Consider the following 144179-nt stretch of genomic DNA (forward strand, 5'->3'; position numbering starts at 1 on the left):
TAGTTTCCACTCCCTCTCCTTCACACACACACAGGCTGGCTTAATTCCCTCTCCTCCATACATACACAGGCTGGCTTCATTCCCTCTCCTTCATACATACATTCATGCTGGCTCCACTCCCTCACACACACACACACACACACACACACACACACACGCTGGCTTTATTCCCTCTCCTTCATACATACACACATGCTGGCTCCACTTCCTCTCCTCTACAGGTTCTGGTTCCAGCTCCAGACCCTCTCCTTCAGTTAGGTTGCGGGCCTCCTCCACTTCTGCTGCCAGGTAGGATGGACTCTCCCGGTGGCAGTGGGCTTCCTCCTCTTCTGCTGCTGGGTGGGATAAGTGCACCTGGCGACCGCCACAAGGAGCCGTGGGGTTCGCAGCAGCAGAGGCTAGCCCCCGCTGCGAGTAGGCCGGAAGAGGGAGCAGAATAGTGCAGGACGTGAGTAGACTCGGTTGCAGGTGTCTGCAACCGACGGTCATAACACATACCTCTTTTGTATCGAATGTGGTCTCTCACCTTTCCCTTGAGGCACAGCAGAGTTTGGTGGCTCTAGCCAGCAAATGTTAATGCTGTGTTGAGCATGAGGCACATCACTGCAATCAAACATAAGATACCTGTGTACAAAAAAAATGCAACATACAATCTCAATGTTATATAGCTCGCTACTGCTAATCCATGAAATCCACTAAAAATTGTTGCAAAACTATCTCTCATCACCATGTCCTGAACTAATAGAAGGGCCAGAAGTGTTCAACATTCCTTCAAACACAAAGGAATATTCAGAATTTACAAAATCATGATCTGTGGAAAATACAGAAATATTCCAATGAGTTTCTTGAATAGAAAGTAACTTATCAAGGAACAGTTCTGACAGAAGGCTGAACAAAATAGAAGGTGGGTTTTTTGAAAGAATAAATTGATTACAAATTTTAAAAAGTAGCCCTGTTCCATTGCTCATAGAGAGGGGCTACTATGAATCTGGGCAGTCAGTAATGGTGCTAGATATTTTCCACTCTGCTTCAGACAAGGAGATATCCTAATATAAACAATCCTAATGAGATTCCCTGTTAAACAGGTTTTGCCATTTCTCACAATTGCTATTGCATCATGCTGGAACAGGTATAATACAGGGCAGGCTAGTTCTTAATGATCTCATTATAGGCAGTTTCACATGAAAACAGATTATACTTCGTTATGGGAAGGTAAAGGCCTGTTCTTCTAAATATGGGATTGTCTACAGCAGTGGTCCCCAAACCTGACCTGGAGGGCCACCAGCCAGTCGAGTTTTTGGGATATCCACAATGAATATGCATGAGAGAAAATTTGCATGTTATGGAGGCAGTGCATGCAAATTTTCTCTCATGCATATTCATTGAGGATATCCCAAAGACCAGACTGGCTGGTGGCCCTCCAGGACAGGTTTGGGGACCCCTGGTCTACAGTGTAGACAGATTTGACCCAGCGGCCTGTCAGGACCTTTCAGTGCTGCTGTATAAATGACTGGAAGCTGAAGGTCATAGTTTGGGATAGTCAGAATTACTCAAAAGACATTTCTAACATCATTCTTCAGGCTGTTTGTGCTTCATATTGTATAGCCAGAACAGAGTTCCAGTAACTTTGCTTTGTCCTGAAGAAAACTGGACCCTTGTTAGGTTGTGATGCTTTTTACTGGTGTAACCCCCTGTCCCCAGGGAGTCACCTTCCCAGCCTTGGGGAGCACTGGTCTGCACTGCCAAAGTGAAGTACTACTCTCTCTCCAGGGCTGTCGGTTTCCCTGCAGGGCCAAATTAGGCTGAGGACTTCTCACAATAACTGTAATACCAAGACTGCTCTTGTGCTCCAAAAATTAAACTTTTATTGTAAAAATCAGAAAACAGTAGCAGCAGAATAATGAGGTTTAAATAACAGTTCCAGTTCACAGTCCATTTTCTTAGCAAATGGGTCAGTTCTCCAAATAAACCCACAGTCACCAAAGACAATTCTTCTCCCGAATTCCTTCACACTGTTAGGCTATTCCCAGAGTATCAAGGCCCCAGTTTACCTCCTCTGCACCTTCTCCCTTCCAGGTTACTCCCAGAACCTCCAGGCCCCAGGTCACCTCCCCACAGTCTCTGTTCACACTTCTCCACAGAAGCAGTCTCCAGGGACTGTACACCCTTGGTCTTCTGGATCAGTGTCGGTCCCAAGCCCCGAGTTCAAATAACCTATTCCCCTAGGTCCAGCCAGCCCCCACCCAACACAGTTCTTTCATACGACTTCTAAATCCAAACCTCTTGGTTTTTTTTCCCCAAACTGCAACATCTATTTCCATAGCACTTCCCATTCTTTTCAGGTTCACACACCTTGCTCCAGTTCACCTTAGGGATGTTAGAAGGACCCAGGTATGCCTCTGCTCACTTTTTCTCTGTACTCTCCATCTACTTCCTGAGGGAGCACCAGATGTAACACCATTTCCCTGGCTTGGCTCCTCCAGTTCCCTCAGATTCCCTTCATCAGACAACTAGCCCTCTGTCCATGTGCAAACTCTCCTATTATACGCCACCATAGCAAAGCATCACTCTAATCACTCATTCACTGGCACACACTTTCTGGAGTCATCCCTTGAACAAACACCAAAATCTTACCCCAATTAAAAGAATAAGATCAACTTTTAACTTCTAATGCAACCTCCCTCTCAGGGGCAACGGCTACTAAAACTCTCCTCCCCTAGAAGCTACCCACTTAATGTAACCTCAGGATAGCCCTTTGACTCAAAACAGTCCTAAGGCAAAACATAGCACAACTTTAACCTGACACAATAACCATCAGCCCTTGTGAAATACAGGACTAAAACATGACATCTAGTGGCACCTGAGTCACTGTAATCACTTATGACAATGGATGCTGTAATGAATGCTTTTCAAAACCATAAAAATATTAGAAAAAATCAGTTCAAAATAATTTGTTTTTAAGGCCACACTGGTGTCTCAGTAGGAATGCTGCCCACTGCCATCGAAAGGGCCTTTGGTTCAGTTCCTGGATTGGGTCTTCCTCACCCCATGTCAGCTGGGGCTGGGGCTGCTCTGGAGTTGGTGTTCACAGCCCCTGAAGGGGAAGGGAGTCAAGGTCATTGTTAAGAGGGACATCTGGTGGCCAGATTTAGAACCTGTGATACAAGGTTCTGGAATGATTCCTGGTGCATACCTCCTAGCCTCAGGCCTGTTTCTGCAATGACCAGACTAGGAACAGAGGAAGGGAAGGTCTATTAAATATGAAACACACCCCCTCCCCAAGGAAGAGAAGGTAATGTAGCCCGTTGTGACGGGCTTAATGGCTTGTTAAATTTATAATGTAGCAACGGTTCTCTTGTCCAAAGATTCCCCATTTACTCAAGAAATATTGTCAGGCAGTACTCTGAATTTGACCACTGAAGACTACTTGGGGCAAGTCCCAACCCTGGCTGATGTGTTTCATCATCCCTGCCTGCTTCAGGAGAGACACATTTCAAGAAAGACGCATTTCAAGAAAGCACATAAAACAAAAAATCCCCAATAAAACACCCATGAAGGGGAAATGTATTTATTTTTTTGTTTTAATCCAAAAAACCCGAAAATAAGCCTACCTTGAGGTGCTCTGATGATGTAATCCAGCTGCTGCAAGCAGTGGCCAGATGATGTCATTGGACTAGGCTGGCCAGTGCAAGAAAAAAAAAGAGGCACTGTGAGAGAGGTCGGCCAGCAGAGAGTTCAAACCCTGCTGTTTGAAGGAGGAGTATCAGAGGTATGACCTGGGAAGAGGAAGGGAATTGGGAAGAATAGCGGAAAGGGGAGGGGAGTGAAAAGGATGGAGAAGAGCAAAGGGGTGGGGGAGTGCAATGGGGAGGCGAGGAGAGAATGAAATGGCTGGGGGAGTGCAATGGGGAGCAGGCCTGGATTTGTCAATAGGCACATTAGGCCTGTGCGGAGGTGTTGCATCCGTCGGTTGCAGACGGCTGCAACCGCTCTGCCTCACCTCTTTTTTGCCTTTCTCCTCCTCCATGGGTAAGATAGCTGCCTCCGGTGCCAAGTGCCGAAACCCTCGGCATCTCCAGCTCAGCACGGGCGTCCCTGTCCACTATGCTCCAGAAGCTATATCAGCCTTTCTGACGCTCAAAGAGGCTTTTCAAAAGAAGCCGTGCCTCTGCCATCCTGAGAAGGGAAAGGGAAGCCGAGCTAAGTGAGGGGAAGGGGAAGTGTGAGAAGTTGTCTCTCACCTTCCCTTCCCTGCCAGTGCATTGCCTCTCCTCCTCCCCGTGTCCTTCTAACTGCCCATGGGAGGGTGGGAATCCTTTGGGCAGTCATCTTTGGTGCCACACGGCTCTACATAGGCCCAGGGGCTCGTTACCAACAGTGTGCAGCTGCTGCTGTGGTCCCTTTCTTCTTGCCAATGGGGTGGGGATGGGGCCCCTTGGGTGTGTCAATTGAAATCACCCTGATGCTGCCTCTCTGGTTCTGCCTTCCTGCCTGCAAGGGGCAGGGACCCTTCGGGCATGTCATCAAATGTGCGCTGCTGCTGTTTTTTCTTCCTGCCCACAGGGGATGGGGGCCCCTTGGGCTTGTTGGTAGAGCTGCTCCTAAAGGCAGCGAACGGAGAGTTTTGAGGGACACTTTTTACTGCCTGACGCGACCTCCTCACCCTGCCTTATGATAGAACTGCCCCTGCATCCTGCCTAACTTTATTTTTGCTTTTATTTATTGTGTTCACTCATTTTTCCTATTTTTTAGTTTATCTTTTTTTTCTCTTTTTTTGATTTGCTTATGTAACTTGTTTTCACTTTTTTGCCTTTATTCTCCCTTCCCCGTTTCCTCCCTCTCGCTCCTCCAGTTCCTCAGTCTTTCCAGCCTGTTTGCCTATTCCCTTCCCCAGCCTCACCAATTCTTACCCCCTGGTGGGCAACAGTTGTGATCTGTCTCCCTGGATAGGGACTCAGCAGCAGCAGCAGGCACTCCTCCCAGGCCTGAGGGTGGCAACATCCTTGGTTGTGGAACAAGCAGCTCCCCACCTGGACCCACCCTAGCAGAAGCAGCTCCTCTCTCTGGCCCATCGAAAGCTGCATGGCTAAGCTGTGGCATGCTTACATTGGTCACTACTTTCTGGCAGCAATCTTCCTCTGAGCTCACAGGGCCATTTGTTTCTTCCCTGATTGCAGGGCCGGTGCAAGGGGATTGGGCGCCCTAGGCACCTTCAGCCTTGCGCCGCCCCCAGCCCCGCCCCTGGTCACAGCCCCGACTTCAAGGGCAGGGACCACATGCCGCCACTCCCCCCCCCCCCCAAAAAAAATACTCACAAAATACCTGGTTCAGCAGGGAGCCCAGGAGCGATCTGCTGCTCCCGGGTCGTTGGTTGCCACTAATCAAAATGGCGCCGGTGGCCTTCAGGGGTTACTGTTGCCATTGGTTGGCCCCAGTCACATAGTAAAATTCTGCCACCTGAAGTGGCAGCGAGCAGCGGTGGCGGCGCCCCCTAAATCTCGGCGCCCTAGGCACAGGCCTAGCTCGCCTAGTGGTTCCGCCGGCCCTGCCTGATTGGACAGTCAGTGTGCCCCCTTTCAGGATTGTTCAAGCTCTCCCCCCTCCCCTCCCGGGGGTCACAATTTTTCTCACCCCTGGCTCAGAGGTACGGGAAGGTGATATTGGCCTGGGGACTTGCTGTAACCTCTGCATTAGGGACTTTAAAACCAAGAGGGGGGTTACTTGTGTAGTATACAGAGAGAATGCAGGTGCCTCTCTAAAGAGCCTGAAGCCCCCATAGAAACATAGAAATGACGGCAGAAGAAGACCAAACGGCCCATCCAGTCTGCCCAGCAAGCTTCGCACTATTTTTTTTTCTCATACTTATCTGTTACTCTTGGCTCTTAGTAACCTTTTGGTTCTATTTCCCTTCCACCCCCACCATTAATGTAGAGAGCAGTGTTGGAACTGCATCTAAGTGAAATATCTAGCTTAGTTAGGGGTAGTAACCTCCGCAATAAGCAAGCTACACCCATGCTTATTTGTTTACCCAGACTATGTAATTCAGTCCTTGTTGGTTGTTGTCTGTACATAGATCCACTTTTCTTCATTCCCCCTGCCATTGAAGCAGAGAGTTATGCTGGATATGCATTGAAAGTGAAGTATCAGTCTTTCTCCCCTGCCGTTGAAGCAGAGAGCTATGCTGTTGAAAGTGAAGTATCAGGCTTATTTGGTATGTGGTAGTAACCGCCGTAATAAGCAAGCTACTTCCCGTTTTTTTGTGAATGCAAATCCTTTTTCCCACATTTCCTCTTGCCGTTGAAGCTTGGAGCAATGTTGGAGTTGCCTTAACCGTGTGTATGTTTATTGAATAAGGGTATTATCTCCAGGCAGTAGCCATCATTCCCGCAAGCCACCTACTCTTCATTCACGTCCTCTAGACTTTATGGATCCACAGTGTTTATCCCACACCCCCTTTGAAGTCCTTCACAGTTCTGGTCTTCATCACTTCCTCCGGAAGGGCATTCCAGGCATCCACCACCCTCTCTGTGAAGAAATACTTCCTGACATTGGTTCTGAGTCTTCTTCCCTGGAGCTTCAACTCGTGAGCCCTGGTTCTGCTGATTTTTTCTCACGGAAAAGGTTTGTCGTTGTCTTTGGATCATTAAAACCTTTCAAGTATCTGAAAGTCTGTATCATATCACCTCTGCTCCTCCTTTCCTCCAGGGTGTACATATTTAGATTCTTCAATCTCTCCTCATAAGTCATTCGATGAAGACCATCCACCTTTCTGGTCGCCCTTCTCTGGACCACCTCCATCTTGTCTCTGTCTCTTTGGAGATATGGTCTCCAGAACTGAACACAGTACTCCAGGTGAGGCCTCACCAAGGACCTGTACAAGGGGATAATTACTTCCCTTTTCTTACTCGATATTCCTCTCTCTATGCAGCCCAGCATTCTTCTGGCTTTAGCTATCGCCTTGTCACATTGTTTCGCCGACTTCAGATCATTAGACACTATCACCCCAAGGACTCTCTCCTGCTCCGTGCACATCAGCCTCCCCCCCACCCCCCCCCCCCATCGAATACAGTTCATTCGGATTTCCACTCCCCATATGCATGACTCTGCACTTCTTGGCATTGAATCTCAGCTGCCATATCTTCGACCACTCTTCCAGCTTCCTTAAATCCCGTCTCATTCTCTCTACGCCTTCCGGCGTGTCGACTCTGTTGCAGATCTTAGTGTCGTCTGCAAAAAGACAAACCTTACCTTCTATCCCGTCCGTAATGTCGCTCACAAAGATATTGAACAGGACCGGTCCCAACACTGATCCTTGCGGTACACCGCTTAAAACCACTCGCTCTTCAGAGAGAGTTCCATTTAACATCACACATTGTCTTCTGTCTGTCAACCAGTTTCCAATCCAGGCCACCACCTCGGCACTCACTCCTAAGCTTAAGAACATAAGAACATAAGAACATGCCATACTGGGTCAGACCAAGGGTCCATCAAGCCCAGCATCCTGTTTCCAACAGTGGCCAATCCAGGCCATAAGAACCTGGCAAGTACCCAAAAACTAAGTCTATTCCATGTTACCGTTGCTAGTAATAGCAGTGGCTATTTTCTAAGTCAACTTAATTAATAGCAGGTAATGGACTTCTCCTCCAAGAACTTATCCAATCCTTTTTTAAACACAGCTGTAATAACTGCACTAACTGCATTTTATTCACCAGTCTCCTGTGCAGAACCGTATCAAAAGCTTTGCTGAAATCCAAGTAGATGACATCGAGTGCTCTTCCTTGATCCAATTCCTTGGTTACCCAGTCAAAAAAGTCAATCAGATTTGTCTGACAGGATCTTCCCCTGGTGAATCCATGCTGCCTCTGGTCCAGCAATTCTCCCGACTGTAGATATTTCACTATTCTCTCTTTCAACAGTGACTCCATTACTTTTCCCACCACCAAAGTGAGGCTAACTGGGCTGTAGTTACCAGCCTCTTCTGTCCATGATTTCCGTCAGTGGATGCATCTATGCCCTGGGGTAGACCCTGGAGTGGAATCGATAGCCGATTTGGATGTGGAACTATACGTGTTGCCTAAAGTCCTGCTTTTCATTTCATGGATTTGGTTTTATCTGTGGAATATTATTTCTGATTTGCATTTTCCCCCCTTCAGCCCCCAGCCTGGCATGCTGAAGAATGGGTGGGAGGCATGGCCAGAGGGGATGAAAAAGCATTTAGAAAACTTTTAGGTTTTAGAAACAGGAACAAATAACTTTTATTTGCTTGTTTTGTCTATTTTTTTTATTTTGCCTTTTTGATCTCCCTTTTCCCTCCCTCATACCTCTGACCCCTTCTGCTTCATCTCTCCAACCTCTCTTCCCTTCCAGCCTCCTCTGCATTCCTCTTCCCACCTCTAATCCCTTCCAGCCTCTCTCTCTCCACGTCCTTCTCTCCCGCCTCTCTCTGCGGCCTGGCAGCAGGGGGGGGGCAGTCTCTCTTAGATCATCCACTGCTGGCAGCTGTTCATGGGAGAAGGAAGGGTCCAGAATGACAACAAGATCTCTGGTGCACTCGGTGAAGGGAAGATGAATAGGTCCAAGAAAGGAATGGCACCAGTTACTGGGTTAGCTGGAAAGAAGAGGGCCTTCGAATCACTGAGCATGGGGTGCCACGATCAAAGGCAGAAAGACAAAGAAAGGAGGGGAAGGGGAAGAAAAAGAAGTAAATTTGCATGGCATCAGCCAAACAGTGATAAGAACAGCCATAGGAAAATATGAGACCCCAGGTAGGAAGACTGAGAGAAGGAGGAAAGCCAAAACCAAGCCCTGGGGAGAAGGAGACCCTTGGGGTGACAGTGAAGAGGAAATCTGTCTCTGGCTGACATCATGAAGCACAATTGCACAGTGTGTCTACATTTCATAAATATAACAGTGATATATTCTTTTAGGCAGTTTCTTTTATTCTTTTACTTAAGTTTTGTTTATAATGGGACTTCTTGTTCTGAAGCCTTTTGTTTCTGGAATGAGTAGACGTGATATAGTAACATCGCATATCATGGCAGATAAAGACCCAGAGGTCCATCCGGTCTGCCCAGCAAGCTGTTTATGGTAGTAATTGCTCCTGCGTGCAGGTTCCCCCCCAACGTATGCTTTCTGTTAAGGAAGAAATTCTGTACAGGAAGAGTTACCTGTGGAATGGAATGCATAGGGATCCTCTTTTAAATGACCAGAAAACGACTGAGATAAGCAAACACTGCTAACCACTCTGGGTGTATGTATGTATTTTCCTCTTTTGCTTAAAAAGAATGCAAAGCCTGTCCTGCCTCCACAAATCTAGGGAAGAATCAACTTAATCCTCACTGATTGCGGAGAAGGGTGAAGAGCTGGTGGGAAAGCAGAGAGCAAAGAGACTTTTGTAACACTGTGTGAACTACTTCCTGCCGGGCTTGTCATGGATTCTTGTTAGGTCACCTAACATTGCAAAACCCAATGAACTGCAAGCTCAGCATTACAGGGAACCTGCAGCTGACTTCAATATATGTCAACAGCATCATGAACGAGGTCAGAATCCAGAAAGTGAGGAAGTGCCTTTCAGGCACGAGGCGGCAAATGTCAGAGAAGGGAAGAGGAAGACAGTGGAGCTGTGAAAGAATAGGGAAAGGGGATGTGAGAGAGAAGCAGAGAAGGAGGAAGAAATAGTGTGTTACTTTTTGAGGGCAAAAACCCTCCTGAATTTGGATTCTTTTTATGTTTTCCAACATATGGAATTTTGGGAAGAATTATATAAAAAGGAATGGATGTCTTTCAGTTTGTAGGCAAAACAAATGTCTAAGAAAGAGATGGAAATTCACCGAATATGACATTCCAGAAGAAAATGTGAATATCTTGGACAAATCTGAAGACCAGAAAAATTGGGTTAATGTGTTCAAAGGGCTTCATTCCAAATTGTGTCTCCCCTCCAACTCTAACAGCACTTTGGGACAGAACAATGCAGGCAAAGAGAGGGAAAATAATAAAGCAACTGGCAAAGGATGACACAAAAAGGTGCTTCCAGAGTACACTCCGTGAACCCCATTTCACACTCACTGCCATCCACCCAAATCACCTAAACATCATCCCACCCCCACCACACACATCCCACCAACTACCCACCACCCAAACAGCCCTCCCCACATACACCCACCATTCCTGCACCCCTCACACACCCACCCACACATTCCCAGAAATGGAGAGGTCTGTGGTCAGACACATTCTGGATAGCAAAGTTAGCCAGATAAACGTATTCAACCTATTCAACAGTGCAATCACACTACTGAATATAGCCGGCTCTGTTAATTAGTTAGCTAACTTTAGGACAGCTCATTAGACTTAACCAGACTTAGCTGGCTAAATCATCCGGTGGCTAACTATGAATAACTTAACCTGCTAACTCAACTCCTCCCTGTTACACCCCTGAGCCACCACTAACGTATCCAGCTAAATTCTAGCCTCCCAACATATTAGCTGGCTAGAATTTAGCCGGATAAAGGCTGAATAAGTCATTTAGACAGATAGCTATTAATTTATCTGACTAAATGGCTTTTGAATATGGAGAAAATAAATGATGCAGCTTCTCAAGTCACCCCCCCACTACACACTCTCTTGCACACACTCCACCCACACTTGCCCCAACCATACCCTCACACCATCGAACCATACCCCCATGCACACAACTCCTCCACCCTCATCCAACTTACACACTGCTACTCGTTATTTCTATAATGCTACTAGACATATACAACACTAACGAATGCATCTAAGAGACTGTTGCTTCTCTGGAGAGTCTAAAATCTATTCAAGACAGACAAACAAGACAAATAAGAGACTTAGGGATTTTAATTTACTATGGAAAATGTTTAAAACCAATATATGGTCAGGAGAACTAGGGGCCAAGATTTAAAAGCAGCCTCAGAAAGGTGGGGTTTTAGACTGCTTTTGGACAAGGCTGAAGCGGAAGCATGGTGCAACAACTGAGGAAGTCTGTTCCAAGTGTACAGTGCAGCAAAGTGGAAAGTCCAGAGTCAGGAGTTGGCAATAGAGGAGAATGGCTGTCAGGTTAGGGCCTCTGGACACAACACATTTCTTTGCTATACTTGGATGCACAGATTTTATTTACACAGCACAGGTTTATTTATAAATGGTACTAACTGTGAATGTTTAGTCCAAGCCTTATCATGCTATACCAGCATTCCAGTCCAGCTCTATCATGCAGCCCTCATCTCTTACGATGCCTTTCCAAGCAACCTCTTCTTAAGCCCACTGAGGACCAATCCGGATCATCCGGGAAAGGGCCATGTCCCAGGCTAACACTGGCCTGAAGCTACCTCAGTGTAGGTCACTGTGGCCTCATTAGCAGGGCACCAGCCTTTGACCAAGCAGACAAGGCCCGCCAAATATCTTTGTTTTTGCCCTCACAAGGGCATAGATAAGAATGACTTAGCCGATGAGTGGTGTTGAGGAGACAAATAAGGAGAGATAGGAGAGGAGAGGTAATAAGGAGCTGCTGAGTGAATGCACTTAAAGGAAAGAGAAGTTTGAACTGTATGACAAAAGTGAATAGGGAACCAATGATGTGACTCGAGAAGAAGAGTTATATGGGTTTAGTGACATTGGTAGAAGATAAGTTGAACAGCTGGGTTTTGAATAGATTATAGTGGAAAGAGATGGTTCAGTGGGAGACTTCTGAGGAGCAGATTGCAGTAGTCTAAGTGAGAGGTGAGGAGAGGGTAGGAAAAAGTTTTGGTAGTGTGTTCAGGATGGAAGGGATGGATTTTGGTGATGTTGACAGAGAAAGAAGCATGTGTGCAGAGAAAGAGAGGAGGAAAAGATGACCCCCAAGCTTATGGGCTGAGGAAACTGGAGGATGACAGTATTACCCACAGAAACAGAGAAGGAGAGGAGATGGCGTTGGTGAGAAAAATAATAAGTTCTGCCCTGGCCATGTTCAGTAAGGTGGCAGTTGGGACATCCAGGTAGCAAAGTCAGACAATCAGGCTGCAATTTGGGACTGGATTCTTAGAGAGGTACATCTTGGCATCATCAGCATAAAGATGATATTGAAAGAGCACAGAAGGAACAAGTATAGAGAAAGAAGAGAAAATATCCTAAGACAGAGCCCTGAGGCATACCGATTGATAGTGGGATAGCGGTGGAAGAGGATGCACAAGAGCAGACACTAAAAGTGTGATGGGAGAGGTAGGAAGAGAACCAAGACAGATTGGAGTTCCAAAATCCAAGTGAGGACAGGGCATCAAAGAGTAGGTGATGATTAACTGTGTTGAAAGCAGCAGATAGGTCAAGGAGGATGTACAGCAAGTAAAAGCTCTTGGATCTGGACATGAACAGGTTGCTGGAGACTTTAGCAAATGTAGATTCTGTGGAATGTAGAGGGTGAAAGCCAGGTTAGAGTGAATTGAGAATGGTTTGAGATGAAAGAAAATCAATAAAGTGGAAGTGAACAGTATATTTGAGTAGTTTGGATGCAAAAGGAAAGAGCAAGATGGGGGCAATAGTTAGCAGGAAAGGTAGGGTCCAGTGGGGGTTTTATGAGGAGGAGCATATTTGAAGGAGCAAGAACTGCTGCAGTGAAAAGTGATACACTGAAGAATGTCCAGATTGAGGGGATGACGGCAGGGGAGACAGAGCCAAGGAGCTGGGTGGGAATGAGATCAGAAGAACAGGTAATAATTTTGGAAGAGGGGAGAAGATGCATAATTTCCTCCTTTGCAGGGGTGTTGCTAGGTACTTCAAAGATCTGTGGCACAGGCCCACAGGTCCTTCCTTTCCTTGCCCTCCCCAGCCCCCCAGGGTTGACAACTTTTTCACAGACTAGAACTAGATACTTGAGGATTGGCGGAGGGAGGAACCTGACTACCTGATCCTCCCCTCATTTGCATAAATTTGCCACTAGTGTCCCTGAACCAGCTTCCTCTCTCACATCCTTATGTTCCTTCTATTCTAGCATCCCCAGGACAATGGCAATGAACAATCTAACAGGGCCATCGGCGATGAGCGATGCACTCATGATTCAACATGAAACAGTGCATCAGCCATCATATTCTTCACTGATCTCTTAAAGTCCTTCTAACAGCTGGCTGAGGGACCCAGACACACAGCCACTTACATACAGCCTTTGGGTTATTTTACTGTAGACATTTAAAAATTGTGCTATCTTTAATCTGATGCCGAAAACAAATTGACAATGAATCCTCTGAAAAAACTGAATTACAATTACAATATAGTAAACCTCCCATACCAAAACAGCACTAACTGCCAGCATCCAAACAGTAACAACCTTACCTATGAAAAGGCAACATTGCAAATATTACACCAGGCCCTAAAAGTCCACTACACCTCTTATTATGAAAATAGAACAAGCCATACTGTTATAGATCTGGAGACCGTACCTTAAAAAGGATATAAACAGGATGGCATTGGTTCAGAGGGTGGCTACTAAAATGGTCAGTGGTCTTTGATCAAAAGATTAAGGGGATAGACTTAAAGATCTAAACATGTACACCCTAAAGGCAAGATAGGAGAGATATGATAGATACGTTTATTTATTTATGAAAGAAATTTATATTCTACCAATCAACAGATCTTGGTGGATAAAAATGTACATACAAAGTAAAAACATATCTTAACAGACAATAGACAAGATTTAAAGACAGTAAAATAGACTAATTATAACATTACAACCACCTGTATCCACAACTCTTGTTTCCAGTCTCCTACACAGTACCTATTTTGTCCAACTGCACTATGATGCAGTTAATTATGCATCATATACTTTCGAGTAATGTTATGCTCCTTGGTTGTTTCAATGGGCCTTTTTGAAGACCCAGTATCCCAGTTGTTTTTCCCCGCTTGTTTTCCATGTAAAATTTCAAATTTATCTCAGTTATTTACTGTTCCCTTCTTGTTCCACATAACGCTCCCTGGCGATGTTTTTAAGTTCCAGTGTAAACTGGTGTGATTTGTATCCTATACAGGAATGTCGGTATATAAAAGTTAAAACTAAATAAATAAATACATAAATGATAATACCCCATCTACCTGGCTTGCAAAATTGGAGATTTATTGGGGGGGGGGGGGGGGGGAACCTGAGAAAAGAAATAGGATTTAAGTTGTTTTCTAAAATGTAGCAGGTCTGTTTTGGCCGTCAGTTTTGCTGGGAGGCTATTCCATTGAGTGGGACCTGCACATTTGAACATCATTTCTAGATTCAGACAACCTTACCTCAATGTAAGGAAAGAGTTTCTAATAAATACTGGGAGAATGACCAAAGTATCTGGCTAGGTTGATAATTATGTAGTATGGATACAATACAAGGAGGGAGTAAATCATGCTGATTTGAAGACCAGGGTAGGTGTCTTGAATTTAATCCACCATAAGACAGGCAGCCAATGTAAAGCAGTCAATACAGGAGATATATGATCCCAAGGTTCTGCCTCACTGATCAACTGAGCTGCCGAGTTTTGTATCAGTTGGAGTGATTTTACTGTAAATATCACAAAAGTTTCCATGCACAGAAGGCAGGTCTCTTTCAACAGAAAGGAGGCTCTAAAATAAGAGGTGATGGGATGAGATTATAAGGGTGTAGACTCAGGAGAATTCTTAGGAAATATTTCTTTACAGAGAGGGTGGTGGATGCATGAACGGCCTCCCAATGGAGGTGGTAGAGACAAAATGTTGCGTCCGTTGGTCTTCGACGGCTTCGCCCCGCCTACCTCTCTCTACTTGCGGCTCCTCCCGTTCACCTTGAACTGATGGCCGCTGCGGCGTCTGCTTGCCGACCTCTCTGGTGTCCCCAGACCGGCTATGGTGCTGCCTCCCGCCATTCTCCTTCAAGGAACCTCTAGGGCGCGCGTGCGCACGCCGCCCTCATCTTTATCTTCACGTTGGTGCGAACCTCAGGGGCGTCCCCCTGTTCTGATGTCACGACTCCAGGGTATATCTGCCTACAGTATTTGCTAGCTTGTTGAGTTAGCAACAGGATTCGTATGGATGGGATTCGCTCTCCATTCCTAAGCTACTCTGCCACTCCAGCTCTACCTGGAACTTTTACTACCCTTCGGGGTTGCTAACGAGGTACCCACTCCTCGGGGGCCTCTCTGCTTCTTTCAGGTGCTATCAGGAAACCGGTACTCGCTTCTCGAGGGCCCATGTTCCCTGTGTTGCTGCCTGCTACTTCTACCCTTCTACTTGGAAGAACTAACTTACAGTCACCATCAGTGAGTACAGATAACATCTCTCTCTACAGTACTGCTTCGCCGGAATCAGGTACTCGCTCCTCGAGGGCCTGCTCTCTGCTCCGGTGCCAGACCTCTTGTCTAGTGGATTCTCTGCTACTCCTAGTGAGTACAACACCACTGAGTCTCTCTGCTCTAAGGGATCAGGTACTCGCTCCTCGAGGGCCTGCTCTCCCTGTCTTGGAGCTCTCCTATTTCTATTTAGGATTCTGAATGCTAAGCTTATTGTGTACTCATATCTCTCAGTCTCTTTCCACTACAGCACTGCTCTACAGAGGATCCGCTGTTCCAGCGTTCTATGAGAGATGCGCCCAGCCGGGCTCTACAACCACTACTCACTACTGCCACCTCTGGTGGTTCCATAAAGTGTTTAATAAAAGATTCAAATCTGTGTTTGTCTGTCCGGAGTTTAGCCTGACACTATGGTCCCTCAGCTGCCACAGTGTCCAAGGATCCACTCAAACAACATTAACCATAACACAAAAACAGATCTGGATTCAAGAAAGAATGGAATAAATATAGAGGATCTATAAGGAAGTGATGGGAATTATAAAGCTAAACTAATTGGGTGGATGGACAGACTAGAAGGCTATACGGTCTTTTTCTGCCATTATTTTCTTGATCCCTATACAGAAACTACATGCTAGCAGAATACCTAACCTCAGTCACATATGCAGAATACAGACAAACCCTCATCAAACACTGAATAAAGAGCCCATAAAGTATAAACAGAAACGTGTAGACAAAAACTGAATTAGAAACCACAACAAGCCAGACTCTGTATACAGTGCAACAATGGAAAAATTGAAACATCACCATGCCACATAAAACATCAAACTATAAAATCAAGAAATAGCCACCCCTATAATTTTGATGGCTGAGGCAGCTGCCTCACCCTGCCTCATTTTAGAACCATCTCTGTCAGTAAGAATTTTAAATGTATGTAGTCAGTATGGGCATGAGATTTTAGTCAGTGACACTCTGTGGAGTTGGCACAGAAACATAGGGGCAAATTCTGAAGGTGAGCCACAGCTGGAGGTTAGCCTTACATTACAGAAGAAAGTGTGTCCAAAGCAGAGGAGAAGAAACTGCCTTGTTAATGGGTTCTGACAATAGAGTGGACTAGAGAAAAGACAGCAGTGGAGAGGATGCAGGGGTCAATAGCCTTGAGATTCCAAAATGTGTTGGTGATGACTGAATGAGACTGAGGAGAGGTTGGTTAAGTGTGAAAGTTATTAGATAATGGTCAGAGAGGGAAGAACTGAGATGAAGAAGTTTGAGACAGAGCAGTTGGAGGAAAGAACTAAGTCAAGGCAGTAGACAAGTTGGTGAGTAGGGGCACTAGAACATAGTTGGAAGTAAAATAATAAGATTAAAGCAAGGAGTCTGGAGGTTCATATTCAAAAACTTAGTTAAAGAAACAAAAACATGACAGTAGAAAAAGACCATATGGCCTATCTAGTCTGCCCATTCACATGACTGCTCAGTTCTACAATCCCCACAGAGAACTCCTGTGCTACTCCCATGCTTTCTTTAATTCAGATACTGACCTTCAGTAGGAGGCTATTTGATGCATCTACCACCCTTTCTGTAAAGAAATAGATTATTCCTCAATCTAACCCCTTTCAACATCAACCCATGACATCTCATTCCAGATTTTCCTTTTCATTGAAAGGGACCTGCTTTCTGTGCATTGATACCTCTAAGATATTTAAATATCTCTAGTATATCTCCTCTAACTTGTCTTTCATCTAGGCTATACCTGTTTACATCTTTCAGTCGTTCGCCACATGCTTTACAACAAAGACCATTCTGAACTCATTCCTTCCTGTTTATATCCTTTTGAAGTTGTGGTCTCCAGAACTGTACACAGTATTACAAATGAGGTCTCACCAGGGACTTAGGGAATATCACCTCCTTTTTTCTGCTGACCTTTCCTCTCCCTATACATGCAAACATCTTTCTGGCTTTTGCCATTGCCTTATCCATCTGTTTGGCCACCTTTAGGTCACCAGAGATGATTGGCCCCCAGATCCCGCTAAACTGTACTGCTCCCATGGGGCCTGATTTTAAAAAGCATTTACATGCTTAAAGTTGGGTTTTACACATGTAAATGCACTTTATGTGCATAAATGGCTTTTAAAATTATTACAATAGTATGTTACAGTTACACATGTAATTCCTTTTAAAAAATACTTCCTTTGCTTTTTGCAGCCCAAATGCATGATTATGAATTTTTTAGCGCTAAATCTTTGCTGCCAGGCTCTGGACCATTCCTCAAGCTTTGCTGGGTCCCTCCTCATGTTTCCACACCATGGTATCATCTGCAAAAAAGACAAACTTTCCTGATAGTTTCTTCCTCAATAATCACTAATGAAATGTTGAAAAGAAACAATACAAGGACCAATACCTGTAGTACATAACTAGTAATCCTTCTTTCCTCAGACTGAGCTCCATTTACCACTACCCTTTCAGGCGATGCAATATCAGTGAGCGTTAACCAGGCACTCATGATTGAGCACTCGCTCGCTTAATGTGCGCTGATCCACCTCTCCGGGGTGCCCAATGCAAAATGCAAATAGGCTGCTGTGGTAAAAAAGAGGCGCTAAGGGAAATTGTACGACCCTAGCGCCTCCTCAGCAGCGGCACCCAGGAGAGGTGGCTGTCAGCAGGTTAGGAAAAGGGACGCTCAATTTATGAGCATCCCTTTTCCTAACCTGTGCAGATCTGGCCCCTCCCCTCTAGGCAGCCAGCAGGAAAAAGAAGGAGAGGGGGTGAGCCTGAAGCACACAGAGAACAGCCATACTACTCCCTAATCCAGCCTTCCTCTCTTGTTCCCTCTCCTCCTGTAGGGAAGGGAATAGAAGGGGAAGGGCTGCTACTGAAGCAGACATTGCAGACTCAAAAAGGAGTTGGATCAGCTCAAGTTTGAAACTTGTGAGCAGTTAAAGGCTTCAACCCTGGCTTTAATGAATGGCACCACTGCTCACAACTTTCAAACTTGTGCAGATTTAACCCCTATTTTCGTCCATTGCCAAGGGCTTAATTTCCAGAACAAAGAGCAATGTTCTGACACCTTTTTTTTTTTCTGGTACCCTAGAAAGCATTACAGAGCCAGCAGTATACCTATATCAATTCTGGCTCCCCTGAGGAAATAGAACAGAATCAGTAGTTGCATGGATTATTTATTGCCCCCCCCCCCCCCCCCACCTTGGAGGAAGCAGAGTTGAACAGAGAGTGTTGGAGCTGCTCACCCTGAGACATGGGCAGCCACATGGTGTTGATTTTTGCATATGTTCCCAGCACAATTTAGTCTTTGAGGGACAATAGCCAAGGCAAAAAAGACACATGGTGAATGTCCCATTCTCTCTATCTGCCTTTTCCTCCTTACCCCAGTGATCCTGCATCCCTAATCACCAGCCATCCTTCACCAGCCATGTTAAGAGTCTGAAGAATGTGTTCAGGTATGTTTGTGTAAGAGTGTTCACACCCAGCCCTGGTCCTGCCCATCTCACACCCCTCCACAGTTGCACTTCCATTTTTTTTTTTTTTTTACAAATTAAGCCCCGTGTGTGGCTTCCAATTATCTTCCTGTGAAAAATTGTAGGTGGCATCATCTGGAGAAGCTGAGGTAGACAGAGAAGTATATAGAGGAGACTTTCAGGGACATATGAACCAGTCCCCATTGGTCTCCTTCCTTTATTCAGCTGTGGGCCAGTGATGCAACCTCTATTTCTTCCTTCCTTGCAGGGCCGGAGCAGGAATATTTGAAGCCCTAAGTGAACCTTTGGTCATTCACCCCCTCCCCTAACTACTTGCGGCAATGACTCCAACACAGTGCTCCCTTCTTTGATGGTATTGACTCTGGTACAGCACCCCTCTGTACCTCGCACTGGCAGGATTTTGCTGCCCCCAAAATGTCACACTTCAAGCGACTGCCTAGTTTGCCTAATGGAAGCACTGGCTCTGCTTCCTTAGCCTCCTCCCTTTTTTGGCCTCCACTGACCAATGGCACCAATGTCTTCTCTTCCTTTCTGCTCACTTGAGCAGACAAGATACTTTTTTATTCAGCTTTTGTGAACTAATGTTCATACCAAGTTTCTACAGGAAGGCAATTGGAAGCCACACAATGAGGAAAACAAATCTTAGAAAATTATTTTTCACTTAACACACATGTAAGGTCTGGAATTCATTGCCAGAAGATGTGGTTAAAGCAGTTAGTATAGCTGGGTTTAAAAAAGGTTTGGACAAGTTCCTGGAGAAGTCCATAAACTGCTATTAATCAAGCTGACTTAGAGAATAGCCACTACTTAAAACTGGCTTTAGCAGCATGGAATTTATTTACTGTTTAGGTACTTGCCAAGTACTTGTAACTTGGATTGCCCACTGTTGGAAACAGGATGCTGAGCTTGATGTACTCTCGGTCGGACTAGGTATGGCAATTTATTATATATATCGTATACATACACATACTGAAAATGTCACATACCCCTTTTATACAATATTTTCCTGAATATAACAAACAATTGTTTAGAATTAATATTTGTGCAAGCAGAATTTAATCTAAACAGTAAGAAAATTACTGTTTTTTTGGTACTTTTTGGATTTAGACTGCTGCCTACTCAAAGGCGTGCTAAGGGGGGGGCGGGCGAGGAGGGCGGTCTGCCCTGGGTGACAAGGAGGGGGTGCCAGCAACTGTGCAACCAATCAACCTCTCGGGGAAAAAGAAACATTCCAGCCAGGAGCAGCGGGCCGGCAGGGAGCCCAAGCCCTGCCGGCCGAAGAGAACAGGCTGGAGTGGCATACCTGGGGAAGCAGCGGGCTGGCGGCAGCAGGAGAGGCTGTGGGCCAGCGGCGAAACCTAACCAGCCAGCGGCCCACGGCTTCTCCTGCTGCTGTACGGCCCACCGATCTTCCTGCTTGGGGGCGGGGGGGGGGGGGGGAAGCTGTGCGCAGGCGGGAAGCAGAAAGATCGGTGGGCCATATGTCCTGAAGATAGCAGGAGGCCCTCGGGCTGTGATGGAGCTCATCCCGCCACGGCCTGAAGACAACAGGAGACAATGATGTGTGTGAGCTTGTGTTGTGTGTGTGTCTGTTTGAGATCCTATGTGTATGTGTCTGTGTGAGAGCATGTGTGGATGTATGTATGAGACAATGAGTGTATAGAAGAGTGTGTGTGCGCCTGTGTATATATATGAGAGGGTACCTGTGTGCAGGTGTGGGGGTGAGAGAGAGGAAGCACATGTGTGTGTGTGTGCGCTCTGGTGAGACAGGAATCGTGTGTGAGAGATATAGAGGAAGTGTGTATGTGTGAGAGAGACAAAGGAAACACTGTCTCTTTCAGACACACACATTCAAGCTCCCTCTGTCTCTCACCAATCATGTATTTTGTTTGTTTCTGTGTGTGTGTGTGTGTGTATACCCCCAGTTCACAACAATCTCAGGGTGACAGGCATGGAGAGTGGGGGATTTTTTAAATTCTTATTAGTTTTAATTACTGGGTGTTACTTGATGTCTGCTGTTTTGAAATATTTTATCAATGTTTAGAACATTTTGAAAAATTTGTACAGGAGCTTCTAATTATTGAATATTATTCTATTCATCAGCTGTTTTGAAATGTATATTTTTAGTATGGTTTTACTATTCTGATTTATTTATACTTGATTGTATTTGTTTTGAGGAATAGTGATTTTCTGCTTTTCCATTGTTGCACTGCATACAGAATCTGGCTTGTGGTTCCAGTTCAGTTTTTGTCTGCATGTGTGCGCGAGAGACAGAGGAAGTGTGTGTGTGTGTGTGTGTGTATATGTTAGCATGTGAGAGAGACACAGAGGAAGCATGTGTGTGAGACAGATGGAAGAAGCATGTCTGTGTATGAGAGGCACATAGAGGAAGTGTGTGTGTGAGAAAGGTACAGAGAGAGTGTGTGTGTGTCTCTCACAGACACACATATATGCACCCTATCACCCACCAAGGATGTATGTGTGTGTATATGAGAGAGAGGGAGCATATTTTGTGTGTGCATGTGTGCCCCCTCAGTCTAAACAATCTTAGGATGACAGATATGGAGAGCGATTTTTAAAATCCTTATTAGTTTTAATTAATGAGTGTTATCTGATGTGTCTGCTGTTTTGAAATTTTACGGATGTTTAGGAAAATTTAAAATTATATATTGGAGGAGGGGGTGCCAAAGTAGCCGTCCCAGATGCCAAATACTCTAGGTAGGCCTCTGCCTCTACTATATCATACATCCAAAGGGGACCTACTATGGTTTATCATTTATAAATAGGCAAAAAAAAATAAAAATGGCACAACGTCCAAAGTATCTTTTCTTTTCCTCGGACAAAGCAGTGTGATATCCCTTTTAGCTCAGTTAAATGCACAGATATAAAGGTCCACAAACCAAAAACAAAAATTATAATGTGATGCCTACTAGACTAAAAATTAATTTTCTAATTTTCAGTAACCAATTCAGCAGGAAATTCCAATGCCTTGCTTTTATCCGAATCGTTTTCCTTTATTTTCGCTAACTGAAACGCGCTTCGCTTCGATTTTTTTATTTTTACGGAATTGCAAGGTTTATCTCACCAGATCCCATCACCCTATTCCCCGAATTTAAGTGCTTTAATCCCCACCCAAGACCGCCCTCCCCGCGCAGGCGGCGGTTAACTTATTCTGTGCCGAGGTTGTCCCCGGAAGAAAAACACCGAGGTTGTGACTTCTGCCCTCCCTTCAGCACGGAAGGATTTAAAAGCGAAAAACATGGAGGTAAAGCCGGGGCTTAGGGTACTTTGTTTTTGAGAATAGAAGAAACGCGTGCTTGGCGCTGGGGGAAAGAGAAATTCGCCGGAGCGGGCTTGCGGATATAGGACCAGGTTTGTGGCTGGTCACGTGTGCACGCCGATTGGCGGTAAGAGGTCCTGGCACGCGCGGGTCAGGGGGGCGTGGAGAGCAGGGAATGGACAGCGCGGGTGAGCGTGCGAGCAAGGATTTGCGCGTGCAGTTCATGGCTCGCAGGGAGCCAGTAGGTCGCCCTAGGTGGCGGGTGTGGGTGAAAATGCGTTCCGATTATTATGATGCGTCGGGTGGCACCTCGAGAGCTCATGCTTCAATAAATTGGTTAGTCTATAAAGTGCCACCTGACGCCTGTCATTTTTTGCAAAACCAGACTAACCCGGCTGTCCCTCTGAAATGTTTTCACCGTCCAGTTTATTGTTTATCAGAGGATTCCTTGCTTTTACTGTGGTGTTACAGAAATGACAACGCCAACAAAGGTGCGGGGAAAATGTTAATGCTTCGACTCCGCTCTGAAACAACGACTGTCTTAGTTTAAAAGTGGCTCACTGGCTAACACGATTTGTAGCGCATTTGAGCAGGCTTATTGCTCCATGCCACTTATTGTTTTTACAGACCCGGATACGAGTCGGAAAAGTATATGCTAAATGTAAATAACAAATTGGTATTTAGTGAAGCAATTACTGCGAATTGCAAAGGCTGTGAATAAATTATTTAATTGCAGTGGGTGTGGCATTCTAACACACCTTCAGTCTCCTGGTAGGGTTTTCCAAACCAATTTTGGAATGTTTTGAAGCCTTTTGCCTAGAATATAATGAGTTGGCTGAAAACTCAGAGAATATATGAAATTAAAATTCTGAATGCTTCAGCAGATTGTTAGATACTACAGGGCCTAATGTATGAAGCTAGTAGAAACTTGTTGAAATTTCCCAAAGGTCTATATTCAGTCTCCTCCCTAGTCCAACCCCAGCACTTCCTTCCCTTTTCCTCAGCCCTTACCCCATCACAGTCTTACCATCCCCTTTTCCCAGCCTGACCCAGACACAACCTGATACCTCCTCCCTCCTGATCCCAACACACCTTGACACCCTGCCCCAGCTTTTCTCCAGCAAACCTTGACACCCTGCACCATCCTGACTCCAGCACACCTTGATCACCTGCCCCAGACAATGTGAATGGGCATGTGTGTGTGAGGGTGTTTATGTAAATGAGTATGTGAATGTAAGAGTGAATATCACATGAGAGAGTGTGTGCATGAGAGGGAGAAGAAAGTGCATACTGCCCATGCCCCTGTCTTTCCTGCCCTTCCTCCCCCACTAATCAAAGACAATGTCAAGGTGACTCAACATGAAAAGTTCTCAGATATGTAAATGCCCCCAGAACTCCCTACTCCACCTCAACCTTTACCCTTTTGCAGATATATAGAGAATTCCGGGGGCAGGAGCAATTTGTTGTCACTCCTGTCCCATTCATTGCTCCAATTTTGCAAAATGGCTGCTAGTCACCCCGAGACTGGCACCATTATGTTGTACAGCTGCCCTACAACATAATGGTACCAGCCTTGGATTGACTGGTGGCCATTTTGCAAAACTGGAACAGTAGTGCAGGAGTGATGGGGGAATTGCTCTTGTCTCTGGAACACTCCGTGGACCTGCAATGAGGTAAGGGCTGGGGTGGGAAGAGGTCAGGGCGGTTTCTTAGGGCATTTGCTCAGTGAGTTGGGTGGATGATTTTTTTTTTTTAATAATTAAAATTGTGGTTAGTGGCTGATGGGGGTGCAATTGTGTGCTAACGTGGATGCACACCGCACCAGGGCCAACAGACACTTCCGCTAAATGCATAATATATAATGATAATGATGGATTGGCCTATTTTGTTTTATAGGGAAAAATATTTAATACCATCAGTCCTGTTGGGAACATGTTTTCTCTTCCAGCATCAGCATTTGAAATGCCCACTTAACTGTTTTGTTTTGTTTTTTGTACAGTTGCTTTCTTCATAATTTTTGTATAGGTAGTATTTTTAGTGTAATATATTTTTATGATATTTCTACCTTTGAAATTATTTACCTTTAATATATTTTTATGATATTTCTGTCTTTGAATATTATATATATGGTACTGTATTTCTACCTTTGAATGCATCAATAATGTCACACACCCTCTTCTGCAGTTATCTGTGTGAGTCATATTTGTGCTGTACATGTGAATCCTGTATGAGGGTTCTGAAAGTCCCAGCACAGCATTCCTGAATTGCTTTCAGGCTATTCAAAGTTCTTCATAACTTTGCTGCTCTTTGTAAAATTTAAAGTTTCTGACCCTTTTGCTTAAAAAAAAAAAAAAAGAGAGAGACGACCCATGTAAGAGAGACAATTTTAATAATAAATAATCCATTAGACAATTTAAAAATTCCTTCCTCAGAAGTTACATAAAATAAAAAAGGGAATTTTACTAATTTTAATAGCCAATTAAAATAATTCATATTTATTTTTGCCTAGTACTGTTGCTCTGATGTTCTGTGTGGCATACTGATTAGAAGAATGGATAGAAGTAGCATCATTTTCTTGTATGCTACATCAACTCATGTTGGAATAATATGATCACTTATTCTTCCTGTGATGGACTGGCCCTTAGTGGGTGAAAGTGAGTTTAGGGATATTTGGTCTGTAATTACTTGGCAACATGAGTATGAGAACTACCAAACTGGATCAGATCAAAGGTTCATCTAACTCGGCATCCTGTCTAATTGGCAAGCAGCATGTGCTTAGAGGAATTGTATAAGAAGCAAAATATTTGTGGAGTTTATCACAGTCATAGCTTGTGGAATACATTGAATCTGAAGTAACATTCTTAGCATACTTAGAATGCTTCTTGAAGGAGTGATAGACTACCCACCTGCGAGGTTCAGTAAGCATCATATGAATGTCTTTACTTGGGAAAACTGGAAGTAAGAATTCTGGTGATTAAGTATCAGGGAATGCCTTAGATCGGGGTAGGCAAATCCAGTCCTTGAGTGCCTCAAAGAGGTCTGATTTTCAGGATATCCACAATGAGTATGCATGAGATATATTTGCATACAATGCAGGTGGTACATGCAAATATCTCTCATATGTATTGTGAATATGCTGAAAACCACACATGACCCCTTCTCCCACCCCCATCAATCATATAGCATCCTCACATTTGCAAATTTAACTGCCAGGAGCCATCATGAACTTAGACTCACCACTTACACATGTTAAGAACTAGGATGCTACATGTAACCGAAAAGAGAGAATCTTTAGTTTTTAAATCAAGAATGGAGGCAATAAGGGTCAATACATAAGTTGTAGGTAATACCTTTTCTGTTAGACTGACTTCATTAATTGACTAGCCTCACTCACTATACCATCATCTCACTCATACATCGAGATTTTGTAGCTTCGCTTGTATTACTAGCCCTGTTTCTGGGGCTGAAAGCATGATGGTCATGGACTTTAAAATTCTTCCTAATAACTTCCTGTTTGCTTCCAGTACTTCTTTGCTATAATCTCTCTGTAGGCCCTATGTACTAAATATGTTTCCCATAGATGCAAAATGAGAGAGAACCATTAGTACATAGGCCCCTCTGACATCATTAGTATACCTTTGCACCTGGTAAGCAAGTTATCATACTTTCCTTCCAGACCGTGTTCATAATAATCACATCTTTCACTATTAGCACCTGCCATTTCCTATTGAATGGCATTTCCTCCAGTGGAGGTGTGTCTACAGTAGAGGATGCTACAAGGACAGCATCTGGAGAGTGGGTCTTGTGGATTAAATCATTTCGGTCATTTCTCAGCTTGATGCCCTTCTGTCCTTAACAGCACAGTGGAAGGTCCACAGTATCCCAGAAAATCGAATTTATAACACTATCTGAGGTCTAATATTTTTAAAACAACAAATTTGGCACTTAACATGTACTAAATATGTGTTAATATCTAGTTATTGGTAATTCCTATTGATGCGTTACTGATGATACAAAAAAAATCCTGTAACACAAGAAAAATATTAATGAGCTGCTTAGCATACAAAGCAGCTTATTAATATTAAACTGGATTAATACAAATTGTGTGAAGCTTTGTAATTTAATCAAGCCACAAAAGATTACTTCTCAAAAGGGGTAGTCGGCCTTTTGAGAAGTAATCTTTTGTGGCTTGATTAAATTACAAAGGGGTAAAGGGGAATCTAACTAATTAGATTCCCCTTTACCCCTTTTGCTATGAGGGGTAAAGGGGAATCTAATTAGTTAGTGCTATTTTGAATAGTATTGCTAGTGAGGCAGGAATGACTGGGGATTGCTTCTGTCCCTAATACCGCTATTTGACCTCACAGCAGGGCTGATGTAATAAAACTTATGCTAAAATTGGAGTTAAATTTTAGCCCAGGATTTACTTAACATGCATGTTAAATACGAGTCCCTGTGGGATGCAGTAAGTTGGTGGGATGCAAATCAAACAAATAAAAAAATTTATTTATTTATTTATTTATTTATTGATTTGTTTTTATATACCGGTGTTCGATTTACATATCACATCGGTTTACAAATAATTTATGGCTAATTTTAACGCTGGTTTTTACTCCTGGTTTAACGTACATTTTTTAGGTATTAAAACCATTGTGAAATAGTAGAGTTAACTTATTGCAGAAAAATGCACACTAAACAGTAAAAACCTGTGCTGTTAGCGTACCTTATTACGTCGGCCCCAGCATGTGATAAGATTTGTTGGGGACCATGCTAGGGGGGTACGGGTCTCAGAGCTATATGCTTTCTATGTCTTTTGGTGGGAAGGGAGGTTTCAGGACGAGAGGCAGAGTTTTTGCAGCTTAGGGATAGAGATCCTTTTTTGTTCTTGTGGGCAGGGAGTGGCTGCTTTGCCCTACTATAGCTGTTGTTTTGTGTGCTTTACTGGCTGCTTTAACTGCTTAATGCCCTTTTCTAAATACCATGTTCATGGCAGTATACTAACATGTATTAACTTGCTTTACTAAATAGGGATCTCTGTCTCTTTTCTCTGCTCCAGTTCAGTTACTCTGTTCTTGAAATATATTTACTTACTGCTTGGATCTCATGCACATGCATACCACCCACCCATGATGTAAATAATCATAAATATTGCACCCTATGCATTGCTGCTGGACTTCTACCTTCATCCTTTTTAAAACATAGCAGTTTCGTGGTCTACCTTTTCTAGTTTTGAAAACGAGAATAGACAGAATGCCTTTAATTGTTTTATTTACCTATTACATGTTGAGGGGCTTAGTTTAGAGCAGTGTTTCCCAACCTTTTCAAGCCCAAGGCACATCTACACTAACAAAAATGTTGTTGTGTGGCGCACCAGCCTCTGTGGAGCAAGCAGTTCAGACATGGAGAGGAATCATATTATCAAAAAAAAGAGTTAGGGAAGCAATAAAAACCCCACCAGTCTCTCCTCCAAATATTAAAACAAAGGGAGGGAGAGGAGAGAGATACACTTGACCCTATAAAAAAGACCATCTCACTTTATATAAAGCCCCAAGAGAAGCCTGTGTGGCGTGGGCAGCTGGATCAGATTGGTTAGTTACTGTGGCTGCCAGAGCTCCTCCACCTCTTCTGCTGCTCCCACATCCAGTGCTCAGTGCGCTGTCTCTCTCCCCATCTTAATCAGCCTGGGGATCTGGGGATAAGGCAGAGGCGGGGAAATGAAAAGAGAAACATCTTTTTGCAAGAGCACTCGTCCCCTAACCCCAAGCCCTTCAGGGAGAACAGGTACAAATGTCCCAGTTCTTGCTGCCAGGGCTAGAGAAGCTGTCAGTGTTTAAATTGCAGCAAAGCAGTATAATGGTGAGGGGACATCTGCTCAGACTGGTCTTTCCTGTATAAACCTGGAGCTGGGATGGGACAGATCTCTTGGGGGTAGAAGATTCAATTGGAGACCCTAAGCCCTGGTATAACTTCCCCTCAACCTAGCTTGATGGACACTCTACCTGGGCAACAACAAGCTAGGTGGAGAGAACATTGCCCAAATCTCATCTTGGAGTGAGTTTCCTCACTCTGAAGGCCAGCAAATCTTCACAAGAGACCACTGTTCTGTTCGTCTCATGTTGAATGTGAAAGTGGCCCCCAACCCCCTACACTCATACCTAATCCCCACCTCGAGTTACTAGGTGGGCCTCCCATAGGGATTCAAATACCTGTCTAGGGAGGAGGCACTATAGCAAGTCTCTCTCTCTCTCTCGCATACTGAAACAGGCTGTCCGGAAACATCCTGAACCGCGATATATACTGGCAATGTAGCCCAAATTGGGTTAATAGTGCAACTTGCGCTAAGAGCGTTTTGCATAGCTATTATCGCAATTTGCGATACACATGCTTATTAGCATAAGATACGCCCCTTTTTGGTATCGCATGCGATACCAATGCGATATTGGAAAATGAGGCCCCAAGTCTCTTTTCCGAAAAGATTCTAATCGCACAGTGTGTGCCATCAACTCCTTCCACTGTTTAAAAGAAGGAGCCTCTTCCGATTTCCAATTGACCAGAATAACCTTTTTAGCGAGGAGGATGGCAACCGCTAGGAACCTCTTGCTCCCCTGTGGTAACAAGTCCCGTGTGTCCCAAAGACATAGGTAAAAAGATTTGCTGGACCAAGAGATGTGACATCCCAGCAGCCCTTCTAAATAAGTTGTGGACATGGTGCCAAAAAGGCTGCAATTTAGAACAACCCGAGAATATATGACAAAGATCCCCCTGGGGGCAATTTTCATTTTAAACAGAGATCTGAATCCCAGAGCTTCATCAGAATGCCCCTAGCCCTGGTGTTCATTGACATATCCTAAATCATCAGTCTGCTTTTGTAACCAATTAGGATTTCTGAAGTACAAAAAGCTTCTTAATTGAGTTTGTGAGCCTTTTAATTTGTGACACTAATTCTTTCAACAGGTTTCCCCTGGAGATGGTAATGTAAATGTACCGAGGCTGAAGATGGGTTCCTCCTTAACATTCAGTAACTTAGATCCCTAAAACAGGCCTCAGAATTTGGGGTGAAAAAGCTGACGACAAGGTTAGTATGTGAAAACTGAAATTTGAGTTTGGATATGAACATTATATAACTGTATACTGATTTTGTCAGGAGTATAGTAGCTGGTCAAAGATGGCTTCAAAATAAGTTCAGATGACGTTAAAGAACTCTCATATAGACTAGGGAAAATTTTAAACAGTTTGGATAGTTTTTGCGAGACGCTTGAGACAGTTTTACAAGCTTCCTTTAAAGGAGCGTTCCTCTGCAAAAAAACAAATCTGAGAAGCAGTTCATTTTTTTCTAGTGCTTTGAAGTGATAAATTTTGAGATCCCAAAGGATCATATGGTAGCCCAAACGAAAGCTACCAGTACTTAATATATTCCTCAGAACAAAAACGTTACATGTTATTTCTTCCATTGCTTCCATTTACAGTCTTTATTCCTATATTTTTTCTTTTGTGTTCTAATACATTCGTTATATCTTTACACTTTTATGGAATAGGTGTGCAATGTTAATTATAGCCACACCTGCTGCTTTTTAAAATCTTCCCTATTCCAGCCATTCTTGCTTTTTTCGTGCTTCTGTTTGATTTTTGCATTGGGTTTTGATAAGGATCAGCACTGCAAGGGCACAGTTACCTACTACTACTACTACTGCTACTACTTAACATTTCTATAGGGCTACACGACATACGCAGCACTGTACAAACATAGAAAAAGCCAGTCCCTGCTCAACAGAGCTTACAATCTAATAAGACAAACATACAGGACAAGAGACTTGTGGTATTTCATAAAGGAAGACAATGGTTAAAAAGAAAGTTAGTTAACAAGACTAAAAGCAGACAGTCAGGCATTAGATGTAAAAGCGGTTTCAAAAAGATGGTTCTTTAGATGGGATTTAAACATGGCAAGAGAAGGGAGCATGACGCACCAGTTCAGGAAGACTACTCCAAGCACACGGCGCAGCCAGGTGGAAAGCACTTAGGGTCATAACCTGGAGGGACGGGCTAGTGGTTCGGTGGCAGTGCTGTGTATGTACAGATATGCTCCTTAGTCACACTCCTTTGTAAATATTTCTTTGCATTTGTTTTCTCCTTTTGATACGGTTAAGTCCATATTCTTTTCTGTGAATTGTTTTTTTTTTTAATCTAATGTGCTGTGCTTTTTGTTGATTGATTCTATGTGTTTCTATCAAAACTCAGTTCCTATTAACTTGGGAAAGGTAAGTATTCTATCAACTTTCATCGTGCCAGGTACTCCTCAACTCTGAAGATCTCCTGCTCTTCAGTGAATTGTGCCCTCTTTTTCTTTTAAAAAATTATATGCTCATAATGCCATGCTTCCTTCTCAGCTTAAAGGTGCCTTAATCAATACACGCCATCTTGTAAATACATTATATTACATCTAATTTCCGACCTTATTCTGGCTCATGAACTTCACTTCTTACTCAGAACTGAAACCTGGTTAAAGCTTGGTGATATTTCCTTCCTAAAACAAACCTGCCCTCCCAGTTACAGTTTTTTTTTTTCCATAAAGAGAGGCCCAAGCACAAAGGGGATTGGTGTATGGCTATCATCTTTCTAAATTTCGCCATTAACTATGGAATATGTTTATCATTAGTTTATTTGTTAATTGTTTTTAATTTGTTCTTAATTTATTCTTAATTGATATATTTTATGTACACCTGAATTCTCATTGACTGTAAAGCTTGTTGCTGATTTATTGTTTATTGTAAACCGAGGTGATGTTATTAACGTGCCGCGGTATATAAAAAAATCACGAAATAAATAAAATAAATAAATAAATATTTTACCTGTCAAGGAATTGTCTGTTAAATTTGATTCAGTTACCAAATTTCCTTTTCTTCAAATTTATAATTCTGGTTACCAAATGTCAAAAAAGATATAGCAGAATTAGGAAAGGTACAGAGAAGGGCAGCCAAACTGATAAAGGGGATGGAATGATTCCCCTATGAGGAAAGACTAAAGAGGTTAGGACTCCAGCTTGGAGAAGAGATGGCTGAGAGGAGATATGATAAAGGTCTATAAAATAAGTGGAGTGGAACCAGTAAACATTAATGTATTGTTTACTCTTTCAAAGAGTACAAAAAGACTAGGGGACATACAATGAAGTTACTAGGTAATACATTTAAAACCAGTAAGAGAAAATATTTTTTATTCAACACACAATTCCCTGTACGTACCAGGATCATTCCAGACTGTGGGTTATGTTCCCTGTCCAGCAGATGGAGTTAGAACCAAAAATTCCCAGGGGAGGACCTATATAGCCACGCCTCCCTCACCTCAATCCTCAGTATAGTTCTAACTCCAGCAGATTGAGCAGGGGACACGGTGGTCCCCAGCACTTTTCTAGTTTTATTTTCTCTTTGAGGAATCAATTAAATAATATTAGATAAAGGTTTTTCTTCTAAGGCAGGGGTCAGGAACCTTTTTGGCTGAGAGAGCCATAAACGCCACATATTTTAAAATGTAATTCCATGAGAGCCATACAATATGTTTAAAACTAAATACAAGTAAATGTGTGCATTTTATGTAAGATCACACTTTTAAAGTACAATAAGTCTCTGAAAATATTACACCAGGCCTTAAGACACCAATACATCTCCTATTAGGAAAACGGACCAAGTCAGGCTGCTATAGAGTCCTACACAGAAACTACACGCCAGCAGAAAACCTCACCTGAATCACGTGCTGTCCCTCACCTAACATAGAATAAAGAGACCAAAACGCATAACAAGAAGCATGCAGACAAAAACTGAATTGGAAACTGCAACAAGCCAGAGTCTCTGTATGCAGTGTAACAAAGGAAAAAAGAAACATCACACATCCTTATAAAACAAATCAAGAAATATAAAATCATCAGCAGTAAAACTGTACTAACAAAAAGAACATATTTCGAAACAGCTGATGAGTGGAATATCCAATAATTAAAAACTCATATAAAACATTTCCAGATACCAACAAAATATTTCAAAATAGCAGACACAAAGATCCAGTAATGAAAAATAATAAGGATACAAAAATTTTTTTGCTCTGCATACCTGGGAACGTTTGATATCCAGGTGTCCTGAGATTGTTCTGAATTAGCAGGAGGTGGGGTGGTTTGCTTGGAACTTTCTCCTCTCTCAGTCACATACCAGCGCTCTCTCTCACACTGGCTCTCAATGACACACCTATACACACATGCTCTCAGTCACTCACATATACAAATGTTTTTTCTCTCTCACTTATATAGGCTCTTAATTACACATTTACACACATGCTGTCTATCTTTTCACGCTTACACACACACACAGGCTTTCAATCACATAAATACATGCTGTCTTTTTCTCTCACACACAGACTCTCATTCACATGCTTACAAACATGTCCTCTCTTTCTCTCATTTACACACAGGCTCTCAATCACATACTCACATGCTCCCTCACCTAAATCAGCTCTCAATCACACACAGACACACATGGTCTCTCTCTCTCATTTAAACACAGGCTCTCAATCACATACTCACATGCTCCCTCACCTAAATCAGCTCTCAATCACACAGACACACATGGTCTCTCTCTCTCATTTAAACACAGGCTCTCAATCACATACTCACATGCTCCATCACCTAAACCAGCTGTCAATCAGACACAGACACACATGATCTCTCTCTTACTTATACACACAGGCTCTTAATCATACATACACATGATCTCTCTCACACACAAAGGATCTCAATCATACACACATACTCTTTCAAACAAACAGGTTTTCAATTACAAACTTACACATACAGGTTCCCAATGGTAAACTTACATTCATGCTCTCTCTCTCACAGGCAGGATCTCAATCACAGACATACTCTCTTTCACATATACAGGCTCTCAATCATTCACATACATGCAATCTCTCACTCACACACACAGGATCTCAAACACACATGCTTGCTCGCTCATTCACTCTCTCTCTCCCCCCCCCCGGGAACTCGCGGCAGCAGCAGCCACCTCCCAACGCTAACCTCCTTCATTTTCAGCCCTCGCGGAGGCGAAGGCGGAGTCCCATCGGCCGCGGTTGAAGATTTTCATTTTCCTCCGAGCCGCGCTGCAGTCTTCTTCCCGCGCAGGCACCCGATGCTCTCCACTTCCTCTTCCGGGCCGCGGGAAGAAGAGAGCACCGGCGTGCTCTCTTCTTCCCGCGGCCCGGAAGAGGAAGTGGAGAGCATCGGGTGCCTGCGCGGGAAGACCCGCGCAGGCACCCGATGACTCCAGCGCTGGCACCCGGCTGACACCCGATGACTCCCGCGCAGGCACCCGGATGACTCCAGTCGGCGTGCTCTCTTCTCCTCCCCCCCGCGGCCCGGAAGAGGAAGTGGTGAGCATCGGGTGCCTGCGCGGGAAGAAGAGACCACACTAGCGTGGTCTCTTCTTCCGCGCAGGCACCCGATGCTCTCCACTTCCTCTTCCGGGCCGCGGGGGGGGGAGGAGGAGAAGAGAGCACGCCGGTGCCGCTGACTCCAGCTGTCCTGCCGCGTTCCGCCCGGGCTGACAGCATTTTAAGCCCGGGCGGCGGAGGACCGGGGAGCAGCTGGGTCAGCGGGGAACCGCGAAGTATGGCGACACGTGTCTGCGAGCCAGATGCAGCCCTCAAAAGAGCCATATCTGGCTCGCGAGCCATGGGTTCCCGACCCCTGTTCTAAGGGATAGGTTCTGTAGTGTTCTGACAGGACCACTCCGTTCAAAGAGAGACACTGTTTTCCAGTCAGGAACTTGCTGACAGGCTGTGTTTTTTGCCTGTCACTTTATTTCTCTCTTCCTATCTCTTTGTTTTTTCCTCTTCCTTGCCTGAGAGTGTGGTAAGTGTTATTTTTATTTCATTTACAGTCGTTGGTAGGAACAGGAATTTATGAGGGGTGAAAGTCTGTAGTGCCGACCGCTCCCCCTAGCCCCGGAGTTTTCCTTTTCCCCTCCTCCCTTTCAGGGAGTGATTGGAGTTCCCGCCCTGCAGCTCTGCGACGACCCATTCCCCGGAGCTGCTCACCGTCGCGACGGCGTTTTTCCCCGACGGTCTCTTGGGGACGGTGAGGGGTCCGGAGGCCGAAGAGTTTTATTAATTCGCCGTTTCAGTTGTTGCCGCGCGCCGCAGCCGCCCCTCCCCCTCCCTCCCGCCGCAATGCAAAAATCGCCGAACGGCTCCGGAGCTCGGCACGGGCTTCAGCAGACCTCAGAGGGATTTTCTTCAGCTTTTCCTGAGGGGGAGTATGGCTTACCTCGTAGGCAGCTTGGAGGAGAGTCGGACCGCGCTGGCAGGAAGTGGCATGCCCCGTTTCCCCTCAGCGCGGGAACGGCGGCCATTTTCTCAGCTGACTCGGAGGCAGCTCTCTCTGAGGAGGACGTCGACGCTCCTCTCTCCAGGTTTCCTCTAACAGTATGGAGTTTCGGAGCGCAACGGACCAGGGCAGGCAAGGGGACGACGTCTCGGGGGGCCCCTCATCAGCACTTCCCGCTTTTTCGCCAGAATTCATTGTTTTAATGCACAAGGCATTTTTACAGAGCAGGGATCCGAATCTTGGAATTTGGGGTCCCCCTCCCCCCAAACTGGCCTGCTTGACACAGCTTTCGACGGCAGACCCTCCCTTAGGGAGGGCTTCTTTGCCCACAGGGGGTGCGGGGTCCACTCAGCCCCCCCCCCACCGTGATTCCTATACCGCTGCAACAACCGTCGGGGGATCCATGGCAAGATCCAGATGTGGATGAGCCCTCCCTGGCGGCCCAGGTAGAAGGTGACGACCCGAGGGTCCTCCGTATTTTTGAAGCAGCGGAATTGGATGATCTCATCCCCCACATCCTCCAGGAAATGGACATTGACCCTCCTCCGGATCCTGTGGCTCAGGATCCGAAGATTAAGAAAGGGGATCCTCTCCTAGCGGGCTTACGACCTCTAGCGAAAGCTTTTCCCACACATCACAGCATCTTGCAATTGATTTCAAGGGAGTGGGATACTCCTGAGGCCAATCTTCGAGTCGGTTGAGCCATGGAAAAGTTATACCCTCTCCCCACTGATTTCTTGGAGATTCTTAAGGTTCCTGCTATTGATTCAGCGGTATCCGCGGTCACGAAACATACTACCATCCCAGTCACGGGCGGGACGGCGTTGAAGGATGTCCAGGATCGCAAGCTCGAGGTTTACCTCAAGCGTATCTTCGAAGTCTCAGCGTTGGGGATGAGGGCTGCTATCTGCAGTTCCCTAGCACAGCGAGCAGCTCTGCGTTGGGTACAACAGCTTCTCACTTCCCAATCTTTGCCACAGGCAGAGACTATTCAGGCTGATAGACTTGAAGCGGTGGTTGCCTATGGAGCTGATGCTTTTTATGATCTGTTAAGGGTCCTCGCTCGTTCCATGGTGGCGGCGGTGTCCGCTCGTTGTCTTTTGTGGCTACGCAACTGGGCGGCAGATGCTTCGTCTAAGACGTGCTTGGGTTCCCTTCCTTTCAAGGGTAGGTGCCTATTTGGGGAAGATTTGGATCAGATCATCAAATCTCTTAATGAGAATGCGGTGCACAAGCTACCGGAAGATCGTCCACGTTCTTCTAGATATTTTTATTCCTCCAGAAATAGGTACCGGAATCAACGGAGGTCGCGTCCTACTAGACAGCAGACACCTCGGGCTCCTTTTACACGATTACACACCTGGAACCGGTCCTTTCGAGGGCGCCGCCACGGTAAGGATACTCAAGGGGAAGGTCCTTCCTCGAAGGCTTCACAATGATGCCAGAAGGACCCAAGAGGGGATCCCCCACCTGGGGGGTCGCCTTACTCTCTTTTACAAGGAGTGGGCCCAAATTACGTCGGATCAATGGGTGCTGGACATCTTAAGACAAGGCTACGTATTAGATTTTGTACATGAATCCCGAGATCATTTTCTGTTTTCTCCTTGCGGTTCCCGTCTCAAACAATTAGCAGTCCGACAGACTCTCGATCGTCTGCTACAGCTGGGGGCGATAGTACCGGTAGCGGCCTCCGAACTGGGGAAAGATCATTATTCAATCTACTTCGTGGTTCCCAAGAAAGAGGGCACTTTTCGACCTATCCTAGATCTCAAGATGGTCAACAAGTGTCTCAGAGTTCCTCGTTTTCGTATGGAAACGCTCCGTTCAGTGTTAGCAGCCGTGCATCCGGGAGAATTCTTGGCCTCTTTGGACCTTACAGAGGCATACCTTCACATCCCGATCCATCACCATCATCAGCGCTTCTTACGCTTCAAGATTTTGGGACAGCATTTTCAGTTTCGTGCTCTCCCTTTTGGTCTGGCGACGGCTCCGCGTGTCTTCACCAAGATCATGGTAGTGGTGGCGGCGGCGCTCCGCAAGGAGGGTATCCTTGTACATCCCTATCTAGATGACTGGCTCATTTGGGCGAAGTCGAGGACGCAGGGTTACCGTGCTGTAGACAGGGTAGTACAGCTTCTTCAGTCTCTGGGATGGATCGTCAATTTCTCAAAGAGCAAACTGATACCGTCCCAATCGCTGGATTTTCTGGGAGCACACTTCGACACCAGCCGAGCCAAGGTATTTCTGCACCCGGACAGAGCTCGGGCTCTGCGTGCTCAGGTAACACGGTTCATGGCACTAGTTGCTCCCACGGCGTGGGATTATCTCCAGGTACTGGGAACCATGGCCTCAACAATCGATTTGGTTCCGTGGGCCTTCGCTCATCTCAGGCCTCTCCAGAGGTCTCTGCTTTCGCGATGGAACCCAGTGTCGAGAGTTTTTCAAGCAGTACAGCTCATCCCAGATGTTGTCTTGCTCAACTTACAGTGGTGGCTGGACCCTCAACAATTAGCTCAGGGAGTGTCTCTACAGAACCCAGATTGGGTGGTCGTCACCACGGATGCCAGTCTCACCGGCTGGGGGGCGGTCTGTCAGGACAGGTCTCTCCAAGGCCGATGGACGATGGAACAGTCCACTTGGCCCATCAATCGGCTGGAGACCAGAGCAGTCAGTCTAGCGCTGCAGGGGTTCTACTCACTGGTACGCAGTCGAGCGGTTTGGATTCTTTCGGACAATGCAACCACAGTGGCGTACATCAATCGCCAGGGGGGCACCAGAAGCCATCTAGTCTCGTTGGAGACCGACGAGTTGATGACATGGGCGGAGCTACACTTACAGCGGCTAGCGGCTTCGCACATAGCGGGTGTGGACAACGTTCAGGCAGATTTTCTCAGTCGACAACACCTGGATCCCGGAGAGTGGGAACTCTCGGAGGACGCAATGCGAAGGATAGTACAGCGTTGGGGGAAACCCCATGTGGATCTAATGGCAACCGCGACAAATGCAAAGGCCGCCCGGTTCTTCAGCCGCAGGCGAGAGCGTGGCGTGGAAGGAGTCGATGCGCTGGTTCTTCCCTGGCCTCGACAGTGTCTCCTGTATGTCTTTCCTTCGTGGCCTCTAGTGGGCAAGGTTATCCGACGGATACAGACGCTTCAAGGTCCGGTGATCCTAGTTGCACCAGAGTGGCCTCGTCGACCATGGTTTGCAGATCTTCTCAATCTGGCAGTAGACGGCCCTCTTCGGCTCAGTCATGTGCCACGTCTTCTTCGCCAAGGACCAATATTTTTCAAGGAGGCAGATCGCTTCTGTCTTGTGGCTTGGCTTTTGAGAGGCTTCAATTGAGACAGCGCGGATATCCAGAATCTGTCATCTCCACGCTCCTGAAAGCTAGGAAGACATCCACGTCGGTTACTTATGTCAGAGTATGGAAGGTTTTTGAAGAATGGTGCGAGTCAAAATCGATTCTACCAACGCAGGCCTCGGTGACACATGTGCTTTCCTTCCTATAGGCTGGTCTGGATTTGGGCCTTGCCTATAATTCTCTTCGTGTGCAGGTGGCGGCGTTGGGAGCCTTCCTATGTAGTAATGACAGGGAGCTTCTGGCCTCACATCCAGATATCCTACGTTTTCTAAAGGGGGTAAAACACTTGAAGCCTCCAATTACTTTATTTATTTATTTATTTATTTATTTATCTATCATTTTTTTATATACCGAGGTATAGCATAGTTGCCTTCACTCCGGTTTACATAAAGAACAACTTGTTACATTGAAGGATTTTTTTAAACTTTAAATTTAACAATTATGGGAAATGGCATCAAAAAGAAGAGGTACTCGTGAACATAGAGTACACAGGATAGGTACACTGAATAGGTAAACAGAGATAACTGAGATCTTCATAAAAAGGGAGCATCAATAGCTTGAAACAGTTGAGATTTTCCAAGGGGAATAGTGGAAGTTGGCAGTTTATGGGATTATAATATAAAGTCATTGAGAGCTGTCCTTAAGAGAATGGTTGAGAAGCCAGGATTTTAGGTCTTTTTTGAAGGATTTTAAGTTTTCTTGCGCGGTGATGAAGTGGGGTAGCGAATTCCATAACTTTGGTCCAATGATGGAGAAGGCTCTGTTTCTGGTGGAGGAAAGTTTGGCATTTGGAAGTGAGGGAATAACAAGTTGAAGTTTGCTAGATGTTCTTGTTGTGCGTTGGGAGCGATGTATGTGTATCATGTCATTGAAGGCAATTAGACCACCTTGTCCTTCTTGGAATCTCAATTTGGTACTCCGGGCTCTATGTGCACCGCCTTTTGAGCCTCTGACTTTGGCCACACTCAAGGATGTCACCCTTAAGACCATCTTCCTGGTGGCGATCAGCTCAGCACGTCGGATCTCTGAACTACAAGCTCTATCATGTAGGGAGCCATACCTTCGTTTCACGCCAGGGGGAGTATCCCTGCGGACAGTTCCATCTTTTCTGCCGAAGGTGGTCTCGACCTTCCATCTCAACCAATCGATAGAGCTTCCGTCATTTTTATCCTCTGATTCTTCTGACCTGCGTCGGTTGGATGTCCGACGTTCTTTGATACATTATTTGGAAGTCACTAATGAATTTCGACTCTCCGATCATTTGTTTGTCCTTTGGTCGGGACCCAGGAAGGGTTGCATGGCATCCAAACAATCAATCGCTCTCTGGCTGAAAGGAGCAATTATAGCCGCATACATCGGAGTGGGTAAGTCTCCACCTTTAGCTGTTAAGGCGCATTCTCTCCGCGCTCAAGCGACGTCGTGGGCGGAAAGTTCTGCAGTTTCTTCTCAGGAAATCTGTAGGGTGGCCACATGGAAGTCTCTCCACACTTTCGCAAGACATTATCGTCTAGACATTCGCACGCCGTCTCACGGTCAGCTTGGAGATAGGGTCATACGGGCAGGGCTGTCCGCGACCCATCCATGATGGGGAAGCTTTGGTACATCCCACAGTCTGGAATGACCCTGGTACGTACAGGGAAAAGAAAATTATTCCTTACCTGCTAATTTTCGTTCCTGTAGTACCATGGATCATTCCAGACCCCTCCCTGGTTTTGGGGGTTCTTTGTGGGCCATCCCTGCTTTCCTGTCTTCACAATATTTTCACTCTGTATCTCTAGTTATTGCGAGCTGTGTCTTTGAACACAGTGCTGTTTGCAAGTTCTCAGTTACAGTTTTTTGAGTACAAGTTAGTTGCTGTCACTTACAGCTGTTATTTTTTCTCTATATTTTGAGATTAATTGATTCCTCTGGTTCTGTCTCTTCTCGTCTTGGCTTTGCTAGTCCAGTTACTGAGGATTGAGGCGAGGGAGGCGTGGCTATATAGGTCCTCCCCTGGGAATTTTTGGTTCTAACTCCATCTGCTGGTCAGGGAACATAACCCACAGTCTGGAATGATCCATGGTACTACAGGAACGAAAATTAGCAGGTAAGGAATAATTTTCTTTTAAGCTCTGGAATTCGTTGCCAGAGGATGTGGTGAAAACTTTAATGTAGCTGCATTTAAAAAATGATTTGGACAAGTTCCTGGCGGAAGAGTCCATAAACCATTATTAAAGTGGAGTTGCAGATATCCACTGCTTAATCTTGGGATAAGCAGCTTGGAATCTATCTTCCCCTCGGGATCCTGCCAGCTACTTGTGACCTAGATTGGCCACTGTTGGAAACAGGATACTGGGCTTGATGGACTTTGGTCTGACCCAGTATGGCAAGTCTTATGTTCTTATAAGACCAATAGGTTCAATGTGTTATTAATTTACCAACCATTTCCTGCAAATAGTCATCAACGCCAGGATTTTAATTATGTTAATAAACTAATGCTCCCTGTACATACCCGGATCAGTCCAGACTCCTGTGTTTTGTGTGTCCCCCCCCCCCCCTTCCCCCCCTCTAGCAGATGGAGACAGAAGTTTAGCAACAAACTCCACCTTATCTAGGCTGATGCCTCCTACAGTCTGGCAGTATTCTTCTGTCTCCAGCAGGTGGAGGAGGTACCAAACAGTCTGAGTTAGGGCCTAGCTGTATAGTTAGGGTTAGGCAAAAGTAATCTTTAAAAAAAAAAAAAAAAGTCAGACAGGTTTTTCTTGTTAGGAGACAGACCGCAGTGTGTTCCTGCAGGTCGGGGTCACCTGCCTCCCAGGGGGTTGTGAGGTCCTGAGGGGACCATCCCCCCCTGGTTCCAGAGGCTGTATCTGTTGTGGGTTGAGGACCCATCAAACAACACTTATACTACTGGGGGTGATACCGGGGAGCCCGGCTCACTCCCCCCAGTAGGTTCAGGACCCAGAGGCGCTGGACAGGTACTTTGAAAAAAAAAAAAAAAGTTTTACCGTCCTTTGTTGTTTTTGCATGGTGTTACCCTGATCGCGGCGGGGGGCGGGGAGGTGTGTGTGTGGTTATCTGCCGTTTTGCTGTGTTTTCGGGCAGCGGGAGGTCATTTTATTCGGCTTGTGCACCGCGTGTCTCCGGGGGCGAGGGCGCCTCTGCAGCCCCGAAGGGGGTAGTGCTTCGGGTCCAGACGTTGATGGGTGCGTTTGGAGAGCTGCCGAGGACAATTCCTGCTCTGTTTCTTGGCAGCGTGGGTCCGGACGCCATTTTAGGTCCCCCGAGGTCAGCGGCTGCTTCGGTGGGTGCTATTTTGCCTTCCTTCGCGCCTATGGATTCGGCAGCACAGGCTGCGCATGGAGAGGATGATCTTCCTCCCAGTTTGTCCCCGCAGCGCAGAGCCCTTGAGGGGGACAGGGTCGCGGAGGAGAGCAGCTGTCAGCCTGCAGATACTGCTGTAGGGGATGCGGATGACACTTCTTCGGATTAGTCATTCTCCTCAGATTTTGTTCTTCTCATGCACAAGGCCCGCAAGGCGGGAAAAAAGAGGCCTCTCCTACCGGACTCCCAGCCCTGGCCTCCTAAGCGGGCTCGGGCTCCGCAGGAAGCAAATCCCTTGCCTGAGCAGCAGCGGAAGCCCTTAAGAACCCCGGTGAGTGATTCCGATTCGTCTTCGGAATCAGAGGATAAGGATGATGGGGACTTGCCCTCTCATCCCCCAAGGGGGGTGGAGGGAGACTCCGAGAGGCAGCAGGGAGGACTACATGGAGTCCACGGGCCGGACGGTGATGATCCAAAGGTGGTCCGGCTTTTTCGCAGGGATGAGCTAGGACCTCTTTTATACCTGCTATCATGGGGGAGCTAGGCATTCAGCTCCCTCAAGAGGAGTCTCGGCTTGGCACTATGGACCCTGTGGTGTTGGGACTCCGGGGGCCTCCTTCATCCTTCCCTTTCCATTTTTCAGCCACGGACTTACTTTTTAAGGAGTGGGACACTCCGGACTTGGGACTGAAGGTGGCTAAGGCCATGGATAAGCTCTATCCCTTACCTGAGGAGGCTTTGGAACTTTTGAGGATTCCTAAGGTGGATTCAGCTGTGATGGCAGTCACAAAGATAACCATCATTCCGGTTACGGGGGGGAACAGCCCTGAAGGGCCTATAGGATCGTAGGCTGGAAGTCAAGCTTAAAAAGATATTTGAAGTCTCCGCCCTAGGATTCGGGAAGCGATATGTAGTAATTTTTTGTTGCGAGCAGGTCTACGTTGGGTCCAGCAACTCCTTGCTGGCGAGTCATTATCCCAGGAGGAAGCTCTACAGGCGGGGCGTCTGGAGGCTGTCATTGCTTACAGTGCGGATGCCTTTTATGATTTGCTTCGCATGTCTGCCAGGACCATGGTGTCGGCGGTGTCGGCACGGCATCTTTTGTGGCTCCGTAACTGGGCTGCGGACGTGTCTTCGAAGGCTTAGCTAGGTTCCTTGCTGTTCAAAGGTAAGCTCCTTTTCGGCAAAGAACTGGAGGACCTAGTCCAGTCCTTAGGCGAGAATAAGGGGCATCGCCTACTGGAGGATAAGCCAAAGTCGAGAGGAGCTTTCCCCTCCAGGTCTTGTATTTGCAGAGGTCAACGGACCCAGACTTCCAGAGGATCGGTTTCTTCCTTTCGTCCCAATGCCAGTAGACAGCAGTCCTACACTTCGTCCTTTCGGGGGCGGCGTTTTGGTAGACCTGGCTCTGGCCAGAGTGCGCCGGGTGGAAAGACCTCACAATGATGGGCAGCTGGCTCATTCCTTGGTCCCAGTAGTAGGCGGCAGACTGGCGCTGTTCTACGAGGAGTGGGCCAAAATAATGTCGGATCAGTGGGTCCTCTCTGTGATAAGACACGGTTACGCGTTAGATTTTGCACATATGCCCCGCCAGCGGTTCCTGGTCTCTCCCTGTGCCCAGACACTAAAGCGCAGAGCGGTTCAAGAAACGCTACTGCGGCTGCTCAACCTCAGAGCCATCATTCCGGTGCCGTCGGAGGAGCTTTGAAAGGGCCAGTACTCTATTTCATGGTCCCCAAGAAAGAAGGAACCTTTCAACCCATTCTAGATCTCAAGCGGGTCTGCAGATGTCTACGGATTCCTCGATTCCGGATGGAAACGCTAAGATTCATCATTGCATCGGTGAGACAAGGGGAGTTTCTGGCATCTCTGGATCTCACCGAAGCCTATCTACATAAGAACATAAGAACATAAGAAAATGCCATACTGGGTCAGACCAAGGGTCCATCAAGCCCAGCATCCTGTTTCCAACAGTGGCCAATCCAGGCCATAAGAACCTGGCAAGTACCCAAAAACTAAGTCTATTCCATGTAACCATTGCTAATGGCAGTGGCTATTCTCTAAGTGAACTTAATAGCAGGTAATGGACTTCTCCTCCAAGAACTTATCCAATCCTTTTTTAAACACAGCTATACTAACTGCACGAACCACATTCTCTGGCAACAAATTCCAGAGTTTAATTGTGCGTTGAGTAAAAAAGAACTTTCTCCGATTAGTTTTAAATGTGCCCCATGCTAACTTCATGGAGTGTCCCCTAGTCCTTCTACTATCCGAAAGAGTAAATAACCGATTCACATCTACCCGTTCTAGACCTCTCATGATTTTAAACACCTCTATCATATCCCCCCTCAGTCGTCTCTTCTCCAAGCTGAAAAGTCCTAACCTCTTTAGTCTTTCCTCATAGGGGAGTTGTTCCATTCCCCTTATCATTTTGGTAGCCCTTCTCTGTACCTTCTCCATCGCAATTATATCTTTTTTGAGATGCGGCGACCAGAATTGTACACAGTATTCAAGGTGCGGTCTCACCATGGAGCGATACAGAGGCATTATGACATTTTCCGTTTTATTCATCATTCCTTTTCTAATAACGGCATCCGAGCAGATCATCAGTGGTTTCTATGTTTCTCCATTCTGGGGCATCACTATCAGTTCCATGCACTTCTGTTTGGTCTGGCCACGGCACCCAGAACCTTCACCAAGATTATGGTAGTGGTGGCAGCACAGCTCCGCAAGGAAGGATATATGGTCCACCCGTACTTGGACGATTGGCTGCTCAGAGCAAAGTCGGAGTTGCATTGTCAGGGGAGCAAGACTGATACTTCACTTTCAATACATAGCCAGCATGGCTCTCTGCTTCAACGACAGGGAAGAATGAAGAAAGGTTGATCTATATTCAGGCAACAATCAACAAGGACTGAATTACACAGTCTGAATAAACAGATAAGCATGGGTGTAGCTTGCTTATTGCGGTGGTTAATACCCCTAACTAAATTAAGCTATTTCACTTAGATGCAGTTCCAACACTGCTCTCTACATTAATGGTGGGGGTGGAAAGGAAATAGAATAAAAAAAGGTTACTAAGAGCCAAGAGAAACAGATAAGTATGTGAGAGGAAAAAAAAGTGAAAAAGCTTGCTGGGCAGACTGGATGGGCCGTTTGGTCTTCTTCTGCCGTCATTTCTCTGTTTCTATGTTTCTATGTCAGGATGCAGTCCATCGGGTGCTGCAGTTACTACGAAACCTTGGTTGGGTAGTCAACCTGTCCAAAAGTCGACTGACTCCCTCACAGTCCCTGGAGGTTTTGGGGGCTTTGTTCGATACTCGTCAGGGCACGGTATCCCTCACGGAAGAGCGTGTGACCAAACTTCAAGGTCAGGTTTGGGACTTGCTAGCCAAGTCGCCTCCAATAGTTTGGGATTACTTACAGGTGCTGGGTTCCATGACATCGACTTTGGAATTAGTTCCTTGGTCTTTTGCTCATATGAGGCCTTTGCAATCCGCGTTACTCTCCTGCTGGAACCCGGTTTCAGAACAGTTTTGTCTTCCTTTGCCTCTGACGGGATACACTCGTTCCAGTCTGGCCTGGTGGCTCAACCCGGACAACTTAAGGTGGGGAGTGCCTTTGGTCATTCCGGATTGGACGGTGGTTACCACAGATGCCAGCCTTTATGGCTGGGGAGCAGTTTGTCGAGGCTCGGTGGTCCATCAATCACCTGGAGACCAGAGCGGTGAGGTTGGCTCTGCAGGCGTTTCTTCCGATTCTCCGAGGCAAGTTGGTACGAGTTCTCTCTGACAATGCGACCATGGTGGCTTATATCAACCGTCAGGGAGGAATGAAGAGTCAACCAGTAGCGTTGGAAGCTCGGTTACTGATCTCTTGGGCAGAACGGAACTTGTTCAGCATAGCGGCCTCCCACATTGCCGGAGTCGACAACGTTCGCGCGGACTTCCTCAGTCGACATTGTTTAGATCCCGGGGAATGGGAGCTCGTGGACGAAGCCTTTCATCGCATTTGTGCCCATTGGGGAACACCCTGTATGGATCTGATGGCGATGTTCAGAAACACCAAGGCGCCACGCTTCTTTGCCTGCCGCAGGGAACCGTGCGCGGAGGGCGTGGACACTCTGGTTCTCCCCTGGCCGGTAGATGTCCTACTTTGTGTTTACTCCTTGGCCACTCATCGGTCGAACTCTTCGCAGAATAGAAGTGCATCCGTCAGAGGTAATTCTCATCGCTCCCGAGTGGCCGAAGCGCCCATGATTTGCGGATCTGATCAATCTGGCCATCGACGGTCCTCTGAGATTTCAGGACCTGCCGGACCTCCTCCATCAGGGTCTGGTTTATTTCGATCAGGTCGAATGCTTTTGTCTAGCGGCATGGCTTTTGAGAGGAAACGTTTGAAATCCCAGGGGTATTCGGATGCTGTAGTAACTACGTTGTTGCAGTCCCGTAAGGTCTCCACTTCCTTGTCTTATGTCAGGGTCTGGAAGGTTTTTGATGCCTGGTGATTCGCATGGGGTGTTGTGTCTACCCGGGCAGGAATCTCGGACGTCTTGAGTTTCCTTCAGGATGGCTTGTCGAAGGGCTTGTCCTGGTTCCTTATGAGTGCAGGTGGCCGCGATCGGTTCCTTACGCAGTAACATTCAAGGGATGGGCCTGGCGGCGCATCCTGATGTCTCTCGATTTTTGCAGGGTGTGAAGCATTTGAGACTGCCAGTACGTGAACTGTGTCCATCTTGGAATTTGAATTTGGTTCTTAAAGCCTTGTGTACGGCACCCTTTGAACCTTTGCGTAGAGCGACCTTGAAGGATCTCACCTTGAAGGTAGTATTTTTGGTGGTGATTGTCTCGGCAAGCCGGCTGTTGGAGTTCAAGCATTGTCATGTAGAGAACCCTTTTTGAGGATTTCTGATTCGGGCGTTTCCTTGCGTACGGTTCCATCTTTTCTTCCCAAGGTGGTGTCTTCTTTCCATCTGAATCAGTCAGTGGAGCTTCCGACTTTTCCTGATCAAGACCGGTCGGATCCCGATTATAAGGACTTGAGGAATTTGGATGTTCGCCGAGCTTTGCTCCACTACCTGGAACTTACCAATGAGTTCAGGGTGTCAGACCATCTCTTTGTGCTCTGGAGTGGCCCTCATCGGGGTAATATGGCTTCTAAAACCACGATTACTCGTTGATTAAAGGAGGCCATAAATTCTGCTTATTTGTTAAGTGGTCGGTCATTGCCTGTGGGCCTTCGGGCTCACTCTACTTGATCTCAAGTGGCTTCCTGGGCGGAAAGTCATCAGGTGCCACCTGAGGAAATTTTGTAGAGCGGCTACGTGGAAGTCGCTCCACACCTTTGCCAGACATTACCATTTGGATGTTCAGGCGTCAGGGACAGGGACATTTGGAGCAGTGGTACTGTGAGCGGGCCTCTCCGGATCCCATCCCAAGTAAGTGAAGCTCTGGTACATCCCAGGAGTCTGGACTGAACCGGGTACGTACAGGGAAAAGATAATTATCCTTACCTGATAATTTTCATTCCTGTAGTATCATGGATCAGTCCAGAGTCCCACCCTAGTTAGGGTCTTATCAGTTTGGAGAGTCCACACTATTGTTTTCATGTGTAGTTCTTTCTCTTGCAGACTGGTTGTGTTAGTCTACAGCCCTATGGGTGCTGACCCCATTTGGGAGTTACATGACCCGGTTTTCCAGTTGTTAGGTTACTGTATATTAGGGATGTGAATCGTGTGATCGATCGTCTTAACGATCGATTTTGGCTGGGAGGGGAGGGAAATCTGATCGTCATGGTTTTTTTTTTTTTTTAAATCGTTAAAAATCGTAAATCGGGGGAGGGCGGGAAAACCGGCACACCAAAACAACCCTAAAACCCACCCCGACACTTTCAAACAAATCCCCCACCCTCCCGAACCCCCCCAAAATGTTTTAAATTACCTGGGGTCCAGTGGGGGGGGGGGGGGTCCTGGCGCGATCTCCCGCTCTCGGGCCACGGCTGCGTTAATAGAAATGGCGCCGGTGGCCCTTTGCCCTTACCATATGACAGGGCAAAGGTAGCGCCGGCGCCATTTTGGTTCCTGTCACCCGACGTCACGAGTGCAGGAGATCGCTCCCGGACCCCCGCTGGACCCCCAGGGACTTTTGGCCAGCTTGGGGGGCCTCCTGACCCCCCCACAAGACTTGCCAAAAGTCCAGCGGGGATCCGAGAGCGACCTCCTGCACGCGGGCCGTATTGCCAATATTCAAAATGGCGCCGGTGCTACTTTTGCCCTCACTATGTCAGTGAGGGCAAAAGTATGTCTACTTTTGCCCAATATTTACAAAAGTAGCCGGCGCTACTTTTGCCCTCACCATGTCGACATAGTGAGGGCAAAAGTAGCGCCGCAGTCTGGCTCCTGTTTTGGCAAGCCAGTCCCATGTTCCCTGTCTGCAACTTCCTTCCATACCACTGCTGCTACATGTCCTTTGGCTCACGGGGCCTGACTCCCTCATGAGCCGTGCTTCACAAAATTTGCCTTGCTTACTACTCTGCTTCTTTGGGCAGCAGTCGTCATGCAGCTCTCTGTGCTACATGCAGCTTATACATGTGCACATGACAGAGCTGGGAAACTATATTATAGATGCTTGAAAAAATAGTACAGCCTTGGCAAGTCTTCAAAGGCACTATCTTTCCATTTCTTTTTATAATGCAGTTTCATTTCTTGTTTTTTTTGACAGATGTTCGATAGGAGTAAACTCGGTGATGGAGATTCTGCCTCTTCGGCATGGGGTGAGCTGATGATTTAAAGTGAGCAAGTGACATAATTTCAATAGCTTTTGCCTTTCTGTATACACTAAGTTGTATGTTGATCCCTTGGTTTTTGGGCTATTCCTTTGTCATTCAGACATCAGAGAAGACAATAATTCCTCTTCTATGACTCTTCTTCGTATCTCACTCTGCCCCTAACTTTACTCCTTTGGGGTTGATTTTCAGGCATAGAAAAGAGAGGCCCTGAGTGTTCTGTGGGAGTGGACAGCTGCAGTAGGTGAGTTTATTGATATCACTTACTACTGGATTTCTGCATCCTTTCTTCTGAGACTTGGCCACTGGTTGATAGAATCTGGTGGCCAAGTTAGATTTTATGTTGGCCATTGGCCACCTGGCTGCTGGAGTTTGGCCGAACTGTGAGCTGGCTTATTCATGCCAGATTCCATCCTTTCTTGCGTTACCTGTTGTCTGTTTTTCTTCTTTTCTATGTAGTACGATTTATTCAAGAGCATGTGCTTATGACCAATATAATGATTTCTTTTAAGAGCAGCTGTAAGTGCTGTTACTTACAGTCTCCGTTTGAAAATGAGCCTTGAATTTGCTGTATCGACTGCTTTTGAAGTTTCTATGATACAATTCTGGATTTTACACTGATGAATAAATGGAGAATCCTAAGCAGGACTTGCAGTTTACATAACAGGAAAGAGGATGTAAGGAGAAACCAGTAGATGGTGCCAGTAGATTGTTCGGCTTTTCCTGTTCTTCAGATATTTTCCAAAGGTTTTCATTTGTATTTATTATTTATTAATTGCCTAATTTACAATATAAACATAACATATAATCATAAAACAAGTCATAAGTCACAAATTACAATACAATAAATCAGTGTTATGAAACAAAAATAGATGCTGCCCCACTTCAACATATCTTCCAACAGTACTCATCAAAACCTCTCCTAGACTATAATTCTGAAATTTAAAATCATCAACTAAAACAGCTTTTTTAAAAACAAGTTTTACAAAGTTTCTGGAAGTTTAAATATTCTCCTACTAGCCTCACCTCCTCTGGAAGGGAATTCCACAAATTGAGACAAATTGAAAAAAAAAACCCCTCTCTTTTGAATAAAAACTAATCTTACTTCCATCAAGGGAGGAACTGTTAGCTGCATATCTTAGAAAGAGCATATGGCTCTATTAGGCTGGTACACTACTAGCCTCTCACAGAGGTATTGTAACCCTGAGCCATAAATCATCCAGTGTACTAGTAAAACAATCTTAAAGCCATTCCTGGCCACCTCAGGCAGCCATTGTTCTAAGGTAGGGGGAATGTGAACAAACAATTTTAACCCCAAAGTTGTTATACACTTTGCTGAATTTTGAATGAGTTGGAGTCTAGCTGCCTGCTTGCTTTCCACCCCAGCTACTTCCCTTCCTGATCTAACTGCTTACTCCCCTCCCCTCCCCCCCCCCCCGCCTCCGGCTTTCCCTGTTTCCTCTTTCCCCTTTTCCCCCCTCTATCCTTTCCATGCTCCTTTTCCCTGCAAAACATGACACTTGCACTAAAGTTATTCTATGATAATCCTGTAAATAGCACCAGCTCCTACTTATTTGCTTTCACTATTCTCATCTATCACCCCTCCTTCCCCTCTGCCCTGTCATTTCTTCTTTATTCTCGTCAGTGTTACAAATACTACACCCCCCTCCGTGTAAAACCTTCAACTTTAGCTTCTTTCCTGCCCCCTCCTCCCTTTACCTCTCCCTGACCTCGTGTAATTCCGTAATTTCCTTAGCCCCTACACAATTGTATCCCCCCCTTCCCTGTAACCTTCCTACATATCCCTCTCCCCCCTTCCCTCCTGTGGGATCCCCTCCCACCCCTTTGTTACGCCTCTTAACCTCTACTATATTACCTGTCCCACGCCTTTCCCCTCCAACCTTTGTCTTTGCTATCATATTAGTATCTGATTTATTGTGATTACTCTCATATTGCATTGATCCCTGACTTACTGTTTGCCTGTTATACAGGTCAATACAGTAAAGTGCGGCCGTGGTTACCCTGCTCCTAACCCGCTTTCTACTCACTTTTCGGCCGAGTTAGTCCAACCCGCGATACCCTATCCCCTTTAACCCATTCTTACTGCCTCTTTAAATCACCGGGTAACCCCTTCCGCCCGCGGCATGTATATTACATGTAAACGATCGAATTAGCTATTCCCTCCCATACAGTAACGCGTGCCCCGACTATCGCTTTTTTACCCTGCTGTTTTGCCGCGCGTTTAACCTGCTAACTTACCGCCTACCCTTACCCCTGCGTTAGAGGCAGGGGTAAGGGTAGGCGGCAAACTTTTCCCCAGCCCCCGCTCACCTGCCCTGGCCGCGTCTATGGGTGCTGGTCTCCGGAGCAGCCCCAGTCCTCTCTCTCCTCCTCCCGAAGCAACAAAAGCGAAAAAAAAAAAGCGAAAAAGCGAAAAAAAAAAAAAGTAGCAACAAAGCGACTTACTTTCTTGCAGCCCTCCTCCAGAGACGGACATCGGCGGAGACGGACCGCGGCTCCCCTGCCTCCCGGAGGCAGCTGCTGGCGAAGATGGATGCCTGCACGGGCGAAAGCGGCCCCTGTGCGTGCAATTGGGCCGCTCAAGGCCTGACATCACGACGTTTGGTGTCACGGCATGTGACGTTACGTCTTGAGCGGCCAATTGCACGCACAGGGGCCGCCTTCGCCCGTGCAGGCATCCATCTTCGCCGGTGGGGCCGCTTTCGCCGCCGGCTGCCCCCCGGGAGGCAGGGGAGCCGTGGTCCGTCTCCGCCGATGTCCGTCTCCGGAGGAGGGCTGCAAGAAAAGTAAGTCACTTCGTTGCTTTACACTTTACATGTCGTTTCACCAGTCCTCTCTCCCCCCCTCCCTGCACCTTGCTTCGGGAGGAGGGGAGAGAGGACTGGCAATCCCGAGCGTAGGAGAACCGTCCACTTCCTGGTACCTGTCATTTCAAATGACATTTGAAATGACAGATAACAGCGTGTTCGTGAAGCGTTAGGCCAGCGCACCCAGGACACTGTATAGCGCTCTATATAGTAAAATGGGTTGCGCGGGCCTAACGCTTCACGGACGCTTCTTGGATGCGGCTTGCATTTGCAAGCTATTTAAATACAGTATCGAGCGGTAGGTGAGCCGGACTGTGCGTGCAGCAACCGCGGATGCGCCCAGCACTAACGCAGCTCTTCCTACCGCTCCTTACTGTATCGGCCTGATAGTTTGCCTGTTACTGTTTTACTTCACCTCCCCCCTCCTAGTTGAATCAAGTTTACTGTAAAGCATTGTTACGCTGCATTATTTGTTTTCTGGAAACCGATGTGATGTTCCCAACGAATGTCGGTCTATAAAATGTTAAATAAATAAATACAATTAAAAAAATTACAATAATCAAAATGTCCTAAAATGAGAGCCTAGACTAGTATTCTCAATTCTTTTCTTGTTAAACAGGATTGAAGATTGTGGATTAACTACAACTGCCATAAAGATAATTTCACTAGATTGTTTACCTGATTTTGCATTGTTAGACCCAAGTCTAAGATCACAGAGTTTTTTCCTCTGATTTTATTTGTGTGGGATGAAAATCCCAGCGCTGAGAGAGTGGTAGAAATTCTGTCACTGAACATCTAGCCTTTAGAACTCCTGTCTTTTGAAGATTAAGAAACAGTTTATTCCCTCCCATTCATTATTGGATTTCTGCTAGACATAACAAGCTGATAGGTTATTTTTCTGCTTGGTCTGTCCCAGAATCACACAAGTTCCTGTTCATACCCGGATCAGTCCAGGCTCCTGGGTTTTGCCTCCCTTCCAGCAGATGGAGACAGAGAAAGTTTCACTGGCAAATCTGCAGTCCCTCACTATTTCTTTGTCTCCAGCAGATGGTAGAGATGCAGTTCCTGCAGTCCAAAACAAAAAAAAAGGGGCTAAGAAGATTCTTTGAGAAATTCCTCTCAGGAGGTTGCTAGGCCCTGGTGGGGCTATCCCTCCTGGTTCTGAGGTGAACAAGCAGGGGGTTGGGGACCCTTGCCTGGCTTTTCGCCATCGGGGGGTATATATCTGGTGGGGCCAGTTGCCTCCCCCCCAGGAGAGCATTGGAGTCCCACAATTCTTCTGCCACAGTGGGAAGTACCCTTAGTTTGTTTTCCTTCTTGGGCGATTTTTGTTAAAGTTAAAAAAAAAAATTAAAAAACTTAAAAAAAGAGAAAAAGAGCTGAAGGAAGTGGCAATGTTGTAGCAGCTGGGAGGCTGCAGGTAGAGCCTAAGTGCTCGATTGTTGCTGGGACGGGAGTTCTCGGGCAGCAAGGCTTGTCTGCCACGAGACTGGGCCTTCTTTGCTGGTGTGGCACAGCGGTGCTAGTTAGCCACGTGGTCAGGCCTCTTTTTGCCGGTGCTGTGCAGCAGGTCTTTTTCTGCAGTCGGATGGCGCGCAGTGGTGCCTGCTGCTCATGCGGCGATGCACACTTGTGGCTTTCCCACTCTGGGTTTTGCTCCCACTGCCTCTCTAGTGGAGAGGGCGGGTCGGGGCCGGCAGAAGCCACGCTGAAGCAGCAAACCAAGCAGAAGGCAGGCGCAGGGTGCGGGAAAGGCAGCCATGTTTGCTACAGCTGAAGGCACTTCAAGGTTGTTCAGGGGATTGGAGGATCTCCCTCCCCCTGTCTCCAGCAGTGCAGGGCTCTGCTAACAGGAGGGAGCCCGATTCACAGGAAGAGGGGGAACCTTTCAGGGATGAATCGGAGGGCCCCACAATGTTTTCTTCAGAGTTTGTGCTGCTTATGCAAGAGGCATATTTAGCAAGGAAAGCAGCAGGGAAGCAGTCAGGCCAGGCTCCGGGACCCCTTGGCCCGAGTCCTGATAAAAGACCTAGGAGCTCCAGGGATCAGGTTCCTAGGTGGGCTCACAGAGTCCTCTGGATGATGGCACATCCTGGCAGTTCGGAAGTAGACTCTGAGGATTCAGAGGAAGGAGTTCCACTGTATTTGCCTCTTCTGACCCAGCTGTCCCTGATACTAGCCCAGATGTGACGGTCCCAGATGGGGGGGCTGAGCCAGGTGCTGGTTGCTGAAGGGGATGATCCTAAAGTGGTGCATCTCTTCTGTAAGGAGGAGCTTTGGCCCTTGATTCCTCATGTTCTAGATGAGTTGGGGATCAAGGTTCCTCAGGAGGAGTCTGATCAAGAAGGGGGTGGACCTGGTCATGGATGGCCTGAGGGGCCCAACGAAAACTTTCTCTTTGCACAAATAAGTGAAAAAGCTGGTGGTCAGGGAGTGGGACACTCCAGAGGCAGGCCTGAAGATAGGCCAAGCAAAGGCGAAATTGTATCCATTGTCCAAGGACATGCTTGAGCTTTTGGTGCTCCCGAAGGTGAGCACGTCAGTGTCTGTGGTCACTAAGGCCACCATCCCTGTAGCTGGTTCAGTGGCACTGAAGGATACACAGGACAGGAAATTGGAAATTCATCTCCAAAAGATTTTTTAGGTTTCTGCGCTAGGCATACGTGCTGCTATTTGCAGTAGCTTCATGCAAAGGGCCAGTCTACACTGGATTCAACAATTACAGGCTATAAGAACGATATCTGCATCTGAGGCTAAGCAGGCATACTGTCTGGAAGCAGGAGTGGCTTATGTTGTGGATGCCTTATATGACCTCATTAGAACTTCTTCAAGAATTATGATGTCCACGTTCTCGGCCAGACATCTCCTTTGGTTGAGGAACTGGTCGGTGGATGTTTGGTCTAAGTCTCGGTTAGGAGTATTGCCTTTCAAGGGAAAGCTTCTGTTTGGAGAGGACTTGGAGGAGCTCGTGAAGCATCTCGGCGAGACCAAAGGAATGACTGCCCTATGATGAAAGACTAAAGAAGTTAGGGATGTTCAGTTTGGAGAAGAGATGACTGAGGAGGAATATGATAGAAGTCTACAAAATAATGAAAGGACATGAACAAGTTTATGTAAATTGGTTATTTACTCTCTCAGATAATAGAAGGACCGGGGGCACTCCATGAAGTTAGCAAGTAGCTCATTTAAAACAAATCGAAGAAAATTCTTTTTCACTCAGTGCATAGTTAAGCTCTCGAATTCATTGTCCGAGGATGTGGATACAGCAGTTAGTGTAACTGGGTTCAAAAAAGGTTTGGATCAGTTCCTAGAGGAAAAATACATAAACTGCTCTTATGGTAATTAATAAGCAACAGTAGCTTGTGATTTATCTAATGTTTGGGTATTTGCCAGGTACTTGTGGCTTGGATTGGCCACTTTTGGAAACAGGATACTGGGCTTGATGGACCCTTGGTCTGACCCAGTATGGCATGACTTATGTTCTTATACATAGAAACATAGAAATGACAGCAGAAAAAGACCAATCGGCCCATCTAGTCTGCCCAGCAAGCTTCCACACTTATTTTCCCATATTTATCTGTTTCATCAACCACCAAGTTCAGGGCCCTTGTTGGTAACTGTTTGATTCAAATGTCCTGCCATCCCCTGTCATTGATGCAGAGAGTAATGTTGGAGTTGCATCAAAGGTGAGCATAAGGCTTAATGGTTAAGGGTAGTAATTGCCGCATCAAGCAAGTTACCCCGATGCTTGTTTACCCAGACTGCACAGATCATTGCCTTGTTGGATGTTGTCTGAATGTAAATCCTCTCTTCCACATTTCCCCCTGCCGTTGAAGCAGAAAGCAACGCTGTATATGCATTCAAAGTGATGAATCAGGCTTAATTGGTTTAGGGTAGTAACCGCCGTAATAAGCAAGCTACCCCCACGTTTATTTGTTTACCCAGGTTGTGGAGTTCAGTCCTTGTTGGTTGTTATTTGAATGCAAATCCTCTTTTCCACATTTCCCCTTGCCGTTGAAGCAGAGAGCAATGTTGGAGTTGCATTAACCATGCGAAGGCTTATTTAATAATCACCAGGTACTAACCTCCACTCCAGTAATCCATCCTCATGGCTCTTCTCCTCATTTCCATCCTCTAGCCTTTATGGATCCACAGTGTTTATTCCATGCCCCTTTGAAATCCTTCACAGTTTTTGTCTTCACCACTTCCTCTGGAAGGGCATTCCAGGCATCCACCACCCTCTCCTTGAAGAAATACTTCCTGACATTGGTTCTGAGTCTTCCTCCCTGGAGCTTCAAATCATAGCCCCTAGGTCTACTGATTTTTTTCCAACGTAAAAGGTGTGTTGTTGACCATGGATCATTAAAACCTTTAAAGTATCTGAAAGTCTGTATCATATCACCCTGGCGCCTCCTCTCCTACAGGGTGTACATATTTAGGTTCTTCATTTAGGTTCAGTCATTTTATGTAGACCATCCACCTTTTTGGTCGCCCTTCTCTGGACCGCCTCCATCCTGTCTCTGTCCCTTTGGAGATACGGTCTCCAGAACTGAACACAGTACTCCAGGTGAGGCCTCACCAAGGCCCTGTACAAGGGGATCATCACTTCCTTTCTCTTACTAGATATTCCTCTCTCTATGCAGCCCAGCATTCTTCTGGCTTTAGTTATCACCTTGTCACATTGTTTCGCCAACTTCAGATCGTTAGACACTATCACCCCAAGGTCTCTCTCCTGCTCCGTGCACATCGGCCCTTCACCCCCTTAGTCTTATTAGAGTAGACCCTTGGCAGGAGCCCAGAGACAAGGAGCTGGGAGGCAACAATCCTGGAACCAGTCCTTTCGAGAGAGGGGCAGAAAACCAGGTAGAAAGGGTCTCAGCCAGGGTTCTGGTGGAGCTAAGTCTTCACAATGAAGTGAGGCTGGTCCATCTCTCTATTCCTCCTATTAGAGGACGACTGACTCTGTTTTACGAGGAGTGGGCCAAGGTCACGACAGACCAGTGGGTCCTAAGAGTAATAAGAGGTGGTTATGCATTAGAATTCTCTCATCCGCTGCGGGACCAGTTCATGGTTTCCCCTTGTGCATTGTTTGGCAAGAGGAAGTTGATCCAAGACACCGTGAATCGGTTACAAAAGCTGGGGACCATAGTTCCCGTGCCCTCAGGAATTCCTTGTTTTCGCATGGAAACTCTGCGCTTGGTCATTGCAGTAGTGCGCAAAGGAGAGTTTCTGGCTTCACTTGGCTTGACCAAGTCATACCTGCACATAGCAATCCACCCAGATCACCAACAGTTTCTGCGGTTCGTGATCCTTAGGAGGCATTTTAAATTTTGTACCCTGCCTTTCGGTCTGGCAGTGGTTCCACATACGTTTACCAAGGTGATGGTGGTTGTGGCAATGGCACTCAGGAAGAAGGGCATTTTGGTTCATCCATATCTGGATGACTGGCTCATTTAGGTGAAGTAGGAAGCCCTCTGCAGTCAAGCAGTGTCTCAAGTCTTGTAGCAGTTGAGGTCTCTAGGCTGGGTGGTGAATCTGACAAAAAATCAGCTCACCCCATCTCAGGTTCTGGAGTTTTTGGGAGCATGCTTCGACACCAGGTTAGGAAAGGTTTTTCTTATTGAGGCTCACATTCTCAAGCTGCAGAAGCAGGTACGTAGGCTGTTGGTACCGACGGTGCCCAGGGTCTGGGACTACCTTCAAGTGTTGGGATCTATGGCCTTGACATTGGAGCTAGTTCCTTGGGCCTTTGCACACATGAGTACCTCTGCAAAGATCTCTTCTTTCCTGTTGAGATCCTTTGTCGGAACAGTTTTATCTTCCGCTGTTGCTCGAGGAGCCTATCAGGTCCAGCCTTTCATGGTGGCTTGGTAAGGGTCATCTAAGGCGCGGAGTGGACTTAGAGGTTCTGGACTGGGTGTTAGTTACCACTGATGCCAGTCTTTCTGGCTGGGGGGCGATGTACCAGAGTCAGTTGGCCCAGGGGCAATGGTCCAAGGAAGAGGCGTCCTGGTCTATCAATCATTTGGAGACAAGGGCAGTGCGTTTTGCATTACTTGCCTTTCTGCCTCTATTAAGAGGCTGCCCGGTGTGCATCTTGTCGGACAATGCAACCATTATGGCTTATATCAAGTGGCAAGGGGGAACCAGGAGTCAGGTGGTGGCCCAGGAGGCCCAAGAGTTGTTTCTCTGAGCAGAGCAGCATCAAGCATTGTTAGCGGCATCTCACATAGCTGGAGTGGACAAGGTTCAAGTGGATTTTCTCAGTCACCAGAACCTGGATCCCGAGGACTGGGAGTTGGAGAAGGCGATAACTCTTCTATGTTGCAGGTGGGGTACCCCCCACTTGGGCTTGATGGAGTCTCAAAGGAACGCCAAGGTGCCCCACTTCTTCAGTCACAGAAGAGATCACGGGATAGAAGAGTCGATGCCCTAATCCTACCTTGGCCCCAAGGTAGGATTCTTCTTTATGTGTTCCCCCGTGGCTGCTTGTGGGAAAAGTAATAAGGCGGATAGAGAGTCATCCCAGAGAAGTTGTCCTGGTAGCACCGGAGTGGCCATGACAGCCATGGTTTGTGGACCTAATCAACCTTGTGGTAGACGGTCCACTGCGGCTCGCTCATTTGTTGAACCTTCTTTGTCAGACTCCAATATTTTCGGATCGGGCGGATCGTTTTTGTCTTGCGGCTTGGCTTTTGAGAGGAGGCATTTGAGAGAGAGAGGATATCCGGAGGATGCCATTTCCATTTTGTTGCAGGCTAGGAAGACTTCCACTTTCTTGTCCTACGTGAGGCTCTGGAGAGTCTTCGAGTCCTGGTGTAAGGGTCAGGGAGAAAGATCTACTCAGGCCTCAACAGTTCACATCTTGACCTTTTTGCAGAAAGGATTGGTGAAGAGCTTGGCCTTTAACTCTCTCAAGGTACATGTTGCGGCCTTGGACTGTCTTCGTGGCAAGGTACTTGGAATGTCTTTGGCTGCTCACCCGGATGTGGACCACTTCCTTCCGGGGGGGGGGGGGGGGGGGAGCAAAACATGTGCATCCTCCAGTGCGGAAAATATGTCCCTCATGGAATCTTAAGGAATGTGTGTAGCTCCTTTTGAGCCTTTATGGAGGGCAACTTTGAAGAATCTCACTTTGAAGGTGGTTTTTCTGGTAGCAATTTGTTCATTCAGAATAATTTCGGAACTACAGGCATTGTTGTATAGGGAACCCTTTCTGAAGATCTCGGATTCCGGGATCTTCTTGCAGAAGGTGCCCTCCTTTCTCCCAAAGGTTGTGTCAGTGTTCCACGTAAGTCAAACAGTAGAGCTCCTGGCTTTCCCAGATTTGGATGCGTCAACTCTTCACACTAGGGAGCTGCAATGTCTCAGTGTGTCTGATCATCTCTTTGTGCTATAGATTGGGCCTAAGAAGAGGCAGAAGGCCTCCAAAGTTCACGATAGCTAGATGGTTGAAGGAGGCAATAAGCTTGTCTTATATCTGTAAGGGACATCCTATCCAGGTGGGATTGAGGGCTTACGTGATTCGGTCATAGGCTGCTTCTTGGGCTGAGTACCAGCAGGTGTCGCCACAAGAAATTTCTCAGGTAGCTTCTTGGAAGTCTTTGCACATTTTCGCCAGACAAAATCGTTTGGATGTCCAGACCCCAGAAGCCATGAGCTTCGGTGAGAGTGTTCTTCGAGCGGGACTCTCTCAGTCCCACTCTAGGGAAGCTTGGGTACATCCCAGGAGTCTGGACTGATCCGGGTATGAACAGGAAAAGAAAATTGGTTCTTACCTGCTAATTTTCATTTCTGGAATACTTCGGATCAGTCCAGAGTCCCACCCTGCTTGAGGAGGAGAGTCTGCTTGTATTTCTATTGTTTATAGGCTGCAGAGCTGTTCGGGATTTCAGGTGTGTTCTCCTAGTTTGGAGTTGCAAAGAAAAGATTTTTCCAGGGCAGGGTTCTGCCTTTTTCTTCTGCTTGTTGTGGGAGGTTGTTTCTATTTCATTAGGATTGTTATGGGATGAATCTTGGCTTGGGTACAGGTCAATACTGAGGGACTGCAGCTGACACATCAGGTTATATTGCAGCATCAGTGAAACTTTCTCTGTCTCCATCTGCTGAAAGGTAGGCAAAACCCAGGTAGGCAAAACCCAGGAGTCTGGACTGATCCATTGAATTCCAGGAACAAAAATAAGCAGGTAAGAATGTATACAGCATGCGTTTAAAACACAAGATTATTAATCAAGTAAGCAAAGGTTACACACAAACATTAAAAAGAAGGGACAATACTGAGCTTTGAGGCACTCTACAATTAACTTTCCAAGCCATAGATTTCTCCTACTTTTTGTTTTTTCCACTTAGTTGGTACTGGTGTCTACTGGAGACAGCAAGCTTTAATCTGCAATTGCCTGAGCTTTATTCCCCCTTTTAATTCTCAGTCCCTTCCCATCTAGCCTAGCCATTGCTGTGACATTCCTTGGCCATGGTCCGCCGATTATGGTTCTCTATGAAACATGATGCTGGTTTTGCTGGATGTGACTCCTTGCTTCCCATTTGCCATGCACTCAAGGGCTGTGAACAGTACCTTGGCAGCATCTTTCACCCCTTGCTAGCCGAGGAGCAGAAGCCTCATGCATACTGAGAATATAACTATTATATTAAAAATTATTCATCCTTAATTGCTGGGCTTGCTGCTTGTGTGTTGTGCACCTTGCTGCCCTCTGAACTTCATGGGAAGCCTCTGTAGAAGGGGTAGGTCATTGACCATTTCCACATGGCCCTGGAGTGCCACTGACGAGAGAAGAAATGTTCTGGTAGTATGTGTCATGCCCAGAATTATGCAGAACATATCCTTTAACACAAGTTATTGTCTCCTTCTGAGAATGTATAATGCTCTGTTCTTTTATTACTGTACTTCAGCAGGTGGCATTTTAGCCTATCTGGTGTATTTTAGTGTAGTATATTTAAGGTAGTGAGAAATTTACTAATTCACTCTCTTTGGGAGGGGAAAGATGATAATTTCCAATTATTTCTCCACTCTACTTTCCATGGCTGTAATTTTGACCACCATGCCTCTTATTAGGGGTTTAATATTTTTCGTTCTTTAATGTTATTGGGGTATGTTTTTTGTTTTTTTCACAAATTATGTTTCATTTAATGTTTATTTCGTTTTCTTTAGTTTACAAAGCAAAATAAACATTTAAAAAAACCACATTAAAAAAAAAAAAGAAGCAGGGCCTCCCAAAGCAGCCCATCCATACCACACATCCCTCTCACCTGGAAAAATTCCGGGGCCAGGATCCTCCCCAGCTCCCACTGGGGAGGATCCTGGCTGATGAGGCTGATGAGGCCTAGGCCCAGACTGAAGCTTCAGCCTTGTGTAGGCCTAGGCCGCTATAGGTCACCATGACCTCACGTGGCCCTACGCAAAGCTCAGGCTTCAAGGACTGGTACTGATGCCTTGGCTTAGGTCCGACCCTGGGGCTTAGGCCAAGGTCCAACGCTACTGCCAGGCCCAGAGTTAATTAACTCTGGCATCTCCCTCTTCAGCGGAGAGTGCCATTTTGGTGAATAGCAGTACATTTAAATTGCCGTACAACAAAATGGCGCCCTCTCCTGAGGTGGGAGGCGCCAGAATTATTTAACTCTGGTGTGTCCCCAGCAGACTCTGTCATTGTAAAGAATAAAGAAGAAGGCAATGCATATAAGGCCTGGGTAGAGGCCCAGATCCCAGTGTTGGGCCTGGGTCTGGGCTGAGGCCAAGGTACCATCATTGGACTTGGGCCTGGGACAGGCCGAGGTCCAGGCGTCAGGACCCGGCTTCCAGACCGGAGCCTGGCATCAGACCAGGACCTTGGCCTAGTTCGAGGCTCAGGTATTGGGACCTGGCTTCTTGGTTCCCCAATGGTTAAGCAGAGTGGGAATTTTCCCAGCCCTGGCAAAATTTTTGGGGCTAGGGCCTTTGTTCGTGTCTCTGTCTAGGCCCCAGCTTCGTGCCTGGGCCTAAACTGAGACCTCAGCTTCACGCTCCTGCTATGAGCCAAGGCCCCCTGCTATGAGCCTTGGCCTGGGCCTAAGCCTGATGGATGACTTTTGAGGGGGGGGGGGGGGAGGGGGATTCAAAATGAAATGTAAAAACCCAGTAAAATTTTGTCAGGTTTTCAATCGTTCTGTTTTGAGAGCAAAATGAAACAAAATAGGAAATATCTTTATTTCCTATTTTGCTTCTCCTGAATGTACATCTTTACCTCTTATAGCATAAAGCAGGGATCAGTAAACCCAGTATGGGTGCCGCATATGATACACAAGCACATTCCAGCCAGCATTCCACTCCTCCTTTCCGCATAATGTTGGCACCATGATGCTGCACTTTCAGGCAGACTGGTGGTGCTAACCTTGTGCATCGCAAGATCAGCACAGCTGACCTGTGATGTTTGATAGTGTTGGCTTTTTGTCTGTGTTGTGTGCAGGTGGAAGGAGCAGTATGTTGAGGCAGTACAATTTCAATGCCATTCCCTCTCCTGAGATGGCAGAACTTTACTGGCAGGGGCATTCCCCCTCACAGCTTGCTGCATCTCTCAAGGAAATATGGGATATTTTTTGGCACCTGATCACAAAATGTTGCTGTTTTCTATTGTAAAAGAAGCCATCTTTTCCTGTTTGGGTGATAGGACTGAAAATGAACTGCTCTCTCCAGCATGTCACTCATATTTAAAAATGCCCATAAAAATGTTATATTAATTGACACTTTCTACTCTCTTTAATATTTTTTGCTTTTAAAAATTAGTTTGGGAAGTAAACTCCACTCAATGTGTGTCATGTAGTAATCCAAACACTAGTCTTCCTCCCATGAAAATTTGTGTATACATGCATACAGAAAAAGGTATGCATCCACTGATCTGCAGTCTGATTGGCTGAACATTTATCAGTGTTTCCTAGTTAGAGCTAAGCTAAGAGCTTTGCCCTTATGAGCAAGGATCTTGAAAGTTTGGATTGTTTAGGTCCCCAGTACCTTCTGGTTTCCTCATAGGAGACAGTCTGCTTGTGAATACACATGCTCCTGGTGCGAATGTCAAGAATTTTTAAGTTGCCTTCCAGGCTACACTGACTTCCATTGCCCCATGATACCTGTAAGACAAATGCACTGCCCTTCTAGAACTAGCTAGCTAGCAGGAGACCAGAGGCGCATAGATCCGGGTTTCTTTCAGGGCAGCATGTTCTCTTTATTCATTGGGTCCAGAGGAGGCCTTCTGTTGTTTGATAGCATTAGAGTAAGGCTAGATTATATTTTTTTCTTGTAGTCTGAGTGCACAAGCTACTGAGCAGGTTGGAGTTGGAATAGCCAGCCTGCAGAACAGACAGGGGTACTGCAGCTGCTGCCAGGTACACTACAGCATCCTTGACCAGGTAAGGTGGCTGCTCATATAATACATTTCAGTTCAATAGCATAGAGAGGATTGATGTCTCCTGTGAAGCTGTTGCTCATTGCTACATGTTTGTCTGTTTTTTGACTTGTTGCATTGTTGCACCTGCAGTATAAAATAGTTTTCCTAGCGTATAGCAGATGGACTCAGGACCAATGGGTATAGTGTACTCCTGATAGCAGTTGGAGACAGATCAGATTTCAATCTGACGTCAGCCCTAGTACATATACCCCTGCAGGAAGTGCAGCTCTTCGGTATTTTCCATCTCCATAGCAGTTAGGGACTCTATGCACGCTCGCACAGCGTTAGAGTAATTTTAGCAAAGAAAACCAAAATAAGAAATCTTACCCCTTCAGACGAGCCCCACTTTCCTGCGTTGGCACCCTTTGGGTCCCTCCCCCAGTTGAGAATTCCCGAGGTGATTTCCGCGATCCCTCGGAGGTAAACCTCGGTCCAGCGGCCGACCCTCGGCGGGGACCTAGCCCCCGACATCGGGTGAGGCTGAGAGGCAGCGGATGCAACTTCGAGCGCGGTGGTGAAGGTATTTTTCCTCTCCCCCCGCAGCCGGAGACCGCCCGGAACGAGACCGGGAAGCGCCGAGACAAAGTAAGGTAGAAATCTATTTAAAAGTCTCCGGTTTCTGAAGCTCGAGGAATCGCACAGGTCGCTAGCCGGGACCAGTGCCACCGGGTTGATCTGCCCTAGCAGGGCTAGACCCCAGTCAGATCCGAGGGTCCTCCCACGTGGAGACCCTCCGAGGTGGTCGCCATATTGTCCGCGTGGTCGCGTCACCATTTTGATCTGTTCGCCGTCCTGCTTGCCGTTCCAATCGGTGCGCACAGAGGCAAGCCGTGCGCACAAATACCTTGTGTGCACAATGTCGCGCGCCCAAGTACCATGCTGTGCCGTGGTGACACATGCCTGCTTAGCACAGACCAGAAAGGCCCTGGAACCAGCAGTATCATTCCTCGCGGACGCCGCTTCTGATCTGGTACGCACCGCAGTTAGAGGAGTGTCATCCGCCATGGCAGCCAGAAGACCAATCTGGCTCCGAAACTGGTCGTCCGACGCATTCTCCAAAACGAGACTCACAAGGATGCCTTTCAAGGGAACACTCCTGTTCGGAAGTGAACTAGAGAAACTAGCCAAAAAATGAGTCCCCACTGCCACGGCTACCGGAGGACAGGAATAAGAGAAACCAGCGGTCCTTCCCCCGAACCTCCAGGGGCAGAGGATCACAGCGCTTAAACCCATATAGAAGCACACATCAAGCGGCCCGCCCCGCAGGCCAGAGCCAGTCCTTTCGGAACAAGCACAATAAAAGGGGAGCCAGCTCGGGCTCAGGCCCCAGCCGTACCCCACAATGAAAATCAGCCGACCCGTCGAAAGGTAGAAGCTATAGGGGGCAGACTTGCCCTATTCTACCAAAGATGGGTCGAGATAACTTCGGACAAGTGGGTCCTATCCATCATTCGAGAGGGATATTACCTGGATTTCCACCACTTCCCTCCGGACAAGTTTGTGGAATCTCCCTGCCACGATCCTTCCAAGAGGATGGCAGTGGAAGCTACACTGACCAGATTGCCAGCCTTAGAGGCTATAACACCGGTGCCTCCACAACAAATAAATACTGGACATTATTCCATCTATTTTATCATCCCCAAGAAAGAAGGAACGTTCAGACCCATCCTGGACCTCAAGGTGGTCAACCGTCACCTGAAGATTCCTCGCTTCCGCATGGAAACCCTACGCTCGGTAATAAGGGCGATACAACTGGGAGAGTTCCTTACATCCCTGGATCTGTTGGAAGCCTACCTACACATTTCCGATCCATCAAGAGCATCAGCGTTTTCTACGCTTCTCGATCCTGGACCGTCACTACCAGTTTCGGGCACTACCATTCGGGTTAGCCACTGCACCCCGGACGTTCACCAAGATCATAGTGGTGGTGGCAGCAACACTGAGGAAGGAAGGAATCCGCGTGCACCCTTATCCAGACGGTTGACTGATCAGGGCGAAATCCCCAGAGGAAAGCCACCAGGCAACCAACAGAGTCAAAACTCTGCTGGAGAGCCTCGGGTGGGTGGTCAACACAAACAAGAGCTGCCTGCAGCCCTCCCAATCTCTAGAATACTTGGGAGTCCGGTTCGACACCAAACAAGACAAGGTCATCCTGACACCGACAAGGAGATCAAAACTGATGACCCAGTTATGAACCCTGTTGAGCGAACTTCGCCCCACAGCATGGGATTACCTACAAGTCCTCGGCCTCATGGCATCCACACTGGAAGTAGTGCCATGGGCATGAGCTCACATGAGACCCCCTACAATGCTCACTACTATCACGATGGGATCCACTGTCCCAGAACTACACCGTAAGTCTTCAGTTCCCGGACAGAGTTTGGGCCCAACTAAGATGGTGGCTACAAGAAGATCATCTGAGCCAGGGAACGAGATTATCCTCACCAACCTGGATCCTACTCACCACGGATGCCAGCCTACGAGGATGGGGGGAACACACTGCCAGGAGCTAACCGCCCAAGGGCAATGGAACAAAGAAGAGTCGGGATGGAACATCAATCGCCTAGAAGCCCGGGCAGTCAGACTAGCCTGCCTAAGGTTTAGTCACAGACTCCGAGACAAAGCGGTCAGAGTAATGTCAGACAACGCCACAACAGTGGCCTACATCAACAGTCAGGGAGGAACCAGAAGCCAACAGGTGTCTCTGGAAATAGACCTCCTAATGTCATGGGCAGAAGTGAATCTTCAAGAGATCTCGGCCATCCACATCGCCAGGAAAGACAACGTCGCTGCGGACTACCTCAGCAGAGAAAGTCTAGATCCAGGAGAATGGAGGCTGTCGACCATATCATTCCAATTGAGAGTAAACCGTTGGGGAACACCAACCATGGACCTCCTGGCAAACCGGTCCAACGCCCAAGTACCCAGTTTCTTCAGCCGCAGGCGGGAACCCCAGTCCCAGGGAATTGATACCCTGGTACAGACCTGGCCACAGGAGACTCTGTTATATGCCTTCCCGCCGTGGCCCTTATTGAGCGCAATCATCCACAAGATAGAACACCACAGGGGACCAGTACTTCTAGTGGCGGCCAAGAAGACTGTGGTACGCAGACATGCGAAGACTGCTGACAGGGAGCCCCCTTCTGCTACTCCACACAGAGACCTGCTCCAACAGGGACCGATCCTCCATGAGGATCCAGCTCAATTCTCTCTTATGGTCTGGCCATTGAGAGGACTCGCCTAAGGAAGAGCGGATACTCGGGGGCAGTAATTGACACCCTACCCCGAGCACACAAGTTCTCCACATCCCTAACATACATAAGGATTTGGAGAGTATTTGAAGCCTGGTGCGAGGACCGCAACATCTTACCGTGCTCAGTCAAAATTCCTGCAATTTTGGAATTCCTGCAGAACGGCCTACAGAAGGGATTGTCTCTCAACTCCATCAAGGTACAGGTGGCCGCATTGTCATGCTACGGAACCAAGAGCGAGAGCGGCAGCATAGCCTCTCACCCGGATGTCTCCCGCTTTCTGAAAGGAGTCAAGCAGAACCGACCACCCCTGAAGTGGCCGGTGCCTCTTTGGAACCTCAACCTGGTCCTAGATTTCCTAGCAGGAACCTCCTTCAGACCTCTCCACGGCCTGTTTCTCCGACTATTAACACTGAAGACAGTCTTCCTGCTGGCAGTCTGTTCGGCCCGTCGTATATCCGAGCTACAAGCACTGGGAACCATCCAGTTACGTACAGTTCCATCGTTCCTCCCCAAAGTGGTGTCTCACTTCCATCTCAATCAAACCATCTCGCTACCATTGCCAGATGAGCATAAGAATTCGGAAGAGGCTCGAAGTCTACGCCATCTCAACATCAGGCTCCTAGTCCGATACCTGGAAAGGTCGGAATCCGTATGGAATCCTTCACAGCAGGAAGAAGCAAGGGGAAGCGGCCTTGCGAGCAACCATAGCCCACTGGATCAAAGAAGTCATCAAGGCAGCCTACGTAGAAGAAGGCAAGCCACCACCTTTACAAGTCAAGGCCCATTCTGCTAGAGCCCAGACAGTGTCTGGGGCGGAAACCAAGATGCTGTCACCCACTGAGATCTGCAGGGCGGCGACATGGTCCTCCATCCACACCTTCTCCAGGTTTTACCGACTGGATGTTCAGGCTCGAGAGGACACAGCATTTGCAAGGGCAGTACTAAGTGGGTCACGGACAGCCTCCCACCCAGTTCGGGAGTAGCTTTTATGCATCCCATTGGCCCTGAGTCTATCTGCTACACACTAGGAAATGGAGAAATTACTTACCTGATAATTTTGTTTTCCTTAGTGTAGACAGATGGACTCAGTATCCCACCCACGGCTGCCGTTACTCATGGAATTCTCGGGGGACATCCCCGGGAGTGAATGATTCACGGGTAAGCCATGCTTTCATTCATTTAGGACACCCATCCTACCGGGTGTTGACGTTTCTCGGTTGAGGGCACTGGCGGTCTCCACCTATAGCTAATTCAACCGGTTCAAATTAAGTTAACCAAGTTATAAAGTTAATCAAGTTATCCTAGTTATAAAGTTAATCAAGTTATTCAAATTATTCAGTCATGCATATATCCACAATGCTTTTCAAGGAGAATACTGAAGAGCTGCACTTCCTGCAGGGGTATATGTACTAGGGCTGAAGTCAGATTGAAATCTGATCTGTCTCCAACTGCTATCAGGAGTACACTATACCCATTGGTCCTGAGTCCATCTGTCTACACTAAGGAAAACGAAATTATCAGGTAAGTAATTTCTCCATTTGCTATTTAACGAGCACATGGAGCTGCAAGGGCCTAATACTGTTAGTGGGACTATATTCGGATATTTGCTTGGCCCTGCCCTGTGTTAGTGGGACTGGATGCAGGTACTGGCTCTGGGCTGTGGTGATCCTCATGGATCATGAAATCTTTCTATATTAGTACTGCATGCACACTGGAGTCTGCCACTTACACCGAAGATTTTCTTTTGTTAAACAATAGGGCAGATATGCTAGAGTTACATTGAATTTTCAGATGGAAGCCTGAGGATGGAAGTCTGAATTTGTAGTTTTATGCCTGTATATATTAGCAAATTTGGTGAACAAATTCTGCTGTCGCTGTGGATCAGTAATGGATTGAGGATAATTGTCAGCAGTGATGGTAAGCCTGTGGCACTCATGATCCATTCCAATAGCATTCAGAAGCCATAAATTGCACCTGAGAATGAAAGAAGTCCCACTGAGACTGGTATCCACCAAGCTGGAAATTCCAGGTGCTTGACTGTTTCTGATCCTGGAACTAAACAAGGGTTTCTATCCCTCATTGACATTACTCTTAGGGAAAGATACCTGACCACAATAGGATTGCAGCCCCATTTTTGCGCCGATGGAATGAACTACGACTTGGATATTTGTTAAATAGATTTTTATTAAATTAGACAGGCTATGGAATAAAAATTAAACAGTCGCACAGTGGCATGAAGAGCATATGAGCGTTCAAAGATGATGGGCTCACTCAGTCATGCAGGGAGTGTGGGGAGTGGATTTGACCCTGGTTCAGAGTCTCATAGTTTTGTGCTTTATTCAGAAGGCAGTGCCACCAGTGCTGTTTTGCTCTAAGTTCATCATGTAGTGGCTTTGCAAACTTCAATAAATAGGACAAGGAGAGGAGTAAAGTGAGGGACCTGTAACTAATTGATATAATCAACCTGTAAGATGGAGAGATTATTCATCTTATAATACCCCTGTTTTGCCCCCTTGTAAGGGAGACAAAATAAATATAGATTTATAATTGTTAGTAACATTACATTTATTTGAAAAAAATGCTCTGAATAAAAGATATATATATATATAGCCACTCCAAAAATAACTAGTTTGTGGTCATGGGCTGATGAGTAGGAGAGGAAGATAACCCAGGGACTACCAGCTGTTTTCTCTGCTCCCAGTTTATTTAGTTATTTAATACATTTATAGCCTGCTTATATCAAACCTGTTGTGCTAAGCGGGTTACAGTACATTTAAAACATTGTACAAAAACTTATAAAATTGCATAATATCATTAAGGACTGAACTAAAACACATTGTACTTTCTGTCTGCTACAGGCTGCATCACCAAAAGCTGCCTGAAACAAATAGGCTTTCATTTGTTTTCTGAACATAAGAAATTGCTATACTGGGTCAGACCAAGGGTCCATCAAGCCCAGCATCCTGTTTCCAACAGTGGCCAATCCAGGCTACAAGTACCTGGCAAGTACCCAAAAACTAAGTATATCCCATGCTACTGATGCTCGTAATAACAGTGGCTATTTTTTAAGTCAACTTAATTAATAGCAGTTAATGGACTTCTCCTCCAAGAACTTATCCAATCCTTTTTTAAACCCAGCTACACTAACTGCACTAACCACATCCCCTGGCAACAAATTCCAGAGTTTAATTGTGCATTGAGTGAAAAAGAACTTCATGGAGTGCCCCCTAGTCCTTCTATTATCCGAAAGAGTAAATACGGTAACCGATTCACATTTACCCATTCTAGGATTACCCATTCTAGGATTAAATGGTCAATTTTCTCAGTGGAAAAGGGTAAACAGTGGAATGCCTCAGGGATCTGTACTTGGACCAGTGCTTTTCAATATATATATATATAAATGATCTGGAAAGGAATATGACGAGTGAAGTTATCAGATTTGTAGATGATACAAAATTATTCAGAGTAGTTAACTCACAAGAGGATTGTGATACATTACTGGGCATCCAAATGGCAGATGAAATGTAATATGGACAAGTGCAAGGTGTTGCATATAGGGAAAAATAACCCTTGCTGTAGTTATACAATGTTAGGTTCCATATTAGGAGCTACCACCCAGGAAAAAGATCTAGGCGTCATAGTGGATAATATTTTAACATCGTCGGCTCAGTGTGCTGCAGCTGTCAAAAAAGCAAACAGAATGTTAGGAATTATTAGTTAGAAAATGGTTAATAAAATGGAAACTGTCATAATGCCTCTGTATTGCTCCATGGTGAGACCGCACCTTGAATACTGTGTACAATTCTGGTCGCCGCATCTCAAAACAGATATAGTTGCGATGGAGAAGGTACAGAGAAGGGCGATCAAAATGATAAAGCGGATGGAACAGCTCCCCTATGAGGAAAGGCTGAGGAAGTTAGGACTGTTCAGCTTGGAGAAGAGAAGGCTGAGGGGGGATATGATAGAGGTCTTTAAGATCATGAGAGGTCTTGAACGAGTAGATGTGAATCAGTTATTTACACTTTCAAATGATAGAAAGACTAGGGAGCATTCCATGAAGTTAGCAAGTAGCACATTTAGGACCAATCTGAGAAAATTCTTTTTCACTCAATGCACAATAAAGCTCTGGAATTTTTTGCCAGAGGATGTGGTTAGTGCAGTTTGTAGCTGGGTTTAAAAAAGGATTGGATAAGTTCTTGGAGGAGAAGTCCATTAACTGCTATTAATCAAGTTTACTTAGGGGCAGATTTTTAAAAAGTACGGCCGCATGTACTTTTGTTCGCGCACCAGGAGCAAACAAAAGTACACTAGATTTTAATAAATACGCGCGTAGCCTTTAAAAATCCAGGGTTGGCGCACGCAAGGCTGTGCAAAATCAGCAGCCTGCGCGCGCTGAGCCGCGCAGCCTGCCTCCGTTCCCTCCGAGGACGCTCTGAAATCGGAGCGGCCTCGGAGGGAACTTTCCTTCCACTCCCCAGCCCTATATAAACCCCCCCACATTTATTGCAAAAGTTACGCCTGCCCGAGGCAGGCGTAACTCATGCACACCGGCCAGCTGCCCGGCGCGCGATTCCCTGGCCCGGGAGCAGTTTCGGAGGCCTCGGCCACACCCCCAAAAAGCCCCTGGGCCGGAACCACGCCCCCGCCCCGGATGACGTCCTGCCGCGACACACTCCAGGACTTATGCGCGTCCCGGGGCTTGTGCGCCGCCGAGCCTATTCAATATGGGCTCGGCACGCGCAGGGGGAGCTTGGGGCAGGTTTTCGGGGGTACGCGCGTATCTTACATGCCTACCCCTTTGAAAATCTGCGCCTTAGGGATTAGCCACTGCTATTAATTGCATCAGTAGCATGGGATCTTTTTAGTGTTTGTGTAATTGCCAGGTTCTTGTGGCCTGGTTTGGCCTCTGTTGGAAACAGGATGCTGGGCTTGATGGACCCTTGATCTGATTCAGCATGACAATTTCTTATGTTCTTATGTTAGCTCATATTGAAGATGGTAATGAATTCTTCATTACTGGTCCTCTCTTAGAAAACACTCGATTTCTAACATCTGTCAAATTTTAACCATATTTTGTATAGTTTTCCAAAAAGCCTATTCCTGTGGTCCCCTTTGTTTCTGCTATGTTTACAGACTAGCTCATGACAGATTCTGATTTTGCTGTGAATAAAGCTCCTGCTGGTTGAACTGTGAGATTAAACTAACTTGTTGAAGATTCTCATCTGATGGGTTATACAGCAAAAAATCCCTCATCCTTTAGAAAGCTGTCAGCATGACCAGTCTCTGTTGGTGATAGGGACTGTGGAGAGAAGAGGCTGAGTGAATGAACATCTGGGTGCAGAAAAACACCAAAGTATGATAAATCTCTCCAATATATTTAGATACTTTTGAAAGGTTAGTTTAGTAAATGTGCTATAATGGTTTTCTGCAGCCATGATGTATTTTAAAATCAGCAACATCAATTAGACTGAAATTACTTTCTGCAAACCTCAGAATAGCAAGTATGGTAGACTGTGAGCTTATAGGATTCAAACAACTGCCAGCATCTGTTTCATCTGCCATTTGTGATAAGCTGAAGAGAATGTGATGGAAGTATCCTTAACAGAGTGTTTTTTTTTTTGTTTGTTTTAAGTTTAAAATAAAGTGCTTCTGATGTCTGAACTTCCCTGCAGATGATTTTTAAAAAAAGTACTCTGATATAAATAAGTTACATCTCTCTTTCAGCATCTCTTGAGTAGCCAACACAGACGTTTTGCCACTTGCTGTAAACATTCTACTGGTACCAACATCCTGATGAAGCGTTTCCTACAGGATGTCCAACAGTATCACCCCCAGCTATACCATGACAACAGGTAATATGCAGTGCATTCTCTTGGTCCTATTGTGGTTGAGGAGGAGAGGGGTTCTGTGCAGTGTGCTAAGTTTTATTTATTTATATGTAAATATATATCCCAGAAAAATTAATTCATCTAATACCATACAATGTCATATAAAAACCTATAATAGCGACTGCTGGCCATGTAGATGAAAACGTCGTGATGTTAAAGCATAAAATAGCCATATAAAAATAACAAGTATACATAATTTTACAATGTTTTTTCTACCTTTCCAAGCTTTAATAAATAAATGTATAAGTCACTCTTAAGCCACTATGAGTGATCTTTCTAGCATTATCATAAGAACATGCCTTTCTGGGTCAGACAAAGGTTCCATCAAGCCCAGCATCCTGTCTCCAACAGTGGCCAATCCAGGCCATAAGAACCTGGCAAGTACCCAAAAACTAAGTCTATCCCATGTTACTGTTGCTAGTAATAGCAGTGGCTATTTTCTAAGTCAACTTAATAGCAGATAAAATTTGCTTCTCCTCCAAGAACTTATCCATTCCTTTTTTAAACCCAGCTAAACTAACTGCACTAACCTCATCCCCTGGCAACAAATTCCAGAGTTTAATTGTGCGTTGAGTGAAAAAGAACTTTCTCCGATTAGTCTTAAATGTGCCACATGCTAACTTCATGGAGTGCCCCCTAGTTCTTCTATTATCCGAAAGAGTAAATAACCGATTCACATTTACCTGTTCTAGACCTCTCATGATTTTAAAGACCTCTATCATATCCCCCCTCATCCGTCTCTTCTCTAAGCTGAACAGTCCTAACTTCTTCAGTCTTTCCTCATACGGGAGCTGTTCCATCCCCTTTATCATTTTGGTTGCCCTTCTCTATACCTTCTCCATTGCAACTATATCTTTTTTGAGATGAGATGACCAGAACTGTACATAGTATTCAAGGTGCGGTCTCACCATGGAGCTATACAGAGGCATTATTACATTTTCTGTTTTATTCACCATTCCCTTTGTAATAATTCCCAACATTCTGTTTGCTTTTTTGACTGCCGCAGCACACTGAACAGATGATTTCAATGTGTTATCCACTATGACGCCTAGATCCTCATATAGAACCTAACATAGGGGCCGATTCAGTAAAATGTGCGGGAGAGCCGGCGCTCCAAGGCAAGCGCCCGCTCTCCCAACGGGCGCCCAGGCCACTCTCCTGGGCTCGCGATTCAGTATGCAAATGAGTGTCCGCGCTAATAAGGAGGCGCTAGGGACACTAGTGCGTACCTAACGCCTCCTTATTGGCAGAAGCGGCGGCTGTCAGTGGGTTTGACAGCCGATGCTCAATTTTACTGCCATCGGTTGTCGAACCCGCTGACAGCCACGGGTTCAGAAAATGGACGCCGGCAAAATTGAGCGTCCGTTTTCCAACCCACAGGCTGCGGGCAGATTTTTTTTTTTTTAAGATTTTTTATTTTCTTTTTTATTTTTGGGGCCTCCGACTTAATATCGCTATGATATTAAGTCGGAGGGTGTATTTATTTATTTATTTTATTTAAAGTTTTTCTATACCGGCATTCGTGATACAATCACATCATGCCGGTTTACAGATAACAGGGGGTGTAAAAAAACAGAACATTGAACATGTGCATAGAACTGTAAAGTTACATTACAACAAGGTTTATCTAACTGGGGGAGGAAAGGTTTATCTAACTAGGGGAGGAGCCTTTTCTGCTTTTCTGTACACTTTCCTGGTGCCGGCCGAAATTAACACCTACCTTTGGGGTAATAAGGGGTAATAATAGCGCGTCGAAAACGCGCATCCAAACAGGAGCTAACGGTGCGCTCGGCCTGAGCACACCGTACTGAGTCGGCTTAATTGTGTAACTATAGCATGGGTTATTTTTTCCTATATGCATCATCTTGCACTTATCCACATTACATTTCATCTGACATTTGGATGCCCAATTTTTCTAGTCTCACAAGGTCTTCCTGCAATTTTTCACAATCCACTTGTGATTTAACTACTCTGAATAATTTTGTATCATCTGCAAATTTGATTAACTCACTTGTCGTATTCCTTTCCAGATCATTTATAGATATATTGAAAAGTACGGGTCCCAATACAGATCCCTGAGGCACTCCACTGCCCATTCCCTTCCACTGAGAAAATTGTCCATTTAATCCTACTCTCTGTTTCCTGTCTTTTAGGCAATTTGTAATCCACGAAAGGACATCGCCATCTATCCCATGGCTTTTTACTTTTCTTAGAAGCCTCTCATGAGGCTTCTAAGAAAATAAAATTATTTAATAAATCTATTTACAACATATCCCCACTCCACTTAAGTACCCAACTTCGTTTTCACTCTTCATCTAGACCTATCAGAGGAGCTTATAAAGGCACACTCTTTGTTCCTTCAACAATATCCTTACATCAGAAACGTACCATCTCTTTAGCAGGACCCGTCCAATGGAACATGCTCCCGCCAGACATCCGTCTTGAGATCTGCTTCGCTTCCTTCAAAAAGAAAATTAAAACCTGGCTCTTTAGCCAAGCTTTTCCAGAACTTTGATTATTTTTTACCTCCAGCTATCAAGTTTTTCTCACCATCGCAATCCCTTCTGCAGATCACATTTATCTTAGACAATTACGCCTTATTTTATGATTTGGTTTCTCAAAGAGACTATACAATTTTCTCAATGTTATTTTTCGAACCTGTTTTCCATGTTTTCCAAGTTCTATAACCTTGTTATATGTACCGCCTCTTGGCGTAATTTTTATGTTTCAATGTAAACCGATGTGATCTGTATTTTAATACAGGAACACCGGTATATAAAAATCTAAAAATAAATAAATAAATAAATGAGGAACTTTGTCAAACGCCTTCTGAAAATCCAAATACACTATATCTACCGGTTCACCTTTATCCACATGTTTATTAACTCCTTCAAAAAAGTGAAGATTTGTGAGGCAAGATTTGCCTTGGGTAAAGCCATGCTTACTTTGTTCCATTAAACCATGTCTTTCTATATGTTCTGTGATTTTGATGTTTAGAGCACTTTTCACTATTTTTCCTGGCACTGAAGTCAGGCTAACTGGTCTGTGGTTTCCCGGATCACCCCTGGAGCCCTTTCTAAATATTGGGTTACATTAGCCATTCTCCAGTCTTCAGGTAAAATGGATGATTTTAATGATAGGTTACAAATTTTAACTAATAGATCTGAAATTTCATTTTTGAGTTCTTTCGAACCGTGGGGTGTATACCATCTGGTCCAGGTGATTTACTAGTCTTCAGTTTGTCAATCAGGCCTACCACATCTTCTAGGTTCACCGTGATTTGGTTAAGTCCATCTGAATCATTACCCATGAAAACCTTCTCTGATACGGGTGTCTCCCCAACATCCTCTTCAGTAAACACTGAAGGAAAGAAATCATTTAACCTTTCTGTGATGGCCTGATCTTCTCTAAGTGCCGCTTTAACCCCTCGATCATCTAACGTTCAAACTGACTCCCTCACAGGCTTTCTGCTTCGTATATATTTAATAAAGATTTTACTGTGATTTTTTGCCTCTACGGCCAACTTCTTTTCAAATTCTCTCTTAGTCTGTCTTATCAATGTCTTACATTCAACTTGCCAACACATGCATTATCCTATTTTCTTCTGTTGGATTCTTCCTCCAATTTTTGAATGAAGATCTTTTGGCTAAAATAGCTTCTTTCACCTCCCCTTTTAACCATGCCAGTGTAATCATTTTGCCTTCCTTCCACCATTCTTACTGTGCATTGCTAATGTAGAAGGGACACAATGGTGAGAGAGGAGGCAATTGGATATGGAGAAGAGACAGCAGGTGCTGGATGTGTGAACAAGCAATGGAGAGGAAAAGAAAACAGAGATAAGAGGGAGAAGAGATTGGTAGTGAAGGCAGTCAACCCAGGGTTGAGTCTTACTCCAGAGCCTACTTTGGTTCATTGCTCTGTTTATAGTATGTGAGGAGCTTAAGATTTTACAAATCATGAGAATGCCTGAAGTTATAAGTAATAGCTGCAGCTAGAAGACTTAAGTGACACAGAGACTGAAAAACTAAGAAAACACAAAAGCAATTTTTTAAAATGGGAATATTTGCATTTAAAAAAAATATTTTTCATATTCAAGTTTAGATTTAAGTATGTTTTTCCTGTCCTTTCTAGCTGCCTCAGACGCATTTATGCAGACTTGACTTGGTCATTTAGGATAACTGAAGTTGGATTTATATATTATAATGTTTGTACCACTTATCAAAAAAATCTAAAGGGTGTACACATTATTACATATAAAAAAAACACAATTACCCTAACATCCTCTCACATATTAAAAACAAATAAAAAATCTTTAAACATAAAAGTTGCTGTCCACTCTTTTCTTCCGTTCCCATAACCGCTGCTTAAGATACACTCCCAGCACCCCTATTCCTGAAATGCTCCTACAAAAAGCCAGGTTTTTAATGCTTTCTTAAATAATTTATGATCTTCTGTTGCACGCAGCTCATCTGGCAGTGCATTCCAGGTTGTTGGACCAGCTACTGATATAGCCCTTGCACGAAACACACTTTTTTTTTTTTTACGTGCTACGATTCTAAACCCCTGAATCTCCTACACAATTCCTGAAAAAATAACACTCTTATTTAAGAGCTTGTTCCCTGCTGCCTTGGAAGCTGAAACAACTGTTAATTGCTTTGATTAAAATTCATAACACTATTGGTGGTTCTGGGAATTATACAGCAGTCTTTAGGAATCTTAACACCCACACTTTGCATTTTGAGTAGTGCAGTACTTCTATTTATACCACATATTTATGAAATACTTTTTAAATGTTCGCTTTAAACCTGATACTGTTATTTAAGTGGATAAGTAGAAAAATATAGTCTTTTCCAAGTTGCCTGCCATCATGATACCAGTCCCCATCTGCCATTCTGAACACATCTTTGACTGAAGAGTGTTTAAATTGTGTCTGTACTTTGCCCTTTAGGAAACAGGCTAGATCAGGTTTTGGTGAATGGTTCTATGCTGATGTCATCCTCTTCATATACTTCACTGGACTGCACTCTGTTTTCAAAGGCATACGCTATAGAACAAACAGCACTGGCAGCCACAGGGAGGTCCAGATGCTTTTACCTGTGATAGTCATGGTTTATTTAGAGGGTTCTGAGCACTATGTCCCCCATCTAATGGCCTCCAGAAGTCAATGTATGGTGTACCTGAGGGGTGCAGTACTGTTGCTTCATGCATTTTCAGCAACAGTATCGTGGTTTGTGGAAGCTTCAAGAGTAACAGGGCTTCCTGTACCTGCAAATAATGGAATGGCTGTTCCACTATATGTCCCTTTTCTGCCAGGTGTAAATGCTGCTTTATTTTTTGTTAAGATTTCGGTTAAAATTACAATTTGTTTTTATTTTGCTGCATAACAGCCTTAAAATATTTACTGATTGTATCGCAATTATAATGGTTCTTCCCTCTGCTATTCCTTATCTTATCATCTGTGGAATTTACAGATTCCTTTTTTCCCTGAAGTCTGGAAGCTATTTTGGTACCACAGAGAGAGGTTCTTGCATGATATCAGTTCAGTGATGCAAATGTTTTGTTTTTGTTTTCAATTCCTCTGTAAAATAGCCCATCATGAGTTTTGTTTAAAAAATTGTTGATTCACACAAAAAGAATGAAATGTATGTTCATGTCACTCCATTGGCCTGCCTCTGCATGCGCAGGGTGCAATGGACATTACCCTCACAATGGCAACAGGCATCCCAGGACCTCGAGGCACGTGTCTACATCACGCCACCTCTGCAGGTCTCCCTGTCCTGGTGGGAAAATCTCTCCAACCTGGAGCAGGGAACCCTTTTTTAGGCTGCCCCACCTCAGGTAGTACTTACCACTGATGCCTCCCCCGTTGGTAGGGGGCGCACGTGGACAACCTCCACACGCAGGGACAGTGGACGGCTCAGGAATCTGTATACCAGATAAACTTCCTGGAGCTTCGTGTGATTCGTTATGCTCGTTGGGCGTTTCAAGACCGCTTATCCCACGAGGCACTCCTGATTTGGACAGACAATCAGGTGGCAATGTGGTACATCAACAAACAGGGAGGTACAGGATCATTCCTCCTCTGTTAAGAGGCGGTACAGAATTGCTCCTGGGCTCTGTCGCAGGGCATGTCCCTGAGAGCAATTTATCTAGCCGGAGCAATGAACGTGGTGGCAGACTGCCTGAGCTGTAAGTTTCAGCCACATGGATGGTCACTGAATCCGGCAGTGGCAGCCCGGATTTTCAGCCATGGGGAACTCTGGATGTCGATCTGTTTGCCTCCCCCTGCAACTTCAAGGTGAGAAAATTCTGCTCCCTATTCAGGACAGACTGACTTCCAGCCTCGGACGCCTTTGTCCAGCATTGGGGCATAAGGTCTCCTGTACATGTATTCTCCTCTTCCGCTGATCATGAAGACTCTCTTGAAGCTCCAGCAAGACCAAGGGACCATGATTCTCATGGCCCCGTACTGGCCTGGATGATGAGCACTTAGTCTTGCAGCCACTGGACCTATCTGACAACGTGTTTCAGGTGCTGGTAGCTTCCAGGAACCCGTCTACCAGGAAGTCTTATTGACTGAATTGGTGGAGGTTCTCCGTCTGATGTGAGGATCATGGCTTAGCTCCATTCACCTGCCCCACTCTGAAGTTGTTGGACTATTTGTGGCACTTCTTCGAGGCTGGGCTAAAAACCACCTCGGTCAGGGTCCACTTGAGTGCCATCAGTGCTCACCTTCAGGGTGTTGCTGGCACACCCATCTCTGTGCAGCCCATAGTAGGATGCTTTATGCAGTTCCTACTTCAACTGAAGCCCCCTCTCCGGCCTTCTGTTGTGTCCTGGGACCTCAATGTTGTGTTAGTGCGGCTCATGCGAGATCCTTTTGAGCCTATGTGCTCCTGCGACCTGAAGTTTCTCACTTGGAAGGTCCTTTTCCTGGTGGCGGTCCCTTTGGCTCGCAGAGTTAGTGAACTTCAGGCCCTGGTTACATATCCATCCTACACAAAATTTTTTCGGGACAGGATGGTCCTGCGGACCATCCCAAGTTCCTGCCTATTCCTGGTGTGAATGGGGCCTTTTTTGCCGAGGCCCCATTCACACCAGGGCGAACGGTCTCTGCACACATTGGATTGCAATAGGGCCTTTAGCCTTCTATTTAGAACGCACAGCGGGCCACAGACAATTCACTCAACTCTTCATATCTTTTGACAAGAATAGATTAGGAGTTGCAGTGGGCAAGCAAACTCTGTCCAGTTGGTTAGTAAATTCTGTCTCCTTCTGCTATACACAGGTAGGCCTTCAGCTTGGAGGTTGGGTTAAGACTCCCCGTGTGAGGGCTATGGTGGCGTCAGAAGCCCACTTGCGGGCTGTCCCCATCGCTGAAATCTGCAGGCTGCAAAGTGGAGATCTCTTCACACGTTCACGGCAAGGATGGACAAGGATGGTCGGCAAGACAATAGCTTCAGCCAATTCGTCCTTCGCAACTTCTTCCAGGCTTAAACCTAACTCTCCCTACCTAGGGCCCATTGTTCGGGTTCAGGCTGCTTCCTTATGTTACCAACAGCACCACATTTAGTTTTGTGCCCATTGGCACTCTGTTCAGTGCCTGGTCATGGTTGTCGCTGGGAGCAGCCTGTAGCTTCGTATTCACCCATCTGTGAGGACTACGATCCTGCTTGTTCTAGGAGAAAGCAGAGTTGCTTACCTGTAACAGGTGTTCTCCTAAGACAGCAGGATGTTAGTCCTCAGGAAACCCGCCCCCCACCCCGCAGAGTTGGGTTCTCATGCATTTTGTTATTTTTTCTTTTTCACTCATGAATTCTATGTTACAAGACTGAAGGGGGACCCCGCCTGGACGTGCGGAGAGTGGCATGCTGGGCATGCTCAGTTTGCCAGTCAAAGTTCTAGAAATTTTCTTTTAATCATTTTTTATTATCAAAGCAAACAAGATGCAATAATACAATAGTACCTTCATAAACAGGATAAAGCAAATACAAAATACAAAAAGTTGCAGCATGTTATGTAACATACATAAAAACAAGGGCACCTGTCTGCCTTAATAAAGATTTTATAATCATTGAATCAATTAATTATCCCCTCCCACCCTCCCATCCTTTGTTGACAACCAAGGTCAATACAATACAATCAAGACAGTCCGCTATATTACTAGTAGTAAAAAGCAGTAAGTGGAAAAGGTAAATACCGTAAGCATGAGTTCCTCTGTCAGTAGATGGTCTAACAATGGAGAGATGAGCTAGCTACCCCTGATCTGCTAGCCAGGTCGTGTAAGGATTCCATGTCTTGAGAAAGGTTTGTAAGCGATCATGTGAACTGCTGTGAGACGAGCCATCTGAAATAAAGAATGAAGTTTATGTTGCACCATGGCAAGACTTGGTGTCATACTGTCTTTCCAATGTTGTGCCAGAACTGTTCTTGCTGCAATAAAGACTTGTTGAAGAAAACGTTGTGTATCTTTATTTAATTCTTCCATAGGTAGGTTCAGGAGTATGTGCCAAGGTTCTGCCTTGATGTTAATTTTAAGAATAGAAGAGGTCCAGGACAGGACTGCCGACCAGTAGGTATGCACTTTCGGGCATTGCCACCACATATGATAGTATGTGCCCACATTGCCACAGTTCCGCCAACAGTGTTCAGACACCCTTGAGGCAAATCTATGCACACGAACTGGCGTATAATGCCATCTGTACAATAACTTGTAGCAATTTTCTTGCATGCTGGCAGAAATGGAGCACTTATACACCTAGGTAAATATTGAGTCCCAATCCGTGTCAGAAAGGTGTTGTTTGAAGTCTGCAGCCCACGCCTTTTGCTGTCGGAAATGTCCTGGGGCTTTGCCACTTAATAGGATGTATATTTTTTATATGATGCCTCGGATATTGTGAGCATTAGTACAAAAATTTTCAAACACTGTGCTAGATAAGCGTAGTGCTAGAAAAGCGTAGTGTGCCCTATCTAGACTCCCTTTTAATAGCATGATACACACTGACATAAAGTAAAAAGTCCACCCGCTCCAGGTGAAAATAAGAACCTAATTCCTCCCTAGACATAATGAGCCCCTGTTTCTGAATATTCTCTAATCTTATGATGCCAGTTTCTATCCAAAGGGAAGATGGTCCTTCCTGCTGTGAGGCTGGAAGTAGCGCATTGCCAAAAATATGGGTTAATGGTGTATACTGTGCAGGGCCTATTAAAACTGATCTCCATCGAGGCCACACCCGTATAGTGGTATCTAGTGCAAATGGTATATAATCAATCCCTCGCCATGTAGACTTATGTTGCTAAGGGAGGGCTGACAATGGTTGAGACCTGGAAAATGTTTGTTCAAATAGAGCCCATTGGGGCAATGCTAGAGTTCTATGAAGGATTACTAGAGCTCATACTTGAGCTGCACAATAGTACCACTCTAAATTGGGTACACTAAGGCCCCCTCGTGTCCCTGTTGACTCGGGGCAGCCTTTTCTTCCAAATGAAGCTGAAAATAAGTTTTTGCCACTTTTTCAAAAGCATAGAGGGTATGAATATCGGGATAGTAGTAAAAAAGTACAATAATCGAGGCAGGACATTCATTTTGATGTTGGCAATGCGTCCCATCCATGAAAACATATTCCTTGACCATCTCCCCATATCATTCTGAATGGATTGTATTAGTGGGGTGTAATTAAGTGCATGGAGCTGACTGGCACGACTTCTGATATGTATGCCTAAATATTTTAAGGCCATGGTTGCCCATTTGAAAGGAAACTGCTTCATGAGATCTGAGGCCTCAGACCTCGGAAGATTAATATTGAGAATTTCCGATTTATCATAGTTCACCCTTAGTCCAGATACTCCCCTGAAAGACATCAACTCAGATGTGACTCCTTGCAGAGAGGAGGAAGGATCCGTCAGTGTGAACATGACATCATCAGCGAATAGTGAAATTTTAAAATGGTGTTAATCTTTAACAACCCCCCTGATATTAGACGCCGCGCTGATGCGATTCGTGAATGGTTCTAAAAATAATGCAAACAAAAGCAGTGATAGCAGACATCCTTGTCTCGTGCTGTGTCCTATGGGGAAGGCATTACCATAGCTGCCATTGATCTTCACTCTGGCAGATGGATTATCATAAAGTTTCATGATCCACTGTATAAAATAGGTACCAAACCCCATACGCTTTAGGGTTTCAAAAAGGGAAGGCCAGTGGACCAAGTCGAACGCCTTTTCCACGTCTAGAGAGAGTAGAACTATTGGGATGTTAAAATGTTGTACAAAGTCAATAAGGTTCACAATCCTGCGGACGTTATCAGCTGCTAACCTTCCTGGAACAAAGCCCACCTGGTCAGAGTGGACTAGATTAGGGAGTACACTATTCAGCCTTGCGGCCAAATCCCGGGCTAGTATTTTCAAATCCAGATTTATCAGTGAAATCTGCCGATAAGATCCAAATAAGTCTGGATTTCGACCAGGTTTGGCTATAACTGATATTCCCGCTGTGTTCGCATTTGTAGCTATTTGATCACTGCCTCGAAGGGAGTTAAACATATCCATCAAGGGCGGTTGCTGTAAATTTTTTTATAGTATGCAGCGGTAAACCCGTCAAGTCCCGGTGCTTTTCCCATTTTCAATTTTTCAATGACTTCCTCAACTTCTAGTATTATTATGGGTTTGTCCAATAGTTCAGATCGATCTATGGGTAGTACGGATAATTCCACCGAGTCTAAATAGTCTTTTATGGAAGAGGGAGTATAGAGTAACATAAAAGTCTGTAAAGGACTGCCTGATGTCTACTGAGGAAGTCACAGTGGCCCCCTGTGAATTGCAAATTTTAGCAACCAATGTATGGGCCTGGGCAGCCTTCAGTTTTTGAGCTAAATATCTACCTGCTTTATTGCCACCCTCGAAATATTGCTGCTTCAACATATCTAGGGTGTGGCTAATAGCATCATCAATGGCTCTCAGAGTCCCTAACCCTTAGTATCTTTTGATAAACATTGGTAGATAAAGAAATCCTGTGTTGTTGCGTCAGGTGATCAAGCTCCTGCAAGAGGGACCTGCGGTACCTTTCTCGTTCCTTATTACAATATGCTGCTCTCGCTATGACTAATCCCCGTACAACTGCCTCAGAACATTCCCAGAGTGTAGTGTGGTTTATGCCCCCTGTACGATTAACATCAAAATACGCTTGAATTTGGGTATCTAGATGCCTTACAAAGTTGCTGTCACGAAGCAGGCTATCATTGAGCCTCCAAGTACGGAAACCACAGTCTGGCTCCTGCATGTTAACCTCCATCCATATAGGAGCATGATCTGACCAGTTTATACTGTCTATGCCAATTTTGCTAACCTCATTTTGGAGGGTATGGTTAATGAAAAAATAATCAATATGAGAATATGTATGATGTGGTTTAGAAATGAATGTATAAGAGTGAGACCGTGGGTTTCTTTGATGCCAAATATCTACTAGGCTCCAACGCTCCAGGAAGTCATGCCGTTCCCTCCTCATGCCTCTAGCTGTTGAACCTTTAGATAATGTGTCAAGTTTGGGATCTCTGGTAGCGTTAAAATCACTGCCAATTATAAGCTCTCCTTCTGCCTGTGGTTGGAGTAACCTATCGAAGGTGTTTAAAAAAGGCACTTGATTCACATTTGGAAAATAAACATTGAGAAGTGTGAATACCTTGGATCCCACCCTAATTCTAAGCAGCAAAAATCTACCATTGCTGTCCAATGATTTAAACAGAACTTCATGTATCAGAGAATTTGCAATTAGTATGCCCACCCCTGCGTACCTGGAACATTTGGTGCTAGCAGCCCAATGAGCACCTATATACTGAGGATTATTCAGGAGACGCTTGTAGCACTTTCTGACATGCGTTTCCTGCACAAAAGCCATGATCGCATTCTGGGATTGTAGCTCTTTTTTTTTTTTTTAGCAATAACCGTTTCTGTGGGGTATTCAACCCCTTCACATTAAGTGAGATTATATGCGTGACCATCCCTTATGTAAATGAGTGAGATCCTGCCTTATATGCCGCCATCTCCTGGAAGCTGTGAGGTATAAGTATTCCTTGAAGCTTCACTAGATAAAGCCTAGCAATTCCTACGAGAGAGAACATTTCCCAACCATATTCCAACAATATTGAAAGATGCAGAGAGCCCTTGTTGTCAACCCTAATAAATTGGAACCAATCCATCCCATGGTTACAGGATTAGCTACACCGGGGGGAACCGGCCTGCCCTAACGAGACCAGACATCTCCTGGCACCCCCCTCCCCCACAGGCATTTTTGCAATATAAAACATTTATACAAAAGGTGTAAATGTATGTTAATGTGAATTGAAATAACAGCCATCTGCTTATGTAGTGAAGAACCCAGAACTATTCAAAAACCTAAAACTGTAAATGTGAGCGATGTTCACGCCCTTCCATAATGATTTGAAGCTCATGGACCTAGTTCCGTGAGTCCGTGCACTTGCTTCTCACCAACTCCTGATTAGTGCGATGATGCTTCAGCCCTGATCACTAGCAGGTGAATGATGGGCATCCGATTGCTGTCGGAGACGTTTACCCCCCTTGCCAGCTCTTTGCCACATGGGGTGGGTGTCCATTTTGCTGGTAGTTGCGGCCATTTTGGGAGCTTGAAAGATGGTAGGTAGTTGGGCCTGCTGAAAGACTTCTGCTGCCTCTTCTATTGTTTTAATGTGGTGAGTGATGCCCTTAACCTGGAACTGCAGCCCGAAGGGATATGTCCATCTGTATCGGATTGAGCATTTGCGCAGATTAGCAGTAACTTCCCAGAGTTCATACCTTCGTGATAGAGATAGGTCCTGATAAATCACAAATTTGTTATTTTTCCAATTAATGTCCTTTAGTTGCCTTGATTTGTCATACACCAACATTTTTTGTGTGAAGTTATGGAAACAGAGAATGATGTCACGGGGCCTAGATCTCTGCATGGCCCCAAATCACGATGCGCCCTATCTAATCGGATGTCTGATGGAGAGGTGCCTGCACTGTTTTATTCCTGTTCACTGTGATTAAGAATGAATGCACATACTTGCTGTGCCACTGCGTTTGTATCCGCATATTCTTTGGTGTCTGGGACGCCGCGTATGCGCAAGTTGCTCCGTCTGCTTCGATTCTCTAGGTCTTCTAATTTTTCTGAGATCAGGGAGAGTTCTGTTCGGATAGCTGACTGCTGCGTGGTAAATTGGTTAAGGGCCTCGCCATGCTGTTCCACCCGAACATCTATCTCATTGACCCTATTTCCCAACGCGCTGAAGTCCTCTTTAAGATCTGCCATTGCCGCCATGAGGTCGGACTTATGCTGGCGCATTTCAGATCTCAATTCGACAAACCAGTTTCTAATCTCATCTCGAGATGGTAAATTGGAATGGGAGCAAACCTCAGTCGGGCTAATGCCTCGTGACACCTCTTGTAACTCATCGGGGCAGTCGGAAACGCCATCCATCTTGGTGTCTGCTTCAGGCCCCGCTTCTGTCTCGAGCTTCCCGTACGAGAACTGCTTCAAGTCGGCGTTTTTTCTTTTTGATGCCATGAAGAACCGTATTGTTGGTATACAATATCGTTGAAATCCTTCCTGTTAGTAAATTGGGTTTAATTTCGCTATATTAGACAGTTTTGAGGCCTGTGGGGGACGGAGCTCCGAATTCAAGCGTCTATCCTCATCAGCCGCCAAATAGCACCCCCCCCCCCCCCCCCCGCAAAGTTCTAGCCCGTGTCGGGCTCCATCTGTTGATGTCACCCATTTGTGAGGACTATCATCCTGCTATCCTAGGAGAACACCTGTTACAGGAAAGCAATATTGTGGTTTAGTGGGGGAGAGGGACAGGGCACACTTTATCCTCTCTCTCTCATATACACAAACTCTCTAACACACACACACTCATCCTCCCTCACCCACATTTTCTCACACAAGTTCACTTTCATGCCCATTCCTTCTCTCCCATACATGGGCTCTCTCAAATTGACTGACTCACTCTCCCTCCCTCACATGCATGTACTGCCTCCCTCATATACACACACACATACACACAATCCTCCCTCCCTCACACACATATACACACACACACACACATAGAGGCTCCTCCCTCACATGCACACATGGGTTCCTTCACATACACACAGGCTCTTTCACACTCATTGGCTCTCTCTTCCTCACACACACTCACATACACACAGCATTCATACATTCACTAGCTCTCTCCTTCACTCACACACAGCTGCATGCATAGAAATAGGCTTTCTCATACTCCAGGCCTCTGCTTCAACATGCCGACAGCCTCACTGGGCCTTCGCTCATTGCTCTGTGGGTAGGAAGGGATGTGTCTGTGGCCCTTCTGCTTTATTTTGGAACTGAAGTTTCTCCTGTGCTTTGTGGTGCTGGGTTGCCATTTTCAATTTCAGGCCCCACAAACCTTTTTCAAAAGTGATGATGTTGGCAGAAACACTGTGCAAGGAAGGTAATTTGGTACATCTTTAGCTGGACATTTGGCTGATAAGAGTAAAGCCCTTTCAAGAGAGTGTATAAGCCTTTTAGTGAGTAATCCAGTTGTTACAAGAATTGGGGTGGATTGCCAATTTTCCCAAAAGCAATCATCAGTCATCTCTGATGATGGATTACGTGGGAGTTCAGTTTGATATGCAGATATGATGTGTATGTCTGATGGAATAAAGAGTTCAGAAGTTGTGTTGCCAGATTTAGTATTAGAAGCATCAGGAATCCAACAGTCATTGTCCCACTTCTAGACTCTATGGTGGCGGCTTTCAATTTTGTACCATGGGTAAGTGCACACATATGTTCTCTTAATAGGACCTTGCTTTCTGGGTGGAATTCCCAGTCCCAAGACTATTCAGTGAGACTGCCATTGCCACAGTCTCCAAGACAGAGCTTGTAGTAATGGATAAACTGGAGCATCTGGAACAGGGTTTTGGTTACCCCAGTCTGGATCATAGTGACGTCGGATGCCAGTCTGTCGGGCTGGGAGGGGGGGGGGGCGCATTGTTAGGAGCTGTTTGCTCAGGGGCAGTGGACTTCCAAGGAAGTGAGCTGACCCATCAGCTACTTCAGCTGGCTCACCTTGAGTTTGTGGGGCACACAGTCAGAATAATGTCAGACAGTGCCAAAGCAGTGGCATGTATAAATCCTCAAGGAGGGACCTGTAGTTTTCAGGTATCGTTAGAGAGAGTTCTATTTGTTCTTTGGGCTGAGATGATTTTGCAGGCCTTGTGGGTGTCTCACATAGCAGGTGTGGACAGTTTTCAGGTGGATTACTTCAGTTACAATATCATGGACCCAAGGGAGTACTCTATCTCACAAAGTACCTTCAATCACATCGCCAGATGAGGGTCAGCCAGAAGTGAATTTGATGGCAACCAACCAGAATGTGAAAGTGTGCAGGTTTTTTCAGCTGAAGGAGAGATAATCATTCTTCTACAATTGATGCACTAGTTCAGAATTTGCTGACGGAGAAGATCCTATACATTTTTCCTTCTTGGAGCATGATAGGCAAAATGCTTCAGAGGATTGTAGGTCATTGAGGACTAGTGCTATTAGTGGCTCCAGACTGGCTTCACCGACCTTAGTATGTGGATCTTGGACATCTGCTGTGCAGCAACCTCCTAAAGCTTCCACTTCACAAAGAGTTACTGTGCCAGTGTTACAATGGGTGGCTTATGGGTTGGTCCCGTGAGCCACCGCACTCACCTCAGACACCGCCGACTGCTCCAACACCAGGGCCTCCTCTTCGCAGCAGGAATGCCACCATCACATCTCCTCCTCCCATTCTCGTCATGACGCCCCTGAAGTGCACATGAGCGCAGGCTCCTGGATCTTATGAGCCTCGGGGTGGGAAACAACACAGTGGCCCCTTCTAAATACGTCTGACTTTGGCTCCATTTAAGCCTAGCTTCCATGGACTTCCAGCATTCAGCAGTGGATCTCCTGCTTTGAGTAGTGTGTGTTGCCCCTGATTGTCCTGAAATCCAGCTTGTTTCAGTTCCAGCCAGCTTGTTCCTGTGTTCCTGTTCTTGCCTTGCTCAGCCTGTCTCATCCAGCTTTGCCTTGCTCAGCCTGTCTCGTCCAGCGTGTCTTCTTGTCCCAGTCTCATCCACTGTCCCCTACGTGTCTTCGTTCTTCTCTGACCTGATCATTTGGTATTAACATCCTGCCTTGGACCTGACTACACTTGCCTGCTGCCTGGACCCGACTTCTTGTCTTGGATCTGACCACGCTTGTCTGCTGCCTGCCCCGACCTTGGCCTGTCTCCAACTTCTCCAGTCTGCTACCTGTCCTGACCCCGGTGTGCCCTTGGACTCTTGCTCTATTGACCACCCTAGTGACCCACCTAAGCCATGCTGGTCACCATCACCCAAGGCCTCAACCTGCGGGGGAGGCAGCTGATATAGGTGAAGCTGTAGCCCGTCCCTCTTCAGGGCGCGTTCGCCAGCTGTCGATGTAGGCCTCATAGATTCACCTAAGAAGCAGTGTTAACTACCCCACAGCACCAAGAGCTCACTTCCATGCGACACATCACAGCCAGGGTCCGATGTTTCCCACGGATATGAATCAATTTAATCTTATGATTTGGTGCTTGAAAGGGCACTTTTAGTGAAGAAAGACTATTCTTGGGCCATGGTGGCTACACTCCTGCAGGTTAGAAAATCCTTCACGTCTTGGCTTACGTGTATATTGGAGGGTTTTTTGAGGACTGGCTTTCTAGGAGTCACTGTGCTCTTGGAAACACATCAGTCCCTTGATTCTGGAATTTTGCAGGAAAACCTTTTCAAAGGCTTGGCTTTTATTACCCTAAAGGTGCAAGTGGTAGCTCTCTCTCTTGTTATAAAGAGCATATACATGGCTGACTACTGTCTTCTTACCTGGATGTCTCTTGTGTTTTGAGAGGTATTAAGCAAGCATATTTGATCTCTGTTCTGGCTCTGATTCCATTGTTTGGGACTTGAACTTAGTTTCACTGCAGTTTATTCCTCTTAAGACTATTTCCTTGAAACTGCTTTCTTTGAAAATTATCTTTCTATTCGCTCTCTGTTCAGCTCAGAGCATATTGGAGTTGCAAGCACTTTCTTGTATAGAGCCTTTCTTATTGATTACAAATAAGATCCAAATCTGTACAGTTCCTCCTTTCTGCTGAAAGTAGTTTCAGAATTTCATTTCAATCAGTAAGTTTTCTTGTCTGCATTTAGCAGGCAGAAAGATTCTGAAGAATATATACTGCTTCGACCCTTGGACATGAGAAGACATCTTGTAAGATATTGCAAGTCTGCTGTATCGGCTTTCAGAAAATCTGATCATCCTTTTGTCCTGTTTAGCAGAGTTTTGAACGTTAAGGCAGCCTCTGGGGCTAGAGTGACGCTCTGAATTAAAAAGGTTATTGCCGGGGCTTATGTGGGCTTTGGTATTCTATTGCTGAAGCAGGTATGGGCTTCCTCCACAAAGGTGCAGGCTACTTTGTGGGCAGAGTTACAGTTGATCTCTCCTTTGGAGATCTGCATGGATGGGAAAATCTAAGAGAAGTAGCAAGGCAGTGGGCAAAACTACGAGGAGATATAAGGGCAGCTAATCTTTTTGTTAGGAATGTAAATAAAAGGAAGAGGAAAAAGAAATCGACACGGTTTCTAAAGAAGTAGCTGAAAAGGTAAGGGAAAAAAAGGTTAGCATTCATAAACTACGAGAGATTGCAGAAAGAGGAAGACAGGCGAAAATATAAGGAAAAATTAAGAGAAATTGGGAAACTAGTCAGGAATACGAAAATTCAAATAGAATAAAAAAGAGCAAATATGATAGAGGGGGGAACAGACTTTTTTTTTTTTTTTTAGAAATGTTAGTGATAGAAGGAAGTGCAAAAGTGGCACTGTGAAAACTCAAATGTGAATGGGAGGAATATATAGAGGCTGATGCAACATTTCTTAACAAATATTTCTGTTCAGTGTCCATAGTAGAAGGGCCTGGATCAGGACCACATAAAACAAGCACAAATAAGATTGGTAGTGAGTTTAATCTCAATCAATTTTCAAAACAGTGTGTTTGTGAAGAGCTAACTAAACGTAAAGTAGATAAGGCTATGGGGCCGGATGGGATACATCAGATGGTACTAAGGGAATTTAGAGATGTCCTGGCAGCTCCACTGGCTGACCTATTCAATGCTTCCTTAGAGTCTGGAGTACTTCAGGAGGACTTGAAAAGGGTGGATGTGGTTCTATTCATAAAAGTGGAAGAAAGGAGGAGGCTGTAACTACAGGCCAGTTAGTCTGACCTCTGTAGTGAGCAAACTAAAACAGAGGATAGTGCAATTTTTGGAATCTAATGGATTGCAAAATCCGAGGAAAATGGTTTTACCAGAGGTAAATCTTGTCAAAAGAATCTGATCAATTTCTTTAATTGGGTGCCCAGAGAGTTGGATCAAGGGAGAGAGCGCTATTTGTATTGTACTTGGATTTCAGCAAGGCCTTTGACATGGTTCTGCACAAAAGACTTACAGGCCGCTACAGAAAGAAATGCAGGAGAGTGGGTGCTCCGTGTTAAGCACCCGCTCTCTCGACGTGCGCCCAGCCACCTCTCCTGGGCGCGTGATTCAGTATTTAAATGAGGGGTCATGCTAATAAGGAGGCACTAGGGACAATAGCACGTCCCTAGCGCCTCCTTATTAGCAATAGAGGTGGCTGTCAGCGGGTCCAGACAACCAACACTCAATTTTACCGGCGTCTGTTTCCGAATCCACTGACAGCCACAGGTTAGGATAATGGATACCGGTAAAATTGAGCATCCGTTTTGATAACCGCTGACTGGCGGGCAGATTATTTTTTACTTTTTTTATTTTATTTTATTTTTTTTTAAATTTTTGGGCCCTCCACCTTAATATTGGTAGGATATTAAGTCTGGGTAGGATATTAAGTCCGGGTTGCTCAGAAATTAACGCCTGCCCTTGTGCAGGCATTAATTTCTGAGCGTAACATTGGCCGCACATTTTACTTTCAGTATCATGGGAACTAACTAACAGCCTCATCAACATGCATTTGATGCATTTACTGTATAAGGGGTAATAGACGCGCGTCAAAAACGCACAGCCAATCACATGGTAAACAGTGCGCTCGGCCGAGCACACCGTACTGTATCGGCCTGTTAATAAATAAATAGTGTGCCCTTGGTATTGATCCTAGAGTGGTTGACTGGGATAGAAACTGGCTTGAATGGGAGGCAACAAAGGGTAGTGGTAAATGGAGTTTTCTCTGAGGAGCGGGTTGTTACTAGTGGCGTGCCTCAGGGATTGATCCTTGAACTGGTTCTTTTCAACATTTTTGTGAGTGACATAATGGCAGGGCTGTCAGAAAAGGTTTGTTTTTTTACTGGTAGTACCAAAGTGCATAACTGTGTGGATAGCCAGGAAGGAGTGGAAAGCATGAGGCAGGATCTAGCAAAGATCAAGGACTGGTCTAAGTTTTGGCAACTAAGATTTAATGCTAAAAAATGCAAATTGATGCATTTAGGATGCAAAAACGCAAGGGAAAAGTACAGTATTGGAGGTTGATTTCTTCTGAGCACAAAGGAAACGTGGCATCTAAGGGTAACCGATACAGGCAAGCCCTCGGCATCGACGTCGTCTGAGCCACCGACAAAGAAGTCCCGAACAGAAAAGGCCCCATCCTCTTCTGTCTCTGGGTCACTGAGGCGTTCCCCACCTGGACAGGTGCTGGGATCTGCGATTCCACCTTCACCGGTGGACCCTCCGGCTACGCCTGTGCTGCCTCCTACTCCTCATGTCCAAGGAACGCCTGTGCTGCCTCCTACTTCTCATGTCCAAGGAACCGGGTATCCATGCCCCAGGTTTCCGAGAGGAATTGGATCAGATGATCCAAGAGGCCATTGGTAAAGCACTTCAGGGGTTCAAACCTCCATTGATGCTAGTTCCTGCTCCGGCCACAGATCCGATACCCATGGCGCTTGCACCGCTATTGGCAAGAATGGATAAGTTAATCGGTGCCCTTCCACCGATGCATCCGAGGGAACCAATGGCTCTGATTCCTTCCTCACCGATACCCTTGTCATTGGAAGAAGAAGAATCACCAATCTCCATTCCGCCCTCTGGAGTGCTACCACCAACACATCCATCGATACCTCCATCGATGCCTTCAATGCCTCCATCGATACCTTCGGTCTCACTTCCAAAGCCATCTCTGCCTAGGCCCGGATATGGGAGCTGGTGATGAGCCATACAATCCCTGGACCGATGATTCATCCCAGGATTCAGACGATCTGCCTTCACAGCCCTCTCCTCCTGATGAAAGGAAGTGTTCTCCTCCAGAGGTTTTGTCCTTTATCAACTTTGTTAAAGAAATGTCTGAAACAGTTCCAGTCCAGCTTCAGACTGAAGAGGACTCTAGGCAGATGTTACAACTTCTCCAGTTTCTCGATACTCCTAAGGAAATCATGTCTATCCCTATTCATGACATCCTCTTGGACCTTTTAAAGAGAAATTGGGAGCACCCTGGCTCTATGGCACCTGTCAACCGTAAGGCAGATGCCACCTATCTAGTTCAGCCAGCCCCTGGCTTTCAGAGAGCTCAACTAGATCATCATTCAGTAGCTGGGAAGTCAGCCCAGAAGAGGGCACGACGCTCCAAACCCCACTCTTCCATTCCCCCAGGAAAGGAACAAAAATTTCTGGATGCATTTGGAAGATGAGTATTTCATGGGTCAATGCTCATCTCTCGCATTGCTTTCTATCAATTATACATGACCCAGTACAATAGGGCCTTGTTTACGAAGATTAAGGAATTTGCTGAAGCCTTACCTCTGCAATTCCAGGACCAACTTCATGCCCTAGCACAAAAGGGTTTAGATGCTGGCAAACATGAAGTACGTTCAGCATATGACATCTTTGACACCGCCTCCAGAGTTTCGGCGGCAGGAATTAGTGTGAGAAGATGGGCCTGGCTAAAGTCTTCAGACCTCAGACCAGAAGTACAGGATAGGTTAGCTGACTTGCCCTGTGCTGGGGATAATCTTTTCGGAGAAAAGATTCAAGAAGCAGTGGTGCAGCTCAAGGACCACCAAGAGACTCTGCGCCAGCTCTCCTTACTGCCTTCTGATCTCTCTTCCTCTTCCAAACGATCTTTTAGGAGAGACTCCAAGAGACAATTCTACCGGCAAAGGAGATTCTATCCCCCGGTGTCCAGGGCTCGAGCTTCTAAGCCTTACCAAAAAGGCCAATCCAAGCAACCTCGAGTACAGAAGTCACAGCCAGCCCCCCAGCCAGGTCCAGCATCTGGCTTTCGACTTCTTTCTAGAGAGCAGTACCCAGCCTCCACTTCTGACCATTCCGGTCGGAGGCCGGTTGTGCCACTTCTCCAAACCATGGCATACAGTCACCACAGATCAGTGGGTACTCACTGTAATAACCCAAGGTTATCACCTCAGCTTTCTCTCTGTTCCACCGGATTCCCCACCTCAGCTGATGTGGGGAACATCCAACCACTCACCGCTCCTGGAGCAGGAGGTCTCCCACCTCCTCCAGTCCCGAGCAATAAAACCAGTGCCTCTCTCCCAACAGGGGCAGGATTTCTATTCCCGGTATTTCCTGATACCAAAAACGTCAGGTGGTGTTCACCCAATACTGGACCTTCGCACCTTAAACAAATACCTACAAAGAGAAAAGTTCAAGATGGTAACCTTGGGTTCTCTTCTTCCCCTTCTCCAAAGGGAAGACTGGCTCTGCTCTCGAGACCTCCAGGACGCCTACTCCGTCACATCGCAGATTCCTGCAGTTCCTAGTAGGCCCAAAACACTTCCAATATCGAGTGTTACCATTCGGCCTAGCATCTGCCCCATGAGTCTTCACCAAATGTCTCGTAGTGGTAGCTGCCTTTCTCAGGAGTCAAAGTGTCCACGTCTACCCCTATCTCGATGATTGGTTGATCAGGGCTCCTACTCAGCAAGCTGCACTGACGTCTCTACATCTCACGTGCCATACTCTGATCTCCCTAGGGTTTTTCATAAACTATCCAAAATCCAGGCTAGTTCCCTTTCAAACCCTATCGTTCATAGGGGCCAACTTGGACACTTTAAAAGCGAAAGCCTTCCTACCTCAAGATCGAGCTTTCACTCTTGCTTCTCTGGCCCATCGACTGCAGTCTCGACAACACTCAACTGCATGTCATTTTCTGGTCTTATTGGGTCATATGGCCTCCTCGGTGCATGTCACTCCCATGGTCCGCCTGGCCATGAGAGTAATGCAGTGGACTCTAAAATCGCAGTGGATTCAGTCTTCTCAGCCAATGTCCACCATTGTCCACATCACCAACCAGCTCCGCTTATCACTGGCTTGGTGGATAAACCAATCCAATCTGCTTCAAGGCCTTCCATTTCAGGCTCCAGACCCTCAAATAACCTTGACAACAGATGCGTCCAACCTGAGCTGGGGTGCACATATTGCAAACCTGCAAACTCGGGGCATTTGGTTTCCAGAGGAAGCCAAACACCAAATCAATTTCCTGGAGCTTCGTGCAATCAGATATGCTCTCAGGACTTTTCAGGATCACCTTTCCAACCAGGTCATCCTGATTCAAACTGACAACCAGGTGGCCATGTAGTACATCAACAAGCAAGGGGAATGGGTTCTTACCTCCTGTGTCAGGAAGCTGCACAGATATGGGCGGAAGCCCTTTCCCACTCGATGTACCTCAGGGCCACCTACTTGCCGGGAGTGGACATTGTGTTGGCAGATAAGCTGAGTCGCACTTTTCAATCGCACGAGTGGTCCCTCAAACCCACTGTAGCGGACTCAATATTCCAACGTTGGGGTTACCCTCACATAGACCTCTTTGCGTCAATTCACAACCGCAAAGCAGGGAACTTCTGCTCTCTCACTCGCAGCCAACACCTTCAGCCAAGAGATGCTTTCTCCCTCTCGTGGGCCAGCGGTCTCCTTTATGCGTACCCTCCACTTCCACTCATTTCAAAGACTATCGTGAAGTTGCGAAGGGACAAGGGACTAAAGATTCTCATAGCCCCTCATTGGCCATGCCAGGTCTGGTTTCCAATTCTCCACGACCTATCAGTACACCGGCACATTCCTCTGGGGAAGGACCCACTTCTGATCACTCAGAACAACGGCTGCCTTCGTCACCCCAACCTCCAGGCCTTCTCCCTGACTGCCTGGATGTTGAAAGGTTAATCCTTCAACCTCTTAACCTTCGTGAAAGCCTTCCACAAGGCAGTCTTATCATTACAAATGGTACAGGTTTGCAGTATGGTGTACTTCCATGTCCATTGATCCCTTCACTTGTTCCACACCAAAGTTTTTGGTCTATCTCTGGCACCTGTCAGAGTCATTCTCCAAACTTCTTCTATCAGGGTACATGTCAGTGCGGTAGCCGCCTTCCATAAAGGTGTCGGGGATGTACCTATTTCAGTACAACCCCTCCTAACACGCTTTTTGAAGGGCTTGCTCCACCTTAAACCTCCACTGCGCCCTCAGGCCCCTTCCTGGGACCTCAACTTGGTTTTGGGATGGCTCATGAAACCACCGTTTGAGCCTCTCCAATCCTGTGATCTCCGCCATCTCACCTGGAAGGTGATTTTTCTTTTGGCAATCACATCTGCTCGCAGAGTTAGTGAGTTACAGGCCTTAATCACCTACCCGCCTTACACTAAACTTCTGCATGATAGGGTAGTACTCCGCACTCGCCCTAAGTTTTTGCCTAAGGTAGTATCAGAGTTTCATATCAATCAATCCATTATACTATCCACCTTCTTTCCCAGGCCCCACTCGAACCCAGGAGAACAGGCTCTGCATACCCTTGACTGTAAACGTACTCTAGCATTTTATCTAGACCGTACAGCTGCCCACAGGAAATGCACTCAATTGTTTGTTTCCTTCGATCCCATCAAATTGGGCAAACCTGTGGGTAAACAGACTCTCTCCTCCTGGTTAGCGGACTGTATTTCCTTTTGTTACCAACAGGCAGGCATTCTGCTTCAAGACCGAGTTAAAGCACACTCTGTCAGGGCCATGGCAACATCAGTAACGCACTACGCTCGGTGCTGCTTGCTGACATCTGTAAGGCTGCTACCTGGAGCTCTCTCCATACCTTCGCAGCCCATTATTGTTTCGACAAGGCTGGCAGACAAGATTCCATCTTTGGCCAGTCTGTGCTACACAACTTATTTGCGAATTGAGGTACCAACATCCTTCTGCCAACCCAGTAGGGTTCAGGATGCCCTCTACTAAATTCCACCCCAGTTCTGGTGCCTGTTGCACATCTTTGGGTAGATTTGGTGCATTGCTCGGGCATCCTCAGCTCGGTACTCACCCATATGTGAGAACTACCATCCTGCTTGTCCTATGAGAACGCAGAGTTGCTTATCTATAATAGGTGTTCTCACAGGACAGCAGGATGTTAGTCCTCACAAAACCCGCCCGCCACCCCGCGGAGTTGGGTTCATTTACATTTTCTTATTTTATTTTTCGCATGTACTTTTTACTATGAGACTGAAGGGGGACCCCTGCTGGCTGCAGGGTTGGTGCTATGCTGGGCATGCCCAGTAGGTGCCAGTCAAAGTTCTAGAAACTTTGACAAAAGTGTTCCGTGATTGGGTTCCATCCTGATGATGTCACCCATATGTGAGGACTAACATCCTGCTGTCCTGTGAAAACACCTCTTACAGGTAAGCAACTCTGCTTTATCTCTGGCAGGCAGGGTTGGGTAGTTTGAAATGATTGTTCTTCCCAAGTGGTTATATTTATTCCAAACTATCCCCTGCTATTTGTTGAAGAAAGATCTTAATCGCATAGAAATTATTCTGCGAAGTTTTCTGTGGAGGGGCTCTAAGCCCAGATTAGCATTGGGGAAGTTGATGGGGAGATGGGAGCAAGGGAGTCTTTGATTAACTAATTTGCGATCGTACAACCTGGCCTGCAATCTCAGACACATAGGGGACTGGATATAGGGGTCTGAATACTATACTCCAGTTGCCACAGAGCATGCTTATCTTTGCCCTCTACATCCTAGTTACATATTACATGTACCTTTGTTGGTTCTGCCTCAACATATCAAACATAGCCCCTTGGTTTATCCCTTGGTTAAAACATGGAGGTTTTTTCTATGTTGCAGCTTAAGAATATGAAATCTCTATTTATGCCCTTTCAAGGTAATAAAGATTTTTTGCCAGGGAGCTATTCCAGGGTGTATTTCAGTGGAATGAGCAGGGCTTGAAAAATGTTTCCCAATTCTTTGACAATGAAGGTTATATAAATCTTTTTATATGTTGAAAGAGGAATTTCAATTAGATTTGAAGCATTTCTGTGCCTACCTACAATCTAGACATTTTATACAGTCGTTGCAGTTGAATTATTGGGGACAGGAGAATAGAGTATTGCTTTCTGATTTGTTTGATGTTTCTGACCCATCTAGACATACTGTTTCATTTTGATATCGTCTATTGTTGAGCAAAGCTCTTCCCAAATCCTATGCAGTGATTTTACAAGCCTGGGAAAGAGAACTGGGAATGGTGTTGACACAAGCACTGTATGTGAAACTATTTGGCAGAATTCGTTCTCGTTCATGTAATGTTTTCTTGCAAGAACTGCAGTTTAAATTTTTAATGTGCTTTCATATTTCACCAACTAGAGCATTCTGTATGCGTTTAATTGATAACAGAGATATGTAAGAAATGTGGCTCCCCTATAGGGGCGTTGGGACATTATTTTTGGAGCTGCCCGAGGATTGTCTTCTATTGGCATTACATAGTTCATTACACCTCTAATATTACAGGCATAGTTTTGCCGTTCAATGTTAAAGTGCTCCTTTTGGATTTTACTCGGAATGTTGTATTTGTGAATCGGCACCAGAAGTTATGGGCCATAAAATACTCTTACTTGCAAAAAAATGTATCTTGCAATGTTGGCTTATACCGGATTCTCCCACAGTGACTCTCTGGAGGAATCAAGTTCATCAGCTTTGTGTTTATGAAAAATATATTGAAAAAATGGATGTTTTCAAGAAGTGCAGGACTTTTTACATGTATGGGACTCCTACATACAAGCATTGCCTCCGCGAGCACGCAGTGGGATTTTGAATGATTTCTAGCTTTTGAGTCATTTAATTTTTATAAGACTGTATGTTGTTTACTGCCATTGTCTGGTCTAAGACGTGGGTGGGGAGGGGGGATATTTGGTTTACGCTGTTGATTGCTGTTTGTACTGGACACTGTACAGAGTACAGCAGTGAAAATGATTCAACCATAAAGAAATACTATAATAATAATCCCCAACCCCAACTAAGTTAGTTCTCCATTTTGGCGAGGTTTGCAATAAAAAACAGGGAAGGAGACATAACGTCCAAAGCTCTCCAAGACTTCTTAGGCTGCCAGATCAAAGCCAATATTGGCATATGACCTACAGCTGTCTGCGCCATAATCACCCACTGTTTCTGCTTCCCTTTTTTATGCCAATCCACAATTGCCTTAAGGTGTGAAGCAGCATAGTACCATATCATATTGGGAACCCCTAGTCCATCCTGTAGTTTGGGGAAAAGAATCCTCCGGCCACTCTTGGGGGGGGGGGGGGGGGGAGTGTTTCTCTGCCATATATATTATATAATATGTCTCTGCCATTGTTTCAGCATTGCATTAGGCACCCCTGTAGGCAAGGTCTGAAATAAATAACTGAATCTGGGAAGGATATTCATTTTTACCGTAGGTACTCTCCCCAGCCACGAGGTATATCTGTCCCATTCTTCCAAGTCTTTATATATATGAGCAAGTAAGGGAGGATGGTTCCGCTGGAACAGTTTGTCTACTCTATTTTATTTTGTGTCTAGCCCAGTTAAAGGGAAATTTAGTCTTCAACAACCTTTCTTGCAAATAGGGAACGGTCACATTTAATATCTCAGATTTATCTCAATTAATCTTAAACTCAGAGATTAGACTAAATTTCTCCATTTCTGCCACTGTCTCCATTAATGACTCAGATGGATTTGCTAAAGTAAAAAGTATGTCATCTGCGAACAAGGATAATTTTAAAGAGTATTCCCCTACATTAGTTCCTGTAATTTTAGAATTAGCTCAGAATTTGGTTGCAAACAGTTAAAAAAAAAAAAAATATATATAGCGAAAAGTAGAGGGGCTAGAGGACAACCCTGTCTTGTGCCTTGACTAACAGAAAAGATATCAGAATAACCCCCATTGACTTTGATACAGGCTTTGGGCAGTTAATACAGTTTGCGAATCCATTGAATAAAAACGTTTCCAAACTGCATCTTCTCCAACGTTTTGAATAGAAATAGCCAATATACCATATCCAACGCCTTTTCAGCATCCATTGTAAGGAACAAGGACGGGATCTCCTTCTTTCTCATTCACCATATAATATCCACAATTTTGCAAACATTATCAGAAGCCATAAGGCCCAGAATGAACCCTGCCTGATTTGAATGTGTTATAGAAGATATAAAGCTATTCAATCTGCCAGGATCTTTGCCAGAATTTTCAAATCTAGATTAATAAGTGAAATAAGGCGGTATGAGTTGGGTCACATCCCGGCTTAACCAGAATAGTTATACCTGCTAAGTTAGAATTTTGCAATAGAGTACTTTTCACCTCTGAGAAAATTAAACATCTTTGCCAATGGGGCACTTAAAGATTTTGAAAATTTCTCATAAAATGAATCCATGAACCCGTCAAGACCTGGTGATTTGCCAGGTTTCAATTTTTTAACAGTTATTAACACTTCCAATTGTGATAGCTCTTTATAAAGTCTGCTTCTCTGATCGGGCGATGTGATTGGCAAGGAGATATCACTTAGATACTTAGATACGGATGGGGCCATAGATTTAAAGGAGTTAGACAAGAACATAAGAACATAAGAAAATGCCATACTGGGTCAGACCAAGGGTCCATCATGTTACCATAGGCACTGCCATTAGCAATGGTAACATGGAATAGACTTAGTTTTTAGGTACTTGCCAGGTTCTTGTGGCCTGGATTGGCCACTGTTGGAAGCAGGATGCTGGGCTTGATGGACCCTTGGTCTGACCCAGTATGGCATTTTCTTATGTTCTTATGTTCTTGTCTAACTCCTTTAAATCTATGGCCCCATCCGGGCTATACAATTCTGAATAGATCTGCAGAAACCACAATCTTTTATCCTAGTTTGCAGTCAACATGTCCCCCGCCTTGTCTTTAATTTTAACCACATTATTTTGGAAAGATCTTCTTTTTAATTTATTAGCTAACAACCTCCCCACTTTATTTCTGCCCTCAAAGAAAGTTTGTTGCACAAGTTCTAAATTGTGTGCAATAGTGGCAGAATCCAGCTCTGATAACCAAGCCCTACATTCTTCCAGCTGACACAAGACTGACTGAGATAATGTTCTCTTATGAGATTGTCCTAAACTCAAGATCTGACTTCCTCCCTATTTCATTCTTTCTCTTTTTTTTATAGGAAACTCTAGAAATCAACTTCCCTTGAATCACTGCCTTCAAACAATGTCAGACCACTACTGGAGACATAACTGTATTTTCATTTAAATCTAGATACTCACTTGTGTGGTAAATTCCTCATCCTCCAATAAAGTATCGTTCAACCTCCAATACTGTCGTCCTTTATCATAATTCTGGAATGTTAAGGTTAATCATATGGGGGCGTGATCTGACCATGTTATCGGTTCAATATTTGCAGCTGTCACTCTATTAATAATCTCCCTATCTAATAGAAGCAAATCAATTCTTGAGTATAATTTATGAGGGCAGGAGAAAAAAGTGGAATTCCTGGACCTGGGATTGCGAGATCTCCATACATCAATAACATTCCCCTTATTCAGGAAGGCCTTGAACAAGCCATGGGACTACTGAGAATCCGAATTGTGACAGAGGAGTTATCTATAACAGGATTCTGGATAACATTAAAATCTCCCCCTATAATTAAATGGCCTACTGCCGTCTCCACAAAAGCAACAAAAAAATCCCCTTATTTGGAGCATAAATATTAAGTAACTTATATGTTTCTTCCTCTACGAATATTACTAAAATGAGATACCTATCCCCAGGATCCCTATAACAAGATTTATATTAAAAAATAAAATCTTTCCTAAATAGAATTCCCAAACCAGCATATTTTGCAGCTTTAGTACTTGCAGCCCAATACCTAGAGGGATAATTGTCTGATCTCATTAGAACTCATATCTTCCTTTCAGATGGGTTTCTTGCAGCATCACAATTCCAGCCTGCATTCTATCCAGATCTTTATATAATAATTGTCTTTTCCGATGAGTATTCAGGCCCTTTACATTCAGAGACAAAAGCTTAAAGTGCATCATTATGAATCATATAGAATTGTATATAGTGCCTCTTTACTTGCTCCCAAGCCCCAACATACATGCAAACAGCCCATCTCACCTTCACCACTATGCCGCCTCTTCTCTTGTACCCATATCCAGTCTCCACATTTTTCTTTTTGGCTGACATCTCCCCTTCCCAAGATTTCCCCCTTCCCAAACCCCAGAATTATCTGCAATATCCCCCTAGCAGATCCACCATGACCTCCAGAGGAAAAGACATTGAGGCAGATGGTCTCCAAACCAAGCAATCATTAAAAATATTGAAAACAATGAAAACATTAGAGTAATAAAATAAAAACAAAATAAAGAAAGTATCAGCAAACATTAACGCTTATGATAACTCCAGTTCTTGGGCATCAGTTTATAGAATTTATGACAAGAAGCAGAACCAATATAAATAATCCCTGTTGATCCTTATATAGGAAATGGACCAGATCGCAAACAAACACTATTCCAAAAATAGAAATAGAGTATCCAATTCATCATAGGTTATCCCATCAGTTAAGTAGTCACTGTTGCTCATGTGGCATCTGTAGAAAAGGCTAAGCCCCCCCCCCCCCAGGAATTCCTTTGTAGACACCTGCTTCCCTTCCCGATGTGCTGCCATCGTAGATGTTCCTCTTTCTGCGAGGTAACGGTAGTTGGCCTTTGTCTCCTTTCAATTTCCATAAAGCCAGCTTATTTCAAAGCTGCTATGACATCATCCACCTTCTTGAACCTGGACGATGCTCCATAAATGGTGAACTATAGGCCAATAGGATATAGCCATCAGTACCGTATATTTTCTTTTGCAAAAAGTGGGATTTTCTTTTGCGAAGTGGGATTTGAGATATGTCAGCAAGAATTCCTATGTCCTGACCTTCCCTCTTCCAGGTCAGTTGCTTCCTATCAATGTTGGTAATTGTATGTTTTATTGCATAGTTGTGGAAGCATGTTATTATATTCCTGGGTCTGTTAGCTATTTTCTGCCTAAGGGTTCAATGAGCCCTATCCAACTTAATGGATTGGAGCGGTTCTTGGTCATCATGTTCCGGGGATTGCAGTAAGCTTCTGCAGATCTGGATGATCTCAGATTCACAATCCATAAATTTGGGGGTCTTCAGCATTCCTCTAAAATGTGAGTTACACTGCCACAATCTGTTTTCAAGATCATCTAGCTTATCCGATAATTCACACTCCAGTTGCAAAGATTTATGTTGTTCTTGTAAACGATGTAACTCTTCAGCTTGTGCCTCAGTTTTATTATCTGTTTCATCCAAGCAATGGCCCAATTCAGACATTTCCTCTTTCATTTCTGCCATTAAAGCCATCATTTCTTTTTTATAATTTTTGATATCTTGCCTTAACTCGCAGAGCCAGCTTCAGAATTCCGTGCATGTCGGCATTTCATTCTTAGAGAGAAGTGCTGTGCCTTTGGGGCCTACTTCCGGTTCAGCGCTGCTACCTACTGCCATCATCTCAGACTCAGCCTCCCGACCTTCATAAAGTTTAGTATAAGAAATGAAAATAGACAGTTTTCTTCTTGACAGACATTGCCCATCTTTAGAGAGCGACTCCAGTATTCTGAACCATGAATCGCTCTTAGATGCCCAAGATAGATGCTCGATTCACCCGCTTGTTGGATGAGCTCCAATTTAGGCTACCATCTGCCCTGATGACATCATTTCCTCCCCAGCACACTCTTTCTAATTGGCTAGTAGATTGCATCTCCCTCTGTTATGCCCAGGAGGTCTTGAATCTAGTGGGGCATGTTAAGCCTCAGTGGCAATGATAGCCCACCTAAGATCAGCCTTCATGTTAGAGGTCTGTGAAATGGAATTCTCCCCACACATTCACATCGCATTAGTGCTTGGACAGGGACTCCAGATGTGACAGTAGAATTGACAAGTATTTCCTAACAAGTCTCTTTGAGATGTAGAACCCAACTCCCATCGCTCTAGGGTCCTGTTATTTTGGTTCCAGGCTGCCTCTATAAAAAAGACAGAAAATACAAAAATGGCTTGTTGCATCCAAAAACTGCTCAAAATTTCTAGAAAGTTTGAAATCAAATTTCAGTGCCAGGTTCCATCGGATATCACCCATATGTGAGGACTGATATCCTGCTGTCCTTGGAGAACACTTGTTAAAAGTAAGCAACTCTGCTTTATTTGCATTACCTGGTTAGTTACAGCAGCTTATGGTTGACTACCTGATTCCCAGATTCACAATCAGGCCCCTGATGCTCCACCTGTGCCTAGAGGAACCACTTAAACTGCTCCCTGTGGAGCCAAGCCTTTTCCACTTTACCTTACTGAAAAAATCTTAGCCCTCTGGAGGACATTTGTATTGTGCTATGTCTTGTATGTTATTTATAACTCTTCATTCTCTGTAATCAGTATTGCCTCACACTGGATCTTGCTATTTTGTTCTGCTATTGACTGTAGACTGTAATTTGCTGATGGATAGATATCTCACTAATATAACAATGATGTAACATGCTTTCAGGCTAATTTTAAAATGAGCACGTGTGCACCCATACATGCAAGTATTGGTGTGCAAGCAGAGATAACGCTGGAATTTTAAATCATGCACACACTTGTATACATATGATTTAAAATACACCTGCTGCGCGTAATTATGCTCCTAATTTTAAGAGGCTACTCGAGCAAACCTACTTCACGTATCATCCAGAGGACTTTGCTGGCTTTAATGTGCATTTGTAAGCGGATTTTAAAACACATTCGCATGAGGGACTCTCCCAGTTTTTCCAATTAGTCAACCAGTTTACCCAGTCAATCTCAGTCATCCAGACCCCATTGGTTCTTCATCCTGCACTCCTTCCAGTTGACCCAGACCCCGCACCATGTTGTGTAAGCCCTAAAACATGATTTCTGCAAACTTGCTCCTCATCAGGAGCAGGAGTAAATTTATGTGGCGAACAAGCTACCATGTGCGGCAGCCTCTGGTTTTAAAATATGGAGTTGTATGTGAACTGTTGGCCCTGCCCTGAAATGCCCATGCCCCACCCAGTCACCGCCCCATTCCACTCCCTTATTTTTTTGCTCTCACACACGCATATACACACGTAAATCGCGGCTTTTAAAATCCACATTGCTCACACACGGCCCACATATTCGCATATATGGGCATTTTATCGCAAGCAACACTTTTAAAATCAACCCCTTTGAACTCTTATGGTGGAAAAGCAAGACAAATAGAAACAATGATGATTTTTGCTTTGCTTTTTCATGTGACATTTCATTCCCTTAGAACAAATTGTGATAAAAATGAGCATGAAAGCAGGGCTTCCACTGGCAATCCCAGTGACAAAATATACAAAAATGTAATTGACAGTGTTTTTGTGGGTCTGTCGGTGGAGCTTTGTCACAGGCAGACTATAATGTCCTACATTTCCACTTCATGGTTTCTGAAGTCACTGAGCCTTTGGTTTGAGGTGTGTATTGCACAACCATCAGTGAATTTTGTAGCCAATGCATTGGTAAATAAACTAAAAAGGGTTTGATATCGGAAAGTGCAAATAGGAGCCAACTGACTGGCAATGAGTTGTTAAGTCCTGTTATGTTTAATACAGATTTGGCAATATTTTGCCAAAGTATAATTATGAATGAATGATGAGGATATTATGGAATAGAATCCTTTTTTAAAATAAACCTCTCATTAGTTCAACTAGATTAGTCTATGAACTTATTGACTAACCTTAACAGAAAGTATGGGGGTAACCTGCATGGAGCGGCAGTTACTACCCTTAACAGAGAACGTATGGGATAATCTGGAAGGAGCAGCAGTTATTATTATAAGCAAATTGCTGGGTAGACTAGATGGACCATTTAGTCTTTTTGTGCCATCATTGCTATGTTACTATGTTAGATGAGATTTCAGCTAAATAGCAGAAAAATATAATGCTAAATCATTCCATTCATTTGCCAGTTCATTATCATTGAATTCACCATGCAATATGTCATAAATTCATTGGGTTTTGCTGCTTGTAATACATTACTAATCCATTATGACAATGTTCACTGAAGCCCATACTGTAATTGTAGGGCCTCATGCATGTCTGGCATTCATTGAAATAGTATAGGACTCAATTCCTAAAAATATTTATTGTAAATTGAATTTGTAGTCTTCCTTTTACTAAATTATATATTTATAGAATCTTATTTTTCCCCTTAGGCCTACATATGATGATATGCCAGATGTTTTCACTCTGCCTACCCCTAAGGAAGATTCTTTTGATGTTTGCCTATTTCCAAGAGATGAGGCAAAAAAGGCAGATGGAGTTGAAGGAGAAAAGCACACCACAGGTGGAGCTGAAGGAGAAAAACACCCTGCTGAATCATGTACTACCAATTCCTGCAAATCAAAAGGGTCTTTCATGCCGCTCTTTCAAAAGCCAGAGCCTACAGCACAAATCTACCATCAAGACCAATGTGTTTGTAGCAATATAAAAAATGTTATTCCATTAAACAATGTTGCAGCTACCAGCCATGAAGCCTTGTTCGGTGCCGTTACCACATTACCTCATAGTTCTCTTTCTAGCCCTCTAGCTCTCAATTACTTTTGTAGCCCTGAAATTGCCAAGAATGTGCTTTCACCCAGGAGACTGGATCAGGCCATGCCACAAATGTGTATAAAACAGGAACACAGAGATAAATACCCAAGTTCTGTTGGGGTGTCACCATCACATCATGTAAACAATCCATCAGTTTCACATCTGAAAACAACCATTGACCCAGGCAGCTCTTCACATACAAACTCAGGTTTACTTATTTGGAAACATGATGGCTTAAAATCTCAGGATAAAACTAGGACTTCTGAATTATACCTCAGGAATCTAGTAAGCTCCCACAGTAGTGGGGTACACCAGCACATAACAGAAGATGGTCGGTGGAGTAGAATCAGTTTAAACTCTGTGGATGAAGTCATCGAAGAAGTTATTTTGAAGTACTGTTATGGAATTTCACCTGCAAAATTATCCAGCAAAGATGAAGAAATTAATAATTCTTCCTTAAACTTTCAATCACTTTTGGGGCAGAGCAATACAGAGGGATCCGATATAAGTTTTGATTTGAATGTACCTATTCAATCTGGAGTTTATCATTCCAAGGACTTTGTCAAAGAAATTGGCCATCTTCAAGAAATTCATGTCAGCCTGCAAGATAATAATTATGAATCACAGCTCAACTCTGTACTTCAGGCTTATCCAGTGAAAGGAGAAGAAGAGAAGATGGAGGATCACAGTAAAGAAGCAGTTATTCAACCTCTGTCTCATGTACCACCTTCCTTTGTGGGGAAAACTTGGTCTCAGATAATGCATGAGGATGATTTAAAAGTGGATGCACTTGTAAAGGACTTCAAAAAAGGGCGTTTCCGAAGTTACTTTGATAATGAATCCTTGACCAACTGTGGGGAGAAGAGTAGTAAAAAGCAGAAAACAGAAGGAAGTATTGAGCCTCTTACAGATAACAAAACAGAGATTGCATTAGTTAAAACACTGCCGCTTGTTAGTGATCATGTGAGTGATAGTACAGATTCTCATAACCCCTCTTTAGCTTCCGATACTCTGTGCAAATCATCAATTATCAGGAATCCTGGAAGAAAGACATGGCGCCTTGCTTCAAGATGTCAGATTGTTAAGGTCAGCCATGGGACTCAGACCAGTGTGGTCAACTACCCAGTGATCAAGAGAAAAGTCATAAGGAAGGAACAAAGGCCTCTTTCAGAAGAAGCAAAGTTTGATTGGTTGGAAAATGAAAGAACACCGGAAATGAAAACCAGGCTTTGTGCTCTCAAGCTTCCTGAGTCATACAACAAACTTTTAAGGCCTGTACAGCCCAATAGTGTGGTCTATGTTCTTTCCTATCCAGAGACAAATCCATGTAGAGGAAAACCTGGTATTCAAAAAACGGGGAGAAACCAGTGCTCCACAAATAGGAAAGATTGTATAAGGTATAAATACAAACCTTGTCCTCTGAAGTACTATGACCCACTGACTAATAGGGTTCTGAAAACACCTCCCAGGAGTGCAGTAAGAGGAAAGGGTAAGAAAGCTCCTTGTGCTCGGCAGCTGTTCAGGAATCTTAGCATTGATTTGAACATGAAGAAAATAGATGATGGGCAGAAAGAAAGTGTTCCATCTAAGAAGTCTCTTAATTTGTCAGATTTCAGCAGCTCATCTTCAGCTCCTCTGCTTGCAGATGTGACAAAGGGGAAGGATTTCAGCTCACGTCTGAGGCCAGATGGGCCTTCAGATTCTGCTGAGGGATCTGAGTTGGCTCAGTCAGAGGAGAAGCCCTATAAGCACCTTATTTCCCCTCTGGATCACAGTCAGTTGGCAAGAGAGACTCCGTTATCATCACTGAACAGCATTAAGAAGCCAATTAAGAGTCCACTGTTGAAAAGCAGAAATCCAAAGATGTCGAAGAAAAAGAAAGAAGACCCGAGGAGGGAGCTTGATTTTTCTAAAAAATCTTCCGAAGTCATGCATATCACACACGCTGTTAGAAGTGGAAGGAGAAAAGTTCTGGGAAAGGAAGGTTGTGGAACAAGGAAAATGCGAAAGGCCCAGATGAATAACTCTTCTGGCCAAATGTTTTCTGTTCAGGGATGTCAAACAGGGCAAGCAACTACTGAGAAAAAGTCTTACAAAGGGAAAACCTGATGTAAACAAAGTTAGAGGGTAGAAAAGTTTTTGATTTCTTTTCCCTTCAGGCGTGTTAAAAAAAAAAACCAGACAAAAAAAGACTGTGTTCCCAAGTGACCAGATCTAGCTTCTTCTAACCTAAAGGAGCAGGTGATGAGTGGGAATAGATGTCTTCCCAGCACTGCCAGGAGATCCTCTAGTAGAGTGGCTCAAACTAGTAGTGGGTCCTATTCATGCAAAGTATGAGAAGGTTCCTGCTAAATAACCAGAGAATAGACTGTGGAAGAAGTGTGTGACGTAAAGGTGCTATGACAAAGTCCTGTTGAGTTACAATAGGAATAAACCTATAACTGTTCCACAGTAGTGGAAAACAAGTACACTGCATATTGCACAATGACTGTTCAAGTTTGAACATTCTACATAACTTTTTATATTTGAATTGAGCACTTAAGGCCCTATTTACTAGACTCTGCTGCATCTTTGCACATGGGTTATCTAGAGATAATGCCACAAACATGCTCCTAAGCTAAAATGCTTTAGATTCTTAGCATAAACTGCTTACCAAAACCTCAGCTTGTTCCAAATGCATTCTTCAATTGATTTTTCACCTTGGGAGTTTATACCTTACATTTTCTAAAAGAAAAGCATACGAGTAAAAATTCTGTGTCCTGTGGAGTGCTTTAAATGTATTTGTCGAGAAAAATATCTAAAACTCCTAAAAAATGGGTGTGCAGTGCCCTCTGGAGGGGGGGAGGGGTAATTTTTAATTGCCCACATTGGTTCAGAGTCTATGAATACTTTTTACCCATGGACTGTGAAAACTGGGGCAAAGTAAAAGTTTGCATGTACTGCATCATTTGAAAATGATCTCAGGAAAACCAGCAGCCCATGTTTTATATCTGTTGATTTGTGCAGATAGTTTTCCCAAGAAAAAGTTCATGCATACTTTAGGAATTTAGAAAATGTGCACTTACCTACAAGACCCTTTCCAGCCCAGCCCCCAAGAATATATCTTCTCAGCTACATGTGTAAATGGCACTACACCCAGACGTTTCTCCGCAGACAGGAAGGGCAACTTTAAAAAAGCCTTTTTCTATGGGTAGAGCACTGCTTTATTTGCAGAAAAATGGCTTTGAAAATTACCCTCTTAATGTTACTTTTGAGTCTGTAGGTTTTGTCGTCGCAGTTGGACAATTTCTTGAGAGCTTGGGATGGATGCAAAGAGAATTCTTTGTGTCCAGGTCCAGATCACAGTTCTTATGGCATTGCATTCTACTGTGTTCTGTAATGTTGGCCAGTGTATTTAGGGCTCCTAGTTTTATGATGTTTGGGGGTTTTTTTTATCTCAGTCTGGTTCATAGTATTTCTTTGCAAGGGCCCAGTTTCCTTTTATAGCATTCATTTATAAAGCTCCTGGAGTTTTCTTTCAAGGTACCAGATGTTGTAGTTCTCATTTTTTTTCAGGGCTGTTAATTTTGAGAAACTGCATTGGCATGGAAACATCTGCCAAATAATACCTTTTAAAGTTGCGAGTGTTAATTACAGCGATTGCCAGTTCTTAGTATTGAAACCTTTGGACATTATGTAGACAGTACACCACAGTAGACACTAAAGTACACCGCAAGAAAATCAGTTAATAGCAAGGAGCTCATGAAACCCATATCATGATTGATACATATGATAATACAGCTGTGTGATATGAATTTTACTTGCATGTTTATGGTTCTTTATTCCTCTCTATGCAATAACGTGGGTTAAAATTGTGTGCTGACATTCAACACACAGTTTAATGCATGGTTTAAAAATGTTTTTAACTCCCAGTGCAGTAAGCTAATGCTATGTTAATGCATTAGGAGTTAAACAAGTGCGCTTCTAGAAAATATGCACACAAACCCGAGTTAAAATGTGTGCTCAATACAGGTTGATGGCACATTTTAAACTCAGGGAGTGGGAAGTATCTAGTCATGATTTATGTGCACAAAAATGCTTTCATCACAGAAAGCATTTTTTGTGCACAGAAAGCTTATTTTTGTATATAAATTCCATTTACAGGTCCCGGTGTTAGAATTTCAGCTTTGTAAAAAGGGGGGAGGGGGGCTGACTGAATACACTACACACTTAAATACAGATGTTTTACTTATAAGTCTGAGAATAAGCAATCAAAGCATAGAGTTTGCATTAAAAATATATACACAAAATACTTTCCTCACAATTCCCAATGTGATGTATTTTAGAAATCCGGGACAACACGTTGGGAAAACAACAACAGTTCATTGGTCACTTCATTAGTCACTGATAAAGTCCAAAAAGCTTTTCCCTCCTTCATGGGTCACTTCATTAACATTGGTAATGTCCAAAGCTTTTCCTCTGAGCTGTTGGTTGTCTGATTTCAAATAGTTAGTTTGAAGTAGGTCTTTTTATCTTGATTCTGCTGATCTTTGTCCTAGTTTCTTCTCTGGACCACTCCCATGTGCTCGTTGAGGCCCCAACTGTCCTTTATCGCATCAGCAACAAGCAGCTCAGTGTGGCCGAGAGGCTAAGTCCTGTTTTCCTCAGATATCTGTACAGTTAGGGGTAGATTTTAAAAGGAGTGTGAGCAGCGTACATGTGTGCGCGCTACCCGGCACGTACACATGTACGCCCGATTTTATAACATGCACACGCAGGCACGCGCATGTTATATAATTGGGGTTCGGCGCCTTCAAGGGGGTGCACAATTGTGCACCTTGTGCGCGCTGCGCCGAGCCGCACTGCCTTTCCCCGTTCCTTTCCCCCTATCTTTTCTTTTTTCTGTGTTTTATTACAAAACTTACTTCAGCCCTGGGGCTGAAGTAAGTTGCGCGCGCCTGCCGACTGCCAGCACGCAATCCCAAGCACAGCGACACATGACCGCTGTGCCTGGAGCCTCTGACCCTGCCCCACCCACACCACACCCCTTTCCCACCCCTTTAGTAAAGCTCCAGGACTTACACGCGTCCTGGAGCTTTACGCATGTCGCCGGACCTTTTGAAAATAGGCCCGGCACGCGTAACCTTTTGAAAATCCGGCCCATAGCCTTTTTGAGTAACTGCTTTTTCAGTATACCTGATCTCAGGACTTGTGTTTTGTTACAAACAGTTTTTTTTACTAGCAGGCTAAGAAAAATGGCATATTTATTCTCAGAACTTTTAAGTCTTATATCAAATAATTACACTAATATAGGTGGTTCTCTGCTTCATTACTTCTATTGCAGTACAATACTCTTCCGCAAGCTAACTTTCTGCTTAAAATAATTTCCCACAAGCTTTTTCCCATAGGCTGATACAAGCACTGGAAACTTTACTCCACCTCTGACCAGAAGTAAAATTTCCATTGCTAAAAAAACCTGAGTTAAGCCAGTGTACCTCTCTGAATTGGGGAGGAATAGTTAATGACTTAACTTGCATGGATTTTCGTGCAAAGGAACTAAGCAGGATGCACAATTCTACATGCACATATTTGTTAGCGCAAAACTCCTTATTGCATCAGGAGTAACATTTGCACAAAAAAATGTGTACAACTGAGGGTAAAATGGTGCGCTGTGCTGAGTGCACATTATTGCATCGACCCCCTGTAATTGCTGGTTTGTTGACTCTATCTGATATATGATTTCTGAAGTGAACAAAAATGTGGCCAAACTGTCTCTTCATTTGACCACAGTGACTGCGTGGCATCTGTGAGAGCAAGAAAGCAACAAGAAATTCTATGCATAAATAAAGAAACCTCTTTTCCAGGATGCATGCATGTCTGCAATCAGAGTATCTAACATACCCTGGCAGAATCCTTGTGTTTCTCATGGGATGTCCTGGGAATTTGGTGTGGCTAGAATACTGAGTGCAAAGGAGCTCAAAGCAAATATAAAGGAGGTTGCCATGATAAATAGGATAAAAGTAAACCAAAATGAGATCCATAACTTTCAACATCACTCAAATTTTATCTTGTGATTTCATGGCTACAAACATGGGCTTAATGTCACTAATCATCTGAGCTTCCGTCTTCCGCCTTCTGTCGGTAGCTTCCTGGGATCCTCCCCCCACCTCGATCTTGCCCCATTGCCAACAATAACGCAGTACAATGTCCATAATGCTCTTTATTGAGTGGATAAAATGGCCATAGCAATACAAGCATGAACTTCAGCATCAACATACAGAAATACTTTATGCAAATTTAACATTAACCTTTTATAAGACTGGCCTACACCCTCACCAGCAAAGACTGTGTGCTGTTACCCCCCCCTGCTTGCTGCTGCTATCCCAGTGAGGCAGCAGCCCTCCAACCTTCTGCTCCATGAAGGTGGTACCCACTGGCATCCCATTCCATGAATGCCGCCGTGGCTACTGCCGCTCCGTGCAATGTGCTGCCGTCTCACCAACCCCCTGGCCGTCCCTGCAGGCCACGCTTATTTTTGCCAGGCCTCCATTTGGCCACCCGCAGACCAGCCACAATCTTGGTCCGTGCCATGCATTGCATAGATACATCACCCTTTGCCAATTAATTAGGATAATAGCACCCTGCTTCATGCACCCCCACAAGCTTCCCTCTATGTGTAATCTTTGGTGCCTGGACCTTCCCCCTCCCTCAAACAGCAAAGCATCCCCCTATGCAACGGTGAGGGCCCTGCCACTGTTAGCTTAAGGCTGTGACAAAGTTCCACCCACAACCCATGCCCTGTAGCACTGGGCCTCCTTTATGGTGATATGGTGTGGCTAGAACACTGAGTGCAAAGGAGCTCAATGCAAATATAAAGGAGGTTGCCATGAGAAATAGGATAAAAATGTACCAAAATGAGAGCCATACATTTCAACATCAATCTAATTTTATCTTGTGATTTCATGGCTTCGAACATGGGCTTATTGATGTCACTAATCATCTGAGTTTCCACCTTTTGCTTTTTGGTGATTTGGTTTAAATGCACTTTTTTTTCTTAAGAGTGTAATTTTAAAAGCATTAATTTACCTGTGGCAATGGGCTTTTAGAAAATTGCCCTCCCTGTGTCTAGGTAGACTTACCTGAATAGTGCCCCTATACACCTAAGTGTCCCTGCATTTGTGAAGAGGCATTCCATGGGGGTGGGGTTGGTGAGAGGCTTGCACGTACATGTGTATGTTTTGGATTTTTCAAACGTGTATAAATTTATTCGGGAGAAACTACCTGGACAAATTGAGGTATAAATATGTGTAGATAGTTTTTCTGGGATAATTTTCAAAGGGAAGGTAAGTGTGTATTTTTCCTTTGGAAATTTATATAAATTCTGTGGGTAAAAGATCCCCATGAACTTTGCATCTACATAGGCAATTACATAATTATCCCTAAGGGCATTACTGCGAATGAAACCTGTCATCATTTATCATTGGAGGCTGTGGTTTTGGAAATTGCATTTTTTTTTAATTAAATAAAGCAGTCTTCCTTTTTTTGTGGGGAATTTTTTTTTTTAACATGTGCTTGTTGATTCTAGTAGTACTGCGAAAGTGGGAACTGAACTTCTGATGTCATTGCAGGAATTTCATTCCTGCAGTAACACTGAGGCTGGTTTCCAATAATGCAGTTCTGTTTCAAGTGTGCACATACCCACAGAAGTCGCTATGCCTCAGATACACCTGCATTTTCTAACAGGTGTGTGGGAGCCGTACTGTTTAGGAAATACTCCTAATTCTGACCCCCTAACTAATGCATGCATCTTCTCCAGTATGTGTATGCCTGATTATGTGCATAACAGTTTATGTGCACATGGCCCATACATAGAACATCAGCTTACAGGAGGCATCAGAAAAATTGCACCACAGGCCTGAAAGCAAAGTTTTGCCCAGGGGGACGTTGATCTCCTTGTGGAACTGATTGTAGTGGAGGAGAGCTACCTCTTCCCCACCACCTGGGGTCAGGAGACAACAGGGGAGGATGTCTCATGCCTGGCAGCCCCCTCTGGCACTTCAGCTGCCACTTCTCCTATCCCCGAAAGGTAAGAGCTTGCAAGGAGGTAAAACCAAGGAACAATATCAGGAAATATATCCTCATAGAAATGGTGGTGGTTGCACGGAATGGGTTTCCCAGGTAAGCATTAAACAGAAATGGTAACTGACTTCAAGAAAGCATGGCAGAAACAGAAAGCATGCAAGGAGGTAGAGGAAAGCCAAACCACAACTGGGGTCTATAGCTATGCCTCAGGAAGTAAACGGCCATACTAGATGTGCATTACAGTCTTTATCTTAGGTCATTTTATATGTTTTGGGGGTTTTAGGTGGCAAACTTGAAAAAGAAGATGTGGCATCTTATACTTCATGAGGGTGAGTAGTTGGAGCAGGTGTATGCCAGCCTGGCGTGGGCATGTGGTAAATACACTAAAATCTCTTATGGGTATAGGTAAATATTAAGGTCACTTATCATGTACATCTAACACTGTCTAACTTTTAGGAGCTGGGACACATCTACAAAGATGTTAACTAAATATTGGTAAAAATATGGCAAGGTAAAAAAGGTGCTGACTAAAGCATTAGCAAGCAGGAGTGTTTTTTTCTCCTAGAACAAGTAGTTTGTTAGTCCTCACACATCAGTGACATCATCGGATGGAGCCCAGCACAGAAAACTTATGTCAAAGAAACTTTGACTGGCACACTGAGCATGCCCAGCATGCCACTATCCATGTATCCATGCAGGGTCCCTCTTCAGTCTTCTTTTCCACTGAGCTATCATCTTGTGGTTGTGGAGCTCGTGCTCTTTTTGTCTGTGGAAAACATTCTGCAGTTGATTTTTCGACTGTCCTACACTAGGTCCCTCTCGATTCCTCCCGGCCTTAGCTAACTCGGCGGCGCGGAAGTTTTTTCGTACTGTGTGGTCGATCCCCGATAGTGGAGCCCTTGAGGCCCGCAGGTCATTGACCGCTTGTCAACCTTTTTTTGTGCATTCATGGCGTCAGGTTTTCACCAGTTCCCTAATGCCCTTGAACTGTGTTCATCACGGACCCGCACGAGGTGTGTGTCCTCTGCCTGGAGGCATCGTACAATGTCAGGGGATGTCAGTTCTGTGATCAGATGACCCCCCAAGGGCCAGTGCGTCTGCCTGGATAAGATGGAGAAACTCTTCGGGTCAAAGAAATCTGAGCCCTTGCCATTGGTGTCGGGGCAGTTGACACCGAAGGGCCGCAGAGAACCAATAGACACCAGGATCTTTGGTGGAGCATGGTGCCAGTGATCATCCTCTCTCAATCTCTTCTCACTCGTGGATGTCAGGATTGTCTCCATCACCCTCGGTGCTGGAGAAAGACCGGCCAAGCACCGTGGAGGTCCAAGAAACATCACCACCGGTCATGTCTTTGAACGGTACTGGGCTTGGGTCGGCATCTGCTTCATCTGTGATGCCCCAAGGAAACCCCATGGAGAGGAGGTGCCGCCCTCCATCGAACCCACGAGTCCAAGGTATTCCCCACCAATTCCGGTGCCAGGTACTGAGCTTCTTCAGGGCTTCGAGGGAGATCTGGTTACACCTCCTCCTCAGTCCTTCCTGTCATTGGTGGTCTTCTAGGAGGAGTTGGAGTGCAGGGTGCAACTGGCGATTGTTCAAGCCCTCCAGGGTATCGAGCCGCCAGTCCCACCGGTGTAATTACTGATGCCGAAGCCCATGCCTTCCATTTTGGCACCGCTGCTGGAACGCCTCGATGTACTTCAAGGCGTTTTCCCCATGCAGCCGATGCTGGTGGCCTGGGTGCTGTCGATGCTCCACCGGCCATCATTAACCACCTCCTTTTGGTGAGATCCCCAATGTGGATTCTTCCGAGGAGGAAGGGCCTTTGAAGCCGAAGGCACCGTCGAAGCCTCCGCTTCCATGGCCAGTGTTGCCTGGACTGTTCCCGGGATTCTTGGTGACCAAGCAGTCAGATCGGAGAAGGGTGCCTCCATGGACGTCCTTGGGTGATATCAGTGATGATGATGACCCCCCCCTTATGACCTGTGGGGGGATGATTCCTCCAAGTCTTCCTCAGGTGATGTCTCCTCAGACCCATCTCCTCCAGAGGAACGTCGCCAGTACCCGCCTGAGGACTTTGTGGGTTTTGTACGGGCCATGGCAGAAACCATTCTGTTCCAGTTTTCAACGGAAGAGGATGCCAGACACAAAATGCTGGAGGTTCTCCAATTTGTGGATGCCCCAAAGGAGGTGATTGCTATTCCCATTCATGACATATTGAAGGAGCTGCTCCTTAGAATTTGGGAACACTCCATATCAGTGCCCCCGGTAAATAGGAAGGCTGATGCTGTGTATTTGGTTCAGCAGGCCTTGGGGTTTGAGAGGCATCAGCTCGCCCACCAATCAGTCATGGTAGAGTCTGTCCTTTAGAAGGCCAAGTATTCCCGCACCCATGCCTCTGCTCCCCCCCCCCCCCCCCCCCCCCCAGGCCAAGAACATAGGGCTTTGGACGCATTGAGCTGTTGTCTGCCATACTTGTTGTCTGTATCGCCTCCTACCAACTGTACATGACGCAGTATTCCTGGAATCTTTGGAAACAGGTCCAGGAACTGTCCGAGCGCCTGCTCCAACAGCAGCAAGATGCCTTTGCAGTTGTTGTCCAACAAGGCCTGGAATGTGGCAAACACGAGGTGTGTTCCACTTACGATGATTTTGAAACAGCGGCTAGGGAAGCAGCAGCGGGCATAGGCGCCCACAGGATGGCCTGGCTCTGAGCCTCTGATCTCCAGCCGGAGGTTCAGGAGAAGCTCACAGATCTGCAGTGTACTGGGGACAACTTATTTGTTGATAAGGTGAAGAATTCAGTGGCTCAGCTGAAGGACCACCATGAGACTCTCCAGCATCTCTCTGCCAGTTCTTCAGACTCACTGTCCTTGGCCAGGAAGTCCTCATGTCAGTGCCCAAGGAAGCCATTCTACCACCAGAGGAAATATCCACCCGCTTCTTGCGGATGCTCCCAGCGGATAAGGTCTACGGCCCGCCCCAGGCAAATGCAGGTCCCCAGACCTGAGCCGGCACCCCAGTCTAGCCCCGCTACAGGGTTTTGACTGGCTCTGAGGGAGCGTAAACCAACCATCCATCTCCTCGATGTGCAGTCCTCCAGTCGGAGGCTGGCTGCAGTTCTTCCAGGACTGTTGGCCCAATGTGACCTCAGACCAATGGATTCTGTCAATTGCTCGTCGAGGGTACAGACTGAACTTCCTGATGTCCCTCTGGACTCTCCCACTTGCCCCTCCTGGGGTCAGTCCTCACATTAGGACATACTTCTGGTGGAGCTCACCGCCCTCATGGCTGCCAGGGCTGTGGAGCCGTTCCACTGAATCAGCAGGGATGGGGGTTCTACTCCAAATATTTTCTGATTCCAAAGAGAACAGGGGGACTCTGTCTGATTCTAGACTTGAGAGCCTTGAACAGGGTCTTAAAAACAGAAAAATTCATGATGGTCTCTCTGGGTGCCCTGATTCCCTTCCTTCAGGGAGGAGATTGGCTTTGCTTTCTCGACCTCACCAATGCCTACGCCCACATCGAGATCTTCCACAGTCACAGGAAGAACCTCCAGTTTATGGTCAACGAGCGACACTTTCAGTACTGGGTGCTGCTGTTTGGCCTGGCCTCGGCCCCCCCGAGTCTTCACCAAATGTCTGGCAGTAGTGGGGGCATACCTCCGCCGCTTGGACATGCAGGTGTTTCCCTACCTGGATGATTGGCTCATCAAGAGCCCATCTCAGGAGGGAGCGGCGTGTTCCCTGCGCTTGACAATTCGGGTGTTAGAGGCCATGGGATTTATTGTCAACTACCCCAAGTCTCACCTAGACCTGTCACACCAGTTGATCTTCATTGGCGCTGTCTTGGATATTGCTCAGGCCCGAGCGTATCTTCCATGAGATAGAGCGAGTACGTTGGTCTCCATTGCGGCAGTAGTCCGACAGAGCCAGCAGGTTTCAGCTCACCACATGCGGCCATGTGTCCCAAGAGGCGCAGTGATGGTTCATATTACCCCCTTTTCTCTCTTGCATAAGTGGCGTCAAGCCACCCAGGATCTCCAAGTCTGCATCCGCATCTCTCTACATCTCCAGGACTCCTTGTCTTGGTGGGAGAGTGTCCAATTTGGAGCAGGGGATGCCTTTTCAACCTCCCCCTGTCCAGATTGTACTCACCACGGATGCATCCAACCTGGGGTGGGGCACCCATGTCGAGGGACTCCGCACCCAGGGCATGTGGTCCGCTCAGGAAGCACAGTGTCAGATCAACTTCCTGGAGCTCAGTGTAATTCGGTACGCTCTTTGGACTTTCCGCGATTGCCTGCTCAACAAAGCGGTCCTAATCCAGACTGACAACCAAATGGCAATGTAGTACATCAACATGCAAGGAGGCACCAGATCATTCCCCTTGTGTCAGGAAACGGTCCAGATCTTAATCTGTCCATCATCCTACCCACCTTTTTTCCCAAGCCTCACTTGCACCAGGGCGAATGGGCTCTGACAGCTTGGATTGCAAGAGAGCCTTAGCTTTCTACCTGGAGCAGGCCACAGGCAGTCCACACAACTCTTCATCTCTCTTGACAAAAATAGATTGGGAGTTGCGGTGGTTAAGCAGACGCTCTCCAACCGGTTGGCAGATTGCATCTCCTCCTGCTATGCTCAGGCAGGGCTGCACCTTGAGGGCCATGTCAAGGCTCATTCTGTTTGAGCCATGGCAACTTCGGTGGCCCACTTGAGAGTGGTCCCCGTGGGCGAGATCTGTAAGGCTGCAATGTGGAGTTCTCGCCACACTTTTGCCACTCACTACTGTCTGGACAGGGATGGCCAACGTGATAGCAGCTTTGGCTAGTCTGTCCTCTGGAATCTTTTTCAGTTGTAAAACCCAACTCTTCATACCTTCGGCCCATTTTTTGGGTTCAGGCTGTCTCCCTCTATTGCCAACAGCACCTGTGTTGTGCCCGTTGGCACCTGGTTATGTGTCTGGTCTTGCTTGTGGTTAGGGAGCAGCCTGTAACTAGAGATTCACCCTAGCTACATGCAACTCTGCTTTTCTAGGAGAAAGCAGAGTTGCTTACCTGTAACATGTGTTCTCCTAAGATAGCAGGATGTTAGTCCTCATGAAACCTGCCCACCACCCCACGGAGTTGGGTTTTTCTTATGTCTGTTGCTTTTTTTTTTTCGTAATTCTATGTTACGAGACTGAAGGATCCCGTGTGGACATGTGGATAGTGACATGCTGGGCATGCTCGGTGTGCCAGTCAGTTTTCCATGCCGGGCTCCATCCGATGATGCCACCCATGTGTGAGGACTAACAACCTGCCATCCTAGGAGAACACCTGTGACAGGTAAGCAACTCTGCTTTATTTGGGGGGGGGGGGGGGTTTGTTGTTTTTTTAATAGAAAGCTGAAAAGTATGTTGCAACTGATCACAATATGTGGGATGGCAACTACTTAAATACTATGGGGTAGATTTTCAAAGGGGTACGCGCGTACCCCCCCAAAACCTACCCCAAACCCCCCCCCCTTGCGCGCGCCGAGCAAGCCCCGGGATGCGCGTAAGTCCCAGGGCTTGCATGGAGGGGCGTGTCGGGGGCGGGCCCGGGGGCGTGGTGCCGGCCCGGGGGCATGGTCGAGGCCTCCGGACCAGCCCCCGGGTCGGGTGATGGCGTGCCAGCAGCCCGCTGGCGTGCGCAGATTTACGCCTGCTTTCCGCAGGCGTAAATCTGCCAACAAAGATAGGGGGGAGTTAGATAGGGCCGGGGGGGTGGGTTAGGTAGGGGAAGGGAGGCGGAGGGAACAGGCAGCGCGCATTGGGCTCGGCGCACGCAGGTTGCACAAATGTGCACCCCTCCTTGCGCGCGCCGACCCCGGATTTTATAAGATACACGCAGCTACACGCGTATCTTATAAAATCCAGCGTACTTTTGTTCGCGCCTGGTGCACGAACAAAAGTACACCCGCGCGTACATTTATAAAATCTACCCCTATGAGTTAGGACAGGATAGATATCTAAACATTAGAACACATTACTGTAAAGTACATTACAACATCGCAGATATAGTCTACTGCTTAACACTATCCCAAGCATTAAAGAGCACAAAAATTAATATAAAGATCAGTGTAACCCCTTTTTTGGAGGATGGTTCCTCCTTAGGGCATATAAAACTAATTTATTTCTTCGGTGCTGCTCTGACTAACCAGAAGAGGTCTCCATGCTGGTGCAAGAAGTGACCAAGCATGAATATCATTTATTTGGGCCAGCCTTGAGTAAAGTTCATGTTTACAACAAATAGAAACTATAGCGAGGCATAGCTAATAGGTTGAATGCTATTTACCTCAACCACAGGGATATAGAAGACCTCCATAAAAAAATGGAGATACCTCAGAAGGAAGGTCAAGGCCAAAGGGCCATCATCACTCTGAAGAGTCCTAGTCTACTGTCACTGTCTTGGCTCGAGTGGCATGTACTGGTAACACTTGATGACAATATCTTTGGATCGCAATACCTCCCACTCTGCAGTGAGAGAAAGTAAGTTTCATTTTGTACATTCCTGCCTTTTTTTTGTGCATATATCATCCATTTTTACTTTTCCTGGTAGGCAAGCCCCCAAAGCTGTAGAAAGGGACACTTTGTTATGTAAGAGCCTATGCTTAGAGCTGCTAAATTACCTGGCTCCAGGAAAGGGAGATTTTAGGCAATTCCATCCTGATACACTGTGACCCTTGCAAAATTGATTTCAATGGGCTGATTGAGAGACTACAACTACCACACTGTAATGCAGGGGTGGGCAATTCCAGTCTTCGAGGGCCACAAACCTGTCGAGGTTTTATGATATCCTAATGAATATGCATGCCATAGATTTGCATACAACTGAGGCAGAGTGCATGCAAATCTCTCTCATGCATATTCATTAGGGATATCCTGAAAACAAGACTGGTTTGTGGCCCTCGAGGACCGGAACTGCCCACCCCTGCTAATGGGATGTAAACTGAAAACAAGGACTGGCTACAAAGTCTTCCTTCTGGAACTGGTTAATTTGGCAGCTTTGTTGTGCCTCCTAGCAGATAGGCATGAGGCAAACCTTCATGTCTTCCAAAACATGTTGCTTGTATCATATGTATCTCTCTGGCAGCATACTATATTACAGCCTAAGTAGCTACCAGCTTACCATGTATAGTTTCTCTGAAAGCTTTAAAGTGGCTATGATTCATAGGCATAGTTTGCCTGCTAGGTTTGAGAGGACAAGGGGTTGGAAGAGCATATAGGAGGGGAGGGAGAAGGGATCAAATTCAGCACTAGCACCTTGGCTATTTTAGGAGGAGGGAGCACTACCCCCACCATGGTCCACCCCCAAAACCATGCTTATGCCTTTTCTTCTCTGAGGAAGGGGTTATGCCAATAAAATGACATTCAAACATTGTGAGAGCTCATTGAATCATTACTCATGGCTGGCTAGCTTTTAATCTTCATGCTTAGATCTTGCATCTGTTATGAGCTGCTAGCTGTGGTATTCAATATCCCTGCTGTATGTGGATGAGTAATATATTTTCCTACTTGCAGAAGGGGAAATTGCAATCCCTGGAGAACGACCATGCTGCAGTCACACTTAATGCAACAGGACAGTGAAATGACTGCCATGCCATCAGAGAAGCACGTAAGAGCCAGGGAAGGAGATGATCTTGTCCCAGGAGAGCCAGCAGATGAGGGAATGGAGGAAGAGAAGGAGCACACGCCCAAAGCTTAGCTGCTGTTGAATTTTCAAGATCCCTCTAGCTGTTTGTGGATCTGGTAGCAGAGGCCATAAGCTAGGCCTGTGCAGCAGACCCATTGCAGCGTCGTGATGTCTGTGGTAAGGTCCACTTTAAATTTTGTGAACAAAGGCTGATTGAACAAAATGACTAGCTTGCAGGGCTGCTAGAGAGGGTGAGCTGCAATATTCTAAAGATATTCTAAAGAATTGTATTTGCTGGAATTTATCTAGCTCCCAACTTCCTAAAAACTGAGTAATGATCTCAGAGCAATGTAGAGATTCCTCTCCCACTTTTCTTCATCTACTTCCTCTTCTCCTTCCTGCACCCTATGGAATATCAGTAGCAGATGCTTTTCACATGGGGGGCTACTATTCAAAGCCTTCCCTATTTAGTCTCTGATGAGATTAGTGTGAGCTCCATTCATAACCATCTGCGTCATAGAGCTAGAATAGAGCCCAGCAGGGAGCCAGTCTTGGTTGTGAAAAGCCATGGCCACCTATGCAATCACTGAGCAATAGCTACTCACTGTTTAAAATGATCGCTGTATCAGTGTATTTCTTATTTAGGCAGCCTGGTTGTGGGCATGGTGCTGTATTTCTTCCAGTTCCCCTTCTTTCTCCTCCATTCTTGCCTCTCCCTTCGATGTGGATTCCACAGGATGTAGACATTCGCAGCCCTCATTGTAGGATCTACAACTCCCTTCACACAAATAGACATACTAAGAAGAGACACCAACTGACAGAAAAGCCAGACAGATCCCAAACAACTAACAAATGAAATAGGTTGCAGGGTAACAGCATACAAAGGACAAAGAAGTATAAAGACTGACCAAGCCTCACGATCAGCTCCCATTAAGCTCCTGCATAAACCAGCAATCCAATCACCAGGTCCCTAAAGACAAATGAGGTTTAAATTGCAGGTGCAAAACTTCTCTGATGTGAGTGTGTCTGCTTTCAGACCCTCCAGAACACCTTCTTAAAGCCCTGTTTGGGTGTGCATAGATTTACGCACAACATTAGGGGGCAGATTTTCAAAGGCTACGCGCGTAACTTGAAAAAAATCTGCCCCTGCGCGCGCCGAGCCTATTTTGCATAGGCTCGGTGGCGCGCACATGTCCCGGGGCTTTGAAAAAGGGGCGGGAAGGGGGCGGGTCCAGGGGCATGGTGGCGGTCTGGGGCGGGTCTGGGGGCGTGGTGGAGGTTCGGGGGCAGTCCGGGGGTGGGGCCGAATCCTCCAGCACAGCGGCCTGTGCTGGAGGATGGCGAGCCGGCGCGTGCAAGTTACGTCTGTCCTAACTTTTGAAATAAAGGTAAGGGGTACGATTTAGTTAGGGCTGGGGGTTGGGTTTGGAAGGGAAGAAAAGGTGGGGGGAGGCCCAAAAAAAGTTCCCTCCGAGGTCGCTCCGATTTCGGAGTGGCCTTTGAGGGAACGGGGAAAGCCATCAGGGCTCCCCTTGGGCTCGGCGTGCGCAAGGTGCACATGTGTGCACCCCCTTGTGTGCGCCGAGCCCGGATTTTATAACATGCGTGCGGCAGTGTGCGCATGTTATAAAATCAGGCGTAGATTTTAAGGTCTGGCCCTATGTGTATACAGATACTGTTGACCTTTTAAAAATGTGTTGGGCCTGCATGTACTGCTATTTTATGTGCATAAACCCTGCAAAAGTCTTCAAAAATTACCCCTATTAAAAGGAATGTTTTTCTAAACTCACAGCCTCCTTTAGTAGACAATTCCAAATCTTATCTATAGTAATATTCTTTAAAAACAATCTGTAGTAATCCTCCTCTAATGTTTGAAGAGCATTCATAGCTTTCCATGTCAGGTTGTCCATTACCATTCTTTAATACAATAGAAAAGGAAGCTTTAACAGATTCCTTACTATTGTTGACAAAAAATGCTAGTTGGATGACAGAGACATTTAAATAACATGGAGAAATCAATGCACTGTTTGGTTGGCAAATGAAAGAATGCTAGAAATGAAAACCAGGCTTTGTGCTCTCAAGCTTCTTGAGTCATACAACAAACTTTTGAAGCCTGTTTCAGTATAATAAAAGGCTCTGGAATGAGGGATAATGGGATGAGGATGAAAGGAGGTAGACTGAGGAGTAATCTAAGGAAGTATATTGTTCTGAAAAGGCGATGGATGCATGGAACAGCCTCGCTGTGAGGGGGTGAAGAAAAGGACACTATCTGATATCAAGTTAGCATGGGACAAACACGGGATATTTGAGGGAGTGGGAGGGACTGAAGAGCTGAGCAGTTGGTGTGAATGAACAGACTATATAGGCCATATGGTCTTTTTCTGTCGTAATGTTTCTAAACATTCATATTTCATAATGGAATTTCCTATTTTCAGTGGTTCTCAACCAGTGTGTTGCCAACAGGTGGGAGGTGTGTCACCAAAAGTTTTATATAGCATGCTTATGCTTCCTAAAACAGCCACCTGTACCTGCTGCTTGAGGAGAGTGCAGAGCAGGGAGTACCTATGTTTTTTAGTCTAAAAAAGTACCCAAACAAAATAGTAGGTGCAAGTCTGTGTACATACTTTTTCCAACTCATTTTTCAAAAAGGAATATTTTTCCCTTTGGAAATTGGCATAAATTCTATGGGGAAAAACTCTGAGGAGTTTCTACTGCACACAGTTTAAAAGTTGCCCCAGAGAGTCTGGCTTCTCAGGGTTTCAGTCTTTGCATATTTCTGGTTTTAATTTCTGGTCCTTTGTCTGTAATAGGTAAGGGTCGGTCTGTACTCTGCTTCTGTGACAGAGGTGAGGGATTCTGCTGACTAGCATGTAGGTTCTATGTAGGGATCTTTAGCTGTCCAGTTTGGTTTGGTTTGCTTTTCCAACAGGAAGCATATTGTGTTCTATATTTGCAGTGTTGTATTTTCATAGGAAGGGTTAAGAACATAAGAAGATGCCATACTGGGTCAGACCAAGGGTCCATCAAGCCCAGTATCCTGTTTCCAACAGTGGCCAATCCAGGTCACAAGTACCTGGCATGATCCCAAGGGATAGATATATTCTAAGCTGCTTATCCCAAGAATAAGCAGGGGATTGCTGCAATTCTACCTTAATAATTGTTAATGGACCTTTTCTCCAGAAACTTGTCCAAAACCTTTTTAAACACAGCTATACTAATAGCTTTCACCACATCCTCTGGAACTTCTCCTGCCCAGTTATAGATCTTTCTCTGAAGCAATCCACGTCCAATGGCTTCACTCCTAAAATGTTTCTTAACCCTCTGTTGCTGTCCTTGATCATTTTGTCTGAGCTCAAGTCTTTTGCAGAATGTGGGAGGATGCAAACGGGCAGACTGAGTTGAGTGTGAGTGTCCCTGAGTATAGCGGTATAGATTCAACATGATTATCCCTAAGCACAGTGGTACCCTCTGAGCGTGACCATCTCTGCTTATTTGAATTTTGACCTGAAGAAGAGAATATTAGCTCCTGAAAACTACTCAAGAAATGGATTAAGTTAGTCCAGTAAAAAGGGTTCACTTTATAGCTATGTTTTTTTGGTTTTATTTATGAAACCTGTTATTTCTGTGCATTCCTGAGTATAGCAGTACTCTTTGAGCTCAAGTATCCCTGAGTATAGCAGTATCCTTTGAGCTCAAGTATCCCTGACTATAGCAGCATTCTTTCAGTCGGGTATCCCTGCATATTGAGCTTGATTATCCTTGAGTATAGTAGTATCCTTTGAGGTCGGGTATCCCTGAGTATAGCAGTATCCTTTGCAATCAAATAAACTTGGGTATGGCAGTATCCTTTGAAATCAAGTATACTTGGGTATAGCAGTATCCTTTGAGCTCAAGTATCCCTGAGTATAGCAGTATCCTTTGAGCCTGAGTATCCTGAGTATAGCAGTCTCCTTGCATGTGTGTCATCCCTGAGTATAGCAGTATCCTTTGAAATCAAGTATCCCTGAGTATAGCAGTCTCCTTGCACGTAAGTACAGTGTCATCCCTGAGAACAGCAGTGTGCTAAGCAAACACACTTGGCATGTGGTAGGGTGGAGAGATGAACTTGCCAAAGTAAGAAACTGGAGCTTGGGTGCTCTGTAGCATGATCTCCGTCATCTTTATTCTTTCTCAGATCTTCCATAGGATGCCATGTCTCGTAGTCGGGCGTGGTTGCATGTGTTGTACCGTCGCTTCATACACCAGGGGATGACTAGCAGCAATTCCCATTGTGGCTAAAATTTGTGTTTGAGTCCTGCTGTTTGAGTTCTGGATGTTAGTGCTGTAATGGTGTGGCAGGTTTGCTATATAGATTCTAAGCGTCTTGTTATGCAGGTTTTCATGTTATTTTACAAAGTATCTGGCAGGGGAGGGATTTTGAAGTGGTGTTACTGAGGGGATACCAGAATTTGAGTATATTTTTTTGTTTGGCAAGTTGAAAAGGGTCTGGGGTACTGATTCACTGACATTGGGGATTAAAGCTTCTATGGCCATGTCCAAAAGCAATAAAGCAAGTTCAAGCAGCATTGTCTGAATTATCAGGAAGGCTGCTCACCATGTAAAAATCTTGCAGTAATTTTGTTAAGGGTTAGACAGTTAGTTGGTTTTGCTTGTAAGTATCACTATGATTAACAGAAGGCATGAGGATAATCTGAACGGATCAGTAGTTACTGCCATGGGAAGCTTGCTGGGCAGACTGGATGGACTATTTGGTCTTTTTCTGCCAATAATACTATGTTATGTTCTATGCCAGCATCCTTGCTCTGCTCTATATAAACTTCAGAACTTCTTGAGACTGACAGTGAGATGCACAAGAGTTTTACTGTTCCACCCTGAATCAAAATATCAGTCCCAGATTTCTCACCAATAAAGTAAATGAAGATTCAAACTTTTGTGAAAGTAATCACATTCTTTTTTACAAGCAGTTATTAAAATTAAAGAATATTTTCTCTTGCATCATTTTTAACAATAAAATAATATTTAGAATTTTTAAACCTCAGCTGCAGAATTTAATGTGCAGTGTGTCACACACGTGAGCATCAACTACAGTATTTTCTAGCAGCAGAGGGATCCTGGATTCTCTGAAAGAAGGACTGTTCTGTCAACTGGTAATGGAACCCACATGGGAGGGGTGATACTGGACTTGGTGCTTACCAACAAGGACAATATTTCTGATGTTGTAGTGGATGATAATCTGGGAACCAGTGTCCACTGGATATGTGGTTCAATATTAGGATGCAAGAGATGAATGAAGAGTGGATGGCTCGCGGGAATGACAGCTACTACCTGGAGATAATACCTTTATTCAATAAACATACACACTTTTAATGTGACTCCAACATTGCTCTAAGACTCCAACATTGCTCTAAGCTTCAATGGCAAGAGGAAATGTGGAAAAAAGGATTTGCATTCACAAAAAAAGTGGGGAGTAGCTTGCTTGTTACGGCGGTTACCTCCCCAAACCAAATAAGCCTGAATCTTCACTTTCAATGGATATCCAGCATAGCTCTCTGCTTCAACGGCAGGGGAGAAAGACTGATACTTCACTTTCATTGCATATCCAGCATAACTCTCTGCTTCAACGGCTGGGGGAATGAAGAAAAGTGGATCTATATACAGACAACAACCAACAAGGACTGAATTACATAGTCTGGGTAAACAAATAAGCATGGGTGTAGCTTGCTTATTGCGGCGGTTACTACCCCTAACTAATTAGGCTAGATATTTCACTTAGATGCAGTTCCAACACTGCTCTCTACATTGATGGTGGGGGTGGAAGGGAAATAGAACCAAAGGGTTGCTAAGAGCCAGAAGTAACAGATAAGTATGAGAGAAAAAAAAACTGCGAAACTTGCTAGGCAGACTGGATGGGCCGTTTGGTCTTCTTCTGCCGTCATTTCTATATGTTTCTAGGTGTTTCGCGGCGGAAAAAATGATTGAGAACTACTGTTCTATTTGGATAGAAGCTGTGGATTATCAGTGCACTTTGTATGCATTAAAGTTATACACTGCGAAGAAGATTGGAGGGGTTCAGTATGTATGTAGTGTACCCTACTATGGCCAGAGATTTCTGCCTGAATGAGATGGTTTTAATGACATACTTTATGCATGGCTGGGAAGTTTATTTAAAGAATAGATGTTATAATGTAGGAAAATGTAAATGTACAATTAAGATAGGCAAGTGTAGGTAACTTAATTTAAATTTAATGGTCGTGTTCGAACTACATTTTACATGGATAAAGCAGGCTGAATTAGCCATTACATGTGGATGATTTCTTGCACTGAACGGACCTATCTCTCCAAGCTAGTAGAGCTTTGTGCTCTGCTGACCATGTGCAGGAGTTCTTACATGGGTGTTGTCTTGTGAGCCTTTTCAGTCATTTTTTTGTCTGAGCACAAGCACAGATGTTTATTCAGTTTCTCCTCATATTTTTTCTGTAAACTTCAAATTTTGATATTACTGCCTCAGTATGTTCTTTTATTGTTGCCTCACTGCCTCTGCAGCACCTTACAATAGCACTTTTCAGTGCTACTTAAAAAGAAAGAAAATAGAAGAGAACTTTTCTCCAGAGGCTGTGCCTCCTCAAAAACATGTCTGGCCAGAAGAAAAAAAGACTATGGTGATCAGCTTTAAAAATTGCATCTGTGGCAAGGTGATGTCCCTCACTGACGACCATGAGCTCTGCTATTGATGCCTTGGATTGAAACATGACCAGACACATTGCTACGCCTGTGGACAAATGTCCCTGTGCTCACAACATTCCAGGGTGATTCAGATTGAGGACTCGCATAAATCTCTGTGGAGTTGCAGCAGATCCTCCTCTCACAGTACAGCATCCCGTACCTCGCTGGGTAAAGTCAATGCTGCCCGATGCTCGGGTCCTGAGCAGCACTTGGATTCCGTCTTTGGCGCCTCGCAGCAGCAAGACACCGGTGGTGGCTGTTAAACGTACAGGAGAACATGTGTAGTCAAGCATGCTTCTTCCTAGCTACAGCATGAGCCCTGGAGTGTGGGAATTAACGGGCAGGATGCAGGGCATGGGCTCCACCTTGCGCAGCACACACACTGCACACAGCACCTCCTCTCTCTCCCCCCCCCCCCCCCCCCTTTGAGTTCTTCCAGCCTCTGCCTTATCCCTGGCTGAATAAGATGGCAAGAGCATGCACCGAGCACTGGATGTGACTCACTCTGAGTATCAGGGGAATAACCGAGGCACTCTGCCAGCTACAGGTGGGGCCCAAGGTAACTAATTGCAGCACACTAACTTCTCCCTTCTCCTGCATTTGCATATAAAGGGAATTGGCGATTTGTGATGGGTTCATGTGTGTCTCTGCCCCCTCTCTCCCTTTGTTCTAAAATTTGGAGGAGAGACAGGTGGTGCTTTCAGTGCTTCTCTATCTCTCTCTCCTTTTTTTTTTTTTTTTTGGCCATAGGAGTCCTCTTTATGTCTGCACTGCCTGCTCCATCCACAGAGGCTGTTGTGCCACACGTTTTTGTTAATGTATGTGTGCGCCCTGGACTTGAAAAGGTTGGGGAAGCACTGTTTTAAAAAAAATTGCAGTCAGCTGCTGCATGCAAACAAGGGAAGTTATTTGCTTCATCTTCTATTCTTTCACCCTCAATGCCTTAAAGTTGAATTTGCACTAAATCAAAGTCTTATCTGTCATTCTGGCCTAAGTGGAGCAAGCCCAAGAACTCAAAATAGCAAGTATGACTATTACCTGAAGGAAGACAGAGTGAGGTGTTAATAGCTCTTTTGAAATCAGCATGAAGGTAAGGAGGTAAGTGCACCACATCCCAATGGGGTGGGAGGAAATACAGAGGGTGGGGACCAGGTGTTTGGTCCATATTAGCACTGGGGGGGTAGTCAGGGCTGTGTCTTGTATTGGAGGGAGGGAAGCCAAAATGTTGAGCAGGCCAGAAGGAGACATTTTTAACATTTATTTATTGTGTTTTTCAATATTTTACAGTAATCGTAAAGAGAATACAATGAAAAAGAAATGATATAATCTTAATATAAAGAAAACATCCAAAACAAATGAAGACACACCAACAGGAGAAGTGATCTAAGAATAATTAAGTTCAAGAGCTAAAACAAATCAAACAAATAACAAAAATAGCCTGTGCAAAATGACTAGGTGAAAAAACAGATCAGAAATCCAGAAAAAGGAATCAAATCTTCAGAAACCACATGACTCGCTCTCCAAAAGGGCCTCCAGTTTTGGTAAAAAAAAAAATAGGAGTGTTGATGAAATATCACCTTACAATGAGCGAGGTATTTCAAGGGAAAGGCAGCTCTCAAAGCTGCTATTATTGGATTCAGCACAAAGAAACCTTTTTGGGTAACTGTATTTCTCTAGTCATATTAGGCAAAGTAAAGATATTCTGCCGAAGAAAGTTTTCCTCGTCTTTTAAGAAACAGTCCTAGTATCCTGTCTTTGTCAGACTCCCGCACCAACATCACAATGTGGCAGTATCTGTAGATGCAGGAAATAATTCAGCAGAGGGATTCACCAACGGCTCTTATGCTCCTCCTAATGGAGAGTCTAGGGATTGCAGATTTTTTTAGAGGATAGGATGGTGAAGTTTCCCCCCTACTAACTGGGCCTGTTTGTGTGGTTTATACAATGGTATGCCAAATGCTGTATATTTGGAAGTTTTTAACTAAGGTAAACATTTAAACTTGTACAATTTGGAGAACTAGTCCTTTAAGAAGACACATTTAAAATGGGTTTTATCCCAATAACTTAACCACTTACCCAGATAAAACTGAAGGCTGAAAATTGCCCTTGCCCCTCTGCAAGTAAAGGCACCCACGCTGTGCTGTGAAACTGGGTGCATGCTTTTACCCGGGCTGAAATGGTATGGAGCCAACAACCTGTGGGGATGACCTTTATAGGGATGAAGTCTGTGAGTGCTAATGTACCAATGGTACCAGCTGACCCCAAAGTAAGAACATAAGAAATGCCATGCTGGGTCAGACCAAGGTCCATCGAGCCCAACGTCCTTTCTCTGACAATGACCATTCTGGGTCACAACTAAGTACCTGGCAGATCCCAAACACGACATTTATTTCATGTTACAGGGTCAGCAATGGCTTTCTCTAATCTACCTCGCTAATAACGTTTTATGGACTTTTCCAAAACTCTTTTAAATCCAGCTCTACTAGTCCTCTTGACCACATCCTATGTCAAGAGGTTCCACCGCTTTGTGTGCTGAGTAGAAAAAATACTTTCTACAATTCATTTTAAATCTGTTGATTGTTAGCTTTTAATGGGAAACTCCACAGGGAGTTTTCTTTTGACCTGGCAGCCCTCCAAGCACATTTATGTATAAGTACCTGAATGTAATCTGCTCTGAAGTGCCAAAAAAGCGAAATATAAAATCTAAATAAAAATAAACAATTTTCAAAGTATCACTAAGCCTGCAAGCATCCTGCCAGGTTTAAAAATTCCTCTGCATATCTGTTGGGTCTTCTGTTCCCCAGGTTGACTGGAGAAGCTGCAAAGGCAGCATGCAACACCCTGGAGGGAGGGATGCTGAGAGAGTGGGAGTCATGGTTATTGCTTAATGGTCACACAAGCACAGCTCAAAGAGTCTACTGGTATATTTATTTATTTATTTATTTATTTATACAACTTTATATACCGACTTTCAAATATATATCAAGCCGGTTAACAATCATTGAATTTGCAGTACCAAATTCGAAAAAAACATTCTTCATAAAAACTAATCTAAGTTTACATACTTTTCTTAAAAAATACATAAGTAAAAACAAAAAACAGTAATATAAAACTAGCACATTTAAAAAAATAAATAAAAAATACAAACCCATCAGCCTCTATAGCCCACCAAAAAGTTACCCAGTCATCCCACATCGCTATTCTTTCAATGGCACGCTTCCCCAAATCACAGAACCTAACAAGAGATCAATTAATTTGGCTAAAGGCCTGCTGGAATAGCCAGGTCTTTAATTGTTTCTTAAAACTATTGATATTGTCCTCAAGACGAATATCAGTAGGCAAAGAGTTCCAAAGTTTGGGCCCTGCCAGGGAGAGAGACCTCTCTCTGACTGAACCCAAGCGAACCAATTTGGGAGATGGAATAGTTAGCAAAGCTTGTCCCAGTGATCTCAAGTTCCGAGCTGGCACATGTAGATGTAAAGAAGTGTTCAACCATTCAGAGTTAGAGCCGTAGATGGCTCTATGAATAAGTGTCAAACACTTGAACTGAATACGATAATGTACCGGAAGCCAATGTAACTTCATCAGCACAGGTGAAATGTGATCACATCTATTAGAATTAGCCAATAAACGAGCAGCCGCATTCTGCAATAATTGCAGAGGGCGAATAGTAGAAAGTGGGACACCCAAAAACAAAGCATTACAATAATCTATTTTCGGAAGTATCAAGGCCTGGAGTACAATTCGAAAATCATTCGTGTGTAGTAAAGGCTTCAATTTTCTTAAAACTCTTAATTTATAGAAGCCATCTTTTAACGTAGCTTTAATAGATGCTTTCATATTTAATTCAGAGTCCAGAATGAAACCTAAATCTCTGACCTCATAAAGAAACTTAAGAGTTGATGGAAGAGTGGTAATATCTGCTTTTTTATTCTCAGAAACCTTATTAGAAATAAAAAGAATTTCTGTTTTTGAATTATTTAAGGCTAGAGACATATGAGTCAACAGCTGTTTAATTGACTTAAAATAGATATCCCAAAGTTTTAACGTATCCACTAATGAATCTTTTATGGGAATCAAAATCTGGATATCGTCAGCAAACAAATAATAGACCACACCCAGTCCTGATAAAAGTCTACATAACGGGGCCATGTAGACATTAAACAGGGTTGGAGAAAGCGATGATCCCTGAGGAACTCCCGTTTGGAGATCAACCGTTTTTGAATTGGTTGTTCCTAGCTGAACCACATAAGATCTATTGGTGAGAAAGGATTTAAACCAAGCCAAAGTGGTATCAGCGAGTCCCATCTCTTGAAGTCTTAAAACAAGTGCGTCATGACTAACAGCGTCATGACTAACAGCGTCAAAATAGCCACATTCAGTACATAAATGTATGTAGTATATTATTTATGTAGGGCCCACACTTCATGAGTTTGTGTGTCAATCAATCTCAAAATTAGTAATAGGTCTCTTTGCTTTATTTTCATCAATTTTTTTATATTTTTTGTATTTGACAAATTTTCTAAATTTTTCTAAAAATCATTTCTCCATAATTTCTCCATATGCTGACGAACTCCAAAATAGGTGCTGATATCAAAACGGTAAATACTCATCTCTGTGCAGCTATCAATAGTCCTACATAAATAATATACTACATACATTTATGTATTGAATGTGGCTATTTTGAAGTTGTTGAATTATATACCAGTAGACTATTTGAGCTGTGCTTGTGTGACTATTAATTGTCTCTGGAATACATTGATTGTAGTTGGGCAGATTTTGTGATTGATATTGCTTAATGGTGACACATGGAGCCTGGGTTCAGGATCCATGGTTAAAGGGTTCCAGAAGGAGCTCTAGTGCATGGTCCCTGGCACAGAACCATCACTACAATGACCAGACTAGATGTATTGAGTGTAGTGTTGTGAATGAAAGCTCATGGTGCCACTTCCCAGCCCTGGTTCCGACTGAGCTGAAAATACAAAGAAACAGGAGGAAAGCGCTAGGTCAAAAAAAGATTGCCCCGTATGTATGTAACTGTAGTATTTAGCGATGAGCGACTTTGAAACATCACATGTAGTTGTTATCGTTGTCACTTATTTTTGGGTGGATATAAGAAAGTTGCCCTAAGAAAAGATATGCTGTAGCTGATACTGGAAAAATGTCTTTATGACATGTGAGACAACAAGAATGCAAGTCTACCTCAAAGTCTCTGAGGAGGAGATTAAAGAGTGCGTAAGTGTTGGGGAAGACAGAAAGGTAGAGTGAGCAAGCTGAAGCAGGTAAAGGAAAGACAATTCTGGGATGCGGTGACAATTCTGGTCGCCGCATCTCAAAAAAGATATAGTTGCGATGGAGAAGATACAGAGAAGAGCAACCAAAATGATAAAGGGGATGGAACAGCTTCCCTATGAGGAAAGGCTGAAGAGGTTAGGGCTGTTCAGCTTGGAGAAGAGACGGCTGAGGGGGGGTATGATAGAGGTCTTTAAGATCATGAGAGGTCTTGAACGAGTAGATGTGACTCGGTTATTTTCACTTTCGAATAATAGAAGGACTAGGGGGCATTCCATGAAGTTAGCAAGTAGCACATTTAAGACTAATCGGAGAAAATTCTTTTTCACTCAATGCACAATAAAGCTCTGGAATTTGTTGCCAGAGGATGTGGTTAGTGCAGTTAGTGTAGCTGGGTTCAAAAAAGGTTTGGATAAGTTCTTGGAGGAGAAGTCCATTAATGGCTATTAATCAATTTTACTTAGGGAATAGCCACTGCTATTAATTGCATCAGTAGCATGGGATCTTCTTGGTGTTTGGGTAATTGCCAGGTTCTTGTGGCCTGGTTTTGGCCTCTGTTGGAAACAGGATGCTGGGCTTGATGGACCCTTGGTCTGACCCAGCAAGGCAATTTCTTATGTTCTTATGTTCTTATATTTTAAAACGTGCGTATTTGAAATTAACCTCACGTAAATATAGGGAATCATCAAAATCCAATTACCCAAATATACAATACAAATGAAAATTATTATTGAGCTACAATTTATTAAATATTATGATGTAATGTTCTAAATTGTAGCTCAATAATAATTTTCATTTGTATTGTATATTTGGGTAATTGGATTTTGATGATTCCCTATATTTACGTGAGGTTTGTTAAGGATTAGGGAATCTGTATTCTCTCCATATTTGAGTACCATATTTGAAATTAACCAGTTTACCAATTACTCCATCAGTTCAGCCAGCCTGAACTCCCTCCAGTTCACCCAAACCTTCCATCCAACCAATAATACACAATAAACAAGTCTAATATCAATTATGCCAGAAAATTAGCAGGTGTAAAATTATGTGACTAAGCTGCCAAATGTTTGCATGGGTCTTTTAAAATATCAACTTACACCCCGCTCTGGAATATGTGCGTGAAACATAAAATACACGCGTAATTTCAACTTTTAAATAATACTGATTGCATGAGTACAGGCTACTTAAGTGCATATATGCTAATTTTTACATGCATAATTCTTTGAAAATTCAGCCTTTATTATTTATTTAAATTTTAACAATCTACATTTATCAACAAGCTGACTGGTCACATCCAACATTCCATAGCACGGAAGGAACTCATGCAGTACATAGTAGAGGCAACTTTCCAACTACCCATATACTTGTAAATAGAGATGTGATTCGGCCGAACCTTTTGGTTCGGCCTTAGTTATTGACTCACTGCAGGAAATTTTGTTTCCTGCGGTTCGGGACGATTTTATTTTTCAGTTGTCCCAAAACGAAACCCCCCCACCCCAACCCTTCAGATTTAATTAATTACAATCCCCCACACTCCCGACCCCCCCCCCCCAAACTTGCCTAAAGTCCCTGGAGGTCCAGTGGGCGTCCCGGGTGTGATCTCCCCCTCTTGGGCCGTCAGCTGCCACTAATAAAAATGGCGCCGATGGCCCTTTGTGCTTACCATGTGACAGGGGCTATCGGTGCCATTGGCCAGTCCCTGTCACATGGTAGAAGAATTGAATGGCCCGCACCCTTTTTTAAGATGGCGCCGGCCGTCCATTGCTCCTACCATGTGAGAGAGGCCGGCCAATGGCACCGATAGCCTCTGTCACATAGTAAGGGCAAAGGGCCACCGGTGCCATTTTGTTTACTGGCATCCGACGGCCCGAGAGTGGGAGATCGCTCCCGGGACCCCTGCTGGACCACCAGGGACTTTAGGCAAGGTTGGGAGGGGGGGGGATTGTAATTAATAAAATCTGAAGGGTTGGGGTGGGTTTGGGGTTTTGTTTTTTTTTAATATGCCCTTTCTCTCCCCCAAAAACGATAAGAAAACTACACAAAATTTCGTGGGTTTTCCTATCATTTCGGGGCCCCCCGAAACATGATGAAATAGGAAATATCGACTATATTTCCTATTTCGTTGCAAACGAATGCACATCCCTATTTGTAAAGAACATAGGTGCTTTTGGCACGTGTTCTTGTTGCTAATTTTCAAAGTATCTGGGTACTTTCTTTTTGTTGCCGACTTCTTCGACAACAAAATCACAGCACTCCTAGCCCCCCTCAAGGGAACAGCTACACTTCCAAACCACAAGCAACAATCATCACACTCAACCGTTCAACAATCATTGCACGCAACAAATCAACAAACCTCTCACTCTATCGTCCAGCAATCTTCGCCTTCACACACGCAACAACCATCGCACTCAACCACTTTACAACCCAACACAACCCCAACAGTGCTCGACAAGTTCGAGCCCACTTCCACACTCGAAATAGAGAATATCCTCAAGAAGATTAAACCATCCTCTCACCCATCAGACCATATTCCATCAAACACCCTGAGTCTGATCACCAACACCATAGCCAAACCTGTCACAGACATCATCAACTGCTCTCTCACCCAAGGCCATGTACCTAACCAACTCAAGTTAGCCATGCTCAAACCGCTCCTTAAAAAACCCAACCTTCCCACCTCAGACCCAGCTAACTTCAGACCCATAGCAAACCTCCCCATGATAGCCAAAACTATGGAGAAAGTTGTTAACAAACAACTCACAGAATTTCTTGAAGAAAACAACATCCTCACCCCAAACCAATTTGGTTTTCGTAAGACTAGGAATACAGAATCGTTATTAGCCACCCTATCAGACACTATTATCTTTAATCTAGAAAAAGGCCAACCTTGCCTCCTCGCTCTCCTCGATCTCTCATCAGCGTTTGACACAGTAAACCACCAGTGCCTCCTGCAACGACTAACGGACATAGGCATTTCAGGAACAGCATTCAACTGGTTCAAATCATTTTTGGAAAACAGATCATACAAGGTCAAGATAAATAACAAAGAGTCTCACGCCATCGAATCCAAAAGGGGAGTACCGCAAGGATCATCCCTCTCCCCGACTCTCTTCAATATATATCTTCTCCCGCTCTGTCAATTACTCACCAACCTCAAGCTAACTCACTTTCTATATGCGGATGACATACAAATCCTCATCCCTATAGAAGACTCACTACACAAAGCTATGTCACTCTGGAATAATTGTCTGTCAGCTATCAACAATCTTCTCACCAGCCTCAACCTAGTCCTAAACACAAACAAAACTGAAATTCTCATTATAGCACCGGAAAACTATGTCCCACCCACACCTCTTAATGCTAGCCAAAGCCAAGATACCTTTTCACAACAAATAAAAGACCTGGGAGTCATCCTAGACAGTGGATTCAGCCTCAACAAATTCGTTAATAACACTACAAAAGAATGTTTCTTTAAACTACAAACCTTAAAGAAACTAAAACCACTCCTATACAGAGACTTCCGCATGGTACTACAGGCCATCATACTCCCAAAACTGGACTACTGCAACTCCCTCCTTCTAGGCCTACCAGCATGCACCACAAAACCACTTCAGATGGTCCTTAATGCCTCAGCAAGAATCCTCTCAAATGCCAAAAAAAGAGATCATATTACCCCAGTCCTTCTTTATCTCCACTGGCTCCCGATTAAATTCAGGATCCAATTCAAATCCTTAATGATGATACATAAAGTTTTGCACAACATCGCACCGCTCAAATTAACATTCCAAATTCAACTACACACATCTATGAAACCGACCAGAAGCGCTTATCAAAACAGACTAATCACCCAACCGGCTAAATCCTCGCTGAGGAAACGCGCTCTATCCACAGCGGGCCCGTCACTCTGGAACTCGCTTCCACCAGACCTTCGCCTGGAACCATGCCACGCTACATTCAAAAAGAAACTTAAGACTTGGTTATTCAAACAAGCATTCCCGTAGAACTAAGAGCAGGAAGAAAGTCAGTCACATATTTTCCGATTACCCCAGCATATCTCACATAACCTTGTTATTTAACCATGTCATTTTCTCATCAACCCTCATGTTATTTCACTAACTGCTATTGTATTTTATTTATTGTCATTTTTTATTGCCATTTTTCATTGATATTTATTGTTGTTTATTATTAATTATTTATTCATTGTTATTGCATTTATTTTCATTTATTAATTGTTATTTATTAATTGTTAGCATTGTTATATATATATATTTTCTCTGTTTCTTGGATTAACTATGTTCATTGTAAACCGCTAACTTGAAGCGATAGTTACTGTTCATTGTAAACCGGGGTGATATGTATATTAAACAGGAACCTCCGGTATATAAATCCTTAAATAAATAAAATAAATAAATAAAATAAATAAAATTTGTCTCGGGTACATGAGCTAAAAACATCTGTGTACTTTGCACCAGTTCTTTTGTGCGAATGACTGAGAGAAGTAACATAGCACACATTTGTGAATATGTCATCTACTGGCACTCTTTTCCTCCCCTGGCTAAATGTGCCTCTGGGAATACTTTTGCAGTCCAGCTAAAAGGGCATTTGTTACCAAGATCATACCTGAGTCCAGGGCTGGTGCAAGAGTATTGGGTGCCCTAGGCAACCCTTGCACTGCCGCCCCATACCCGGTCGTGCGCCCCTACCTGTTTTGGCGCCGACTGTGTGCTTCTCAGGGCCACAAGCAGCTCGCTGTTTGCGGCCCTGAGAAGCACACAGTCTCTATTTCTCTTTGCCACGAGCGTGATGGGCCCCGCTTGCGGCACCACGTGGCTGCTCTTCGGCTCCCCCTACGGCTCAGCGCCCTAGGCGACAACCAAAGTTCACCTAATGGATTTGCTGGCCCTGCCTGAGTCTAAAGTTCAGTCTGATGCCCACACCCTGTGTCCTGATCATTTGGGAGTCTCCAGATCTTGATGTTACAATCCCGTTCTCTCCTTCCTCTCTCCGTGTGATCTCTCTGGGAGAGAAGCCTGATGTTCTAGTACTGCTCACAGCTCTTGGTCTCCTTCCTCCAGGTTGTGCAGAGGGGTGGAGAAAAACCTGCACACCAACAAAAAGGGGAAAAAACCAATTGTCTTTATCCAAAACATTGCAAGCTGGGTAGTGCTGTCACGGGTCTTGCTTCCTCTAAAGTAGAGAGGTTACTCACAATATCAGCCCCTGCTCTCAGGATTGCGGTTTTCCTCTCTCCAAAGGATACAAAGTATTCCCCAGAAAAATAAAAACGAATTCAAAAGCTGACTAAAATCTACAAAAATCTCTCTCTTTCAAAAGGAGGCAGACCCTCTCAGACAGGGCGTGTACTGATGAGGAATCTCCTCTAAACACTAGAAAAAAATACCAAATTGGGTTAGTGGGCCCATCTCAGCAGGGAGAAAGTAAAATAATCCTCAAAATGACCACACTCTCTCTTCCTTTAGCTCCACCTTATGCCCCTGGGATAGCCAATCACAGTCAGCTTAATGGAGAGACTGAAAGAGAATGGAAAATCCCACTGCTGTTACTGATCCTGATTGAAAGGGGTCTAGGACCATCTAGTGGCAAACTGAAGGGTCAGCCATAGATGTAAAATATCCAGTTGAAAATCTTAATACTATAAAGGCTGATATTGAAAAGAAAATTGTGAGCATAAATTTAGGGATCTATGTTAGGATTCTAACAGGAAATTTAGAATTAGGATGGTTTTCTTTTTCCTAGTTTTAGGTGCTTAGTGCTGAAAATCAGTGCTTAGCACCTAACCTTTTTCTCCTCCCTAACTCCACCCCCTTTTTAGACTCCTAAATTTAGAAATCTAGTGAAACTATGAGCCTAAATGTAGTCATTCAGCCCTGTACATTTTTGAAAGGGTCATTTTAGAGCCTAACTCCCAAAGGTTAAGTCACCTAAGCCCTGCGAAAACCGACCTCTTCGAGGTCTATATTGAGTAAGCTGGGGATCAGGAAAGATACCTGGTTATGCAGTGGAAGATACCCAGAGAAGTGCTCTGCTCAATATTCCTGCCTAAATTTACCCAAGTAACTTCAGGACAGCATTTTCTCTGACCATACTTATATGGCTAAGTTTATCCAGCTAGTGTAAAATATTGGTACTAGCTGGAAACAGTTTAGCCATGCCTTCCCAGAATGGCCCCCACCCTGCCTCTTTCTATCTGGATAGATTTTGACCCACTAGGGTCAAAACACCCAGGGTGTTTTCAAGTAATTCTAAAAGTTAGCTGGACAAACTCTTTGAATATGAAACTCATAATTTCTGAATGCCACAGGCTGCTCTGGGGCCTTTAGAATATAAGAAATTGCCATACTGGGTCAGTCCAGAGGTCCATCAAGCCCAACATCCTGTTTCCAACGGGGGCCAATCCAGGCTACAAGTATCTGGCAAGTACCCAAACACTAAGAAGATCCCATGCTACTGAAGCCAGAAATAGCAGTGGCTATTCCCTAAGTCAACTTGAATAATAGCAGTTAATAGCAAGAACTTATACAAACCTTTTTTAAACCCAGCTACACTAACTGCACTAACCACATCCTCTGGTGACAAATTCCAGAGCTTAATTGTGCGTTGAGTGAAAAATAATTTTCTCCAATTTTATTTATTTATTTAGTTATTTATTTATCGAGTTTTATATACTGTCGTTTGGTTTTGCCATCACAACGGTTTACAAAGTTTCGATGTTTAACAGGTTGTCCAAAAGATTAATGCGATTGTTAGCATAGGTAGTGTAGTCTTTATAGATTGTTAACATAGATATTGTAGGTTTTATAGACGTAGTTTGGATGTCATACTAAACTGGTTCAATTATGTGTTCTATTACTTCCTTGCATTGGTTCCACAAGTTTGCATAGTGCCGATAGAAGGGAAGTAATGTCTGAGAGTCATTGGGTGTTTTAGTAGGCTTTGGTGAACATCCAGATTTTTAGTTCTTTTTTGAAGGTTTTTAGATTTTGCTGTGTTCTAAGTTCGGTTGGGAGGGTGTTCCAGAGTTTGGGACTTCCTAGGGATATGGCTCTCTTCCGAGTTGAGGTAAGTTGTATGGAGCTGGTAGGTGGAATCTTTAATAGACCTTTGTTAGCTGAGCGGAGGTTTCGGTTTGGAGAGTGTAGTTTTATAGATGTACTTAGCCAGTTTTTTTGTTTTTCGTATATTATTTTGTGTAATATGGATAGTATTTTGTAGCCTATCCTGAATTTTATTGGGAGCCAGTGTATTGATATAAGTGTTGGAGTAATGTGGTCATTTTTTTTTAGTTCCAGTCTGGCGGCTGTATTTAGGAGGATTTGTAGTGGTTGGATGGTGGTGAGAGGTAAGTTGAATAGCAGGGAGTTGCAGAAGTCCAGGTTGGAGAAGATAAGTAGTTGAAGGACTGTTCTGAAGTCATTGGGGGATAGGAAAGGTTTTAGACGATGTAGGGTTAGGAGTTTGTGATATCCGTCTTTGATTTTAGTAGTGATGTGGTTCTTGAAAGATAGTTTTGTCAATTATTTATTTTTTTATTTTTATTTTTATTTAGATTCTTTTTTATACCGAAGTATAGCAGAAAGCCTTCACTCTGGTTTACAATTAAACAACTTCATACATGAAAACGTTTTTATAATACATAAACATTAGAATCATAAATAACATCTCGGCAAACGGGCATGGGTGACAGGGGAGATTGCTGCTTTTTGGTTCATTAAGTTGAGTGGTGATAGTTGAGGAGCATTGTTCTTTCTATCCAGTATGATTATTTCTGTCTTATTGAAGTTTAGGATGAGTTTCATGTTGGTTAGTAGTTGTTTTATTTTGGTGAGGTCAAGTGGCGGTTTTTTTGTAGATGTCTTCCACAGTGTTGTGTATTGGGATTAGTATTTGGATATCTTCCGCATATATGAAGGGGGTCAGTTTAAGGTTAGAGAGGAAGTTGTATATCGGGAGCAGATAAATGTTGAGGAGTGTCGCAGATAAAGCGGAGCCTTGGGGAACTCCTGTGTCAAGGTTTATTTTCTTTGAGAGGGTGTCGTTGATCAACACCTGGTAGGTTCTTTGTGATAGATAGGATGTGAACCATTGTAGGGTTTTTTCTTTTGCACCAATTTCGGAGAGACGGTCAATCATGATTGAGTGGTTTACCTTGTCAAAGGCTGCTTATAGGTCGAGTAGGACTAACAGGTAGCTATGGCCATTTTCAGAACCTTTGAGCACAGTGTCGTTTAGTGATAGGAGTAGTAACTCAGTGTTAAGGTGTTTCCTGAAGCCGAATTGTGTGGGGAGTAGGATGTTGTTTTCTTCCAGGTGGTTGCTGAGTTGGGAGTGGACGATTTTTTCAATAATTTTGGCAATGAATGGTAGGTTTGATATGGGTCAGTAGTTCAGTGGGTTTTCTGGATCAAGGTTGGTTTTTTTCAGTATGGGTTTGATAATTGCTGATTTTAGGCAGTCAGGGTAGTTTCCTTCTGTGAGGGATAGGTTCACGATGTCTGTTAGTGTTTTGGTTATTGATGGTTCAATGGCTTTGATCATCGGTGTTGCGACCATCACTGCTCGATGTCTCCACTCTGCCCACCTTACCTCTTTGGCGACTCCCTCTTTGGTTGATGGAAGTTTGGCTGACGCGGTGTCATTTTGCCGCACTCCTCCAGCGTCCCCGGACCAGCTAGACGCTGCCTTCCACCATGTTCTCCTGAGGCCTAAGGGTGTGCGCGCGGCGCGGCCCCAACTCAAGTACCGGCTGTGGCGTGAACCTCAGGGACATCCCCCTGAGATGACATCATCATCACCAGATATTTAAGGTCTCTTGTTTTGCTAGCTAATAGAGTTAGCAAAGGGTTTCCTACCTAGCTGCCTCCAGGTATCGCTGCGGATGGGATTCCCTCTCCGCTTACCTTGCTACTCTGCCTCCTCAGACTTTACCAGGGGTACCCGCTCCTCGGGGGCCTCACTTTCTCTTTTGCTTTTCAGGTCGCAGTCTGGAACCGGTACTCGCTCCTCGAGGGCCCACATTCCCGTACCTGCTACTGAATATAACTTCTGCCAGGAAGTCACCGCTGCCTACAACACCAGTGAGTTACTATCTCTCTCTCAGAGCTTTCCCTGGAACTAGGTACTCGCTCCTCGAGGGCCTACTTCATTCCAGCTCCTGGGCTGTTCCAAGAGACTATTGTGTGAGTGTTACCATCAAGGTTCTGTTCCTGAACTCTGCATACTCTGCATACTCTGCCTACTCACTATCTCAGTTTCTCTACAGCTCAGCCATCCTGGGATCGCTGTTCCAGTGCCTGAGGGACTACAGCCCAGCTGGGCTCTTTCAGCTCACTACTGCCACCTCTGGTGGTTCTTTAAAACAGTTTAATAAAAGAACTAGTGTGTGTCTGTCTCCCAACTCTGAGCCTGACTGGTGGTCCCTCTCGGGATCTTCCCCCGTGGGTGTGGTCATCTGTCACCAGCCCAAGGATCCACCCACAATTATCACAAATAATAACAGTCGGTATGGGTATGCTATCAATAGGGTGTTTAGCTGGGTTCATTTTTTTGATGATTTTTTGGATTTCCAGTGAGGATGCTGAATCAAAGTTTGGCCAGCTTGGTGTTTGATTGGTTTGTATTTTCAGGTCTTGGGTGTTGTTGTTAAGGTTGTTGTTTATGAGGTTTTTTATTTTTTCATTAAAGAAATCTGCAAAATCGTTGCTTGTAATCTTGGAGGTTGATTGGAGGATTTGGTTAGGCTTTGTACGTTATTGAAGAGCATTCTTGGGTTATGTTGGAATTTGTTTATTTTGTTTGAGTGGAAGTCTTTTTTTGCGTTGTGGATAAGTTTTTTGTAGTCTGCTAAGTGTGATCAGCAGGCGTTAAGTAGTGTTGTTGTTTTGTTGTTCCTCCATGTTTTTTCTTTTTTTCTGGGTTCACATTTAGCTGATCTGATGTTGTTGTACCATTGGTTTTGGTGTTTTGGGTTTTTTATTGTTTTCTTTATCATGGGGTTTATCTTGTCTGCTATTGTTTTAGTGATGGTGAGCCATGAGGAAGTGGCATTTTCTGCGTTAGAAAGGTCAATGTTTGTTAGTTCTATTTGTAGATTATCTTGAAGTGTCTCAATGTTGAAGGGTGGCCAGTAGGAGAAGGATTTGGGTAGGCTTTTTTTGTTGTTGTTGTAATTTTACTGTTGGAGGTCAGATTGGCGTGGATTAGAGAGTGGTCTGACCAGGGGATATTAGTGATACTTGTTTGGTAAGTAGCCCATATGTCAGTATTGATGAAGACGAGGTCTAGTGTGTGACCTGCTTTGTGCATTGAGCCATTGATGATTTGACTTAGGTCTAGGGTTGAGAGAACATCTGTTATTGAGGTACATGTGGGGGAGTGGGGGATGCTGTCTATATGGATGTTAAAGTCACCTAAGATGATGATGGGTTTGTTAATAGATAGTTTGGTCAAGAAGAATTCTATAAGTGTGAGCAGTTCTGATCCAGTGAATTGGGGGGCAGTAGACAAGACAGATTTGTAGTTTTGGTGAGTTGAATAGTACAATTTCCAGTGGTGTGTGGTTGTTAGTTGGGAGCAATTTCATCTGTATGTTTTTTTGATGATTAGCATTAGACCTCCACCTTTCTTTTTTGGTCTGGGGATTGAAAATGTTCTGTAGATGGGGTTATTGATTTAGTTGATTAAGACTGGGTCAGTGTTTTTTATCCATGTTTCCATGATGGCTATGAAATCCGGTTTGTAGTCGTCGAGTAGGTCGGTGATGATGGGTATTTTCTTTACTATGGATTGTGCGTTGAATAGTAGGAATGATAATGCTAAGTAACTGCTGTAGGTCTAAGTGTTGATGTGAGTGATGTTTGTGTGTTGGTACTCACAATCTCTCTTTGTTTTTCTTCTTGTGTCGTTCTGTGGGTTATCCGTGTTTTGGTCCTTTCTGTGGTTTGCCATTTCTTGTGGAGTACAGCAATAACATTTTCAAGATTTGGTGTAAGTACTAAGGCTAACGCTAAGGCTTGCACTAAGGGGTGCACAAAGGGGAGTGCCCCTTTTTCGCACCCTTCGGCGCATAACACCTGGGGAGCATGCCTCCCTTTTTGTTCGATCTGGCGCCTACCGATGGGGTCACCGGGGGCGGGCCTCTCCGTCGTGGAGGCAGGGCTGCACTGGTGGCTGGTGGGTTGTTGCTGCGGCACTTCTTTTTTCAGCTCCCTCCGTCCTCATGGGCGCCGGACGCCCGCTGGA

General features: G+C 44.9%; 1 protein-coding gene across 6 annotated transcripts; it reads left to right on the top strand.

The window, feature by feature from the left end:
• Window positions 1–22005: 22005 nt before the first annotated feature.
• ZDBF2 (zinc finger DBF-type containing 2) lies at window positions 22006–109945 on the top strand. Of its 6 annotated transcripts, none has more exons than XM_029606338.1 (7): window positions 22006–22037; window positions 29007–29127; window positions 47797–47848; window positions 48053–48104; window positions 61977–62082; window positions 71099–71226; window positions 104809–109945. In XM_029606338.1, exons 3-7 carry the CDS (start codon window positions 47797–47799, stop codon window positions 107294–107296), a joined length of 2826 nt encoding a protein of 941 aa, XP_029462198.1. In that variant the 5' UTR covers window positions 22006–22037; window positions 29007–29127; the 3' UTR covers window positions 107297–109945. The 6 variants fall into 6 exon arrangements, with proteins under 6 accessions (XP_029462198.1, XP_029462203.1, XP_029462197.1 ...); XM_029606343.1 differs by lacking the exon at window positions 22006–22037 and adding an exon at window positions 22044–22179 and having other exon boundaries at window positions 47797–47866; XM_029606337.1 differs by lacking the exon at window positions 22006–22037 and adding an exon at window positions 22044–22179.
• Window positions 109946–144179: the final 34234 nt, after the last annotated feature.

This window comes from Rhinatrema bivittatum, chromosome 6 (assembly GCF_901001135.1).
Source record: "Rhinatrema bivittatum chromosome 6, aRhiBiv1.1, whole genome shotgun sequence".
NCBI classification, from domain to species: Eukaryota; Metazoa; Chordata; class Amphibia; order Gymnophiona; family Rhinatrematidae; genus Rhinatrema; species Rhinatrema bivittatum.

What these genes read in the sequence shown, in the direction of transcription:
- ZDBF2 (XM_029606338.1), top strand. Translation starts at nt 47,797, where the DNA reads ATGTTCGATAGGAGTAAACTCGGTGATGGAGATTCTGCCTCTTCGGCA. An exon ending in GGAGTGGACAGCTGCAGTAG is followed by an intron (nt 48,105 to 61,976) that starts GTGAGTTTATTG and finishes TTTTTCTTGTAG; the next exon opens with TCTGAGTGCACAAGCTACTG. An exon ending in ACTACAGCATCCTTGACCAG is followed by an intron (nt 62,083 to 71,098) that starts GTAAGGTGGCTG and finishes TCTCTCTTTCAG; the next exon opens with CATCTCTTGAGTAGCCAACA.